Below are 144,179 nucleotides of genomic sequence, written 5' to 3'. Positions count from 1 at the left end.
CTTCTGATATTTCACCACTGCCAACAACATCTTGTTTGGCTTCATAAATTTCCCCAACCTGCTGATTCGAGACTTCTTGCCCCTTTTCTCCGTCTACTGTTTTGTTGTCTGCCATTTTTTTCGGTGAGGCAGAAGTAGAGGTTGCATCAACAAATCTTTTGGGAATTTAGGTCTTACGACTTCTGCGAGAACCAGAACTCGATGGGGTTGGAAAAGAAGTAGTAGGTGGTTGTTTGTCTGGTATGGGATTTTAACTGGGTAATGGTTGGGACTCAGACTCTCGCTCTAGTGCTTCGTGAGACGAAGACATAGTAGGGACAACTCTAGAAGTGTTTGAAATTTCTGGATGTTGAGACATTGTGGAGGTTGGAATTAAAGACATAAGAAAGAGAAGGTTTGTTTTGAGAGAGAAAGGAAATGTTTGGCTTTGATGGGGATATATAGGAAAGAGACGTCTTTTGGGGTTATTTAGAGAGGGTGAGGGATCTGTTACAAACGTGTGTAAATTATTGCGTAGACGTGTCGGTTTATAATGGGTGTGACATTTAAGTTTTAAAGAGATGAGAGAGAGAGACGGAAACATTTAATGACGTGGCACTTTTATACTTGTTTACAATGTGCATGAGAGTAAAAAGGAACTATTAACCTGAGTCAAAGGACCCGGGTTCCCTGACTTAGTTTTGTAAATGTGAGCCTCATCCTTTTACCAAGATACAACATCATTAGCTGCTTGTTTGCTCTGTAGTTGCCATGCGTGTTAACCTGTAACGATATAGAGATCAGTAAGAAATTGCCAGAAGACACTTTTTAGAAGTTTTACCTGTTCATTCTTTCATAGCCAATCATTGAGGGACCTGGTGCTCAGTTTGATTTTATCAACCCAAATGCTAGTCGATATTTTTCAAAGTGCTCTTTGCTCAGTGCTTTGGTAAACATATATATGCTACTAGGTCCTCTATTTTGCAGAACTTCGTGCAGGTAAGACCTTTTTCAACATTATCTCTGAGAAAATGATGCCGCACATCAATGTGCTTTGTTCTCTTATGCTGAACCGGTTTCTTTGCCATGTTGAGAGCACTAGTTTTATCACACAGTAATGGCACACAATCAGAAAATACACCAAAATCCTCCAGTTGTTGCTTGATCCACAGCAGTTGAGCACATCAAGAGGCAGTTGCCACATACTCAGCTTCTGCAATTGAAAGCGCCACAGAGTTTTGTTTCTTTGTACCCCATGAAATCAAATATGACCCTAGAAAATGTGCCATGCCAGATGTGCTCTTTCTATCCAGCAAATACCCAGCATAATCAGCATCAGCATACCCAATTAAGTCAAAGTTATCTCCTGAAGGATAGTAGAGAACCGTGTCCTGTGTTCCTTTGACATACCTTAGAATACTCTTGGCAGCTTTCAAATGAGGTTCTTTTGGACTTGATTGGAATCTAGTACATAACCCCATACTGAATACAATATCAGGTCTGTTGGATGTGAGATACAAGAGTGAACCAATGATACCTCTGTACATGGTTTCATTCACATGAGTACCAGCCTCATCCATATCCAGATGAGTGGCAATGGCAATGGGAGTATCAATGGTTTTTGAACTTTCCATTTCAAATCTCTTCAGAAGTTCTTTAATGTACTTTTGCTGGCTTATCATCGTTACCATAGAGGTTTTCTTAACTTGTAAGCCTGAGAAAAAATTCAGTTCCCCCATCATGCTCATTTTAATCTCGCTTCACATAAGCTTGGCAAACTCCTCACAAAAGGAATCATTTGTTTCACCAAAGATGATGTCGTCAACATAAACTTGCACAATAAGTAAGTTCCTCCCCCGTTTCTTCAGAAATAGGGTGTTGTCGATTTTTCCTCTTGTAAAGCCATTTTCAAGAAGGAATTTAGACAACCTTTCATACCAGGCATGAGGAGCCTGTTTCATCTCATATAATGCCTTGTCAAGTTTGAATATATGTTCAGGATGCTCATGACACTTAAAACCAGGTGGTTGTTTGACGAAGACTTCTTCCTTTTAATATCCATTCATAAATGCACTTTTGACATCCATTAGGAACAATTTGAATTCCATATGAGATGCAAAGGCAATGAGGATTCTGATGGCTTCCATTCGAGAAACTGGGGCAAAGGTCTCATCCTAGTTGATCCCTTCTTCTTGATTGTAGCCTTGCACTACTAACCTGGCTTTGTTCCTTGTTGTATTCCCAAACTCATCAAGTTTGTTTTTGAACACCCACCCGGTTCCTATAACAGTTCTATCTGAGGGTCGAGGAACTAGGTGCCATACGCGGTTCCTCTCAAATTGATAGAGTTCATCTTGTATAGCAGTAATCCAGTCAGCATCTTTCAATGCCTCCTTGATATTCTTGGGCTCAATTTAAGAAAGGAAAGGTGAGAAGGCAAGAGAGCTTCTTGTCTTTGATCTGGTTTGAATTCCTGAATCAAGAGGAGTGATCACACCTTGGAGAGGATTTGAACTTTTGTGCTTCCAGTTAGACACCTGAATCTCATTGTGAGAAGACAAAAGTTTCTCTGAATGGGATTTATTGTTTGCATCAATTGAGGAGTGAGTACCGCTTCTTAGCTCAGCATCAGGAGTTCCTTGCACGGCATTAACAACTATATTATCTGCTTCAGTTGTTATGATAGAGGAACCAGGTTCTTCTGTATCAGTTGGAGATTCTGCTGCATCTTCTTCGTTTGATTCCTTGACTTGACTCATCATGTCACCCTTTACATTTTCCATATCAATGAGTTCTTTATAAACCATTGACTACTCTGTGTCTTGATCAATCTTATCGTATGAAACGTTCCCACATAAGTGGTGTGATTCATCAAATATTACATGTATGCTTTCTTCAACATATTGAATCCTTTTGTTGTAGACCTTGTATGCTTTGCTTTGTGAGAAATATCCAGAAAGATACCTTCATCACTCTTGGCATCAAATTTCTCCAATGCTTCCTTACCATTATTTAGAACAAAACACTTGCAGCCAAATATTCCCAAGTGAGTTAGCTTGGGTTTTCTCCCGTTCAGCAATTCATACGAGGTTTTGTTCAAGAGGAACCTGATCATGCACCTGTTCACCAATTAGCAAGCAGTGTTGACTGCCTCCGCCTAAAAACATTTGCAATACCACTGTCAATCAGCATAGTCCTTTGCCATATCTTCAAGAGTCTTATTTTTCCTCTGCATAACACCATTTTGTTGGGGTGTTCTAGGAGCTGAAAATTGTGACTTATACCATTTTCAGCACAAAATTCATTGAACTTTACATTATCAAACATTGTGCCGTGATCATATCTTATACTCATAACATATGGCTCATATTCACTTGAACCTGCTTCACAAAGGCAGCAAAAACTGGAAACGTTTCTTTCATCCTTGGTTCTGAGGAACAAGGTCCATGTGAATCTAGAGTAGTCATCTACTATGACGAAAATGTACTTCTTTCCTCCTCTACTTGGCACCCTCATAGGTCCACACAGATCCATATGGAGGAGATCAAGTGGCCTTGAGGTGCTTACTTCCTTTTTGGGACTGAAGGAGGACCTGACTTTCTTTTCTTTTACACATGCATCACATACCTTATGATCTTTGAAACTTGACTTAGGCAGCCCACGAAAGGTCCTTCTTGACCAATTGTTTCAGCAACATAAAGCTTGCATGACCCAATCTTTTGTGCCACAGTTCAACATTGTCATCAACAACACTCAAGCATGTAAGATACCCATTGTGGAAGGACTCAAAATCAACAACATAAATATTTTTGTATCTTTTTACCACCAGAATCACCAGTCACGAGATTTGTGACTGTGCAGGTTTTTGACACAAATTCCACTTTGTTTCCTTTGTCAAAAATTTGGGAAACACACAGTAGGCTAAATTTCAAGCCATTCACATAGTAAACATTCTCAATTGAATGAGTGGGTGTCTTCCCAACTCTTCCTACTCCCAGAATGTATCCCTTTTTGCCATTGCCAAAGAACACACTTCCTTCTTGCAGGGATTTGAGTGAAAGGAAATCATTGGTGCTTTCAGTCATATGCTTAAAGCAGCCACTATCCATATACCATCTTTGGTTGCTTCCATTCACTAAAGCCCGCACAAGGAAATCAGAGATTAGACTTAGGAACCCAAATAAGTTAGGGTCCCTTGTAATGAGGAAAAGGGTGAATCAAACTTCCTCTTGTCCAAGCAGGCATCCCACGTTTTTTATTTGAGGGACCAGGTTCTTTAGCAGTAGTTACTTTTTCAACAAAAATTTTATTTTTTGATTGGGACTGAAATCTAGCTTTACAGGTTTCTTTAAAGTGTCCAATGTTACCACAGTGAGTGCACTGCCAATTATCAGGGATAGTAACGTACTTGCTATATGGATTGTATTGAGTCTTTTCCTTTTGGAACCCGATTACATGTCTGTTCCCCCCAGTGTTCTTATACATGGCAGTGATTGCATTAGAGGACCAGGTCCATTTAAGAGATTTCTCTAGGTCAGTCTTAACTCTGCTTAGATCTTCCTGAAGTTGTCTGATTCTTTCAAGTTCAACACACAGACTAGATTTCACCATTTTTAGCTCATTTTCAAGCTTAATGTGTGCCTCACTTGCAACTTCCTTTCCCTTTTGAGTGTTCCCAGAACTGTATTCCCATTTTAGTTCCTCAATGGTTTCTTTTAGATCCACAACTACCACCAACACGTCATGTCTCTCATGCTCTATGTTTTCAATCTCAGATTTTGTAATCAAGGCAAAGATAGAGTCATATTCAGCTGCTTTGCTTTCAATAGACATCATGGAGGTGTCACCTTGTTCATCATCTTTCCCAGATGCACTGGAAGAATCGCCCCATACGGCAAGAGTTTGCTTCACAATATTGTCAGCAACATCTTTTCTCTTGAATCTCTTGTCAGGAACCAGGTTCCTCTTGGTTGTTTTGTCTGTGTTATGCTTGTACTGGTCTTGCTTCTATAGAGGACAGTCTTTGATAAAATGTCCTGGCTTCCCACATTTATGACAGAAGTCAGCCGTTTGGTCTGCTGGAGTTACCCTTTTTTGGAATGCCTCCATTTGTGAACCATTTTCTGAAGCCTTTTTGTTAGATAGGCCATGTCAGCATCCTCGCCACTTGATTTATTATTGTCGACCTTGAGCAAATGTTCTTCTCCTTTTTGGTTTCTCTTATTTTTTGGTCCTTCTTTTTCTTCATTTCATAGGTCTTCAGATTTCCAATGAGTTCATCAATGGTCAACTTTTGCAGATCCTTTACCTTTATGATAGCATTGACTTTGCTTTTCCAAGGACCAGGTAATACTCTAAGTATTTTACTGACAAGTTTGTTCCTTGGAATGATCTCTCCTAGAGAGTGAAGCTCGTTGATGATGGAGGTTAATCGAGTGTGCATGTCCTGAATGGACCCATCATCCTGAAGAGTTCATACTCAGTGGTGAGCATGTCGATCTTTGACTAATTGATTTGAGTTGTTCCTTCATGTGCGGTTTGGAGAGCCTCCCAGATCTCATTAGAAGATTGAGAGGCATAAATTCTATTATACTCGTTTGGTCCAATACCACATATGAGGATTTGTTTTGTTCGATCTCTATAGCTTTGTGGTCAGCATCGTTATACTCCTTCCTTGTCTTTGGAACTGTCACTGTTGGTTCGCCAGTGGTCTTCATGGGGATGAAGGGTCCATCGCAGATAACATCCTAGAGATCTGAATCTTCAGCCATGATAAAATCATGCATCCTTGTCTTCCACTATCTGTAGTATTATCCATTGAATCTTGGTGGTCTGTAGGTTGATTGACCTTCTTCAAAGTTTGGTGGAGCATCTCTGTGAATCCTTTCTAGGTGTTAGCCTGATAGAAAAAACCTGCTCTAATACCAATTGATAGAAACTTAGGGTCCATCAAACTGTATAGAGAACTCGATTCTCTATCAGTTTCCACAGAACGTAAACAATCAAAGATAAGTAAATGACACATCAAGTTTTATGTGGAAAACTCCCAACTCCGGGATTAAAAACCACGACCTACATGAATGTACAAGAGGATGGGTGAATTGCTTATTTTAAAATTAATTATTATAAGTTGACTGGTTTTCCAATTAGTCGACTAGATGTAATAGCGAGATAATAAGAAGTGCAAAATTAAAATGCAGAAGTGAAGTATAGGAATTAAAGACACCAGAGTTTTTATACTGGTTCAGATTCAATGTGAATCTTAGTCCAGTTCCCTTGGGTTGCAAGAGAGTTCTCTTTCAGTGATTGAGTTTCTTGATTATAAAGTGAATGGTGTAGTTTACACCAACAGCTCAGTTTTTATGTCACTCGTCTTTTCTTGATATAATGCCTCACCAGTATTTTTCTCACTTTCTTCTCTAACTTGTTACACAGCAGATCTAGTAGAGCTACAATGTTTGTTTTAAGAAGAACAAAGAGAGGGTAATTGGTTTGATCAAAGTATGTCTCTCTAAGACTTAAAGGTTGTGTATAAATACTTTGTAGGAGACCGTTACTGAAGAGATTTGCCAACCCAAGAGATTTGATCCTTGGAACGAAATTGATTCTTTCCAAGAATAAGGTTAATCCTCGTTACTCTTCCTTGATGTGTGAACTTTGACAGCTTTCCATTTTTAAGTCTTGATAGCTCCGGATTTGCTCCTTAATTCTGGGTCCTTCCAGTAATAGCTACTGATTAATTATCTTGCCCGATCTTCAATGCTTCTTTTCCTTTTTAACTCTTCAATCAATCTCGGATTGATTATCTCGCCGGATCGTCAGTGTTTCTTTTCCTTTTGAATGCTTCAATCAATCTTTGATTGATTTCTTCCTTCAGCTTTGATTGTTTCTCTGTGTGCACTTCAATCTTGGTTGATTTCCTTGAGTCCCCACACCAAAAGCAATTATATTATTTTTTTCATCATTAAAACTATAATCTAACAATCTCCCCCTTTTTGATGATTACAAAAAAATAATATATGTAAACATCAGTTAATTTCCCTGTATTTTACTCCCCCTCAATGAGTGCAGTTGATTCCCCCTCAATAGGTGTCGTTGAGAATACTTCTTTTAGTCGACTTCTCTTGTAGTATCTATAATCTACTCCCCCTGCAATGGATATAACTGCACGAATATATGTATAGCCTTCTCCCCCTTTTTGACATCAGCAACGAGGGATAAAAACAACAATACACCAGATACTAAAGCAGAATTTGTAGCATGATATGCAGGCAGAGTTAAAAACAATCATCTAACAACTGGTTATCCAGTCCAAAACAGCACAGCAAAAAACAATTGTTTGAAACTTCCATACTAACGACGCAAGAAATAAGTAAGAGTGTTGTAAATTGCCTCCTTCAGTTGATCAAAGCTAGAATTAGCTGAGACAGACACTCCATCATGCTTGTCGTGTACTTCCTTGAATGCCTTGACTGCGTTTTCCCTAACTCTGAGAATTGCAACCCTTATCTTTGAAACATCAGACCTTGTCTCTTTGGAGATTGCATGAATGTCCCCAACAGTGGACTGAGTGGCAGCAAGAAGATCTTTGATGGTGGTCAGCTGGTTGTCAATGGCAGCCATTTCTCAGCAAGGTCAGGATTACTAAGACTGTGATGGGAAAGAGAGGCTTTGGTCTTGGAATCAGGTTGAACATGCTTGACCTCACCTTCCTGTTTCTTAACCCAGGAACCCTTCACACACACATATCCCATACTAGCAAACGCCCTATAATTATAAGATTTTGAAACAGAGATGAAGGGGTATTCAGAGATAGATATATTTCCAGAATATGAGTGATGGCCATGCCATAGGGCAGACTGGTGGGATCATCATCACTTTCAATCATAAAATTTATGACTCAAGATGACAGTTTGATCTTGAGTTTGGTCACAAGGCAATAGACAAGAAAGGTATCTCTTTGAGAGAAGGTAGAGAAGGAGCCAGTACGAGGGAGAAGAGTAGTTGCAACAATGTGGGCCATAACACGAGTTTCAAAGCTAACATAACTTAGACCTAACTGGTTCGGGAGGGATTCAGATGAACACTCAGCAATACAACGTTTTGCTTGATCAAAGGTGATTTCAAAATCACTAGGCCAAGAATTTTTGAAAAGCATGGGAAAACCAGAACACTTACACTGGAAAATTGAGTCAAACATGGCACAATCAAGAACGATGCGCTTTCCTAACACTAAGGATTCCAACTTTTTAGATTTACTAAAACAAATATTGGCATAAAACATTCTTACTAGGGGTTCATAGACTTTAGGATGGGGAACAGAAAAGAATTTTGACCAGCCTTGATAAACAAACAGATCTTTTACCTTACAGTTTAGGGCTTCCATGTCATCAAGGTCGACTACTCTGTCATGAGCAATTGGCTTGTCTTTCAGAGCAATAAAAAAATCCTTATTTGGAGAATCCCAAAAATTTAGGTCAGACTCTAAAGAACTTGAGAGATCTATTTTTGATTTCTTTGCAGTAAAGGATTCAGGAGGTTCTTCCAAAGGTATTTTTCCTAGGGCGTTTTCTCCTAGAGGATGAGAATGATCTGAGAGTTCTGCCTGAGATGAGGCAAAGCCTTCTGAATGGTCGGACTCTAGGTCGACTTGTTCTGGAGGCTGGGAAAAAGGTTTTGCTCTGGAGCGAGTACTTTTCCTGGTGGAGGCTGAGGGATGTTTAGAGTGTTTAGCCATGGAATAAACTGGTTGAAGAAAGTTTCGGAGATGGTTTCTAGGCGATGGGAATGATGGAGATTGGAAGAGGTTTTCAGATATTAAAAGAAGGGGTTTCTGACGATTTTGTACAGGAAAGGAAAGGGTGTCAGTTGAACAGGCATGATGATTGGTTTTCCTTTCTTGAACGCTGCAACGGATATGAAAAGAGAGGAAAAGAGAGGGAATTCGGAGGCGCAATTAATGACTATGAAAAGACAACGTTTAAACATTAGGCATACAAAACATAAAAATATCACATAGGTCCTAATATTAATGATCAATGGAAATAATACCACGTAATTCTCTTTAAAAGCAAAATATGTCTTCAAGTAAAGGTTTAGTGAAAATATCTGCTAATTGATTAGTAGTTCCAACAAAAGATAATTCTATATTTCCCTTAAGAACATGATCTTTAATGAAATAATGCTTGATGTCTATATGCTTTGTCCTAGAGTGATGCACAGGATTTTTTGAGACACATATAGCGCTAGAGTTATCACAGAAAATTGGAATGGGTTTAAAGAATAGCTCATAGTCACCCAATTGATGAGATATCCATAGTAATTGTGCACAACATTGTCCAATGGAGATATACTCAGCCTTAGTTGTGGATAGTGCAACTGATCCTTGCTTTTTATTGTTCCAAGATATCACTGCTTTTCCAAGTAATTGACATGTTCCGCTGGTGATTTTTCAGTCTTCCTTATCACCTGCAAGATCAGCATCTGAAAAACCTTCTAGTTTAAAATTGTTAGAGCGTGGATACCATAATCCGTGAGAAATAGTTCCAATGAGATATCGAATAATTCTCTTTACTGTAGTCAGATGTGAGTCTTTAGGAGCTGACTGAAACCTGGCACATTTACAAACACTAAACATAACATCTGGTCGACTAGCAGTTAGATAAAGAAGGGAGCCAATCATTCCATGATATTCAGTTTCATCAACAGGATTTCCCTGTTCATCTTTGTCAAGACTTGTTGAAGGACTCATTGGTGTGCCAATAGCTTTAGCATTACTCATACCGAACTTATGAATCAACTCCTTTGTGTATTTTGTCTGACATATAAATGTTCTTTCTTCAGATTGTTGAATTTGAAGTCCAAGAAAGAACGTTAGCTCTCCCATCATACTCATTTCAAACTCACTTTGCATAAGATTTGAAAATTCCTTGCACATAAGAGGATTAGCACTACCAAAAATAATATCATCAACGTAACTTGAATAATGGGATTACCTTCCGATGACCTTTTAATAAAAAGGGTAGTGTCTACTTTACCTCTTGTAAATCCGTGATCAATAAGAAATGAGCTGAATCTTTCGTACCATGCTCGTGGAGCTTGTTTAAGTCCATACAATGCTTTGGTCAATCCAGGGGGTTGTTTTACATATACCTCCTCCTCAATGAAACCATTTATAAAGGCACATTTGACATCCATCTGGAAGAGCCTAAATCTTTTAAAGGATGCGTATGCAAGAATAATTCGTATTAATTCCAGTCGAGCTACTAGAGCAAAGGTTTCGTCATAGTCGACTCCTTCCTGTTGTGATTATCCTTGAGCTACTAATCTGGCTTTGTTTCTCACAACCTTTCCATCTTGATTTAGCTTATTTCTGAAAATGTTCCAATTACAAGAGCTTTTTCAAGCTTAGGCAGCAGTTTCCACACTTAATTTTTATCAAATTAATCTAGCTCTTCCTGCATTTCTTGTAACCAGCTTGAGTCTTTCAGAGCTTCCTCTATTTTCTTTGGTTCAATCTGGAAAATCAGTGCTATGTTTGCTTTCTTCTTGAGAGCTTCCCTGGTTTTCATTCCTTTACTTGGGACTCCTATGATAAACTTTTGAGGATATTCTGGTTCACCTCTCCATTTATTTGGACAAATTGTACTTGTATGAGTAGTTGACTCCTTCGAAGATTATGATTTACTGTTGCTAATCTCATTAGTTGACTCCATTACACTATCAGGTTTATTAGTCAACTCTTGGGATTTTCTTGTCTTCTGAATTTTTTCAATTTGATCTTCATCACCTGCAATAATTCCTTTCTCGGCCGAAATGTTATTTTCATCAAAGATAACATGTACTGATTCTTTTACACACAGTGTGCATTTATTATAGACTCTAAAGGATATACTATTTAATGAATAACCCAGAAAAATACCTTCGTTGCTTCTTGGATCGAATTTTCCAAGATTGTCCTTACCATTATTATGAATGAAGCACTTGCTTCCAAACAGATGAAAGTAACTTATATTGGGTCGTTTGCCTTTCCACAATTCATAAGGAGTCTTATTCAGGATGGGTCTTATGAGGCATCGATTAAGAATGTGACATGATGTACTTACTCCTTCTGCCCAGAAGTGATTTGGCAACGAATATTCTAGTATCATAGTTCTTGCCATATCTTGTAATATCCTATTTTTTTGCTCAACAACTCCATTCTGTTGGGATGACCTTGGAGCAGAGAAATTGTGGATGTATCCTTAATCATTGCAGAAATCTTTAAATGCTCTGCTTTCAAATTCTCCTCCATGATCACTTTGAATTGTTGTAATAAGATACCCCTTTTCTTTTTCGACCTCTTTACAGAAGATCTCAAATTTTTTTAAAGCTTCATCTTTACAACAACAACAACAACAACCCAGTATAATTCCACTAGTGGGGTCTGGGGAGGGTAGTGTGTACGCAGACCTTACCCTTACCCTGGGGTAGAGAGGTTGTTTCCAATAGACCATCGACTCCCTCCCTCCAAGAACTCCCCACCTTGCTCTTGGGGTGACTTGAACTCATAACCTCTTGGTTGGAAGTGGAGGGCGCTTACCACTAGAGCTTCATCTATGTGAGATAGAAAAATCACCCAAGTAAAACGTGAGTAATCATCAACAATAACAAAGGCATATCGTTTTCCTCCTATGCTAGCAGTTCTAGTAGGTCCAAATAAGTCCATATGAAGCAATTGGAAGGGCTTTGAAGTAGATACAATATCTTTATTTTTGAAAGATTTTCTAGTTTGTTTACCAATCTTACATGCATCACATACATGATTTCTAGAGAAATTGAGTTTAGGTAAACCAATAACTAAATCATGCTTGGAAAGTTTCTCTATCAGTTGCATACTTGCATGACCAAGTTTCTTATGCCATAACCATGGATCATCAGATATGGATGTTAAGCAAATATGACCATCTATATTTTCAAAACCATCAAGAATATAGACATTTCCATACCTTTTACCTGGGAGGATTATTTTACCTGTCTCATCTTCAATAGCACAGCCTGTTTTCTTGAACTTTACTTCATACCCTGAGTCGCATAGCTGACATATACTCAGAAGATTATAGTTAAGTCCGTCAACAAGATATACCTCGGTGATATCACAGTTATTATTGAAAGGAACTGTTACGGTACCGACTATTCTTCCTTTTGAGTCATCACCAAATTTGACACTTCCTCCATCTATTTTTGTAACTTCTTTAAACAGGTTTTTGTCACCTGTCATGTGACTGGAACATGTACTATCTAAGTACCAACTTCCCTTGAGACTCCTTCTGTGGTGTTCCTGCAAAATATAATTATCAATTCCTTTTAGGTACCCAAGCTTGCTTGGGTCCTTGTTGGTTAGTATTACTGGACTCAGGATTATTTTTGGGTTTCCAAATCCATCCTGAGACATTTGATTTACGAAATCGACAAAAAGAATATTTATGTCCACTTTTGTTACAGTAGTGACACGTAAGTCCTGATCCATTTTTGGATCTTTCATTTGTGTTAGTACTAGTGGACTCTGTTCTGGCTGGTCCTTCTCCAGTTGACTTGTAAGTCGCCTGGTTCGACTTGACAGAACTATGACTGGTGGATTTGCGCATGACATTGAGTTGCATTTGCAATTCCTGAAACTCATCTTGAAGTACTTCTTTTTCAATTTCGCATACTTTAAGCTTGAGTTTCCAGTCTTTTACTTCTTTGTTGAGTCTCTTTAGTTCATTCATCATTTTTTGAGACTCTTTCAAAGTAAGGTCAAGAATATCCTGCAATTCATTACATCTTTCACAGTTATAAGATCTTACCTTGCTTGTTTCACCTCGCGCCATGAAACAGTTCTCATTGTCATCATTGCATTCGTCATCTGAAGTGTCCTCGTCTGTCCAGCACCCTCGAAGTTTGTTCATGTCATTTTCCAGAATTGTCATGGAACATAGATTTGATATCTCTTCGTGTTCTGAATTGTCTTCATTACTCCAGCTTCCAAATGATTTGCTCTTGTTAAAACCTCTGGAAACCTTTCGTTTAAGATTAGGACACTCAGCTTGAACATGCCCAAATCTTCCCACTCATAGCATTTGCCATCATTTTTGTCTTGTTCGTTATATTGCCTAGTTTGCTTGGGTGGTCTCTTGCCTCTTCTTGTATTCCTGTATCTCCTCATTAAACCATTCATGTTCCTTGATACCATGGCAATTTCTTCTTGAAGAGCTTCCGGGTCGTCATCAATATCATTGTCTGCTCTTTCAGTTCTAGCCATGAAAGCAACTGTTTTCTTCTTTTCTTCTTGGTTTATTTTCTTGAAATGAGTTTTCTCGAAGGCTATAAGTTCTCCTCGAAGTTCATCGTATGATAATTTGTTCAAATCCTTTGATTTAAGTGTAACCACTTTTGTCTGCCAAGTAGTGGGTAGACTTCTCAAAATTTTCCTAATTTGATCACCACTTGAGTATGGTTTGCCAAAAGCTTTTAGATCGCTAATGATTTTGCTAAATCTGGAAAACATCTCTTCAATGGATTCTCCTTCTTTCATCTGGAAGAGTTCATAGTCATGAACCAACATGTTAATATGGGTTTCTTTCACTTTATTGGTTCTTTCATAAGTAACTTCAAGTTTATCCCACATCTCTTTGGTTGTATCGCAACTGGAAAGTTTCTCATATTCTTCACCACTTATAGCATTATAAAGTAGATTCCTTGCTTTAGCATTAACTTGCACAACTGCCATTTGTTCATCAGTATATTCATCTATATCTTCAGGATCAGCAGGTGGTTGAGCAACAGCCGACAGAGGATAGTTCCCCTTTTTGATAACTCGTCAGACCTTGACATCATAAGACTTTGCGTATATTTCCATACGCACTTTCCAGTGAGAGAAATGTTGTCCATTGGAATATGGTGGCCTTACTTGCGATGTTCCTTCTTGGAAGAGTGCTCCGACAATAACTTGATTAGCCATGATCTTTTCTAACAAACTGTTAAGCAAATGAAAAATGTGAGCCTTACTCTCCTACCAATTGAAAGTATAAGAGGGGGTGAATTGCTTATTTTAAAATTAATTATTATAAGTTGACTGGTTTTCCAATTAGTTGACTAGATGTAATAGCGAGATAATAAGAAGTGCAGAATTAAAATGCAAAAGTAAAGTGCAGGAATTAAAGACATTGGAGTTTTTATACTGGTTCGGATACAATGTGAATCCTAATCCAGTCCCCTTGAGTTGCAAGGGAGTTCTCTTTCAGTGATTGAGTTTCTTGAGTACAAAGTGAATGGTGTAGTTTACACCAACAGCTCAGTTTTTATGTCACTCGTTTTTTTTGATATAATGCCTCACCAGTATTTTTCTCACTTTCTTCTCTAACTTGTTACACAGCAGATCTAGTAGAGCTACAATGTTTGTTTGAAGAATAACAAAGAGATGGTAATTGGTTTGATCAAATTATGTCTCTCTAAGACTTAAGGTTGTATATAAATACTTTGTAGAAGACCGTTACTAAAAAGATTTGCCAACCTAAGAGATTTGATCCTTGGAAAGAAATTGATTCTTTTCAAGAATAAGGTTAATTCTCGTTAGTCTTCCTTGATGTGTGGACTTTGACATCTTTCCATTTTTAAGTCTTGATAGCACCAGATTTTCTCCTTATTTCTGGGTCCTTCCAGTAATATCTACTGATTGATTATCTTGCGGATCCTCAATTATTCTTTTCCTTTTTAACTCTTCAATCAATCTCAAGTTGATTATCTCGCCGGATCGTCAATTCTTCTTTTCCTTTTGAATGCTTCAATCAATCTTTGATTGATTTCTTCCTTCTACTTTGATTGTTTCTCTTTGTGCACTTCGATCTTGGTTGATTTCCTTGAGTCCCTACACCAAAAGCAATTATATTATTTTTTTCATCATTAAAACTAAAACCTAACACTACACTCGTAGGATTTCAACTTCACTAGCACTGAGCAAACTTCATAGTACAAACTATTATAACCTAGGAATTAATATCTTAATCCCTCACCTACTTGTAATAACTCTATTACAAGCCTCTTTGTAATAACTCTATTACAAAGCTCACAACTCGACTAACTCTAGCCAAGACACAAACACAAGGTTTATGGTTTTACAAATGGTTTCCTACACAATGCTTCTAGCTAAGATAAGTAGGAATTACAAGTAGATCACTAAAATAAAGGTACAACAAAACTAAGGACATATGGTAACACAATGCTGGAAACTAGTCATTTGTTCTGTTGTTTCTTTGTTCTTGAAGTCTTGAAGTCACTCAAAATTGGCAACATACTTGAGATAGAAACTTGATAATTTTGGATCGGTCAAGTGTGTGTTTTTCCCTTGCTTCATGTTGGTAATATACAAGTAAGGTCACTTGGATGATGCAAGCAATTATCCGGTACAAGGCATGCTCCATAAAGTGACTGATACACTGGTTTCACTGTTACGTGTGTGTAGAGAAATAGTGTATCGACTTTACAGTTGTAGAGAGTTGACTTGTACTGTCAGCAAGGGAACTAATATCCACTTGTTCCCTCTGTCATTTCTTTGAATCAAGTTGTTGTAACTGGTGCCAAACTTGAGACTTGTTGTTCTTGAGCACTTTGAGTATGTGTAATAGGTTCTCAATCTGGTTCTTATTATGAAGTTTGTTAGATCATCAAAATGCAAAAAGGCATATAAGAGATTGCATCAGAGGACCGGGTCCATTTAAGAGATTTTTCTAGGTTATTCTTAACTCTGCCTAGATCTTCCTGAAGTTGTCTGTTTCTTTCAAGTTCAACACACAGACTAGATGTCACCATTTTTAGCTCATTTTCAAGCTTAAGGTATGCCTCACTTGCAAATTCCTTTCCCTTTTGAGTGTTCCCAGAACTGTATTCCCATTTTAGTTCCCCAATGGTTTCTTTAACATCCACAACTACCACCAACAAGTCATGTCTCTCATGCTCTACGTTTTCAATAATCTCAGTTAAAGCATCATTTTCCTTTTTTAAATCCTCAATGCTTTCTTTTAAGTCAACCACTACGACTACTAGATCATCTCTCTCATGTTCAACCTCTCCTAGTTTTGTAGTTAACACATTTTTGTCATTAATGAGATTATGATAAGCATCAATTAGGACATTTTCCAAATATATAAGCTTTTATTGAGAATAAGACTTCAAATGTATTTGAACGTCCAGAAAAATTTACCTCATCGTCGTCATCATCTTCGTCCTCATCAGATTTTGCCATCAAGGCAAAGATAGAGTCATATTCAGCTGCTTTGCTTTCAACAGCCATCATGGAGGTGTCACCTTATTCATCATTTTCCCCAGATGCACTGGAAGAATCGCCCCATGCGGCAAGAGCTTGCTTCATAATATTGTCAGCAACATCTTTTCTCTTGAATCTCCTGTCACGGACCGAGTTCCTCTAGGCTGTTTTGTCTGTGTTATGCTTGTACTGGTCTTGCTTCTGCAGAGGACAGTCTTTGATGAAATATCCTGGCTTCCTACATTTATGACACAAGTCATAGCCGTTTGGTCTGCTGGAGTTACCCTTTTTGGAATGCCTCCATTTCTGCGAACCATTTTCTGAAGCCTTTTTGTTAGATAGTCCATGTTAGCATCCTCGCCACTTGAGTCATTATTGTCGGCCTTGAGGAATAGGTTCTTCTCCTTTTTGGTTTCTCTTATTTTCTGGTCCTTCTTTTTCTTCATTTCATAGGTCTTCAGATTTTCGATGAGTTCATCAATGGTCAGCTTTTGCAGATCCTTTGCCTCTGTGATAGCATTGACTTTGCTTTCCCAAGGACCAGGTAATACACTAAGTATTTTACTGACAAGTTTGTTCCTTGAAATAATCTCTCCTAGAGAGTGAAGCTCATTGATGATGGAGGTTAATCGAGTGTGCATGTCCTGAGTGGACCCATCATCCTTCATCCTGAAGAGTTCATACTCAGTGGTGAGCATGTCGATCTTTGACTACTTGACATGAGTTGTTCCTTCATGTGCGGTATGGAGAGCCTCCTAGATCTCATTAGCAGATTGAGAGGCAGAAATTCTATTATACTCGCCTGGTCCAATACCGCAAACAAGGATCTTTTTTGTTCGATCTCTATAGCTTTACGGTCAGCATCGTTATACTCTTTCCTTGTCTTTGGAACTGTCATTGCTGGCTCGCCAGTGGTCTTCATGGGGACGAAGGGTCCATCGCAGATAACATCCCAGAGCTCTGAATCTTCAGCCAAGATAAAATCATGCATCCTTGTCTTCCACCATCTGTAGTATTATCCATTTAATCTTGGTGGTCTGTAGGTTAATTGACCTTCTTTAAAGTTTGGTGGAGCAGCTATGTGGATCCTTTCTAGGTGTTAGCCTTATAAAAAGAACCTGCTCTAATACTAGTTGATAGAAACTTAGGGTCCACCAAACTGTATAGAGAACCTGATTCTCTATCAGTTTCCACAGGATGTACACAATCAAAGATAAGTAAATGACACAGCAAGTTTTACGTGGAAAACTCCCAACTCCATGATTAAAAATCACGACCTACACTCGTAGGATTTCAACTTCACTAACTGAGCAAACTTCATAGTACAAACTATTGTAACCTAGGAATTAACCTCTTAATCTCTCACCTACTTGTAATAACTCTATTACAAACCTCTTTATAATAACTCTATTACAAAGCTCACAACTCGACTAGCTCTAGCCAAGACACAGGTACAACAATGCTTCTAGCTAAACTAAGTAAGAATTACAAGTAGATCACTCTAACAAAGGTACAACAAAACTAAGGACATATGGTAACACAGTGCTGAAAACTGATCCTTTGTTCTGTTGTTGTTTTGTTCTTGAAGTCTTGAAGTCACTCAAAATCGGCATCATACTTGAGATAGAAACTTGATAATTTTGGATCGTTCAAGTGTGTGTTTTTCCCTTGCTTCATGTTGGTAATATACAAGTGAGGTCACTTGGATAATGCAAGCAATTATCCGATACAAGGCATTCTCCATAAAGTGATTGTTACACTGTTTGCATTGTTACGTGTGTGCAGAGAAATAGTGCAGCGACTTTACAGTTGTGGAGAGTTGACTTGTACTGTCAGCAAGGGACTACGTCTATATTTTGCTTATTTGTACATTGTCTTTTCATTCTCTCACCTTCATGTGTTTTCATTTAGCAATTGGAAGTTAATGTTGTCACACCCCTTTTTTTACCTCACTAACCCCTTTAAAATAAATAAAAAAATTTGTAAAGCTCACAAGAGTTTTCAATTAGAAAGTAACAAAAATTTGTGTTCAAAAGATTTTGAGAGTCGTCACCTGACATTTGGTTTCAGTGTGTCAGGTCACCATTTTTAGAAATGATTTGTTCTTTCGAAATACATTTAGACTCTAAAATTGACTGTACCATAGATTCAGGTAAGGGGGTTCATTTAACTCGGGGAGAAGGTGTTAGGCATTTCTCGAGTTCCGTAACTAGTACGGTTACGCACATGATCAAGTTGGCTTTAAAATATTCAAATTGAGGTTAAAACACATAAAAAGGAAAGCAATCACAAAAGAGGATCAAGGTCATCCCCACCTAATAAAAGAAAATAAAAAGAGAGGTAAAGTCCTAAATACTAATATATACTATACTTTTCCACGAGGTTAGTCACGGCCTCCAAATACATGATACTACGGGGCATACCCCGGATAAAAATATATACAAAGTCTACGGGGCATTCCCCTGAAAATAAACTAAAGGGAACGACCTCTCACCTTTCAAGCTAAAACATAAATACCCTAAAAGTTTGCTTACCCAACTGTTGACTGCCTAAACATACTACTAGCGGTTAAATTAGTAACGCAAAAATAAAGAATTGACAAAAATCTTTCACAGCTCAAATTGTCACATGCCAAACAAAATTCAATCCAATATCACTTTGACCTAATTCACGTTCATTTTAGTCCACAAATCCCTCAGCCTATTATTTCTCGTTAGTTTTCCAACTTAGAATCTCTGCATCTTAATTCCGTAACTCTTCTTTTTTCCAAAAAAGTATCTTAAGACTTAATTCACCTTCATGTTATCAACTAAATGGAGCAGTTGCTCAAAACACAGTAAATACTTCTGTTAAGGCTACAGACCATAAAAATGACATATCATCCACAATATATTTAATTTAAACTCAAAAGATTTACACAAAATTAAGTATATGTAACACAGAATCATACCAAGAGCAAAATAAAGAGCATCATCTCACATAATCAGTCAAACAAAATTATGGGCATACAAGGTCAATAAAATCGGAGTGTGTGTTAGGAAATGGACCTCAAAACAGAATCTGACTGTGACTATTGAAAGCTTTGAAACGCGAAAGCAACAAAATTGCGTAGAAATACTTGACCGAAACTGTGGAACAGAGCCTGGACCGGAAAAATCGAACAGAGACCTCGAACGGAGAATCCAAGCGGACAACCTCACTGACTCAAACTCTCTTTTGTTTGGATGCCTCACCGGAAAATCCTAAAATCGGCCAGATTTGAGCATATATGAAGGTTTCCAGTTGAAACCAACCTGTTTCGACGGATATCGCCGGTGTTTGAGAGCTCGCCGGATTCTGAAATAGTAAACCTGAATAAAATCTCTTGAGTTCTTTAAAGTACGGTGACTATTATGATTGAGAACGCGGAAGAAGAAGGCTTCAATGGTGGTTTCATGGTTGAAGGGCGGAGGATATGCGGCTGAAAACCTGAAAATCCGGGGGAGGTCGGCTTAGAATGGAGGAGTTGAAGGGTTTCCTATGGGAGGTGGGCGGCTGATTTCTCAAAGTTTTTGGAAGATCTGGGTTTATTTGGTTTTTTGGGGGAAAATGAGGCAGCAGAGGCGTATGTATTTTTGTGGGGCGTGCTACTGCTTTTTTTTATTGTGTTCCTAGGGTTAGTGAAGGGTGGTTTGTCTTAGGGGTGGAGGAATTCGGTCTCTCTAGGGTTAGGTTTTTTGTGAAAGATGGAGTTTATATATGGGGGTATATGGAAATATAGACCATTGGATTAGAGGGAAGTAGATGGCTAAGATTAAATATTGCATTTTAAGTGGAGAGTGGGCTAATGGATTAGGAAAAATAAGCATTTGTCTTGCTGGGCCACTAAAATCCGAAAATGAGCTCTTAATTGACCCAAATTCAATTCTTTCTCAATGAACAAAAATAAAATAAAAATAAAAATACTACCAAAATATACTAATTAATCTTAGTTAATAAGAATAAACTATTAAAGTGAACTATATATATAAATGAAAATATTTTTGGCATTTTTTAAATGTTATAAAAAGGTAGAGAAAACTATGTTAAAGTAATGGTAAAAATTAAAATATTATCACTATAAAATACTAATAAGCTTAAATAAATAAATAAAAGGATAAAATAAAAAGATATATAATAAGAGAAGAAATACTATAAAACTATTTTTTGTGTTTTTAAACTTATTTTTTAAAATTAAAATTAAAAGTTGATTGAAATCTTATTAAAATAAAAGATAAGTTAATATTTTTAAAATACTGCTTTTAAAAGTTGCGCGGGTCAAAAATTACGTGCTTACAAATGTATATCAATACCTTCAAGTAGATCCATGTCTTTGGTAATTAAGCTTATAAAATTGTACGACAAAACATGTTACCATATGGTTGTCAATTGTCATGATCCAATAATTGTAGGAAGTATGTAGCAAGACCCACCAGGGTTGTAGTGTAGTGATAAGTACTCCACCATCCTTAATCAGAGGTCTAGAGTTTGAGTCCTGGTGTGTGGAGTTGTCTTTGTTATGAAATGCTTTACCCACTTAATGTGAGACTTTTCCGACACGAAATCAAATTTAGTCGGGTTCCAATGCAGGTATCAAACACTAAGTGAAAAACTAAAAAATAAAAAAAATAAAGGAAGTATGTAGGTATGACTAGCCACAGCTTAAGCAATGCTACCTTATCTTCGCCATTATTTAGACTTCACGCAGTGATCAATTTAAATCTGTTTGTGGATATTGATAAAGCTTCTTCATTGATAATGCTTCCTCTGTTCTTTTGCTTCTCAAGTAGTATAATTTTAGACCTTTACTAGGGGCACACTCTTTGGATAAATACCTCCAAGAAATCCAGTTCAAAACCAGTCCAAAAATTAATGGCGAAACTTAAAAAATTTGTTAAGAGTGTTGAAGGGCGTTTCAGATTAATATATATGTAATATGTATAAAAAGGTACTACTTGACGTATATACACAATATAATTTTTCTGTGCATGAGTTTTCATCTGATCACTCTTGAGCCTATGTGGCTCGGTTACTGCCCAAGATTCCCATGTGTACAAACTCAAAGTGGAAACATTTGTCATACTAGTAAAGCAAAGTTATTATAGAAAGGTTATTCGGATTATAAACATCCTAGTCCATGCAACTTCAGCCGTAGTCCTGAAACTCTTCTTATAGGTAGAAAAAGCAAACCAGGTTATAAGGATAATTAGGAATATCAACACCCCATTTCCCAGTTGTAAACTACCTTCCAATTTCATGTGCGAAGGCCTCTCTGTAACTCAAAATTATACTTTTCATACTGGAAAAGGCATGTTGTAAACCGATTACTAGGAATAACGTCCTAATGTGGACTAAGTTGCAATTTTTGTTGCCAATTTCTAGTTAATGCACCCATAAGAAGCCGACAATCCCCCGTATGGAGCCACCATCATTTCGTCTAGTATGTACTCTCGGGTCACCACTTCTCCGAGTACAACAAAATATGAATAGAGACAAGACTCACCTCCCCTACTTTGTCAATCACAAGCGTCTCAGTCCCACTAAGATGGCGAGGAAACTGACTTCCAAGAGAGATGCTTTCGCAAGAGCCCGTCTGTAGATATTGAAACTCTTCTCAAACCAGAGACACATGTCATATAAATCTTACTAGGAATATCAATAAAGTTGGACAAAGTTACAATTTCTGTCCTAGAGAACATGATTATCAATACTCAAAATGACATCCTTTCATACAAGAGAAATAAACAAGGGAAATAATAGAAATATTATTAGGAATATCAATGTTCAATCTGGACTAAGCTGCAATTCCAGTCCCAGATTGCCATAAATGGATACTCAAGAGTAGTAGAAACTCAATGTACAGTAGAAATCTACTTGCAGAATTCCATGACCCAAAAATTACAGACACAACATATTAAGTTAACGCCTTTGAATCCAGCTTCAGTAGCCAAGGCTCGAAACTCCTCTTCCGATCGCTCTTTGCCTCCAGGATTTTGAGCCATCATGATCAAATCACATTGCGAAACGCCAACCACTGCGGTGTCAATGTCTGGTTTCACTGGTAAAATGGCCTCAACAACAATCACCTTTCCATTGTCTGGTAGAGCCTTGTAGCAGTTCTTTAGCAACTTGAGGTTGTGACTATCACTCCAGTCATGAAGAATCCACTTCATTAAGAAACATTGAAATCTTAGTCGTTTTGGCACGTTATACAAAAAACACTATATAGGTGACTTATTCTTATCTAGTTACCCGATACCTGTATTGATTGGAGATGGCAGGTAGCTAGTGGAATTAGTCGAGGTACGTGTTAGCTGGCTCAGACATCACCGTCATAAAAAAAAATAATCGTTTTGGCACGTTATTCCGCTTCCAAATTAATAAAACTACTTTTTTTTTATTTGTGCAACTTCTATTTATTACTACCTCCGTTTCCAATTTGGCGAACTGAACCGTAAACGTTTTTTAAAAAAAAAAACAAGAAATAATTTATCACTTTTCTGCTAAACCTATGTGACTCCTCCAATTAATTTGACGTACCTTCATAAAAATAGCATCTCCTTCTGGAACACTTTCAAACATATCTCCCCCAACATGTTCCACCCCTGCAATATTATTAGATGAAGTTTAATTTAAGTAATTGATAGTGCACAACACATAAGCAAATCATATATCACAATTCGCAGAGCTCAACCATTTTGTTCATGTGGTTTAGCAAATCATACATATACATGTATATATATTGCAAGATCATCGACATGAAGATTTGTATACAAGAGTAAGGGTATTTGGTATAAAGGAAAATGTTTTCCTTGAAAATATTATTTTGAAAAATGAGTAGTTTTATCACTATTTTCCCATGCTTGGTTGGTGAGTGGAAAAAAATCCGAAAAATATTTTCTAATGTTTAATTAGTAAATAGAAAATATTATTTTGAAAAATATAAAATTTAGGCAAACACTATAGGGTGGGGGGCAAATGGTTTAGTTACAAGAGTTCAATTAAAGGAAAGCATAAAATATAAGAAAGTCCAGGATAAATAAAAAAACTAAGACGGGGGAGTTGGGGTGGTGGGTGGGGTTGGGGGAGAGGGGAGAGGGGAATGGGGTGAGGAAGGTTTAAAAAGAGTTTTGGAAAATATTTTCGCTCCTTTTTGGTAAGGCTTACTCCTTATATAATAGAATTCACAAGTGCAATAACGAGCTTAAATAAATTGACTATGATACCATGCGCAAGACTCAGAGCATACAACTCAAAATCCTAAAGCAATAGGTGATGGAGTTCAAAACCTTAATAAACTTTTTTGAGAACGAATTTAACTTGACAGACCTAGACCTGATGATCGAAGTAAATATAATAAACAACAAAATAAGAACGAGAGAAGGTACCAGGATAGGAAGGGGCATGTTGAACAACATGTGGCAAATCAAAATTAGTGCCCTTAATTGTGGGGTATTTAGATGTAATCATCTTGAGGTTAACTCCAAGACCACCTCCAACATCAACCAAAGTTTTAAGGTTCTCAAAACCTTTGTAATTTTCAAGTATTTTTTTCATGACTACAGTTGTGTGATTGATCATTGCCTTGTTGAAAACATCATTGAATTTTGGGTCCGATTTTGGATATTCAAATGCATGCACACCGTGTACCCTGTCAAATGGAACTCCTCCTTCAAGAACTGCATCTTTTAGTTCAAACCTGTAATTTGAAATTAGAAAGAGAGTCAGATATGATCATATCTACCATTATGGTAAGTACTTCTTTATCTTTAACTAAAATTTCAGGTTCGAACACTAATTATAGAATCGTCTTTGTTGTGAGCGTTGCCCCCATCTCCAACAATGTGACACTTCCAGCGAATCCGAATTTAGCGGCCACAGTGGGAAACCAAAAAAAGATACTTATAATATATATGTTGTGCCTCTTTTGCATTAAAAACAAGTTTAGAGGAGTCAAACATAAATCTTTCATTTCAGATTACTAAGCCAATATAATATACCATGGATTATACACTTAATATAGGTTTTGAATTTATATTTTGTTTTCTCAAATTTTTAATGTTCTTGAGCCGAGAGTCTTTCGAAAACAGCCTCTTTAACTTTATAAGGTAGGGGTAAGGTCTCCGTACACACTATCCTCCCCAAACTCTACTTGTGGGATTTCATTGGGTTTGATGTTGTTGTTATTTTGTTTTCTCAAAACATTAGTTGTATATTATAAATTAGGCAGAAGTTACTTAATATAGTTTTATAATATAGATTTAAGTTAAGAGAATAAATTATTAACTTTTGAATTATATATATAGAGAAATTTCATTATTCTAGCGCCGTAACTTTAAAACATTTTTTAGCTTTCTTCTTGAAAGTATCTAACGGCTGCGACGCCTTAATATATAGCGCTCCAAGTTATTCAAGAAGAAAGATCTTTCCAAGCCATCCACTAAAGTTTGCTTCTTTTTTTGGTTTTCACTGGTGTTGGGTTCCATTTTTTAGTCTCATTAATTTAGATTCACGTTGGGTAACGCTGCGTACAATAGACCTGGTGATGCGGTCCTTCCCCGAACCCCGCGCATAACGGAAGCTTAGTGTACCGGGTTGTCCTTTTATTGTGTAAGGTCTATTCAAAGAGAAAATACTCCCTATTAAAAACAAATTCATTCCTGTGGCTCGAACATCAAACTCTGATTAAGATGAAGAAATCTTCTCCGATCCATCCACCAGAATCTTTGACAACATTAATAATAAATCCTATTTGATTAAATTATCCTTACATCTTCCTTAAAACACTAATTAATAACCATATTCACTATTGGAGTAATAAAGATGGAATTGAAAAATTAATAATACCTGATTTTCTAGAAGGACAAATGTTTTGTAACAATATTTTTAGGTAAAGTGACCAATAAAAGGATCAGATGGAGAATAATAACACTAGCACATACGACTAACATAAATCGACAAGTAATAAAACTTAAGAATCTTGTCTTGTGAAAAAGGCAACCAATCAATACAGCCACTGCAAAAAGAATACACAGTAGGACAAAACTTACCAGCTGTTTATGAATACTTTATCTTGAAGCAAAGCCAAAAGTGGCCCCATTGATGCACCATCTTCATCTCTAACAAAGAATTTTCCCACTTGTGACAAACCATACACTCTTTTCTGGCCCCCATTATTTTCTTCATCCTCAACAATGGAACAAGTAAACAACGAGTAACTAGCCAAGACATAAAGCATCCTATCTAACATAGTAGCTGCATCAGGATTCTTGCAGTTAGGAATTTGAGAAACAATTTGAGAAGCAGAAAGTTTAGTGTCATTAGATTTGGCTAATATCTCAAAAACTTCCAATTGAATTGTTGAATGCAACACAAAGGGGAGGACTGAAGATGACAATAGTTGCATGGCATATGTGCAGTTACGCTCTTCTTCTGATTGTGTTGGTATTTGGCTTTTGGTTGAGGATTCCATAGCTGAAAATCTTGAGACAAGAATTAGCTATAAGAGTTGTAGTGTAATTATTCTCGTAGTCTTTTCCTTTTAGAGTGTTTTTGTTAGGCTTCACAATCATGTACAGTTGAGTTAGTGCTTTTTATAAGTGTTAGTTGTGACTTTGGTTAAGAATTGTCATAATTGGTTTTCTTGATGGAATATTGGTTGAAATATTGTCTGGTTCTCTTTTGTTTATTTTTCAATTGCACAGTAGCATGTTGGGCAGGTTGGTTGTTGAAGTTTGTCTAGTTATTTCTTTCTCTTTTGAAAGTTTGACCGATAACACTAGTTTTATCTTTTCATGTTACTAATTAAATTTCACCTTTTATGGATATTTTTTATAGTTATATTTTAACCTTAGGCTGTACTCCATCCTAAAAATTAGCTTCCATCCTAAAAATTAGTTTATGGCGACGATTGTTCAAAACTATATAAGAAACAACAATTATCTATTCTATTAACCTAGGACGGAAGCTTAACACCAAACACACCTAACATTGAACATTTGGAGTTGTTCGGAAACATCCGTTAAAATTGAAACGAACATGCGTTTGGAGCCTGGACAATTTAACAAGAGTATTAAGAACCCTAGAGGCTAATGTAGTATCCGGAGACGTGGAGTATACACTTATATATAAAATTTTACAAAAATTACAATAAATAAAAAATATAAACCCATAATTATACAAATATAATGAGTTTAATACGAAAAAGCGTAAAGAATGAACCCAAATTCTAGATCCGTCGCGGAAAAACTCGGTTTCCTTTTGTGAGTTGCATTGTTGCTTCCTGTGGGAGTTGGTGTGTTAAAGTCTGTCTAGTTTTCTTTTTTCCTTTTTTCTTTTTGAATTGCAAATTATTGCCTTTTTGGTAAAAGTTAGTGAACCACTAGGTCCACTAGAAAGTGGACTTAGCCACTTATCAAGTGCGAATTTGCTTGTGCTGGCTGCTTTGCTGTACACGACAATTGGCACATTTTCTTCGTACTTTCCTCATATAACATGCTTTACTTCACCTAACCAGCATATAAACATATAATTAGCTTGTGTTAAAATAAATACAAAAAGCTTGTGTTTTATTTTGATTTCTAATGTGAAAACAAGAAAAAGAAGAAATTATTTGACAGCTAAACTCACCACTGTTTTCTTTAACTATTCACCCGACTTATTGACCCACTAATTTAACTTTATACCGAGTAGATTCACTAAAAAGCAACTAAAAAGTAAAACACTCTTTCTGACTATACGAGCAAATTGTCTCTATATTGTTGGCACAGGTGGACGCACACTATAGGTTGAGGGGTCACGGTCACACAAAAATTTCGTCAAAAATTTCATATATACTTATAAATATTTTTAAAAAATAATCAAATATTAGCGCTTATATATATATATATATATATATATATATATATATATATATATAGATAGATAGATAGATAGATAGATAGATAGATAGATAGAAATTTATATTAATGTCATAGTTCCCGCGACAGCCAAATCCTCGGAGCCATCATTGATCAGATCATTTTCTTAATCTTTGTTTGGAATTACAAAAAAATAATATATTATATTCTCAATCAAATCATGAAATCTCCTCTACGTTCTCTTTTTACTCTGCTTTTTCATTGTGATGATATAGTTGCACCTAACATAATAGTGAAATAGAATATTTCTTTTTTCAATTTCTTTCTAGATACAATGAAATTCTGCTCAGACTAATCTTCACAAATTAAAATGCTGTTCTTTTTCTTTATCTGAACCAAAAGCCATAAGCAACTTTGTGACACTATAGATTGTCCCTAACTTTTTCAAATACCGTGGGGGGTATATTAAAATTTCCAAGTCTGGCCAAGCTGTTAAAGCTAGCTTTATCCAATTGGATCAATTTATCAACAATTATTAACCAAACTAAATAATCTAATGCAGTTAATTGCTGAAAAGAATTGTGTAAAGCAGGAATTTGACAGTGACACGAGATATTGAGAGTCAAATGGTCATATTCTTTTCATTTCCATTAAATACACTCGCTCACAAAATAATCTATACAATATACAACTTACACACACATTGACTAATTTATTCGGTTTTATTACCACCTATCTCCTGTCAGAACAGCTACTTGGTAACTCTTTCCGTTAATGTTTAGGAGGAAAACAATTAATCACTTACTCTTTGTTTTTATCTCATTGAGATTTGACTCTGGGTGCAATAACCCTAAGCAGCTTATAGTAACATTATCATTTTTTCAGCGTCCTATACTATCCTTTGAGAAACAGTTAGAAAAATAAATGTCTGTATTTGTAACTATATTTTGTTTCCTGTATTCCTACATGTATTTTACTAGGGAAGTCAGGTTTGAACTTTGAAGTATGGGTCTATGATAAATCCCCCACTACCACGGGAGGTGAAAGCTTAATTAAAAATAAAAACGTAATGAGGATACAAGCCTTCAGTACACAGAACAGAATATATATTAGTCCAACCCCATAAAATTTTCCTAATTATCTGAGCACATTTGAAGGTTGTTCAAAAACCAAACTTGATGTATGTAAAGTTGATCTCTGGTTAATTAGTACGAGTAAGAATAGTTGTATTATAAATATATATAACTCATGTCTCATCTACGATTATATTTTCTTTGGTCCCAGATTAGGTTTAGCAGTTTAGGTTAATATGAAAGAGTAGAAGAAAAGAATTTTTTTTTTTCTAAAGTTTAAGTTATATACACCGATAGTGTAAGAATATTTACAGGATCAAGTTACTTTTACCTGTTAAAGCAGGTAACCTACTTATTTTTAAGATTACAAATTTTATATTTTCAAGAGACTTACCTGTAGATATCTTTGGATGAATTGACAATGTAAAAAGTTCTTTATACTGAACGTGAATACGGAGTATAACTTAAAACGTTTTTTATATAGTGAATTAAGTAGAAGAACTAGTTGTGTGCTAAGAAGATTTGAAACGACTCCATATAACAATATTTTTGGATTGTGATATGTTGTGGAAGTTTCCTTTCTTCATAAAATGTAGACATTATTTTTGGACGGATTGAGAAAGAATATTTACTTTGAAAAGTAAATAAATAAGCATACATGTTCCCATGGTCGAGTTCATGCATTCCACTCGTTTGTTCAATATATCGGATTTGACTACAAAAGTTTGCTGCGAAAATGCATAAATATAATGAGTATATAATGCTTGTGTTATGAATATTTTTTTTAACATTATGCTTAGGTAATACTATGTTCTTATAATAATTAGTAATTAGTTAAAATTTTGTGAAAAATTGAAGCAATAAAATATCAATATGCTGACTTAAACCGAAACAACCGTGATTATCTTTCACTTGCAACATGAATACAATTTAAATATACGTGCAAATGACATTTATTTGACTTTATTCCACTGTGTTTTTATTTGTATGTATAAATGCTCCTTCCCATCAAAGAACTTTAATCCTGCCGAAAAAACTCCCCTCTTTTGCGTTTTCCTTCCCCCACACTATTCATGGGGCCACCCTCACCTTCAATAAAATCAAAAAGATAAGTTTGAGAGAAAGAGAGAGTATTCACCATTCTAAAACACAGAGACTGATGCAATGGGTCGGCACCGGATTCAACTGAACCCGGTACTTTTGACACGGAGCATAAATTTGTGTGTAAAAATTCACTAATATTGTAATATATAGAAATATGAATCAATAACTTTAAAAATATAATGAGTCCAATACTAAAACCTTAAATGTTGAACCCATAAAACTTAAATTCTGGATCTGTCTTCGTTAAAACAGAGCTTGGTCCTAAAACTATACTACTAAATATATATTATGCAAAAATAAGGAATAACGTGTAAAGTGACACTAGTGTGTGCTGTACAATTCCTAGCCCAACTACTCAAAAGCATCACTCATTTCTTCTTTATAAGTCTTCTTTCGAAAATTATTTTTAAAAAAAAAATCAAAATTCAAAAAAAGAGCTAGTTTATTTCCTTTATTCCTGATCTTTCCGAACTACGCAAGATCTGATTCATGTGGAACATGATACATAGGCAACCTACATCTGGTTCGATCGAATCATCATAAAAAAAAAATGGGATGGAGGAATAGGAAGAAAGAAAAGAGAGGCTATCAGAAAGAAAAGAGAGGGAAGAAAATGAAAAACCAAGGAGCGCGAGAAAGAAAAAGTGAAGAAGAAAGGGGGCAGGAAGAGTGAACTTGGGATGATGCCAATATACCCTTCGTACCCTTGAAGTCATTTTAGAACCGATAACTGCGAATAGGTGCATTGCACATAATGTGAGATTATCTTATGTTAAATGCCCTAACGCTAACGTGATGACTTCATTTTGTTCCTCTTTGTTATCTTCATTATAGCAGAAGGGTAGTTGGTTTGTGGTTCCTAAGTTAGTAACTCTACCCTGCAACATAAAATCGAAACGCAATGACATACGACAACGGAATTGGATTGGTTGATACTGGTGCCCAAAATCAATTGGTTGAACAAGACACTGGGTTGGTTGAGGAGGTAAGGATGTTAAGACAACACATGGCGGGTATGTATCAAGCTTGGATGACTGGTAAGGCACCACCCCCGCCACCACCTAGTTTCCTAGATGCCACCCTTACCCAAGTCCCGGTCATAGTGTCAGATGATTCACCATATTCTCTAGATTTTCCCACTTATCATAGTTTTATTCTTTTATTCCAAAAAAATAGTTAGTTTATTTTCTTTATTCATGATCTTCCCGAACTACGCAAGATCTGATTCATGTGGAACATGATACATAGGCAACCTACATCTGGTTCGATCGAATCATCATAAAAAAAAATAGGATGGAGGAATAGGAAGAAAGAAAAGAGAGGCTATCAGAAAGAAAAGAGAGGGAAGAAAATAAAAAACCAAGGAGCGCGAGAAACAAAAAGTGAAGAAGAAAGGGGGCAGGAAGAGTGAACTTGGGATGATGCCAATATAACCTTCGTACCCTTGAAGTCATTTTAGAATCGATAACTGCGAATAAGTGCATTGCACATAATGTGAGATTATCTTATGTTAAATGCCCTAACGCTAACGTGATGACTTCATTTTGTTCCTCTTTGTTATCTTCATTATAGCAGAAGGGTAGTTGGTTTGTGGTTCCTAAGTTAGTAACTCTACCATGCAACATAAAGTCGAAACGCAATGACATACGACAAAGGAATTGGGTTGGTTGATACTGGTGCCCAAAATCAATTGGTTGAACAAGACACTGGGTTGGTTGAGGAGGTAAGGATGTTAAGACAATACATGGCGGGTATGTATCAAGCTTGGATGACTGGTAAGGCACCACCCCCGCCACCACCTAGTTTCCTAGATGCCACCCTTACCCAAGCCCCGGTCATAGTGTCAGATGATCCACCATATTCTCTAGATTTTCCCACTTATCATAGTTTTATTCCTTTATTCCAAAAAAAATAGTTAGTTTATTTCCTTTATTCCTGATCTTCCCGAACTACGCAAGATCTGATTCATGTGGAATATGATACATAGGCAACCTACATCTGGTTCGATCGAATCATCATAAAAAAAAATGGGATAGAGGAATGGGAAGAAAGAAAAGAGAGGCTATCAGAAAGAAAAGAGAGGGAAGAAAATGAAAAACCAAGGAGCGGGAGAAACAAAAAGTGAAGAAGAAAGGGGGCAGGAAGAGTGAACTTGGGATGATGCCAATATAACCTTCGTACCCTTGAAGTCATTTTAGAACCGATAACTGCGAATAGGTGCATTGCACATAATGTGAGATTATCTTATGTTAAATGCCCTAACGCTAACGTGATGACTTCATTTTGTTCCTCTTTGTTATCTTCATTATAGCAGAAGGGTAGTTGGTTTGTGGTTCCTAAGTTAGTAACTCTACCCTGCAACATAAAGTCGAAATGCAATGACATACGACAACGAAATTGAGTTGGTTGATACTGGTGCCCAAAATCAATTGGTTGAACAAGACACTGGATTGGTTGAGGAGGTAAGGATGTTAAGACAACACATGGCGGGTATGTATCAAGCTTGGATGACTGGTAAGGCACCACCCCCGCCACCACCTAGTTTCCTAGATGCCACCCTTACCCAAGCCCCGGTCATAGTGTCAGATGATCCACCATATTCTCTAGATTTTCCCACTTATCATAGTTTTATTCCTTTATTCCAAAAAAATAGTTAGTTTATTTTCTTTATTCCTGATCTTCCCGAACTACGCAAGATCTGATTCATGTGGAACATGATACATAGGCAACCTACATCTGGTTCGATCGAATCATCATAAAAAAAATGGGATAGAGGAATGGGAAGAAAGAAAAGAGAGGTTATCAGAAAGAAAAGAGAGGGAAGAAAATGAAAAACCAAGGAGCGCGAGAAACAAAAAGTGAAGAAGAAAGGGGGCGGGAAGAGTGAACTTGGGATGATTCCAATATAACCTTCGTACCCTTGAAGTCATTTTAGAACCGATAACTGCAATAGGTGCATTGCACATAATGTGAGATTATCTTATGGTAAATGCTCTAACGCTAACGTGCTGACTTCATTTTGTTCCTCTTTGTTATCTTTATTATAGTAGAAGGGTAGTTGGTTTTTGGTTCCTAAGTTAGTAACTCTACCCTGCAACATAAAGTCGAAACGCAATGACATACGACAAAGGAATTGGGTTGGTTGATACTGGTGCCCAAAATCAATTGGTTGAACAAGACACTGGGTTGGTTGAGGAGGTAAGGATGTTAAGACAACACATGACGGGCATGTATCAAGCTTGGATGACTGGTAAGGCACCACCCCCTCCACCACTTAACTTCCTAGATGCCACCCTTACCCAAGCCCCGGTCATAGTGTCAGATGATCCACCATATTTTTCAGGTTTTCCCGCTTATCATAGCTTTCCCAACCTCCCTAGTAGCTCCATTGTTCGTCCTCCAACTATATTTCCCAAAAATAGCCCTCCTATCATATCCACTATCCTTACTATCATAACCTCTCAACAACCTCTTCTTAGGTACAACAGTGAACACCAGTTCAAACCTCATGATGCCCAATACTACTTCCTAGAGTTGGCCCACCAGGTCCCGGACTCATATAATCACCGCCCTCAGAATGAGCCTCATGTTAAAAATGAAAAGTTCACAAAGAAATACGAGCGATATGAGATATCCAAAAGGCTGAAAGGTATAGAACAATCCTTAATGAACATGCAAGGGATGGGAAATCAGATTAACATATCTTACAATGACTTGTATATGTTTCCTGATATTCATCTGCCCGCGGGGTTTAAAATGCCAAAGTTTAACTTGTATGACTGGCGTGGAGATCCAGTGACCCATCTGAGGGGTTATTGTAGTGAAATGAAAAGTGTTAGCGGGAAAGATGAGATGTTGATGGCGTATTTCAGTGAGAGCTTGAGTGGGGCATCCTTGGAATAGTATACTCGTCAAGATGTGAGTAAGTGGTATGCATGGGATGACATGGCTCAAGATTTTGTTCGACACTTTCAGTACAATATAGACATTATCCCAGATTGTTCCTCCCTATCTAAGATGGAAAAGAAACCCGAGGAAAGTTTTAGGGAGTTTGGGCTCAGATGGATGGAACAAGCTACTCGGGTTAGTCCCCCGATTGATGAAGAAAAAATGGTTAAGCTTCTCCTACAAGCTCAGGGACCCACCTACTTCGGTCATTTGATCCCGTCTTTAGGTAAGCCTTTCAATGATGTGGTAAAAATAGGGGATATGATAGAAGAAGAAATCAAGTCAGGAAAAATTATGAGCTATTCTGCATTGAAAGATACTACAAAAGACTTTCAGAACATCTCAGTAAGTTTGGGGTAAGAAAGAGAAATAGATAAGATGTTGTTGAGGCCCGCCAACGACAAGTCCCAGTGGGTGTTCCTGCTCCTCGTACTCCAAATAATCCTCCCCAATGCTACTTCTCTCCACAAAATCCACAAAGTCATACCTCACCTTCCCAGTACTCTATCCACAATGCACCGCCATATGCTCCACATCCACCAGACCCGTAATGGCCTGCACCACCTCCACAAATATCTTACCCACCTCTACAAGCATATCAACCACCTACCCGCAAGAGGTTCCAACCGAGGCCGGAGTACAAAATAAAAAGGCAGCAACAAAAGGAAAGTTTTTCACTTCTATTGGAGAATCATATTCCAGTCTGTTCCAAAAGTTGAGGCAATTGGACATGTTGAAGTCGATTCAGATAAAAATATCGAACCCCCTCCCGAAGAATTTTGATTATTCTCAAAGGTGCTCATATTGCTCTAATGCCCCGGGGCACAACATAGAAAAGTGTTGGCATCTGAAAAGAGCAGTCCAGAAGCTTGTCGATGTAGGTGACATTACCGTGAAAAATCCAGATGCAACGGATACTAGCCAAAGTCCATTGTCTGTTCATAATGAGATGCATATGGTGGGCATGATTTGTGTTGAAAATGAATATGAGAACTCTTCTGAATCCCTTGGAGGGCCACTTATCGCAAAGTTTTCAGCGCTATCAGTCTCGGTTCCAGAAGTTGATCTTAAGAATGAGGTGGCAAAAGTGGCCCAAAAGCTATTTGCTAAGGTCAACATGATGGAGACTTGTGAAGGTCTGGGTAATGTCGATGTGCGACTCAGTGGCTAAGATGTCGAGCTTGGTAATTGGAAAGACACTCCTTTCTTGGCTAGCCAGGGAGGAGTTTTGGTGGTTTATTTCGTTGTCATTTCTGATGTCCGGGTTATTTCAGGGTTGTAATTCGGATATTGTCTTGTGACTCAAACCCTTCTATCCTTTTATTTTGCCTAGTTCATTTAGTTGTAGTAACTCGTTTAGTGTTATCTAGGTTTGTTCCAAGGTTGTAACCCAAGTTTCATTTTGCTTGTTTCACTGTTCAAACCCTTTCACCATATGTCTAATGCAATTTCCTGTATTCTGTTATTTCTAGTCCGTATTTGTTTAGTTCTCTTTTTATTTTATAGTTCTTTACATGCTGACTCTAGTGACATGACTTGCACGCGGAATTCTCAGCCTGGTCTTGAAAGTTAGTCTAATCAGAAAGCAATGAAACAAGTTTTGAAGATGACAGGGACATTTGAGGGAAATAAGTAAAGATTTGGACATTTTGAGATCATTTAAAGCCCGAATTGTGTGAAAATGGGATAGATAGTTTGAGAAGTTAATAGTACGATAAGAATTTGGTACAAGAGAGTGCGTCCCAGATAATTTGAAGCAAGCAACTTTGAGTTCAAGTGCATCTCAAGTTGTCCCCATAAGGTTTCTTTTAGAAAGTTTATTCCAAAAGAAAAATTCAAAAAAAAGAGATAAAGAAAAAGAGAAAAAAAGAGGGAAAAAAGAAAAAAGAAAAATAGCAACAACAAAAAGTATTCTTTTGAATTACGTTCGACCTAATTCTTGTGTCAACAAGATACGTAGGCAGCCTTAAGGTTCGGTCACACCAAGTCAAACAATCCTAAAATTCCTCACTTCAAAAGAAACTGGGGCAGAAGTTTTGTTTGATATAAAAGATGGTTCCAAAAGTTGTAAAGTTATACCACATTTTGTCTTAGTTCGAATTTGAGCTTTCATGCCTTTCTTTCTTTCTAACCCTGTCCAAAAGCTACATTACAGTCCAAAAAAAATCGGATAATCTTTTAGAGTGCCGAGTTAGTCATGCCAAGAACATATGATATTTTTACCATGGTTAATGCCTTGTCATCTGCAGAATTAGAGGAAATAAGAAGAAAAGAACAAAATGAGAGAGTCTTATCGGTGAAAACCTTCACAGGCACCATAAGGCGACGGTGAGTTGAGAGAAAGAACAAAATGAGAGAGGCTTGATGGTGAAAACCCTTCGGGTACTACAAGTCGAATAAGGATCGTGAATCAGATAGGATAATCGGAGCATTGAAGCCCAGTTTCACGGCTTAGAGGTATAACAAGAGTTGAAGATTAGACTCGCTTGACAGATCAGGCCGCTTAATCCAAAATGCATGTCATGATCAGTGGAGCTGACTTTCAAATCAGATTAGTTTCTACTTTGTTCTTTTTCATGGGTAAAAATATTTCTTGTTAGATACCATCTCTTCTGGTTCATCTCCTTACTTTGTTCCTCTTGTTTTGTGTAAGTCCCTCTTGAGTCTATTTTTGTCGAAACAATTGAGAAATGACTTCAAAATCTGCTACCAGCTTTTTAATCACACAAAGCAGAGTCTAGCAAGCACATCAAAATGGCATAAGACATGGGAGAATAGTGTGTGAACTGAGTTGGTGATAATAGATGTTCTTTCGGATTGATGTAAAATGCAAATATTTGGTAAATGTTAGAATACGAAGGTATTGGACTTGGACGAATCGGGAATATTTCTTGTGATAAGGGTTGTCCGGAAAAGTGGTTGGTCGATAACAAGCATTGTCTTCCAAGTTGAAGTCCAAGTTGATCATGACAAGTGCAAGAGAAATCGCCCTCGAAGTCAAAGCCACAAACTAACCACCGTGTTTAAAACTCACAAGTTTTCTTTGTCTAAAACAGGGATGAAGGCTATGTTCATATCAAGCTTGGAAGCTTGAATTTTTCAGGTGCAATGCCCCAGTTCTGCTAACGCAAAGGCTATTGAGAAGATCATACCTCCTAAGCATGCTCCCTAGTTGAGAAACACTATACCTCCTAGGCATATCCCTAGTTGAAAGGAATCTTTGGCTTTTCTTAAGTTTTGGAGTCCCGCCTGTAGAATAGGGTCAGTTTTAGTAATCTTTAGTTTTTTTAAAGTTCAGGGATCCCGCCTCGAGAATAGGGCCAGTTTTCAATTTTGTTAGGTTGGTAATCGTTAGTTTTTCTTAAGTTCAGGGGTCCCACCTAGAGAATAGGGTCAGTTTTTATTTTAGTCAAGCTTAGTTTATAGTTTTCCTCAAACCCAATCCCACATCCAGGAGGCACACTTCCTAGTTTAAATGTTTCAAGCCACACTTTCTAGGAGATGCACTTCATAATTCTGTGTTAAAGGTTTCACCCCTAGGAGACGCACTTCCTAGTTTGAGTCATTCAAGTTTTATCCCTAGGAGACATACTTCCTAGTCTGAGTCTTTTAGGTCAAACTTTTAAGAGACACACTTCCTAAATTGAGATTTCATCCCTAGGAGACGCACTTCCTAGTTTGGGTCGTTTGAGTTCATCCCTAGGATACACACTTCCTAGTTTGGGTCATTCAGGTTTTTTTTAGCAGACGCATTTGCTAGTCAAAATTTTCTTGGTTTTACTCATAGGAGACGCACATCCTAGTCGAGTCTTTAATTTTACTCTCATCATTGCATCATTCATCAATAGCATAGGTGATTTATAGTTCTGCTAACAACTCACAAATCTTCCTAATGCAAACTGGGCCAGAAAAAGTTTCTTTTATTTTTTATGTTTTGCTGTAGTAGCAGGTGCCCACCTGGAGAACGAGGGAAGTCATTTCAGAATTTATTTCAGAGTTATTTCAAATTTCAAGTCAGTAGAAAATGCCCACCTAGAGAACGAGGGAAGTCATTTTAGAATTCATTTCAAGTTTCAAGTCAGTAGTAGGCGCCCACCTGGAGAACGAGGGAAGTCATTTCAGAATTCACTTCAAGTTTCAAGTAAGTAGCAGGAGCCCGCCTGAAAAATAGGGTCAATTCAGGTTAGAAGTAGCAGAAGCTCGCCTCAAGAATGCAAGTCAACAGTTCGAGATGCACAACATGACTGTAGAAGATTCAAGGCCAAGATTCATAAGACTTGTAGATAGGAATCTTGTAACTCATAGCTGATAGGCTTTTTTAGTTTCTTTTCATTTTGATTTTGGTGTAATAAGGGATTCAACAAGCAGTAAGAGCAGCAACAACAGCGAAACCACAGCTTTTCGGTAGTCCCAGCTACCAAAGTTTTCAAAACTATACTGACCTGATTCCTTTATAGCCAAGGATATGTAGGCAACCTCTAAAGCAAGGTTCGGTCAAACTTTTTCAAAATGCTTCCCATGGAGTGCTAAATGGACAAAAATTGCTCATAATTGCTCACTTTATCTTTACCCAAAAAAATTTCATGTTTTCGAGCAAAGAGGGGCAGTTGTGAGCACGTAATTTTTGCCCCACATAGAAAATTACTCCTAAACAATAGTCCAAAAATAATTTTAATTATTTTTATAAATTTTAGGAGTTTTTCTTTTATTTGTTTTGCATTTATTCGCATTGTTCATGCATATTTAGAAATATTTTAAATCATAAAAAAAAAATAGTTTATCTTTCATTTAGTGTGTTAATTGCATTTAGAAATTAATCATAGGTTAAAAACATGATTAAAATGAAAGTCATTTGATTAATTGGCCAAATGTGAATTTTAACAATGAGGGAAAGAGAGCTGCCCGAAATTGGGCAAATTTCCAGTGGCCAAGTGAATTTTACAAGCCAGCAGCCCAAATTCCCCCACAAATACCCAGCCCAGACCATTAACCCATTATCCATTCACATTTTTATAACATTTCCCTAACCCTAAGAGACCGCACATCTGCGCGCGGTGGGCAGCCTGCCCCTGCCCATTTCCGTTCGCCATTGCCAGCCAACACGCCCACCTCACCATAACCGTTTCGGATACTTCAACCCAGCTCCCTTATCCAAAGATTCCCTCTCACTCTGTATTCTTTCGCTCGCCCCATAATAACCAAAATCACGCGTCGATCTTTCTAGAAGGCATGTGTAGGAGCATGTGTAGGCGACATCGCGACTTGTTCAAATAAATTCCATAAATATTAAAAGTGATTAAATAAATAATAAAAGCGATAAAAGATAAAATGCACAAAAGGATTTTTAAATATGTAATAAATCAGATAATTAGGCTAATTATTAATAATTGAGCGACCATGCTAAAACCACGGAACTCGGGAGTGCCTCACACCTTCTTCCGGGTTAACAGAATTTCTTACCCGATCTTCTGTGTTCGCGGACCATAAATAGAGTCAATTTCCTCGATTTGGGATTTTAAAACAAACCGGTGACTTGGGACACCATAAAATTATTCCAAGTGGCGACTCTAATCAAATAAATAATCTCATTTCGAATAATGTCACTTTAATTGGAAAAACTCTCATATTCCTTTTGGAAAAAGGAGGTGTGACAATATTGTTTTAATTTTTTGGTTATTTTCCTTGAAAGGATAATTCTGTCCTTATACATGCTTATCCATGTATTAAAAATTATGGAATTGTGAATACTATGATCCGTTATGTATAATAATAGTACTGAATAACGTGTATAACTAGTACAAATATTAATTATATATAGATTGAAAAATACTACCAAATAAGGGATTAATATTATCAAAACTAAAATATATGTATTATTTTCTCTAACACATCCTACCAACCAACCATGGGAATTGTAATATTAGTTGAAACAAAGTCTTAATGTTAGTGAATATAGGACTCTCTTAACTCTTTGTATAAACTGACCATGACATTGGCTATTGAAGCAATATATTAGGACACAACGTTTGAGTTCCTCAATCTATATCTATATTTATATCTATACTATATTAAAATCACGAAAACCCTTAACGAAATGTCATTCGCCTTTTTTACCTTTTAAAAATAGATTTCACATTGGATAAAATTGTAATTATAATTTAATTATTTTTCTAATATTTAAAACTTTAAATTAGTTAATATTTTCCTTATTAGAACTATGTAAAAATTCCTAATATTTAGAAATCCGATATTGAGTTAGATTTTACTTAGATAATTTTTCTATTTTCCTTACATATAACCCTTCCATGTTTCCGAGTTTTTACACGTTAGGAATTGTAATGAATTGCAAAGTTTGTCTTCGTGCATGTTTTCAAATTCTAATTCTTTGTCCATTTCTTTTTTGGACCATGTGAGTAGCAAAAATTCTAATTTTTCATATGTAGACAAAGTGTTTAAGGTGACTTATACATTTTTTATACTTAATATAAGCACTTTAATTAATAATTATTTATAGCACGTACGCCATCTTATATATTAAATATCATTGTCATTACTTTATTGAAAATTCAAAAATTAAGTGAAAGTTTTGTCATAATAGGAACTGTTAATATTTAGAATTCAAAATTGAATAATATTTTAATTCATATTAATTATTGTTTTTACTTAAATTGCATAAAATAACTATAACTCCTTAGTTTAATTCATGTTCAAAGAAGAAAACTCGAAAATTTAATTTCAAATTCCTATTTATCAAGATCTAATATCAACTAAATAATGTATATGAACGAACAAAGTTACCCTGATTTTGACAATTTTATTTTGAATTAAGGAGTAATCAAAATATCAAGGTAATTTTCTTCTACTTCTAATGATAAATTCAAATAAAATTACTATATTGTCAATTCAAACGAGAGAAATGAGTTTGAATATAATGATAAACAAGTAAACAAAAAACGATAAAGTCCACAAGGAATAAGTAAGAACTATTTGTTACTAAAATTGATAATATAAGTCTGTGCTCCTTCTATATTCAATAATATTTTAGGTTCTAAAACTTTGTATCTTTTGCTTTGTAAATATATACGACTTTTAAATCTCTAGATGTTACTAACATTAGTGCTAAAAATACCTCAAAATTCATAATTATATTAGTCAATAATCAAAAACACAAAAGGGATATTGCATTTTTTAAAAGAAAAACACAACACTGTTTTTGATCCTTGATTTGAAGAAATACTTGAGGAAAAATTAAGTATGTGTTGTATATTAAGATGAAGCAAGGAAAAATATATAATTATATTCTGACAAATAACACTTGTATATGATTATATAACAATTAACGATTGAAAAATGTTATTTGTGAAAGTTAAATTTTTAATTATTCTTCACTTTTACGCGCCTAAAAGAGAGAGTATATATATATCCATGCTCTTTAACACATCGACGTCCAGAGTTTATCAATTATCAAATAGCCAACTTCAGAGGGTAGCTAAGACTACAAATTGTTTAGGATTTATTTTTTAACATACGCTCCATATTTTTGCTAAGTAGCATAGTCCTTTTAGAATCCATTAATAATAAGTAACTTCATTACAATCTTAACCTCCTACTTCTATAAAAAAAATATATACATGATTATGTGCCTGGATAGAAAAAGAAACATGGTTATTGTCACGATCCGAAATTTTCCACCGATGGGACCGTGATGACGCCTAACATTTCACTTGCTAGGCAAGCCAACGTTAGAAAATCGTTAAACCAATTTTTTGTTTCCATTCAGTAAATAACAATAATTAACTAAGATGAAATATAATAAGTGCGGAATATCATAAAACTATATTAATTACTACCACCCGGATCTGGAGTCACAATTCACGAGCATTTTAGAATTTACTACAAGTATTAGTCTGAAAGAAATACAGCTGTCTGAATGAAAGAAAACAGTAGGACATAAAAGATAGACGGGGACTTCAAGGTCTGTGAACGCCGACGGATCTACCTTGAGTCTCCGGACAGCGGACCAGTAGTAAATCTCGATCAACCTGAGCCGGTATCAAAATCTGTACAGAAAGTGCAGAGTGCAGCATCAGTACAACCGACCCCATGTACTGGTAAGTGTCGAGCCTAACCTCGGCGAAGTAGTGACGAGGCTAGGACAAGACACCCACATATAACCTGAACAGTATAATCATGCTAGTGGCAACAACAGTAAATAAAGAAATAACGCAAAAATAATGGGAGGGGAACATACAGTGGGGGAATACAACATAAAGAGTGAGAATAATGAAAAGACAGAATTAAACCGGAAATCCTTAAACAAATTGAGCAATTAAAACAGCAAGGAAAACTGCACAGCATCACCCTTCGTTCTTTTGCTCTCAACCTCACCAAATAATAAATAAGATTGCAGGGCATCACCCTTCGTGATTTTACTCTCTTCCTCACAATATAAATAATTCATGCACGACATCACCCTTCGTGCTTTACACTCTTCCTCACAATATAATTAAATTATGCACAACATCACCCTTCGTGTTTTATACTCTTCCTCACAATATAATTAAATTATGCACGGCATCACCCTTCGTGATTTACACTTTTCCTCACAATATAATTAAATTATGCATGACATCACCCTTCGTGCTTTACACTCTTCCTCACAATTCACAGAATCAATAACAACGGATAGAGAGAAGTTTCACAAGAAATCGATATTTCATCAATGATTACTTTCACAATTTAACATCTCGACCTCGAATCAATATTCACAATTTTATCGACCTTGGTGGAACCGGATACAAGTCTCCCAACATTTCAACAACAACAATAAGCATGGAAAACAAGATTTAAGACTACAAATTTGCAAGAAATAAAATTTCATTCGCATGCTATGACTCGACCACAACGTATAGATGCTCGTCACCTCGACTATACGTCGTATTCAACAACAAAACACGTAGCAAATACTCACACAATACCTATTCCCTCAAGCCAAAGTTAGACACAACACTTACCTTGCTCCGAAGGCCACTTAATTCTCAATCACAGCTTTTTCTTTGGAAATCACCTCCAAACCACTCGTATCTATTAAAAAATAACTCAATACTATCAAATATTGCTAAAGGAATTAATTATATTTCATAAATTAAATTTTTTAAATTTTCTTCCAAAAAATCAAAAAATCGACCTCGAGCCCGCTTGGTCAAAACTCGAGGTTCGGACCAAAATTCTTTTACCCATTCATCCCCGAGCTCGAATATATAATTGGTTTTGAAATCCGATCCCAAATTGAGGTCTAAATCCCCAAATTCCCGAAATCTCTAGTTTTTACCATAACCCCTAATTCTACCATGAAAACTCTAGATTTTTGGTTGAAAATTCAAGAAATGTAATGGGTAATTGAAAGAAAATGGTTTAGAATCACTTACCAACAATTTGGGGAAGAAATGACTCTTGAAAAATCGCCTCTCACCATTTGGTTTTTGAGAAAAATGAGTTTTTGGCTAAAATCCCGTTTTTGGATTCTGTTAAGTGCTGTGCGACAGTGTTCATCGCGTTCGCGAGAGTGTCGCATTCGCGAAGGGTACTGGCTACCAAGCCTTCGCGAGATCCAGCTCACGTTCGCGATAATTACTCCCCCTGGCCTTCACGTTCGCGATAAAAGCAACGACCAACCCCCCCACCCACACCCCCCAGGTCTCCGCATGCTTTGCGTTCGCGTTGATCCAGTCGCGTTCGCGAAGGGTAAGTCCCCCATCACTTCGCGTTTGCAACCAGGCCTTCACATTCGCGAAGAAGAAAACTTCAACTGCCTAGTAGTTACTCTTCGCGTTCGCGAGAGTACCTTCGCAAACGCGAAGAAGGACATACCAGAACACAGAATCTGCAGAAAAACCAGATTTCCAAAGTCCAAAACATTCCGTGGCCTATCCGAAACTCACCCGAGCCCTCGGGGCTCCAAACCAAATATGCATACAGGTCTAAAAATATCATACGAACTTGCTCGCGTGATCAAATCGCCAAAATAACATCTAAAACTACGAATTTAGCTCCAAATCGAATGAAATCCTTAAGAACACTTAAAAATTATTCTCAACTGAAGGTCCGAATCACGTCATATCAACTCTGTTTCTCACCAAATTTCTCAGACATGTCTTAAATATCATAATGAACCTGTACCGGGCTCCAGAACCAAAATACGGACCTGGTACTAACAATGCCCAACATCAATCAATTCTTAAAAATAATTAATTTTCAGACTTTTAATTTGAATCAAAAATTCATAATTTGAGCTAAGGACCTCCGAATTCGATTCCGGGCATACGCCCAGGTCCCATAATTCGATACGGACCCACCAGGACTGTCAAAGCACGGATCCAGACCCGTTTACTAAAAATATTGACCGAAATCAAATAAAATTAACTTTTAAGGCAAAAATTCTTATTTTCATTAGTTTTCAACATAAAAAGCTTTCCGGAAACCTACTCGGACCGCGCACGCAAATCAAAAAGGGTAAAAATGAGATTTTTAAGGCTTAAGAGCGCAGATTCGAGTTCTAAAATATAAGATGACCTTTTGGGTCATCACAATTATGTGCCTGGATATAAAAAGAAAGCTCACTCCAAAACAAAAAAGAGTTAATAAAAATTATAGCGATTGAATAATATCTTTTGCGATAATAATTTAATATTTTGTTAGATTTAATTTTATAACTCAAACACAAATTTTAATATTTATGTAAGTTTATAATTTTATATTCATTGAGATAAGATACATGCGCGTATCCTAAAACTAGTTATTCTAAACTAGTCTACGATCTTTTCACATGAAGGATAATATATACATCACATGCCTCTTTCTTGTTTACTTATCTAGCATTATTAGTTTTTTTTATCACGTCAGCTGATTTTCACGGACATAATTGACTTGAGTATCAATATAAAGTAAAAATAGCACGGGCTAGCCAGTTTTCGGACTGATAATTCAAAAATAGCAAGCGTTTGCATAGTCATTGTATCAATTTATGCCGAATTGCTCCACATATAGTCCCCCGAACCACATTTTCTAAACGAACCAGAGCCAATCCGAATTGATCTTGTAAAAGATCTGCTACAGAACGAATACGTTTATTTTTCAAATGATTCATATCGTCAAGTGCACCCATTCCAAATTTCAGCCCAATCAAATGATCGGCGGCTGCCAATATATCTCGTGGTAACAAAAATGTATTGTTCTGGGGTATATCAAGGTTCAGTCTTCGGTTCATATTTCGTCGACCAATCCTTCCTAATTCACATCTTTGTTGAAAGAATTTCTTTTGTAATTCCTTACATAAGGATTCAGAAAATACCGGATCGCCACCTACACAAGCAAATTGTTGATAAAACTCCAAAATGGCATTTTCTTTGAGAACGAGTGGAATACCTGAAACAAGAGAGGGTAGGTAGAGCACTTTCGCCTTTTAAGCTTTGCTTTCTCGCCACTATTTTGGTACAACACAGACCGGTCCAGCATAATATACTGGAAATTGGTGCACCTGTGTATGAACTTCCAACATATTATGCTGGAACTCCAACACGCGAAAAGTTTCAGTATAATATACTGGAGATTGGAGTACCTGTGTATGAACTTCCAGCATATTATGCTGGACCGGTATATTATACTGTAACTCCAGTATATTATGCTGGAATATTTTTCAGATTTTGAACAGTATTTTCGTTCAGATTTATCTTTACATGAAAAGTGGCTAAATTTCGATTACTTTTAAAACTGTGGCTATTTTTCAATTATCATTTGTAAATCTGGCTATTTTTTGAATTTCCCCCCAATATAAATTGACAAATTGACATGTTGAAGCCCATTTCTAACGATGAGGAAAAAAACCACCACCAACACCATATCTTTTTTTGAAGATTAACACAATTACTAGTTTACTCCAGGACTGTACATAATATGGTAAATACCGAATTATCGTATCGAAATCGAAAATTTTGATATTTGATAGTATTATTTAGTTATTTTTTGGTTTAAGTTTTTAAAATATTTTGTATTAGATATGATAATTGGTATTTAAAAGAATAATATCAAAATACTGATATCATACTGAAATATATACTAAGTGTTTACCCGAAAAATAGATAGAGTTGAATTTGTACGTAGAACGAGCATCAGAGATGTGAGACCCCAGGTGTTTCTCTCTTCTCTTACGTAATATACGTAACGTGGCGTGGTTATATTAGGTATATATGATTGGGTATAGCACATTGGGAGAATAAGACTGAAAATGTGTGGTAATATCAAGGAACTAAACTAAAGCTTTAAGTCAAAGGAATCCCTTAAACAAAGGTTCATGGTTAAAGAAATGGCTCGGGTAGCACCCCGCGCGTTCGGAAGGTTTAAGTTAACTGGCACCTATGGGATAAGACTAAGAGTGTATAATATGCTAAGAATAATGTGTTATGAGGTATTATAATATCACACTGGTCACATGTTAAGTTTTGGAGTCAAGCAAGTTGCGAAATAAAGGTCGGCAAAAGTTATCGTAAATTTCTCTAATAAATTTTCTAAACTTTGGGTCAAATGTATCAGATCATTTCTCCCAATATATAAAGAATTATGGGACCCACAACCTAAAATCGAAGGTCTATGAGTCTAGTCTGCAACCAAAGAAATCTCACATCAAACCGACATTGGAGTAAAACGTTATGACTGTTTTACCACGGACTGTCCGGGCTGAAATCGGGTCGCGCACCGGGTCGGGTCAAACAAGTATAAGTCGGAAAATCCGACTTTTAAGACCCCAAAATATTTCATCTTCGTCCCAAAATAGTGAGAAAGCTTAAGAGAGGGTTTCATGGTGTTCTTGAGTGATTAAGGTGCGTTTTTAACGATTTCTATCGTTAAAGTTTGCCCCCGTGCCTAGAAGCACAATCTCTACGCTTTGCAATCGTTTTCCCCTTCTATTAGCTGTGTTTGGAGCTATTTTTGGAAGATAGGAAATTGTTGTTCTTGCTGGTTCTTCAGGATTTATACTTGGTTTGCCAAGGTAATCATCTTGGGACTCTTTTATGATCGTTTTTACAAAGTTCTACGGGCGTCTCGTCAAGTTAGGGTCATATGGCAAATCTACCAATTTAAACTCATTTATGTGCATATAAGCTGCATATATATAGTGGTTTCGAAGCTTAGGATGTAAGGAACAACTTTTGTGAAGGAACTACAGGTATTCAGACGTTCGTTGGAGAGGTATGTTAAGGCTAAGCTTCGTCCTTCCTTTTAGCACGAATTTTGGGAAATTCCTAAGACGCCAAATGTGATATTTTACTATTCTGTTGCTAGAAAGACCTTCTATGTAAGACATTGGTATCGTAGCTGAAGTATTTTCATGATGCTATTAGGTTGATATTCCACTCGTTCGGTTAAAAAGGGTATTCGACATCTATATATGTCATTTTGTCGGCTTTCTTAAATATATGTCCAAATATATGAATTCTTATTCGTCTTTGGGTTGTGTGACTTAAAAATAAAGGCATTTAGTATTTGTGATCAGTCCTTCTTCCTTGTTAAAGTGTATTTTAAAATCTCTAAAGTGACACGTCGATTTCAAAATTTTCAAATATAATTTTTATGTTTAAACTACTAAAACATTTGATTTTTTTTTGAAATACTTTCTTTTACTAATTATCAAGAAATCAGGTATAAGGACTAAGTGAAGCACCTTAAGATTTTTATGAACATATTCAGAGTTAAGTTATCTTTCTAAAAGTCGAGTTAAGTTTTCAAACTTATTAAAAAAAGATATGAGGTTCCACGAGACATTTGTATGCGATACGAAGGTGATTATGAGATTATGAGAATAAGAGTACCAATGAGCCAAGGTTGGATAAGTTCTTGTTATGGCCTATTATGTGCATTCAAAGTTCATATCATACATGACATATTATGCATGGACTTCGAGCTATAATCGGAGGTAAGGGGCCTATTTGCCCGAAAGACTATATATATTGTACAGATGGCCACAGGTTGGCAATATGATACCGGTTAGCTACCGGGAGAGACCGCCATTGCTAGCATTTGGTTGGGTATGTCATGCATTTACATCAATATATATGTATTCACGACATACGATTACACGAGCATACCATGCATATTTTATTACTATGAGGTCGGATGTCGGCCATGGAGGCTATCAGAGTTTCAGTGTCAAGTGGTATCTTTATTACCTTTTTACATCAGCTATGTATGATTCTACTTTCTGCCTTACATACCAGTACATTTTTATTCGTACTGATGTCCCGTTGCCTAGGGACACTGCATTTTGTTTCGTGCGTGCAGGTCCAGGTAGGGACTCTGATCGACCCCTCCGCTAGGATTTCGGGGTTCAGTTGTGAGTTGGTAAGCTCCACCTCTTCTTGGAGCTTTCATAGGATGGTTACTTTTGTTGTACAGTTTGTGTATAGTTGGGGCCTTATCCCAACAGTGCTTATGACACTCTTAGAGGCTATTGTGGACACAATATTCTGGGTTTCTTTTTGCTGCTTTCAGTCTCTAGCCCATAGGCTTGGCATGTATATATAGGTGTGTAGGCATGTATGTCTTCAGTCGCAGCCTCGTCGGCCAGCTAGTATTTTATTATTTTGGCTTGTCTACCTATGTTTATATGGCTTATTGTTATTCATGTCATAACCTTACGGTCCAGGCTTAGTATTTCAGATATTGTGCTGCCCGATCTGTTGGGCCCCCAGTCTAGTTAGCTAGTATGTTTAGTGGCTAGCTCGATCGAATACAGTATCGAGTGCCAGTTGTGCCTCTCCTAGTTTGGGGCGTGACAAACTTGGTATCAGAGCAGGTTGTATCCCAGGGAGTCCACAAGCCGTGTCTAGTAGAGTCTTGCTTATGGGTGTGTTGTGCACCACACTTATAATCAGGAGGCTATGAGGCATTTAGGAATGGTTACATTTCTTTCAATTAATAAATCGTGCTATAGAGCAAAGTTATAAGAACATATGAAATCTAAATCGTGCTTTGTGTTTCCTATCTAACAGGCTACCTACGCTCAGGAGATGGCACAGCGAGAGATAGGTATGGATTCGGGAGAAGGTACAAGTCGTTCCCCACCAGGTCAGAGGGTTAGATTTCCCTTAGAGGCTCACAGTGAGTCTCCAGTACCCCTAGTTTCAGCTTCCCCAGCACTTGTTGGAGCCCAGGGAGATGCAGTACCCACAGCCTCACCAGTTCCATTGGTACCTGAGGCAGCTAGAGACACAGGACCTCCAACACCTATTGTTCCCCCATCAGAGACTGGGGAGCAGGGGATGAGGGAGGCTGTTCAGTTGCTGACTAGGATGGTTTCTATTCATGAGCGATAGCTAGAGTCAGGAGCAGATGCCCGGAGAGATCGGATTGGAAGCTCGACGGTACGAGAGTTTCTTCACTTGGCCCCTCCATTATTTACAGGATCCAGTTCCACTGAGGATCCCCAGGACTTTATAGACCATATGTATAGAGTATTGAGGGTGATGCATGCCTCCGTCACCAAGGCTGTGGAGTGGGCTTCTTTTCGACTACGTGATGTATCCGTCCTATGGTATGAGGCATGGGAGAGATCTAGAGGACCTGATGCTCCGCCAGCAGAGTGGGAGGACTTCTCTAAGGCTTTTTAGCCGATTATTTGCCACAGAAGGTTCGGGAGGCCCGTCTTGACCAGTTTCTTAGGCTAAAGCAGAGGGATATGAGTGTGAGGGATTATAACCATAATTTTAATTCTTTGGCAAGGTATGCACCAGATAGAGTACGTACCATGAGGGCTAGAGTTCATCATTATGTGGATGGTTTGGGGGATCATCTGATTAGAGACTGTAGGGTTGCATCCCTACCGGATGATGTAGATATTTCCCGCATACATGCTTTCGCTCAGACTACAGAGGACCTTTCCCGTCGAATTCGTGATACTCGCAGGGATAGGGAGCAGAGTAAGAGGGCTCGTACTATGGGCTCTTATAGGGAGCCACGAGTTGATTTTAGGCTCCCACTCCATCGATATCCACCTCGGTCAGCATGTAGTTTCCCACCACAGATGCAGGGCCAGCGGTTTGATCGTTATATTCAGTCAGGACCGGGGCAAAGCTCAGGCCAGCCTGAGGGCCGTCGATAGGAGCGTTCTGCATAGATGAGACAGCTTACTCCTCTATGTACTCAGTGCGGTAAGCTGCACACCGGGCAATGTAGACAGAGTTCGAGTGCATGTTTTCATTGTGGGCAGACAGGACATTATATTAGCCGATGCCCGGGGTTAGGCAGAGGTACACCAGCTCAGCCTTCAGGATTCACAGCAGCCTCTTCGCCCTCAGTCGGTGCTCCCCGACCAGGTCCACAGTCTACTCAGGGTCGTGGTAGGGGGAGAGGTGGAGGAGACACCTCAAGTTCTAGTGGTGGCCAGAACCGCTTTTATGCACTCACAGGCCGACAGGATTCAGAGGCATCCCCAGATATTGTCACAGGTATATTGACAATACATTCTCATACTATTTATGCATTGATGGATCCCGGCTCTACATTTTCATATATTACTCCATTTATTGCTGGTAAGCTTGACATGCGATCTGAGTTGTTGCCACATCCAGTTGAGGTGTCTACGCCAGTTGGCGACTCTATTGTAGCTAATCATGTCTATCGATATTGTACAGTGTTAATTAATGACCATCCAACCTCTGTTGATTTAGTTGAATTTGTTATGCTAGACTTCGATGTCATTATGGGTATGGATTGGTTGGCAGCTTGTTATGCTAATATTGATTGTCGTGCAAAGTTGGTCCGATTTCATTTTCCTGGTGAGCCTGTCCTTGAATGGAAAGGTAATGCAGCCACGCCCAAGGGTAAGTTTATTTCATACCTTAGGGCTCGGAAGTTTATTGCTAAAGGTTGTATATACCATCTGGTTCATGTTAGGGATATAGATAAGGAGCCAACGACTCTTCAGTTGGTTCCTATTGTGAATGAATTCCCGACGGTATTCCCTGACGAGCTTCCAGGAATTCCCCCCGAAAGGGAAATCGATTTCGCTATAGATTTGCTTCCTGATGCGCAGCCTATATCCATTCCTCCCTACAGAATGGCTCCTACAGAGCTAAGGGAATTGAAGGAACAACTGAAGGACTTGCTCGATAAAGGATTTATTAGGCCAAGTACATCCCCATGGGGTGCTCCGGTGCTCTTTGTTCGAAAGAAAGATGGGTCTTTGCGGATGTGCATTGACTACAGGCAACTAAATAAAGTCACTATCAAGAATAAGTATCCTCTTCCATGGATTGATGACTTGTTTGACCAGTTACAAGGTGCCAAATGCTTTTCGAAGATCGACTTGTGATCCGGTTATCATCAGCTACGAGTCAGGGATATTGATATCCCAAAAACAGCATTTAGGATGAGGTATGACCATTTTGAATTCCTTGTCATGTCTTTCGGGCTTAAAATACCCCAGGATCCTTTATGGATCTTATGAACCGGGTATTCAAACCATTCTTGGATGAATTTGTGATTGTGTTTATTGACGACATCCTGATATATTCACGATCGGAAGCCGAGCATGCGGACCACTTGCGAGCTGTATTGCAGACTCTCCAGGACTACAAGTTATATGCTAAATTCTCTAAATGTAAATTTTGGCTAACTTCTATATCTTTTCTTGGTCATGTTATTACCGGCGATGGTATCAAGGTTGATGGCCAAAAGATTGAAGCTGTGATGACTTGGCCGAGGCCCTTGAATCCGACAGAGGTTCATAGATTTTTAGGCTTGGCAGGGTATTACCGAAGGTTTGTGGAGGGATTTTCCTCTATCTCTGCACCATTGACGAAATGACACATAAGGGAGCTAAGTTTCAGTGGACTGAGGCATGTGAACAAAGTTTTCAGGAACTAAAGAAAATGCTTATTACGGTACCTGTCTTGACTCTTTCGGATGGCACCGAGGGTTATGTTGTATATTGTGATGCCTCGAGAATTGGCCTAGGTTGTGTTCTTATGCAGCATGGTAAGGTTATCGCGTACGCCTCCAGACAGTTGCGAAAACATGAACAGAACTATCCTACGCACGATTTTGAGTTAGACGCAGTTGTATTTGCCCTAAAGATTTGGCGGCATTATCTATATGTGGTTCATATTGATGTTTTCACCGACCACCAGAGCCTTCAGTATTTATTTAAACAGACGGAGCTGAACCTACGACAAAGAAGATGGCTAGAATTACTAAAGGACTATGATGTTGATATTTTATATCATCCCGGCAAAGCTAATATTGTTGTTGATGCCCTTAGCCGGAAGTCCATGGGCAGTCTAAGCCATGTTGAAGCTGATAAGGTCAAGATGACCAAATATCTATGCCAGCTAGCTAGTTTGCAGGTGCGTTTGGTAGATGCAGAGGGTGGACGCATTCTCGTTCAGAATACGACAAAATCTTCTTTTGTTACTGAAGTGAAAGAGCGACAACACGGGGATCCTGAGCTTATAAAACTGAGGGAAAGTATTCCACAGCAGCGACAACCTTTATTTGAGCTAACTGGAGATGGAGTCCTTAGATACCAGGGCCGCTTATATGTACCGTCAGTAGGAGAGCTCTGTGCCAAGATTCTTTCGGAGGCCCATTATTCTAGATATGCAGTTCATCCCGGAGCGACAAAGATGTATCAGGACCTTTGATAGATCTATTGGTGGAATGTAATGAAAAAAGATATCACGGAGATGGTAGCCCAATGTCCCAACTGCCAACAAGTTAAAGCCGAACATCAGAGGCCTGGAGGCCTAACTCAGTGTATTGAGCTTCCATTATGGAAACGGGACATGATAAATATGGACTTCATCACTGGTTTGCCTCGCACTCCACGGAGGTATGATTCTATTTGGGTAATTATTGATAGGCTTACAAAATCCGCTCATTTCCTGCCAGTCAGGACGACATATTCAGCCGAGGATTATGCCAAGCTTTACATTGGAGAGATTGTTCGCCTTCACGGAGTGCTATTATCTATTATCTCTGATCGAGGGGATCAATTTACAGCATATTTTTGGAAATCTTTTCAGAAGGGTCTAGGGATGCAGGTAAATCTTAGCACCGCTTTTCATCCGCAAACTAATGGACATGCAGAGTGTACTATTCAGACGGTTGAGGATATGTTACGTGCCTGCGTGCTAGATTTTAAAGGAAGTTGGGATGATCATCTACCTTTTATTGAGTTCGCTTATAATAATAGCTTCCAAGCTAGTATTCAGATGGCTCATTACGAAGCACTATACGGGCGGAAGTGTAGGTCGCCGATCAGTTGGTTCGAGGTCGGGGAAGCAGAGTTGCTAGGTCCTAACTTAGTCCAGCAAGTAATGGAAAAGGTAAAACTTATTAGAGACCGGCTGCGTGCAGCACAAAGTCAGCAAAAGTCTTATGCAGATGTTCGATGACGAGACTTAGAGTTTGATGTAGAAGATTGGGTTTTCCTGAAAGTATCGCCTATGAAGGGCGTCATGCGATTTGGAAAGAAGGGAAGCTCAGCCCCAGGTATGTTGGACCGTATAAGATTATTCGGAAGATTGGTAGGGTGGCGTACGAGCTTGATTTGCCTTTAGAATTGGAAGCAGTCCATCGTGTGTTTCATGTATCTATGTTGCGGAAGTGCATTGGAGATCTTTCACGTATTACGCCCATTGAGGATATTCACATTGCTGAAGACTTATCTTATGCAGAGGTACCAGTAGTTATTTTAGATCGGCAGGTAAGGAAGCTTCGAACTAAAGAAGTGGCTTCCGTGAAAGTGTTATGGCGAAATAACAACATCGAGAAAATGACCTGGGAAGCTGAGGAGGAAATGAGGAAGAAGTACCCCCACCTATTTACGACTTAAGGTGAGTCACATTTAAATAATTGCCAATTATTTCTTTACAGCAACTTAATTGGATTTTAAATGACTTGAAAGTGCAATTTAAATTTTTTTATTGCGAGATAGCTATATGAAGCCTAGTAGTTGGAATCTTCAGAATTTGATTTATGCTTTGCAAATGTAACAAATATAGCCTCATAAATAACGTTTTCTGGAGAAGTTCGTGCCTCAGTCCCGTAGAGAGGAGTTGCGTAGGCAGTTTGAGCAACTTCGTTAGGGTGATATGTCTGTGACGCAGTATGAGATGCGATTCTCGGAGTTGGCCCGTCATACTATCTGGTTGGTTCCCACAGATAGGGAGAGAATCAGGAGATTTATAGATGGCCTCACTTATCAGCTGTGATTGCTTATGACCAGAGAAAGAGAGTGTCTGATGCTACTTTTGATGAGGTTGTTGATATTGCTCGGCAGATTGAGATGGTTCGCAGTCAGGAGTGGGTCAATAGGGAGGCCATAAGGCCTCGTGGACAGGGGGATTTAGTGGTGCTCTTTCTAGGGGTCAATTACAGCACGGTAGAGGTCGTCCTTTTAATCATGATCAGATGGCTTGCCCAGTGCACCGAGGTGCATCATCCGGTCATGGCCCCTTTGGTTATCAGTAGGGCCAGACATCATTCGGTGCGCTACCAGCTCAGAGTTCGTCGCATGCACCATCATCTCAGGGTTCATCTATGTTAGGACCTTCTAGTAGTTATTCCAGTGCTCGGGGTTCCCTTCAGTCCCTAGTGCCCGGTAGAGGTTTCTTTAAGTGTGGGGATTTGGGTCATATCAAGAGGTTTTGTCCCTGCCTGATGGGAGGTTCATCTCAGCAAAGGAGTAAGCCTTCGACTTCAGCACCAGTTCCTTCACCACCCGCCCAGCCAGCTAGGGGTGGAGTTCAGTCAGCTAGTGGCCGACCGAGAAGGGAAGGCCGATCAGGGGGCGGCCAGGCCCGTTTCTATGCCCTCCCAGCTAGACCAGATGCCATGGCTTCAGATGCTGTGATTACAGGTATTATTTCGATTTGCCACCGAGATGCCTCAGTATTATTTGACCCTGGGTCCACTTATTCATATGTTTCCTCGTATTTCGCTCATTTTCTGGATATGCCTCATGAGTCCTTAGTCTCATCTATTCATGTATCTACTCCTGTGGGAGATACTATTGTTGTGGACCATGTATATAGGTCATGTGTGGTGACTATTGGGGGTCTGGAGACCCGAGTGGACCTTTTACTACTCAGTATGGTTGATTTTGATGTGATATTGGGTATGGATTGGCTGTCTCCATGTCATGTTATTCTAGATTGTCACGCTAAGATCATGATGTTGGCGATGCCGGGTTTCCGAGGGTTGAGTTGAGCGATTCTATAGACTATGTACCTAGTAGGGTGATTTCATATTTGAAGGCTCAGCGTATGGTTGAGAAGGGTTATCTATCCTATTTAGCTTTTGTGAGGGATGTTAGTGCAGAGATCCCTACCATTGATTCTGTTCCGGTGGTATGTGATTTTCCGGATGTGTTTCCTGCAGACCTGCCGGGCATGCCGCATGACTGGGATATTGACTTTGGTATTGATTTGGTGCCGGGCACTTAGCCCATTTCTATCTCACCGTATCGTATGGCACCGGCGGAGTTGAAGCAGCTGAAAGGACAGCTTCAGGAACTCCTTGATAAGGGGTTTATTCGGCCTAGTGTGTCACCTTGGGGTGCACTGGTCCTATTTGTGAAGAAGAAAGATGGTTCCATAAGGATGTGCATTGATTACAGGCAGTTAAACAAGGTCATAGTCAAGAACAAGTATCATTTGCCTCGTATTGATGATCTATTTGACCAGCTTCAGGGAGCGAGGGTGTTCTCCAAGATCGATTTGAGGTCTAGGTATCACCAGCTGCAGATTCGGGATTCGAATATTCTTAAGACAACTTTCAGGACCCGATATGGCCATCATAAGTTCTTAGTGATGTCTTTTGAGTTGACCCATGCCCCAGCAACGTTCATGCATTTGATGAATAGTGTATTCCAGCCCTATTTGGACTCATTCATTATTATATAAATTGATGACATTCTGGTGTACTCTCGTAGCCAGGAGGAACATGCTCAGCATCTGAGGATTGTATTTCAGAGATTGAGGGAGGAGAAGCTTTATGCAAAGTTCTCCAAGTGTGAGTTTTGGCTCGGTTCATAGCATTCTTGGGGCACGTGGTGTCCAATAAGGGTATTCAGGTGGATCCGAAGAAGATAGAAGTGGTGCAGAGTTGGCATGGACCGTTCTTATCCATGGAGATTAGGAGCTTCCTTGGTTTGGCGGGCTATTACCGTCGCTTTGTGGAGGAATTTTCATCTATTACGTCGCCCTTGACCAAATTGACCCAAAAGGGTGCTCCATTCAGGTGGTCGGATGAGTGTGAGGAGAGCTTCCAGAAGCTCAAGACTGCTTTGACCACAACTCCAGTTCTAGTTCTGCCGTCAGCTTCAGGTTCTTACACCGTGTATTGTGATGCTTCGAGGATAGGTATTGGATGTGTTCTGATGCAAGAGAGTAGGGTGATTGCCTATGCCTCGCGCCAGTTGAAGACTCATGAGAAGAACTATCCTATCCATGACCTTGAGTTAGCAGCTATTGTGCATGCCTTAAAGATTTGGCGGCACTATTTGTATGGGATTCATTGTGAGACCTATACTGATCACCGGAGTTTGCAGCACATGTTCAAGCAGAAGGATCTTAATTTGCACCAGCGGAGATGGTTGGAGCTTCTCATCGCAAATAACGTATTAGCGGACAAGAAATGAAACCAAAGAATTGACTTGACCCATTCGCGGACGAATGTTCTTAGGGGGAGACTGTGAGACCCCAGGTGTTTCTCTCTTCTCTTACGTAATATACGTAACGTGGCGTGGTTATATTAGGTATATATGATTGGGTATAGCACATTGGGAGAATAAGACTGAAAATGTGTGGTAATATCAAGGAACTAAACTAAAGCTTTAAGTCAAAGGAATCCCTTAAACAAAGGTTCATGGTTAAAGAAATGGCTCAGGTAGCACCCCGCGCATTCGGAAGGTTTAAGTTAACTTGCACCTATGGGATAAGACTAAGAGTGCATAATATGCTACGAATAATGTGTTATGAGGTATTATAATATCACACTGGTCACATGTTAAGTTTTGGAGTCAAGCAAGTTGTGAAATAAAGGTCGGCAAAAGTTATCGTAAATTTCTCTAATAAATTTTCTAAACTTTGGGTCAAATTTATCAGATCATTTCTCCCAATATATAAAGAGTTATGGGACCCACAACCTGCCAAATCGAAGGTCTACGAGTCTAGTTTGCAACCAAAGATGTATCACATCAAACCGATATTGGAGTAAAATGTTATGACTGTTTTACCGCGGACTGTCCGGGCTGAAATCGGGTCGCGAACCGGGTCGGGTCAAACAAGCATAAGACGGAAAATCTAATTTTTAAGACCCCAAAATATTTCATCTTCGTCCCAAAATAGTGAGAAATCTTAAGAGAGGGTTTCATGGTGTTCTTGAGTGATTAAGGTGCGTTTTTAACGATTTCTATGGTTAAAGTTTGCCCCCGTGCCTAGAAGCGCAATATCTACGCTTTGCAATCATTTTCCCCTTCTATTAGCTGTGTTTGGAGCTATTTTTGGAAGATAGGAAATTGTTGTTCTTGCTGGTTCTTCAGGATTTATACTTGGTTTGCCAAGGTAATCATCTTGGGACTCTTTTATGATCGTTTTTACAAAGTTCTACGGGCGTTTCGTCAAGTTAGGGTCATATGGCAAATCTGCCGATTTAAACTCATTTATGAACTATTTATAAGTGCGTATAAGCTGCATATATATAGTGGTTTCGAAGCTTAGGACGTAAGGAACAACTTTTGTGAAGGAACTACAGGCATTCGGACGTTCGTTGGAGAGGTATGTTAAGGCTAAGCTTCGTCCTTCCTTTTAGCACGAATTTTGGGAAATTCCTAAAACGCCAAATGTGATATTTTACTATTCTGTTCCTAGAAAGACCTTCTGTGAAAGGCATTGGTATCGTAGCTGAAGTATTTTCATGATGCTATTAGGTTGATATTCCACTCGTTCGGTTAAAAAGGGTATTCGACATCTATATATGTCATTTTGTCGGCTTTCTTAAATATATGTCCATATATATGAATTCTTATTCGTCTTTGGGTTGTGTGACTTAAAAATAAAGACATTTAGTATTTGTGATCAGTCATTCTTCCTTGTTAAAGTGTATTTTAAAATCTCTAAAGTGACACGTCGATTTTAAAATTTTCAAATGTAATTTTTATGTTTAAACTACTAAAATATTTGATTTTTTTTTGAAATACTTTCTTTTACTAATTATCAAGAAATCAGGTATAAGGACTAAGTGAAGCACCTTAAGATTTTTATGAACATATTCAGAGTTAAGTTATCTTTCTAAAAGTCGAGTTAAGTTTTCAAACTTATTAAAAAAAGATATGAGGTTCCACGAGACATTGGTATGCGATACGAAGGTGATTATGAGATTATGAGAATAAGAGTACCAATGAGCCAAGGTTGGCTAAGTTCTTGTTATGGCCTATTATGTGCATTCAAAGATCATATCATACATGACATATTATGCATGGACTTCGAGCTATAATCGGAGGTAAAGGGCCTATTTGCCCGAAAGACTATATATATTGTACAGATGGCCACAGGTTGGCAATATGATACCGGTTAGCTACCGGGAGAGACCGCCATTGCTAGCATTTGGTTGGGTATGTCATGCATTTACATCAATATATATGTATTCACGACATACGATTACACGAGCATACCATGCATATTTTATTACTATGAGGTCGGATGTCGGCCATGGAGGCTATCAGAGTTTCAGTGTCAAGTGGTATCTTTATTACCTTTTTACATCAGCTATGTATGATTCTACTTTCTGCCTTACATACCAGTACATTTTTATTCGTACTGATGTCCCGTTGCCTAGGGACACTGCATTTTGTTTCGTGCGTGCAGGTCCAGGTAGGGACTCTGATCGACCCCTCCGCTAGGATTTCGGGGTTCAGTTGTGAGTTGGTAAGCTCCACCTCTTCTTGGAGCTTTCATAGGATGGTTACTTTTGTTATACAGTTTGGGTATAGTTGGGGCCTTATCCCGACAGTGCTTATGACACTCTTAGAGGCTATTGTGGACACAATATTCTGGGTTTCTTTTTGCTGCTTTCAGTCTCCAGCCCATAGGCTTGGTATGTATATATAGGTGTGTAGGCATGTATATCTTCAGTCGCGGCCTCATCGGCCAGCTAGTATTTTATTATTTTGGCTTGTCTACCTATGTTTATATGGCTTATTGTTATTCATGTCATAACCTTAAGGTCCAGGCTTAGTATTTCAGATGTTGTGCTGCCCGATCTGTTGGGCCCCCAGTCTAGTTAGCTAGTATGTTTAGTGACTAGCTCGATCGAATACAGTATCGAGTGTCAGTCGTGCCTCCCCTAGTTTGGGGCGTGACATGTACGTGGTATAACTTGACACAAATCGTAAGACTAAGTAGAAATATCGAATATTGACTATAAAGAAAAGATACAAACCAAGTTGAAAGGAAGATGATTTATGAACCAGCAAAAATGAAATTGTGTATGAAGCTAAAAAGGACAATCTCTTAATATGGGAATTTATCAACAGTATTTGAGTTACCGTGTATTAATGACCTTTTTCCTACAAAAATAATAGCCATCCCTCTTATAGTGGAGGATTTTACTTTAGATATAATAAAAAATACATAGTGAGGAACTCATGACAAATCAGTTTTTCCATAATTTCCGTCAAGATTCTCTCTCTTAGTGCGGCTTTAACGGCTCTTGTCTCTTGGTTCGATCTTGATTGGACTCGCTATCGGTCAGTTTCGAGGCTTAGAGCTCGATGTGGGCTCGAGATCTATATTAACTCGGGCTCTGGTATTGACTCGGGCTCGGTATTGGTTGGCCTCTAGCTTTTAAGCTCGATTCCATTGCTTCTCACCATAGTTCGATTTGGACTCAAGCTCGATAATGACTGCGAGCTCGGTATTTGATTTGTACCTAAAACTCGAAGCTTGTTTGTGCCTTCTTCGGATCTCATCACGATATTAAGAAGACTCTCTTTGGTCCATTATGTTCTCATCTCGACAAGTCGTACAAAGACCGAAATCGGTTTCGACCGTATACAGATAGTCACCTCGTTTATCGGGAAGAATGTGGCGAGAAACGACGTGATTTTTCAACGGCGCTATTAGATATACACTGACGCTTGCACCGAGCTCGACCATGACGTACGTGATAGCTATCCCGTCAGTTTAGTTTACCAAGGCATTTAATGCGTGTCAGATAGTCCCCTCGTTTCTCTAGAAGAATGCGAGTTTGAGCCTCTGCCTCGAACTAAGGGGATATCGAAGAAGGGTTCGGGCAAAGTCCCCGAGTTGCTGGAGATCGAGAATGTCTCCCACCAAAGTCAACAAACGGTGGATATATCTGAAGGGGCCGACCCTGAACATCTCTGAACCGAAGAGAACGCCCCAAGCGACTCGCTTGGGGCAATAGTAATCGGAGACTCACCTACTCTCCCTGCTTTTTCCGAAGGGGCAATTCGGGACCCAGGATTTGGGGACCCTCGAGGTAGGCCGGTCTCACTATGGTTTGTTTTCTGGTGTCGAGGATGTAGCTGGCCCTAGTGATGTGTCGGGCCTTTTCTATAAAGTGCAACAAGCTCTGAATCGGGTAAGCTCTAACTACCTTCATTGGTACCACCTTTATATTTGTTTTTCTTTTCTAACTTATTTTCTTCTTTCTTCGTAGGCCTCAGTGGTTCATCGAGAAGCATGTTCTCGATCTCCTGAGCTGAGTCAGTACGAGGCCGACCTTGATAAGTAGGGATTTTAACCTATTATTTGTTCTCTTTTAATTGTGTTTAGGGCTAAAAATGTGTGGGTATTCCTGAAAACTAATGTAATATGCTTGCTTGCAGGGATTGTTCAAAATGAGCCAAAAGGAGTCATAATCAACTCATAAAGCAGTCAAAACTTGAACAAAAACCAAGACTGGGCCAAAAGATATGAAACGGGGATCGCACAAATATTGTGCGGCCGCGAAAGATACAACGCGATCGCGAGCACTATTTTGAGGTCCGCAAAAGGAAGATTCAGAGAGATGGATTTTTGGGCTAAAACATGAACGCAGACCGCGTCAGAAAGGTGTGACCGCGAAAGTACCTGCGCGGCCGCGATTAGAATTATGCGGACCGTGGTTGCTGAGGTTCAGAGAGCTTACATTTTAAGCAAAAACAAGAAGTGCGGTCCGCATCAAGATTACGCGGCCGCGGAAGTCTCCTACGCGACCGCAATGGAAATTACGTGGTCCGTGAAACCATGCTCAACCCAGATCCAGAAGTGAAGAACGCGTACTACGATCAGAATTACGCGGCCACTAAAGCAAGAGTGCAGTCGCGGTCAGAATTACACGGCCGCGTAACCTCTGTAGGGGTATTTTTGTCCGAAAATTTCAGCTTAGTATAAATAGAACTTTTTGTCATTTTTAGAGGTTGTTGTGTATTTGCTGAGCACGTGAGACGACTGGAACTTCCCTTTTTGGGCAATTTTATATTAGATTCACCTTATAATATTAGATTTTCATCTTTTAATTTAGTATTATGAATTTTATCTTCTTTTCATCTTTGATTTCTGTTATTTCTATGAGTAGCTAGACCCATAGCTAGGGTTGTGACCCAACCCTGGTGTGGGTATTTAATGGGTACTGAATTTAAGGGCTTGAATGTTTATGGGTTAGTGATATTTAGCCTAGTTCTTGCTAGAATTGTAGAATTAGTGGTTGCAAACACTGATTTATGCCTTTATGACTTAGTCTCTTCTTGAGAAAGAGGGACTAAGTCTAGGAAAACTAGACTAATAAGGAATTGGGGTGAACTCAAGAAATTTATAGCCCCAATTAAAGGGTTAAACCTAGAGATAGTAATACCCGACTTGAGCTAATATCACATGACTTGCATGAATACCCATTTGGACTTGAGAAAGCCAAATTGGGAAAAATCACTCAAACTATCGAGAGGTATAGAGTGAGTACTTGGGTGTGATAGTTATATTATGACCCCAAATTAATCAAGCTTGCCCTATATTCTTGCTACCTGTTAGATATCCACCTAGTCGGAAGTCACTACCCTAGTCTTTTTAAACACTTGAAAACCAACATCAAAAAGATATTGTACTTAGCTTTAATCATTGCATACAATAGAATAGAATTAGAAGTAGAATCAAAAACAAAATGTGCGGAAGCATAATTAGGAACAAAACACGCATCTAGACTTAGACATAAACCTAATTCCAAATCAATTAACTCCATGTGGATTCGATCCAGGCCTTGTTGGGTAAAACTGCATCGACCATCCTCGCTACTCAATAGTAGTGCAGGCTTGGACCCGATTAATTTTTGGCGCCGTTGCCGGGGAGTTAAACGGTCTTAGCTATATATCTAACTATTTGTGTGTTTTGTTTTTCTTTCCTTCCATTTTTCTAATTTTTGTGTGTCAATTTCTTTTAGGTACCAAATGGCTCTTAACGAGGCCCTCAGACATATTACTCAGGGGGAGGAGGTAGATGAAATGAAGTGGATGAGGTTAATCTTGAACCTCAAGTACAAAGAAGAGGTCGGTCGCCTCATGACAACGTTCCAAACCCTCTCCCACCTCCTCCAAGGGCAGTACATCGGGTGTTGCCCAATGAAGGCTATGCAAGTGCAATTGTCCTGCCCCGGATTCGGGTGGGCCATTTTCAAATAACCAATGTCATGCTTACTCTATTGGAACAAATGGGTTTTTTCACCGGAGCTCCACATCAGAGCGCATATAAGCATCTCAAAGGTTTTGTGGACATATGCTGGGGGAGCAAGCAGACGAATGTATCTGAGGACGCTTTGAGGTTAAGACTTTTCCCTTTCTCACTTAGAGGGAAGGCTTTGGATTGGCTTGAGAGGCTACCCAACCATTCCATCACCACTTGGGATGAGTTGGCCGAGAAGTTCTTTTCTCCGGGACATATGGCAACATTGAGAGATGAAATCCTTGCTTTTAAACAAGAGCCAAATGAACTGTTACATAAGATTTGGGAACGGTACCGGACAATGGTCAAAGAATGTCCCAACAATGATATGACCGAAGCAATGATCCAGCAAACCTTTTATAGGGGTATCAACACAACTAACCAGTGTGCGGTGAATCAGCTCGCAGGGGGTAACTTCATGAACACGCCATATTCAAAAGCATGTGAAATATTAGATGAGATGGAAGACACCTCTTCAGCTTGGCAAAGTCGGGCTAACGTTCCTCAGGGTGACCCTAATGTTATCCACCTTCATAAGGAACTTCATGATCACGGACAAGCCATAGCAGAGTTGACAACTACCATGAATCAGTTAGCCAAGGCACAGCTTCAGCAGGTTTAGGGGCCAAAGCAAGTAAATGCCATGGAAGGAGTGAATGTAATGGTTAACAAGAGGAGACAAAGAGGTCAACAAGTTCAACACAATCAGGATCAATTTGAGCAAAGTGGTAGTGGGTACAACCAAGATGACTCTTATGACGATCAATGTCAAGAGGTTCAATATGTGAACAATTACCAAGGTCAACGGAGCAATGCTCCAAATCAACAACAGTGGAGATCATAGGGAAACAATCAAAATTGGGGTAACCAAGGCCAAGGGAATTGGAATAGTGGCAACAACAACAATCCGAACAATTGGGGGAACAACAATCAAAATTGGGGGAATCAAGAAAATAATCAAGGCAATTGGGGTGGCAACAATAATAGTAATTGGGGAGGAAATGGAAACTAAGGGGGTTGGAACAACAATAATCAAGGGAATCGGGGGTCGGGCTTTCAAAGGCCCCCGATGTATCAACAACCCAATAACCCGCCTCCATATCCGTCACAAGGGCAAAGTTCTTCCAACAATGATATGGGAAAGATAGAAAGTATGTTCAAGCAAATGATGGAAAGAAACGCCGACTTCGATGCCCAAATAGCCTCCCACAACACTTCTATCCGCAACTTGGAAGTCCAAATGGGTCAAATTTCTCAAGCCTTGAATACTCACCCTAAGGGGTCACTACCAAGTGATACGGTAGTAAACCCGAAAGGTGAAAACAATACGGTCCATGCTATAACGGTGACTAAAAGAAGTGGTAGAGGGGGAGTTGCTAGTACATCCAATCCAAGAAAGATCGTGAATGATGATGTGTTTGTGCAAGAAGAAGATAAGCCAAGAAATGATGAGAATGTAAACGATGAAGTGAGGATAGACATTGATGAAAACGTGGAGGAGACACAAGATGATGCGAACCCGTTTAGGGAACACATGATAGACATACGGGATCCGGTAGTGCCCAAAGCCAAGGCTCCTTTGCCAACGCCTCCTCCACCATATCCTCAAAGGCTCGCAAAGCAAAACAACGAGAACCAATTCAAGAAATTCATTAATATGATGAAAAGTTTGTCCATAAATATGCCTTTGGTTAAAGCTCTAGAACAAATGTTGGGATATGCCAAGTTCATGAAGGAATTGGTAACAAAGAATAGGTCAATGAACTGTGAGACGATCAAAATGACACATCAAGTGAGTGCCATTGTGCATTCCATGGCTCCAAAGCTAGAAGATCCCGGTGCCTTTACAATTCCATGCACTATTAGTAGTGCCGATTTCGCCAAAGCCTTGTGTGATTTGGGAGCAAGCATTAATTTGATGTCATATTCTGTGTTCAATACATTGGGGATTGGGCAACCAAGACCTACTTACATGAGGTTGCAAATGGCGAACTGAACAATGAAGAGGCCATTGGGGATAATTGATGATGTGCTAGTTCGGGTTGATAAATTCATACTTCCCGCAGATTTTGTGATACTCGACTGTGAGGTTGACTATGAGGTGCCAATAATATTGGGGAGACCTTTCCTAGCTACAGGGAAAGCATTAGTTGATGTGGAAGCTGGGAAGCTCACCTTCCGGGTGGGCGATAAAAAAGTTGTGTTTCACGTGTGCAAGTCAATGAGGCAGCCTAATAGCAATGAAGTATGTTCGTTTGTGGATCTTGTGACTGAGGTGATTGTTGATGACACAAGTGCTATAATTAATGTGGAAGACCCTTTGGAAGCTGTGTTGTTGAATCATGATGAGGATGAGAAGGAAAGCTTGGTAGAATGCAAATGCTTTGCAAGGACTGGGATCCTACACATATGGACCCTGAAAACTTTTCTTGGACCTTGAGAACCAGAAAACTCCACCAACAAAGCCCTCAATCGAGGAGCCACCCATATTGGAGTTGAAGCCCTTGCCTTCACACCTCAGTTATGAGTTCTTAGGCCCTTGTTCCATATTACCTGTTATTCTCTCTTCGTGCTTAACTAATGTGCAGGTAGATTCCACCCTTGCGGTGCTTCAAAGAAGGAAGAAAGCAATAGATTAGACATTGGCGGATATTCGGGGTATAAGCCCCGCCTTTTGCATGCACAAAACCATATTTGAGGAAGATGCCAAACCCTTCGTGGAACATCAAAAGAGGTTAAACGAGGCCATGCAAGAGGTAGTCAAGAAAGAGATCATCAATTGGCTAGATGCAGGGGTTGTGTACCCCATTTCTGATAGTTCATGGACTTCGCCGGTACAATGTGTCCCAAAGAAGGGGGCCATGATTGTGATCACAAATGATAGAAATAAATTGATCCCCACAAGAATTGTCACCGGTTGGAGGGTATGCATGGATTATAGGAAGCTGAACAAAGTGACCCGGAAAGACCATTTTCCATTGCCATTTCTTGACCAAATATTAGATAGACTTGCCGGACGTGCTTATTATTGCTTTTTGGATGGGTATTCCGGATATAACCAGATTCTCATTGCACCTGAAGACCAAGAGAAAACCACATTCATTTGTCCGTATGGCACATTTGCGTTCTCAAGGATGTCATTTGATTTGTATAATGCACCGGCTACTTTTCAGTAGGGTATGATGGCAATATTTACGGATATGGTGGAGGACCTCCTCGAGGTGTTCATGGATGATTTCAGTGTTGTGGGGGATTCCTTTGAAGAATGCATGGATAATCTTGATAAAGTGTTGGCCCGATGTGAAGAGAACAACTTAGTGCTTAATTGGGAGAAGTGCCACTTTATGGTCGAGGAGGGCATTGTCCTTGGCCATAAGATCTCCAAGAACGGTATTGAAGTGGACAAAGCAAAAATTGAAGTGATATCAAAACTCCCTCCTCCGACTTCCGTCGAGGGAGTGAGGAGCTTTCTTGGTCACGCGGGGTTTTACCGTAGGTTCATCAAGGATTTCTCAAAAATGGTGAACCCCTTGTGCAAGTTGTTGGAAAAAGATGCCAAGTTTGTGTTCAATGATGATTGCATGAAAGCTTTTGAGCTACTCAAGTATAGGTTGACTACCAATCCCATCATTACCGCACCTAATTGGAGCTTACCATTTGAGCTCATGTGTGATGCTAGCGACATTGCGGTAGGAGCGGTATTTGAGGCAAAGAATCAACAAGATATTTCATCCGGTCTATTATGCAAGCAAAATAATGAACGACTCCCAAGTCAACTATACGGTGACCGAGAAAGAGCTATTAGCCATTGTCTTCGCCATGGTAAAGTTTCGCCCGTACCTCATGGGTACCAAAGTAATTGTGCACACCGATCACGCTGCACTTCATTATTTGATGAGTAAAAAGGACTTTAAGGCTAGGTTGATGAGATGGGTTCTTCTTCTACAAGAGTTTGACCTTGAAATCATAGACCAAAAAGGGAGTGAGAATCAAGTGGCGGACCACTTGTCCCGCTTGGAAGAGGAGGAGAGGCCCCATGATGGCCTCGAGATTAATGATTCATTTTCAAATGAACAACTCCTCTCCGTGTCTTTGACTGGGATACCTTGATTCGCCGATGTGGCTAACTTTCTTGTGACCGGCATTATCCTGAATGAGCTCTCTTCTAACCAAAGGAAGAAGCTCAAACGGGACTTCTTGGATTATTATTGGTACATGCCATATCTTTTCAAAATTTGTAATGATGGTGTTATCCGGAAATGTGTTCCGGAAGAAGAGCAATTGAGTATTCTTGAAGCTTGCCATTCCTCGCCCTATGGTGGTCACCATGGTGGGGCGAGAACTGCTACAAAGGTCCTAAGCTGTGGATTCTATTGTCCTACCTTGTACAAAGATGCTAGCGAGCTCGTTAGGCATTGTGATGAGTGCCAAAGAGCCGGTGAAATTTCCAAGAAGAATGAAATGCCTCTCACCACCATCCTTGAGATTGATATTTTCAACGTGTGGGACATCGACTTTATGGGACCATTTGTGAGTTCATGTGGGAACACTTATATTCTTGTTGGTGTGGATTATGTTTCCAAATGGGTTGAAGTTGTGGCTTTGCCCAATAATGAGGCACGGAGTGTGGTGGCTATCTTAAAGAAAAATATCTTCACAAGGTTCGGCACCCCAAGGGCTATCATTAGTGATGGGGGTTCTCATTTTTGCAACAAAGCCTTTGACACTTTACTTTCCAAGTATGGTTCCAATCATAAGGTGTCAACCCCCTATCATCCCCATGCAAGTGGACAGGTTGAAGTCTCCAACAGGGAGATCAAGAGCATTCTATCCAAGACTGTCAATGCAAACCGGACTGATTGGTCAAGGAAACTTGACGATGCTCTATGGGCTTATAGAACAACTTACAAGACTCCAATTAGTATGCCTCCGTACCGGTTGGTATTTGGGAAAGCATGTCATCTTCCGGTTGAATTAGAGCACAAGGCCATGTGGGCGCTGAAGAAATTGAACCTTGAATGGGATATAGCTGTCAATCTCAAATTGTCATCCTTCCTTTCAGAGGAGTTAAAAAATACTATGATGGCTCCGTTGCTTTATATGTTTATTTTTTCTTTTTTTTTTTGTCTGTGATTCAGCAATCCCAAAGTTTCTTTTTAATCCGATCAAATAAGGAAAAAATCTTTTTTTTTTCGTACTCTTTCATAACATAAATATTGTTAAGACCCTAGAAGCTAAAAAAAGGCTATCCTGAGCAATTGCAATAATCGGGTTCATTGATATTCCTGGTATAGTAGAAACAATATTATTTCCGGTGCCATTATTCCTACTTCTGCAGCTATAGGTTTACATTTTTACCCAATCTGGGAAGCGGCATCCGTTGATGAATTGCCGGGGGAGATTGGTGCCCCTTGAGGTATGCCCTTCCGGTGGGTTGTTCCTTTATTTGTCTTTTCCATCCAGTGCCCGCACCGGTAGAGCAACTAAATGAACTTGATGAGTTCCGGTTCCATACTTATTCCAGCTCGTCCTTATATAAGGACAAGATGAAGTACTTACATGATAAGTATATACGGAACAAAGAATTCAAGGAAGGTGACTTGGTTCTTCTATTCAACTCTCGGTTACGGATGTTTTCGGGAAAGCTCAAGTCGAAGTGGAGTAGTCCTTTCGAAGTGGTACATGTTACTCCTTTCGGTGCTCTAGATTTGAAAAACATAATGGTGAGATCTTTAGAGTCAATGAGCACCGAGTGAAGCACTACCTTGGCAAGATTGATGATAGTCACGTTGTGGCATTGATCCATTTCAAATGATAATGGTAACATGTATCGTGCCGCGATGTTAAATCAGGCGCTTCTTTGGAGGCAATCCATGTGTTTTTCTTTCTTTTGATTTTCTTTGTAGATTAGACATTATTTTGGACTAACTGGTTGTGAAGTGTATGTAGGAATTGGTTGTGCAGTGCGGGAAATTGACAAGGAAAACATTTGGCTAAGTAGTGAACTTTTGCAGACCGCGCTCAAAATTTTGCGGACCGCATGAGCACTTCGCAGCCGCACAATTCTACGCACGATCGCATAGCTGAAATGGGCAAAATGCCAACTCTCTGAAGTTGGCCTGTCAAAATTCCTTCAGAGTTCACGGCTGCATTCAAATTTTCGACGTCTGCACAAATTATGCGGCCGCGACCAGTTTTTCGAGGACTGCGACAAAATTTCGCGGCCGCACTCAGGTAAGGCGGTGGGATCTGAGTATAAATAGGAGTTCTTGAAATTTTTCACACTTTACGAACCCTAACCTCTCAAACTCACCTAAAGCACTGTGCATCCTTGGTTTCAAAGTCATCCTATTCTCATCAATTTTCGATTTCCTACCACATTTTACAACTAGTATGTTCATTTCAATAATTTGATTTTATCTTTTTCTTTTCTTTACTCTTTGTTTTAATTTTTCTTTTTAGATAGGGTTAGAATCATGCCAAAATATCAAATTAATGCTTAATTTTTGATTAACAACATATGGGTAGTGTTTGTTTGCATAATGGGGGTTGGGGTTAGTAACTTTGCATGTTTAATTGCTACAATTCTTGGGTAATTAGTGAAAACCTTAGTTTTGAGTGTTCATCAGTGCCAATTTATTTTGAATTTCGCGGCCGCGGTCATTTTTTCGCGGTCCGCGATAGGGTATGCGGCCACGTCCAAAATTACGCGGTCTGCAATACCCTAGTTTTAAGGCACTGATGGTTGTTTAGAATTCACGGCCGCGGTCACTTTTGTGAGGTCCGCGATTGGTCTTTCGCGGCCGCACCCAATTTTTTGTGGTTCACGCATTTGAACTTCAGAGACTCTATCATTTGCCTTCGCGGCCGCATTCATTTTTATGCAGTCCACGATTGGCCTTTCGCCGCCGCCCTCATTTTTGTGCGGTCCGCAATTGATCAATTTCAGAGAGCAAGTAGTCTGAGCCTGGCCTCTTCGTGGCCGCGTTCACTTTTACGCGGTCCGCGATGGACAGTTCATGGTCGCACTCATTTTTGTGCGGTTCGCGATGCCCTGTTCTGAGAAGCATTATTTTTCAATTCATCTGTACTGCTTTAACACATGATTGAACCCCAATTCTAACTGTCTTTCACTACTTGTGTGTTGCAGAAAATGGTGCGTTCTCGTGGGGGAGGAGACACTTCAAAGGGGAGGGCAGAATCCTCCCGAGGCCGGGGTAAAGGAAAGCAAACCTTACCCTTAGCAGCCCAAAGGGTAGTAGGCAAAAATGCTACCCTCGTTAGACCTCCTGCCGACTACTCTGACACAAGTGAATACCTCTCATCCCGGGAGACTTTCGAGGGGGAATCTGCACAACAATAACCGGAGGCTCAATCAAAACCATTCTGATTGGTTAATGAACCTACCTCCTCTTCTGGGTCATCTGATGGCTCATAGGGAGGTAGTGAGGCATCGGAGCAATCTTCCCCACCTGCTACAACACCTGCCTCAACAGTTGCCCCAATAAATGTTGATGATGATGATGAGGTCCTGGATGACGGGAGAGGGGGTGATACTAATGTGGGAGGTTTGGCCAGGTCAAGGAAGCCCGAGGTGTGGGCGGATCGATTCGTGAGTGAGAAGACCTATGCAAAATTCCGGGAATGATGGCCCCAAAGGTCGCTCACACTTGAGCAATAGTTCATAACAAGAGACCTTCTTCCCCCACAATCCAAATGTCCTAAAACAATTTGAGGAGAGAAAAGGGTGGAAGTACTTCACCGGAAAAGTGGTGGATGCAAATGAGTGCCTTGTCAAGTAGTTCTACGCGAATGTTGCCCACATCAAAAAGGGTACCACTATGACAAAGGTCCAGAACTTGAAGATCCGGTTTGATGGCCACACTCTAAACTCATATGCCGGATTTGAGGATATGGAGGCAGTGCAGTACTTGGAGAAGTTGGCCTTGGATGAAGCAGCTCATCCATGGCTAGCGGAGGTATTAGCTATTCCAGGGACAACACCGGCATGGCTCACAGCTGAAGTCCCAATAGTCAGAAACACCCTTAGCTTTGAAGCCAAAGGGTGGTCCACATTTGTGTGCAGCCGGCTTGACCCTTGACAACATGATAATGTCCTCCCACTCACCCGGGCAATCTTGATAGCTTCCATCATGGCGGGGTATCCAATTAATGTGGGGAACCTGATGTCCTACCATATCTCCAAGGCGGCTGGCAAAGGCGAAAGATCATATCCCTACCCTAACTTCATCACTGAGTATCTCGAATACCAAGGGGTAGAAAAGAGGCATTTTGATACGAAGATGAGGCCTAAAAAGCCTTTCTCCTGGTATAGCCACTACCTCCACTGGCCAGTCTGAAGAGCCAAGGATAGTGGCCACCGGGTCAGAGCCTTCCATGGCAGAAGGTTCTTCAGCTGCCATACCTCCTCCTTTCTCCGGGCCATCCATCACAGTGACATTATCTGTACCTTCATCTTTCACCTACCCTCAGACTGCATTGTGGGTTTCACAGACACTATCCAGCCTCAACAACTGGATGCAGGCAGCTACCACAAAGCTGACTGTCCTATCCAGTGCAGTAGCAGTACAGTCAGCCCCAGCACAGCTTCAGGTACCTCCATCAATGAAAGATTCATTGAAGGAGCTTCTGGACAACCAGAAGAAGCTCCTGGACAACTAGAAGAAGATCCTGGAGACTTTGGATGCACATGGTAAGGTTATCAAGGATCTGGGCAAGCAGGTGAAGAAGATGAGGAAGACTTAGGCCTCAAAGGAGTTAGTGCATATGCTAAAAAAGGAGGTAGAGAAGATTGCCTCTGCTAGAGATATCCCACTAGACCTGCTCATGGAGGAGACCGCCCCAGCAGCACAGGCAGCAGAGCATGAGGCATCAGATGCAGCAGCTGGCCAGTCTAAGGAATCGGCTGCCACTACACATATTGTTGAGGAGATGATCCAGATGCTCAGCAACCCCGTGATCCCCCAGTCAGAGGATGTGGAGATCCAGTTAGAGGACACCGAGGGAGTTGATGATCCTATGCAGTCTGAGGACTCCACTTATGTTCCTGACCCGATGCAGACAGAGACCACATATGGAGTTCTCTTTACTCTCTAACCTTTCCCCGATCTTATTTTGATATTAGCATTGAGGACAATGCTATTTTTTATTTGGGGGGTGGTCCATTTTGATTTGATTTGTGATGACATTTGGTATGTAATAACTATGATACTATTTTTCTTTATCTTTATTTACCGTTATTTTCACTTTTGGTATGTTTATTTACCGGATAGAGTTGAATTTGTACGTAGTTCTAATGGTACGTGGTATAACTTGACACAAATTATAAGAGCAAGTAGAAATATCGAATATTAACTATAAAGAAAAGATACAAACCGAGTTGAAAGGAAGATGATTTATGAACCAGCAAAAATGAAATTGTGTATGAAGCTAAAAAGGATAATCTCTTAATATGGGAATATATCAACAGTATTTGAGTTACCGTGTATTAATGACCTCCTTCCTATAAAAATAATAGTCATCCCTCTTATAGTGGAGGATCATACTTTAGATATAATAAAAAATACATAGTGGGAAACCTATAATAAATCAGCTTTTCCATAATTTTCGCCGAGATTCTCTCTCTTAGTGCGATTTTAACAGCTCTTGTCTCTTGGCTCGATCTTGATCGGACTCGCTATCGGTCAGTTTTCAGGCTTAGAGCTCGATGTGGGCTCGAGCTCGATATTAACTCGGGGTCCGGTATTGACTCGGGCTCGGTATTGTTTGGCCTCTGGCTTTTAAGCTCGATTCCACCGCTTCTCATCATAGTTCGATTTGGGCTCGAGCTTGATAATGACTTCGAGCTCGGTATTTGATCTGTCCCTGAAACTCGAAGCTTGTTTGTGCCTTCTTCGGATCTCATCTCGATATTAAGAAGACTCTTTTCGGTCCATTATGTTCTCATCTCGACCAGTCGTACAAAGGCCGAAATCGATTTCGACCGTATACACTAAGTTATACATACATATATATTATTAATTATAACATACTATAAGTTACACAATACTTTTCTTCTTTGACATGCATGTAGAGGTCGACAGTACCTAATGATTCTATGATTTTAGGGTGTTTCTTACTTTGTTACTCGTGTATCGTTATTGCATTTGTTGGATTAATTCTTACTGTATTCTCTAAATTCAGCAAGTAGCAAGATATTTTCAAGGATTAATTTATTCCTTTATGTACCTTTTTTCTCTTAGTTGATACTTGCTGGTTTTGAATAAAGATTTTGTCAACAGTTGGGTGAGCTGGAATATTTTTATATTTGTATTTGTAAGTACTTTAATTAATAATATTACAATTAAAATTAAGTCGAACAAATCGAAGTTACCGAACCGAATAAATCGAAACCGAAAGAAGAAAAGCACTATATAGCATTAGTATAGCATTTTAAGAAATCGATATCGAATAAATACCGAACTGAAATGTCTAAATACCGTACCGTACCGACCGATGAATACCCCTAGCCTACCTTACTGATTAAATTTTGTAAGAAATGATTTTATTATTATATTACATATTCAAAGATATTATAGTCGCACAACTTAGAAACACTTGCTCCTAAAAAACCGAGCTGTGAAATTTCCCACTTAATATGTTACTCTCGAAAAGGAGCCTACGGCTACTATTAAAGCAAAGAATACATATTAATAAACTATATAATTAAGTGAGAAAAGTGTATGTGCAAACACATAACATACACCTATTAATTTGGTATAGATACCCAATAAATTTTACCGATAAAGAAAAGAACCACAATAGTAAAGGAACAAATAATGATGTGGAATTATCAATTCTCTTCTTTTATCTTCACTCTCTCCGTGCTTCCACTTCTTCTTCTTCTTCTTCTTCGTTTCTTTTCCTCCTTTCTTCTCTTTTATCCTTCCTTTATCTTTCTGAATTGTTATAAAATTGCCTAAGTTGGTATTTTGTTTTTTACTTAATTAAGATATCTACTAAATTTTCAACTTGATTCTTGTTCAACTAAGTTTATTGCCAAATCACGCTCCTATTGTCACAGCTGTAAATAGGGTGTCAATTGGATATTCGAAAACCGATTAAATCAGCCAAATCGTATCGTGCCGAACCGATTTTTAGGTTTCTTAAGAAACCGTAGGTTTTTATATAAATCTATAACCGCACCGATAATTAGGGTAGGTTTTTTATTTTATAAAAATAAACCGAAAAAATACCGAACCGTACCGAATAAATTTTACATGTGAAAAATATATTTATCTAGTAAGTTTAAAAATAATAATGCATTAAATTTTTCTTTGGGCATTAAATTTTAAGAATTATGATCTACTTAAATTAAGTTATTTCAAGTATCTTTATTAGCAAGACACAAAGTATTCTAGCGATAATGAGTAGCAAACTACAATGTATTGAATATGTTTCCTTTCGTATAATTTAGATTTATCTTTTTGAATATTTAATCTTCTATAGACTTTATTCTTGAGTCCCAACTTGGTTAATATCTTTCCACTCGTGTGATTTATATTTTCTTTGCTTTTGCTTGGTTTCTTTTACGTTATTGTAGAATAGTTGATGGATCTATACTCTAGCCATCTTTTATTTTTTTTAATTCATCACCCTTTAAATAGTAAAAGTGTCTAGAGAGTTTTGCTAAGTCCTATAAAAGAACGTATGTTATTGCATTCTATTTCTACTGGTGAATTTTATATGATATTTAAAAAAATACCAAAAATTAACCGAACCGTACCGATATTGAAGAGAAACCGACATAATTGGGACGGTTTCGAAAAATTTAATTTTGGTTATACATAATAGAATAACCGAAAAATTGGTATGATACAAATTTTATAAAATAACCGTCGAACCGAACCATTGACACCCCTAACCGTAAATATAGGTATTTTGAGAATACGCCTTAACGACCAATGGTTATGATAGGTGGTTTTGCTAGAATAGGCAATAATGAGATTACTATTTTAGCAAATGACGCGGAGAAGGGTATTGACAATGATCCACTAAAAGTTCAGCAAACTCTTGAAAAAGTGGAAGCTAATATGAAAAGGGCCGAATAGGCAATAATGAGATTACTATTTTTTCTCTTAATAAGTACTTGTTGGGCCTCACCGGGGCATAAGCTATCTTTTCTTCGTAACATACGGGGAAAAACATGTTTAACCCCTTATCAAAGCAACACGTTCTCGATTGTTTGTACTGTCTATATTCGACTCCTAAGGTTATAAAAGATTGTGTACACACGGAGTGTTACACTACTCACTATGACAACTATTTTTGATTTGCCATTGAAATTGAAGTCAAACTTTATTGAAGAAAATGGCTTAATTTTGGTAGAAGCTTTATGCGGAGAATGGAAGATTATATCATCTGCATAACTGGGTAATCTAAAGAGATAAAAGTAGATTCAAGACATGTAAAATTAAAAGATCGTAAGTTGTATCTGTATCATTAAACAAAATAAATTCATGATTTTATCGATAATATTCATAGGAAATTTAAGAGGATGACTTTGGAAAGAATAAACAAAAAAGAAGAGAAAGAAAAATAAAAAAGGAGATACAAAAAAGGTAGTTAATTAAAACATGTCCAAAATGGAGAGAAGATTTTTCTGAGTTATTTTTATAGCTTCTAAGTTTCATAGAACGTGGATTAAGATAAATTTGTAGTCAATGCTTGTGAGAGAGAGTACTAAAGCTGATGTATTAATCTAATAAAAAATGTTTTCTTTAGTCATTTTCAAAAAGTTTTTACTTTTCTTTTCTCTACATATTGTGGCTTTGTGTGTGCTTTAAAAAAGTCACTTTGTATATTTCACTTATTATCTTGTGTGCAATACAAAGCATACTGTATATTTTAAAAAATAGTTGAATTTTAGATTTATTTGTTACCAAGAAAAGAAATAGTTGAAAATATAAAATTTAATTTTTTTTTGTTACCAAAATTTGTTGGAAAATTAACATGACAAAATGATGAAAATTGAATTGTGAAGGGATAAAGGAGTGTAATGTAAATTTTGTCGACTATTGCGTTTGAATTTCTTTTTAAAGAGATAAAAATATAAACACCTCCCAAAATCAGTTGCCAAGTGGCATCCTCACAACCACGTACTCAAATGCCAATTTTGACCTTACGAATTTCTGGAGCAGTATCGAACACGCGCTCTTCACGAAAACACGCGCTCTTCAAAAATGCCACGCCACACGGAGGGTCCCACAATGATTAGGTGGAGGCACTTTTGCTGCTTTTTTCACGACTCGGCGAGTTAACTCACTCACTCAATCCCGAGTTCAGTCTACCGAGTTTGTGGTTGAGATTACAATTTGTACCTTGATCTCGAAAAAGTGCAAGGTGGGAGCCGTGAGGGATTCTGTACTAACCTCCAACCACTAATATTCTAACACGTGTAATCTCTTTCTCTCTTATTCAGCCATTAGCTCATTCTAGCCTCAAATATATATCCTCTATTTTTTCCATTTTCTAAAAAATAAGTCCAGTAGCAAAAATACTAGTGGCTGAGAATTTTCCTTTGATTTATGAAAAATCAAAAACTTCCTTTGGCTTAAACCTCCTTTCTTCTACAGTTTCTTCAACTTTTCTTCTTCCTACTCTCCACTCTGTTTTTTGCTCCTTTTTTGGGCTAATTCACCAGTTGATTTTACTTTATATTCTTGTTTTCTCGGATCCACCATTGTTATAGATAAACTATGTGTTTTTCATCAACAAATGGTGGATGAGTTTTCACTTTATGCATGACCGGAAAAACATCTAGACTCTTCTTTCAACAACATGGCTTTCTTCGAAGGTACTTCTCAAATCTCTAGGGTTTTTGGATTTGATTCGGCTTTAAAGTTAATTTTGTTGTTTAATTGCTTAGTTAATTTGGTAAGTAGCTAATTGAGTTCACTCTTTTTTCATGTGTTTATTTGTTTTTTATTTGACTTGTTAAAGGTTTAGGCAACATGCGGTTCGTTTTGGTGAGCAATTCTGGATAAGGAATTTTCGTCTATCCTGGTGGACTCTGATTTAATTTGAAGAATTATTTTAGAAAAAATAAAAAATTAATTAGCAGTTATTACTTGCATCTTTTAGAATCTGGAAGAAGGTTTGAGATATTTATGAATTTCAATTTAAATTTATGCTTATAATTGATATGGGGAAACACAGCAAGTGGATTATTATCCAATGTCTTTTTGTTACTGGTTCTACCTCTCTTTTGCAGTAGTGTTACAGTATCAGGTTCTTTTGTACTACACCACCACGGCTAAACTATATTTGCTAGTAACTACTGATGTTGTGGGGAGAATTGGAAGAAGAAGATTTGTTCTGTATCCCCTGTTTGTCCGTGAAGATTTGAAGCAGCGCTAGCTAACTGCGGTCCTCCTATTTTGATGGACTCTTATTCCTCTGGAGAGGAACTTGTTGTTAAGGTCCCTATATTTTGTATATTACTCTACTTTAGTTGATTAGAAGGGGAGCCTTGGAGCAACGGTAAAGTTGTCTCTATGTGTGACCTATAGGTTACGGGTTGGTGCCGTGGAATCAGCCATCGACGCTTACGTCATGTTAGGCTACCTACAACACACTCCCTTGGGGTGCGGACCTTCCCCGGATCCTAATTGAACGCAAGATGCTTCTTGCACTAGGGCTTCCCTTTTAATCTACTTTGGTTGATAGGCTATTTATACAAGTCTGATGGCTTTTCTTTTTATGGCAGACAAGGAAACCTTATACCATCACTAAGCAACGAGAGCGATGGACAGAGGAGGAACACAATAGATTCCTAGAAGCCTTGAAACTCTATGGGCGTGCTTGGCAGCGCATAGAAGGTTAGATATATGTTACTCTTTCATTTTATTAGTTGAATCAAACTGTTAGGCTAAGTATTGATAAGGACTTAAGATATATACACTGACAATGTAATGAATTAACCTATGATAGCAGGTTACTTACAATCTCTGGCTGATTACCCATTAATTCTTATCAAGAGATTACCTGTAATTACTTATTAAGTACCTGATCGTTTAAGTAACTTTTACACCATCCGGACATAGAATTTATACTCTTCTGATAGATATTGTTGTGACAACTACCTATGTAGGTAACTGATTAGTCCATGTATTTGTGAAAAAATGTCTTTGTCTATGCTCCAAGTCAACTTAATCCAGTAACTCATATGATGTTGTTCTTTTATCAACTTACAGCTGAATCCACTGACTATCTCGTTTCAGAAATCGGGGTCAACATTCTATCTGTTATGCATTTATGTATTCTCTTACCTTGAGGCCTTTTTGTGGTTGTTTAGTTATTTTATACTTTCGCTATTGTGCAGAACACATAGGAACAAAAACTGCCGTGCAGATCAGAAGTCATGCGCAAAAATTCTTTACAAAGGTCATTAGCTCCTTTTCACCTTATGCTTATTTTTCTTGATGGTTCCAGGATTTAATTTATTGTGCCTAAAACTTACTTTATAGGCTTAGTTATCACTGTTTTCTGCCAGCTAGTATGTTTTCTTAATAAATAGATATCTTTCTCTGTGAGTCATGAGTCATATAAATAACATATTTAATTTAATGAATTCCACCCCCCCCCCCACAACCCCACCCCACCCCTTAATGTGCTTGCTTCATGATTCCAATCATCTCTTTAGGGAGTGACTTGGTTAGTATGTCAGTTAACTGTTTATAAGTTGTGCAACACCTGAGTTAAACTAAACCATTTTGAGAAACTTCTCTGATGAAATGATATTTTATGATTATGTGCTTACTTCTGTCACTGTCACTTGGTTTTCACTCATGACTATGGCAGATTTGTTCTCACCATGGATCACACTTCCTTCGTCCATTTTATACCCAGTATCTTTACGCAACCCTTGAACCAAATAACTCATGGAGTTTTTGATACAGCAGTATATTCTGCTTCAGAGAATGATTGAGCAACAACCTTTTGCTTTTATTGGGGATAGCCAAAAAAATATTCCTCATCCAAGTGCAAATAAAAATTTAAAAGTGTTTTTCATGTTCTTCGGAAACAACCTCTCCACCCTTCCAGGGGTGGTAGGGGTAAGGCTGCGTACATCTTACCCAGACCCCACTTGTGGGAAACTAGTGGGTTTGTTGTTGTTGTTGTTGTTATTGTTGTTGCTTTTCATGTTCTCCTGACTTCCAGCCCATTCTTTGTCTGCATAAACAATCAGGTTCACATCATCCACACTTTAATAAATATTCCATAGTATCCATGAATTTTTGATTGGTTCTTGCATGAATTTGGACAGCAAATTTGCTGCAAATGTTAGGTAAGTTTTTGTAGTATTAGATATAACAACTTGTCTGGCAGTCTTCTACGCTGACGTAACCACATTCTTTTCACATTATTCTTTTATTCCCGTGAGATCTCAGCTGTGTTCCACTTCTCCATCTTGAAATCATAAGGATATTGCTTCATATTTCTATTGGCGAAATCAATATCCTCTCTTTTCTTTGGGACACTTCAATTCCTTGGAAATATAATGAATGAGTCATGTATCTGCCATCTCGTAAGTACTCGTTGTGTCACTTCTACATTCATTCATGAGGCTTGAAATTATTCTGAAACCAATCATCTACATTGATGCAGAGAATAACCACCAAAACCCATTGATAAAGACACAAAAATTGCATTCAGATTTACTTTACTGAAAGCTTTGGTGAGATAATGATTAATCTCATCATATCAAGCTCTAGGAGCTTCTTTTGACCCGTGATTTCCCTTTTCAACTTATAAACTCTATTTTCTTTTGTAGTAAAAAAATTCTCTACTCTTATTCTCTCGTAAAAACCTTGTGGTTGGTCAACATAATCTTTTTTAAAAAAATTCAATATAATTAATTTCTCAAAAACATAGATCTTTTAGGAGATCTAAGATCAAGTTGAAAAGTCTACCATTTCTTTTGAGTAGCAAGAAATCAACAATCGAATAGCTTCCTGCTGCAATAGGTGTAAATGCCAAAGTACCTTGTTTTTCTGTGAATTCTCGTGCTACCAACCTTTTGCTTTATAATCTGCACAGGGTCATTTTAGAGCCTGTTTGGCTTAGCTTAGCTGATCCAAAGTAACTGATATCCCGTGGAATTAGTCGAGGTGTACGCAAGCTGGCCCGGACACCATCGTTATCAAAAAAAAAAAAAAAAATTCCTATTGTTCTTGACAATGGCGGACGACATTACTACGTAGTGAGAAAAAAATTCTGAAAATGATGACTAAGTGAAGTTAAAAAAAGATTAGGCCTTTTGTTTCAATAAAGGTATTTCATATAAATAACATTAGGGATAAAATAGTAAAAGTCTTGATCAAATTAAAAGTGGTTATAAGCTGAAAAACGGTAAGTTGGGGATGACCAACTTAGGGCTTTTAGTTTTGGTTTTTAGGCACTTGACTTATAAGCACTTTAGGTGTTTATCAAACGCGTATATAAGCCAAAAGGTACTTATAAGCCAGTTTGACTTGCTTATAAGCTTAGCCAAACATCCTTTTAGTCTAACTATATTTTGTAGATCCATTACAACACACTCAATATCTCTTTGTTGAGGTAGATAAATAGCCTCATGTTTTGATTTGGTCAATCATGTGTATCCCCTTGTATCGCCTTTAGTAAGTAATCTTCTTTCACTACTTGTGCCACGTTTCTAGTTTAATTGTTATAAATTTTCAAGACTTATATACTTTACTCTGGCTCTTTTGTTTATCTTGGAGGAAAAGTTAAATTTGTAGTTGGGTTTTCTTCAACTTGGTTGATATTTGAAGTTGAAGGCAATAATGATAGTACTTCAACTTTTGCTTCATTGGTTGTATATGGCATGATCTGCACTTTACATCCAATTCCAATTATCATCTTCATGAAAAATGATGTCTTGGTTAAATACATGATTTTTAGTGTCAGCATTAAGCAAGGAATATCTTTAGTTTCATAAAACTATAGTTAACATGAAGGCTGCTTCTTTTTTCATCAAATTTGCTCTTTTTTTATAAGCATAACATAATGCTGTCAACAATTCTAAGATGACGTATTGATATTGAGAAGAAACGGACCTTGAGCCAAATTTAACCTCAAAAGCTAGCTCAATAGGTGAGAATTACCCAAGATCATATAAGGAGATAACAACCCCTTTTCTCTATCGATGTGGGACACTTAACACCCTCACGCCTAGAATTAGACATTTGGAACATGAACAATATAATATGTGGGCCCAACATTGGGTAAACCAAGAACATAAATGGAACTTGCTCTGATACCATGAGAAGAAATGGACCTTGGGCAATGCAATCCAAAAAGCTAACTTAAGAGGTGATGATTACTTCGAAACCATATAAGAAGACAACAATGAATTTCCTTCATGAATGTGAGGCGCTTAACATAAAGTTTCACGAGGCTAACTAACCGCTGCAGTAAGTTATGTAGCGATTATTTTTCTTATACGACCAACCTAAAATTGTTTGCTAAATTTTATACGGTGATTATTTTTCTCAATGCGGCAAACTAAACGACCCTTATAAACTACTTATACATCTAACAATTCTAATTACTTACATTACTATTTGACATCATTCCCCAAGTGGGTGCATGGATATCATATTTACTTAGCTTGCAACATATATAATTGCGTTCGAGATTAGCAATGGACTAGAGAATTTGAACAAAGGCACAAAGCGTCCTTCATAGCCATCATATCAAAAAGGAAGGAGCAACAAACATCAAAGACTACATGCCTAAAAATATAGTGGGAATCGTATATAGATAATATCCAAGGTGTTTTCTAGTAGAATAAAGAAGGTATTGGACGATTAAGTGTCTAGTTCTCAAAATGCATTTGTTGAAGAAGACAATTTTAGACGAGGCTTTGATGGCAAACAGAATGGTCCTTGAGAAGGCCTATGATCATGTGAACAGGGGGAGTTCATATACTTCATAATGTTGAAGATGTGATTTAGGGATAGGTGATGGAAGTGGATCAAGTTTTATATATAAATGGTCAAAGGTCAAATTTTCGACCCTAGTGAATGGCAACCCATGTGGCTTCTTTGGCAGCCCGAAAGGTTTGTGGCAAGAGGATCCATTATCTCTCATGATATTCATCGAATAATCGAAGCATTGAGTAGAATGATAGGCTGTGATAGGTGGTTATCTAGAGGTTTCTCTGCAGCGGAGGTATTTGATAGTGAAGGTTCCACACCTCTTTTTTGCAGATTAACCAACTAAATTAATGGAGATTCGAGGAAATGTCGTGCCTCGAGATCAATTTTAGGAAGTACGAGATTATTTTGATGGATGAAGCGGACAATATTGATTATATAGTACAGGTGCTTCCAACAAGATCCAAACAACATGAAGTCCGCTGGTTGGTAGAGTTCAAAAAAGGCTAGCATGATTGCAAAAGAGGTGTCAACCGAAGGGGGTTAAGAAGTACTAATAACTAAGAGTAGTCGGTTGAGCATCCCTACTTCATGTCATTGCTTCACGCATTCACAAATAAATCAGAAAGGCTCCAAAAGAATTTCCTTCGGGATTCCAAAAATTGGGGTTTGGAAGTTCCACTTCACCTGTTAGGACGTTAGGTTTCCAAAAACATGGGAGATCTTGGGGTGAAAGATCTCTAGATTTTCAATAAGGTTGTATTAGGGAAATGGTTATAGAGATTCAAAATTAAGAAGCACGTTTTATGTGCGGAAGCAACAAAATATGTCGTAGGTGATGTAGAGTGGAGATGTTGGGACTCGTACTCCCGATCAATTACAACATCTCAAGTCTGAAGGAGAAAACAGTCTGACAAACCTAGAGGTTTCAAGAGGGGGAATTCATTGGGATATAAGAGTTAAGAGGAACCTTCTAGACCGGGAAGTATCTGAATTTTAAGGCTTGGTTTAGTGTTCTTAAAAGTCATTGTTTCATAGTAAGAGAATTCCGTTGAAATTTCTGATTAACTTCCGGTGAAAAAAGAGGGGGAATTCATTGGGATATAAGAGTTAAGAGGAACCTTCTAGACTGGGAAGTATCTGAATTCTAAGGCTTGGTTTAGTGTTCTTAAAAGTCATTGTTTCATAGTAAGAGAATTCTGTTGAAATTTCTGATTAACTTCTTGTGAAAAAAGCAAGGCCGAAAAGTTTGATACATGAAGTGATTGCAGCATGCAAATAAGAATTACAATCCGCTTTACAAGTATTTTTCGCTCGCCCTCCATCTCAATTTACCAGAAAGAATATTATACTTCCTTATTTAGAAACAATTTAACTTTAAACTTCACATTTTACCCTTAATGAAATGATTAATAGTCATACGAATTTCTATAGTTTGTTTTAGACCACAACTTTCAAAAGTGCTTGTTTCTTTCTTTAATATGTGCCCAGTCAAATACCGCCACATAAATTGAAACGGAACGAGTAAGAATATTAGTGAAGAATTGCTACATCTTTAGGTTTTCAGATAGATCCTTTGATCCCTCAAAACTTGAAACACTGATTGAAGGTGAGACAAACACTTCTCCTGATGTCTGCGTACATCTAAACATCATCAAAGTAGAGAACCATAATCTTCCAGTGAATACATGGTTCATCAAAATCAAAGAAGGTGTTGAGCAGTAGACTGGGCAAATGGCTTAATCAGCACTCATGAAGCCCATCTCTTTTCTTACGTGCATCAGTCTTCCTATCTTATAAACCCAAAATGCCGAGAGGTGTGGGTTCACCAGAGAGAAACTCTTCCTTTTTGCTAGGCTTATCTTCCCTTTTGAAAATAAAGAAAAAGAAAGTCAAGCATACCTTGTTATGAAGGATATCGTTATGTAAAAGTTCACAATGAAACAATCTTCTTGATTTTGGGTAGGGAAATGGAGAAAAGACGAAATGACTTTGACTCTTATTGGTTGGATTATTTGTTTCGCTTAGTCCGGTGAAACTAATAGCGGATACCGCTGTTAGGACTAGGAAAGTGGCAGCATGTTCTAAAGTTGAAAGTTTAAATGTTTTGTTACCTTTTTTATTCCTTTTTACAGTAAAGGTAGATCGAGTTTAATCAGTGGATGAATTGATCCTCTGTGTTGCTTGATGTCTAGTCTTTCAGATCCAGTCATATGAATTTAAGGAGGAAGAAAGGAGATTTTTTTGAAGTTAGGTAGGATTATCTATTCTATGGTGTATGAGTCTTTTTTTGTCAGGATAGGGAATCTGGGGAGTATAATTGGATACCTGTCTCAATCTAACAAAATATATCAAGGATAAAATTACTTGTAATGGTTCAACGAAATTCCAAACTCAGGGGATAAGAAATGAAAAACTTTTTTTATCAGGAGTTAACTAATACTTGAATAAGCTTATCAGGAGTACTGAAACCCATTAACTAATCAAAGTCATAATGGTTCTACGAACCAAAGGGATTCTGGAGCCCCCAATCAACAACCTATATTGGATTATTATAAAGGAAATGCAGAAGAGGTTTTGTGGAAGTCATCAATGGAGATGGAAAAAAACTAAAGTTCTTTGAACAAAAGGGAACAACGGCACCAAATGACATGAACATTACAAGTCATTTGAAGCTACAGATACTAACGTAATAACGTAGATAAAATGAACTGAAAAAGAAGATAGTTATAGGGAAAGATGCACCGAGAAAAACTTAGAATGTTCTAGCATTCTTCAAGAACTTGCTGATAGTTTGTAAAACTAGCTAGATAATGTGCTAGATATTTTTATTTCTTGCTAAATTGTAGTTTGACGGAAAAGGAGGAAAGGAACTACACTTTGAATTTAACTTATAAGTTATAAGTTAAACATAATGTCATGAGTCATTGCTAGCGCAAGTGGTAGTTACACCTAAAATTATTATTTAGTAGTCCTTTTCTATGTTACATCTCAAAATTGACTTATAAAAACAGACAAACTTGTTGGGCACTAAAACTAAACTAATCGAGTCTAAGATTTTGGACTTGTTAAGAGAAAAGATGAAATCGAAGAAAAGAAGAGTATATTAAATAGTCATGGTGAGAAAATGGACATTGGAATTAACTTATCCCAAAAGGTAGTTTAAGTGGTGAGGACAATCTTAGACCATATAAGGAGTACAACTCATACATTTAATTGTTGTAAGACTAAAATAGCAGAAACACAGTGTAAGGGAGAACAGATATGTGAAAATGAACATGAATCTGTATTCTCGAATTGATGATCGGGAAAAATATTGGTTAATTCGAAGTTCAAAACTAGGAGACTGGGGGAACTGAGGCTGAAGCATGTCGAGCTAAAAAATTTGATGGATCATCACTGAAGCCCATTAACTAATCAAAGTCATAATGGTTCTACAAACCAAAGGGATGCTGGAGCCCCCAATCAACAACCTATATTGGATTATTATAAAGGAAAATGCATAAGAGGTTTTGTGGAAATCATCAATGGAGATGGAAAAAAAACTAAAGTTCTTTGACTAAAAGGGAACAACGGCACCAAATGGCATGAACATTACGAGTCATTTGAAGCTACAGATACTAACGAAATAACGTAGATAAAATGAACTGAAAAAGAAGATAGTTATAGGGAAAGATGCACCGAGAAAAACTTAGAATGTTCTAGCATTCTTCAAGAACTTGCTGATAGTTTGTAAAACTAGCTAGATAATGTGCTAGATATTTTTATTTCTTGCTAAATTGTAGTTTGACGGAAAAAGAGGAAAGGAACTACACTTTGAATTTAACTTATAAGTTATAAGTTAAACATAATGTCATGAGTCATTGCTAGCGCAAGTGGTAGTTACACCTAAAATTATTATTTAGTAGTCCTTTTCTATGTTACATCTCAAAATTGACTTATAAAAACAGACAAACTTGTTGGGCACTAAAACTAAACTAATCGAGTCTAAGATTTTGGACTTGTTAAGAGAAAAGATGAAATCGAAGAAAAGAAGAGTATATTAAATAGTCATGGTGAGAAAATGGACATTGGAATTAACTTATCCCAAAAGGTAGTTTAAGTGGTGAGGACAATCTTAGACCATATAAGGAGTACAACTCATACATTTAATTGTTGTAAGACTAAAATAGCAGAAACACAGTGTAAGGGAGAACAGATATGTGAAAATGAACATGAATCTGTATTCTCGAATTGATGATCGGGAAAAATATTGGTTAATTCGAAGTTCAAAACTAGGAGACTGGGGGAACTGAGGCTGAAGCATGTCGAGCTAAAAAATTTGATGGATCATCACTGAAGCCCATTAACTAATCAAAGTCATAATGGTTCTACGAACCAAAGGGATGCTGGAGCCCCCAATCAACAACCTATATTGGATTATTATAAAGGAAATGCAGAAGAGGTTTTGTGGAAGTCATCAATGGAGATGGAAAAAAAACTAAAGTTCTTTGAACAAAAGGGAACAGCGGCGCCAAATGACATGAAAATTACAAGTCATTTGAAGCTACAAATACCAACATAATGACGTAGATAAAATGAACTGAAAAAGAAGATAGTCATAGGGAAAGATACACCGAGAAAAACTAAGAATGTTCTAGTATTCTTCAAGAACTTGCTGATAGTTTGTAAAACTAGCTAAGATAATGTGCTAGATATTTTTATTTCTTGCTAAATTGTAGTTTGACGGAAAAGGAGGAAAGGAAGAACGCTTTGGATTTAACTTATAAGTTATAAGTTAAACATAATGTCATGACTCATTGCTAGCGTAAGTGGTAGTTACACCTAAAATTATTATTTAGTAGTCCTTTTCTACGTTACATCTCAAAATTGACTTATAAAAACAGACAAACTTGTTGGGCACTAAAACTAAACTAATCGAGTCTAAGATTTTGGACTTGTTAAGAGAAAAGATGAAATCGAAGAAAAGAAGAGTATATTAAATAGTCATGGTGAGAAAATGGACATTGGAATTAACTTATCCCAAAAGGTAGTTTAAGTGTTGAGGACAATCTTAGACCATATAAGGAGTACAACTCATACATTTAATTTTTGTAAGACTAAATTAGCAGAAACACAGTGTAAGGGAGAACAAATATGTGAAAATGAACATGAATCTGTATTCTCGAATTGATGATCGGGAAAAATATTGGTTAATTCGAAGTTCAAAACTAGGAGACTGGGGGAACTGAGGCTGAAGCATGTCGAGCTAAAAAATTTGATGGATCATCACTGAAGCCCATTAACTAATCAAAGTCATAATGGTTCTACAAACCAAAGGGATGCTGGAGCCCCCAATCAACAACCTATATTGGATTATTATAAAGGAAATGCAGAAGAGGTTTTGTGGAAGTCATCAATGGAGATGGAAAAAAAACTAAAATTTTTTGAACAAAAGGGAACAACATCACCAAATGACATGAACATTACAAGTCATTTGAAGCTACAGATACCAACATAATAACGTAGATAAAATGAACTGAAAAAGAAGATAGTCATAGGGAAAGATACACCGAGAAAAACTTAGAATGTTCTAGTATTCTTCAAGAACTTGCTGATAGTTTGTAAAACTAGCTAAGATAATGTGCTAGATATTTTTATTTCTTGCTAAATTGTAGTTTGATGGAAAAGGAGGAAAGGAAGAACGCTTTGAATTTAACTTATAAGTTATAAGTTAAACATAATGTCATGAGTCATTGCTAGCGTAAGTGGTAGTTACACCTAAAATTATTATTTAGTAGTCCTTTTCTACGTTACATCTCAAAATTGACTTATAAAAACAGACAAACTTGTTGGGCACTAAAACTAAACTAATCGAGTCTAAGATTTTGGACTTGTTAAGAGAAAAGATGAAATCGAAGAAAAGAAGAGTATATTAAATAGTCATGGTGAGAAAATGGACATTGGAATTAACTTATCCCAAAAGGTAGTTTAAGTGGTGAGGACAATCTTAGACCATATAAGGAGTACAACTCATACATTTAATTGTTGTGAGATTTAGCTCACACCTCATACACTTACACTTGGTGTTAGGACATCTAAAATAGAGTAGCATAACTTGCGTGGACCAACATTAGTAGCCCATCATCAGGATACCTATATCACGACCCAAAACCAGAGGGCTATGACTTGCACCTGAAAACATAACACCTGTCGGGCTAACCCCATATCCTATATTTCCCATCGTACATCATCATCATCACCATCATAATAAGGGCTTTAAGTTTCTAAAATCAAGACTACATGTTAAGTAATCTTCAAATCACGACACTTATAGTCCAAACATATATGTACTACTGCTACAGAGGTATCATGGAGCTTCTAAGAGATAACAACACACAGTCAGCACAGGGGTCGCAGCATAGAAAATCCGTATAAGTGTGGAGCTCACCAAAATGAAGAGGTAGAGAGTGACATCTCCTAGCCCGTAACACCATCACGAGTGGAACACGTATATGTGGAAAATATACGTCTAGGGAGTGAATACAGAAAGTACTCAGTCTTATCGACCTCCCTTCAAAAGGTGAGACAAGGCTTAAAGAAAAGTTGCATCACATTATAAACTATAACTTCATATATCCATCACTTACAGAAAAACTATATTTAGGTAAAGAACATTTAACATTCCATATTTAACCATGCGCTTTCAACTTCAGAAAACTCATTTGAGACATAGCATATACTCGGTCTTTATAGCAAATCCTAGTTTGCTCACTAGAGCCATACTTTCTCATAATCCACCCATGAGGGCCATACTTTCTTGGGCTATGGATTTTGATACTTCGGCCACGAGGGCCAGTACTCAATTCAATATCACAACGTGGCTCACAAGGCCTTAACATGTATCACTTCATTATGACTTTTATATCAAGTATGCTACTTGGCCAAAATCATATGCGCCCTCCTAAACTTGTTTGAATTTTCCTCTTAGACACCTTATCTAAGCTATGTTCCAATTGAACACTTCAATCAATTTAGATTTTTACCATTTAAACACTTTTCCCTGACATGACAAAATGAGTATAATACACCTACAATAGGCGCGTGTGATATATTAATTTAGCCTTTTGTTATATATCTTCTCCCTTATGCTATCCCGCTATCACCATCCACTATCATCCCCTACCACCACTGCCGCTGTCGCCACTACCTTCGTTGGAAAAAGCACCGATTACACTTTAACCCAACCCAATTCTCTTGCTCTCTCCTAGTAAAAAAAACAAAGTAGCTCATTGGAAAAGGAAAATCAGATCTGGGTTTCAAAAAATTTCGGGGAAACTCCATTTTTTCCGGCAGGGTGACACCAATCTAAAGATAATTCATAGCTTCGATAAGGTTTCTAAGAGGAAAATCCAAACAAGTTTAGGGGGCCACATATGGTTTTAGCCTACGCCACTTTTTGCCTTATTTTTCATAACACAATCAATATTGATTTGTTGACCAATCTTCCATTCATATTTATTTTATTCATAAAACCGAGTGCGTAAGTTTAAAGGTGCTCAAACCATATTTATAGGCATCTTCACAACATAACATGAATACAAACACCACTTCATATGGTGAGACTTGTAGATGTTTGCCCCTACATGTACAATTCCACGTTTAAATCATGCATTTGGGAAGACAACGCCTTTCAGAAAGGTTAGGCCTCCACTTACCTTGATCATTAGCTAGCAAAATAGCTTTACGAACTCAATAAGGTGCTCAACCCGATCAATCTAAATCATCATAGCTTAACCAAGTCATTCATAGCGTATGAAGTCATTTCAACCCCTAATATATGTCTTAAGTTAATTTTCAGCTCAAACCTCCAAAGAAAGACAAATATCCACCATATTCAATCTGCTTATACTCTATTATAGTTAATATATCAAGTTAAAGTGAAGGGATTACATCTTTGTAGTCAAATTTCTAAGTTGGTGTTATTGGTGGTTGGCTTGGAGTTTGAAGATCTAACCAAAAATTATGATTTTTTGTGTTAAGATTAGCTTTAAAATGTTGGGAATAGTATAAAATGGCTAAAGAGATCTTACCCTACAGTGGGAGATAATCCCCGGGTGAAAACCCTAGTTGGAATCGTGTGGGGAGCTTAGGAAAATGAAGGAAATGGAGAATTCACAATTTGGGGGATTTAAATATGTAAGGTTCTAGGCTTCTGCGATTGCAAAACCTAGAGCTTTATGTTCTCAAAGCTTTTACTTGAGTACGCTACCTGAAGCAAAATATTTTTTAGCAATCACAAGACCCCCTTTGCGCTCACAATGCCTTCTAGAGACCACTCTCTTCTTCTCCACTCCCTTTTGCGATTGCACATACTTCCTTGCGATCACAGAGTTTGGTTAAATGGCCATAACTTCTTATAGGAAAGTTCAAATGACGAACGGTTTAACATTAGAAACTAGAATTTCACAGGCTACAAATTTCTTTCAAAAACCATGTCCAAATTCTTCCTACACTGAGAGTTGTACTCGTTTGACGTCAGGCCTTGTTTTACCAACTCTTCTTGTTCGCAAAGTCCTCCTTTGACTCCCAGACAACTTTATTTCTATCCCAACCTCCTCAAACACACACTTAAGCATTCCACGCATCAAAACAAGTTTCTTCACCTCCCTAACACTGATTTGAGCAGTGTGGGACATAGGATCAAATTATGACTTGGGCGAAATAAAATTCTGGGCATTCCTGGCACTGTCTAGTGCAGTTGGTCACGACAGGCTTCTCTCCTGGGTTGAAGCACTAGTCCAGGCACCCTTCAAGTTGGTCATAATTGGCACCAACCTGGGTCCAAGGCACACCATGGGCTCTCTATGTTTGGTCCCAAGCCACAGTCCCAAGTCGTGGTTTCCGTGTTGATCAACCTACTTCAATATCTGGTTGAACTGTGTAACCACCTCATTTTCATTGAATATCATTCGTGTATATGATTTTAGGTATCCCAAGTTTTGCAACAAGTCTTACAAGATGGAAAAAGATTGAGTTCCAAGTCAGAAGCCGCAAACGATTGAGGAAACAAAGTTGTGCATATATTGTAATCTGTCTTGTCCAATCAAAAGCCGCAACATTAGAATAGTTTTTTAGCAGTCATTAATACACTTGACCTATGATCCATAATTGCACAGAAGTCATCCAGGGAGCATAGATAATGACTTAATATTGTCTTCTAAATTACAGCAGCAATTATAGGAGAAGAAGACGAGAAAGATTTTCCAAAAGATTGAGTTTTCTATTGTCATTTTCTTTAAAATAAGAACTATTTGAAAAAGGAAACTAAGATAAAAGCTGAAGAAAAAAACAGACATTAGCCTGCTAGAGAAGGAAACAGAGTGACCTCAACACCAAGATGATGGCAAGATTAAGGAACAAAGAAACAACAAGAAGTTGAAAAGAAGGGTCAATAGCTGAAGCATAAAAAGAAAAAAAGAGAGAGAGTGGTGAAGAGAGGAATGTAATCCAAGAAGGTGTTCATTAGGTTTAACTGATGTTTTGAGAGTCTTAAGGATGACAGTTCTCTGGAATGACAGAGGAGCCTATTCAAGTCTGGTTAAGTGATAGCTAGCAAGAGAGGTCGTTGAAGTTGGTGGCACGTGACAGAGTTTCCATCACCAACAAAGTGGTTGAGTTGGCTCGTGCGGTGCACACGTGCTTGTTCAGACAATTGGACGGTTGCTATTTGGGTCACCGGCATTTGGGTTTCTGTTGGTTGGGAGGTGAGACTCGAAATTTTGCTGGTAGTTACTAATTAGAGCATCATATTCCGCTTCTTCACAAATCTCTGATCTGTATCAAATGTCTTTGGATGAAAAGGAAGTTCAATGATGGACAAACACTCTGTCCCTGATACCATTTTAAAAGAGAAGAAAAAGAATAAGAGGTTTTGAGTGAGTGAATTGTTTCATTGTTCCCTCAAGCTATTGAGGATTAAATAGTGTCTATAAGTACTGGAAAACCAATATTTTATCCCTAAAAATTTCCTAATGATGTATTTACAGAGTTTATTGGAAACAGTTTCTCTACCTTCACTAGATAGGGGTAAGGTCTGCGTACACACTACCCTCCTCAGACCGCACATGTGGGAATACACTGGGTTTGTTGTTGTTGTTGTTGTTGTTGTTGTTGTATTTACAGGGTTTAGAAATTTGGCCTCCTTATTTACAGTATAGAGATTTTTTCCAATTTTACATTCTTAATAGAATCATGAAAGTATATAGCTTTGAAGCTAAGTAGTTAAACCTTGTAGTTAAAAGAAAAGCCATAAAGTTACTTTTAGAATTTCCTCTTTTTTTCTGGATGATATAATGAGTTTTATTTAAGGAATGAAGAGAAAACCTTGTAGAAGCATACATTAAAGGAAACATTCATATAGGAATTCATATCTACAAATCAAATCCCAATCATTTACATATTGTGAATACCACACGTACACTAAATTCAACAACGAAGAAGACAACCATCTTTACTAGGACATGACTCCCCTCTCCCTCAAACACTTGATGATTCCTACCGTCCATATGATCTCTTTTTCCACTGCTTGTGCTCCTAAGTTTCAAATGTCCCAGCAATGTCTTAACAATATTAGGCATTATATAATTCACCCCAATAAACTTCAAATTTAAATCTCACTGTTTTGTAGGTAATAGGAGGCGATCCACGCATTCCCTTTATCCTTTTGCACATAAAGAATCACTTGTTCGGAGTCTCTTTTGCTTCATTAAGATTGGAACTTCTGTTATTGATTAGGGATATAGAGCAGGTTGATCATAGCTAGTTCACATTGTCCATCTAGAAAGTAAGAGAGATAATATTAGCAGAAGAAAGAGAAAACTTACCGCGAGAAATGAATTGAAGGGTAAGCAGTTTATGCCAAAACAAATTTGCACTAGTAGATCCTGCATTTCTGATGGATTTCAGAGCAGCAAACAACTAGTGGTTTTTAGTTTGCAGGCCAAATAACATAGGCTGGCCCTCTCTTTTCCACAATGGTTTGCCTTGTCATCAAGTATCGGAAGGCTAAATGAGAAGTAAAGAAGTCAATTATCTTTATATATATGCTTCAGTTCCACTAATAAAATAAAGTTTATGTTGGCAGAGGAGGAAAATTTTAAAATAGGAAAGTGAAATTGGGGGTTGTGGAGGCTGTGTCTAAGATTAATGGAAGGAATAAACTATTTGAAACCTTTAAGAGTAGTAGTATTGTTAGCCAATTGGACAAGTTAGTTACATATTCTTTTAGAGAGGAAAGTTAATGGGTTTGGTTTGGTTGGGGTGGGGGGTTGAATAACTTAGTCCTCTGCTTACCCTTTAGTTTAGTGACACTAAACATACAGTCAAGAGATGTCTGAGACCTCAGCTCTCCAAAGTGGAAATTGAAAAATATCTGTTTGTTTTATTATTTAACCAAATAGCTCCTCCCATCTCTTCTTGGTCTCTATATCCTTGTGGCTCGGAAAGTACCTTAGTTCACTGATAATTTCGAAGTTAGAGCTCAATTTTAGAAGCTACAATTGGATCTTCATCGTCATGTCTACATGTCTTTAATTTCAGACATAAAGACTATCTCCCAACTTGAAACTTCAGCTTTAAGGTTTCAAAATGTGTCATGCCTTCACCGGTAATTGGAGCTCATTTCTCTAGGGAAAGTAAAACTCTTTGATGGCATTGAGTCCCCAACTGGAATTTTCACTGGTCAGTAGATATACTCATATGGGTGAGACTGACAGATTGGAAAAGAGAGTAGGGAATGACAAGTGGTTGGGGGAAGAGTGGATAAGGGCCTGGGAACGGAATAGGTGAAGGCAGAAAGGGGAGTGACCGGCTGGGGGATTGGGGAAGGGGAAAAGGAACAACTCGTATGTGGTTTGTAATAGGTTGATATTATTGTCTCAATCTTGAAGCCGGTTTCTTCTTTCCTTTTCCTCTTTTTGAGCGGGTTAAATAGGATATGATTGGCATTTGTTTCTAACATCACCGCTAATAACAATTTAATATTGGAAGTTAGTGACTGGTGAGGTTCCTATAATGACAGTCAGAGGGGGGAGGTGTTAAGTATTTTTCAAATTAGAGGGGAGGTCGATTTAGTTGCACTAAACTACAGGAAATCGAAATAGTTGGTCATTTCTTTTTTCCTCACTTTCTGGTTTCTATTTGATTCATTTGAAGCATATAATCTGAATAAAAGAATCTACAAATTAAATAGAGTCAAGGACAATTAGATGAAAATGCTTTTGGGATGCAAACTCTCTTAAAAGGGTGATTTAGAAGTTGCACTTTGTGGACATGATTGAAAGCTTCAAATGAAGACAACAACAAAGAATCAGCTGTATGAGGCATCCTAGTTTTATGACTGCATAATATGCAGATGGTAAGCCCGTTGGTGAGACCTCAATTGGACATCTGATAACAGGTTTACCATCAAGAGTCAATTAAGGACCATAAAACATTTTCACATAGAACTATAAAACTTATGAGATAGTGTTGATACAGAAAGAGAACTATAGACCCGTATTTCTGAAATATATAAATGCTGCTGTGCTGCTTCAGTTTAGGTTTCATTGTGATGAAACAACATCCATGTCAGAGGGTAGAATCTGTGCCTCATTTAAAAAAAAATCATCGTTTCTCCTGCACAATTGAAAATATTATTAAACCTACTTTGCATGGGCAGTTTCAGCACCTTGTGTACCATTCTATTGTCTTTCCATAGAGACACCCAGCTCCTAGCACTCGTTTTACCTTGACAGCTATACCACGTTTTAAGGATTTATATTTTCCAACGGATTGTAGTTTAGATATTTATTTGATAGAATCTTCTGATGAATCAGCTATGCAATTCCAATGATGTAATAATCCTGATTGCTCCTCTTTTCATGTTGAACTTCTCCTATTACCATTCTGGCAAGGAACTAGTCTGTAGGCTGATATTTTGGTTTCATAATCTGATCCAGTTAGAAAAGGAGGCTGTTATAAAGGGAGTCCCAATAAGTCAAGCACTTGACATTGAAATTCCTCCTCCGCGACCTAAAAGGAAACCAAGTAATCCTTATCCTCGTAAGACCAGCGTAGCAGCTCCCTCATCACAGGTGGGAATAAAAGATGGAAAATTATCAACACCTTTTTCTTCCATCTGTGAGGATAGGAACTTATTTGACCTGGAGAAAGAACCGATTACTGAGGTATGTGTTTCTCTTCATCTTGCATAGCTTTTACTTTGTTTTCCTTGATGGCATAGTTGTTTTCTTGTTCTTTATCAGAAACCTGGTAGAAACGAGAAGCTGGGCAGTGTACAAGAAAACCAGAACAAGAAAAATTGCTCCCAAGGGTTCGCTCTTTTCAAGGAAGGTGCTTCTGCCCCCTCCCTGTCCCCAGGAAAGTCTTTGCAAACACTTGCAGAACCTGCAGGATCATGCACTTTAAATGAGTCTTTGCCTGCCACTAAAGGAGTGATTAACCATGATGTAACAGCTAAATCTTTTCTTACTGTTGGATCCAAAGAGCATCAAAAGTTGAATATACTCGACGCTAAACAGTCCTTTCAAAGTAACAGCTCTTGTAACACCTTCAACGAGGGGAAATCTTGCCAATCGAATGAGAAGTTGGCACAAGATGAGAAAAAAGATCAACCGAGTCAGCCAGATCATTTTGGGAAATTCTCAAGAAATGATATGCAAGTGCCACACCACTATCCAAGACATGTCCCAGTGCATATTCTTGATGGGGCCTTAGGGGTGAGTGGTGCTCAAACAACCCCAGATATGTTTTATCCTGAATCTGTAAGTCACCAGATAGGTGGCGTCCAGGGACTCTCAAATTTGTATACCAACCCTACTTCATCTGCCACATCTGAGCACCATAGTAATGCTGCAATGTCTTCCATTCATCAGTCATTTCCTTGTTTCCACCCTAACTTCACCCCTATTCATGATCCAGATGATTACCGATCGTTTCTTCAACTCTCCTCCACTTTCTCCAGCCTTATATTTTCTGCGTTATTGCAAAACCCAGCAGCACATGCTGCAGCAAGTTTTGCAGCTAGCTTTTGGCCTTATGCAAATATGGAAGCTCCAGTAGATTCTCCAACAGGTAACACTGCAAGCCAGATTAATTCAGCTCCTAGTATGGCAGCAATTGCTACCGCCACTGTAGCAGCTGCAACTGCATGGTGGGCAGCCCATGGGCTCCTACCATTGTGTTCGCCATTTCATAGCAGTTCTACCCGTGTTCCTACATCTGCAACATCAATGCAAGTGGATCCCTGTCAACCTAGTGTAGGCAAGAATGAAGGAAGAGAGGGATCTCATAATTCTCCCCATGCTCAACAAACCGTCCCAGATTGCTCTGAAGCTTTGCAAGAACATCATTCTGCTTCTGAGTTGCCTACTTCGCCATCGTCAGAATCGGAGGACAGTGAAGGTAGGAAGCTAAAAACTGGGTTAACCGCTAATGATACTGAGCAAGGCGCTGCAGTCACTGAAATTCATGAGCCAAACACAGGAAACGGAAGAAAACAGGTAGACCGTTCTTCCTGTGGTTCCAACACACCTTCAAGTAGTGATTTGGAGACAGATGCTTTGGAGAAGGATGAGAAAGGGAAAGAAGAGCCTCAAGAACCTAATGTTAACCTTCTAGCTGGAGATGCTGGGAATCGGCGTGGTAGGAATTGCATCAGTCCAAATGATTTTTGGAAAGAAGTCTCCGAAGGGGTAATGAGAGCTTATGTTTTTATAAGTCCTTTGGTGTCATTTCTTGCTTTAATGATTGTTGATTCTCAACTTTTCCACAGGGACGGATAGCGTTCCAGGCTCTTTTCACCAGAGAGAAGTTGCCTCAAAGCTTTTCTCCTTCAAATGATCTGAAAAATAAGGGAAAAATCAATCTTGAAAACGTTAAGGAAAAGCCAGACGAGAAAGGTCTAAGTGGATCGCAGTTAGACCTTATTGATCAGGCATCCGATATGTGTTCCAGTCATCAAGCAGTGGAAGATAATGTGTTAGTAATTGGCAACAAAGAAGATGCTGAAAAATGCCTGCCAATAATGGAACTTGGACAAGTAAGGTTGAAAGCTCGCCGTACTGGATTTAAACCTTACAAGAGGTGCTCATTGGAGGCCAAAGATAGCAGGGTGACAAGTTCAAGCTGTCAAGACGAGGAAAAAAGCGCCAAGAGACTTCGCTTGGAAGGAGAAGCTTCTATTTGATGCTTCAATGTGCAATTTTACGAGGGAACCTCTCTTGTTGCATGGAGTGCGCTATCTGTCCTGTCATTATATTTTTCCAGTTATGTTTACCTAGTTATAATGTGCACGAAACTAGTCGTGTAGGTGTGTACCATATACTTTATGTGCTATTTTAATTGAAAGTTATGCAAAGTGACCTTAAAGAACGAACAATGATAGCAAAATGAATGGACCTTGATTGGACCAGTTTCTCTGCAGAAGAATTAACGTGCCAGTCCTCACGTTAACATATTCCATGGGTTGTTCTGCGCTCTTTTTTTGGGTTTTGGGGGTAATTGGCTTTTCCCATTCTTCTTCTTGTCTTCTCTTTCAAATCAATAACTCCCTTTTTTTATTGTAGAAATCATGTAGTTCTTAACTAATCTTTTCTAAAATTAATATTCATCTTTATCAGTAAACCATATGGTTATTAGAGTATTTATCACAATCCGAGGAAAAACTTTTTAAGTATTTTGTAAAGATTTTGCATGCTTCTGATGATGTATAATGGACTAAATATTTGCTGGTCACTTTTCTTCCCTTTCCGTCCTTTTTCTTTGGAAACACAATTTCGTGTACTTAGTACATTACATGGGTTCACTAGTAGAAAAAATCATGAATTTTATCTTCGTCAAACTTAATATAGAATTCAATAATTCATTCGTCTATCACAAATTTCATCCATATTAATGGATTTGCACAAAATCGTCACAAATGCGTGCATTTCTGGTAATGAAATTTAGAAAGTAATACATTGGTCATATTTCAACGATATCCTACTATGGTTTTTTTTGTTAAACCATTTGATATTCGCAACTTAGTGGACAGGGTGTGCTTCCGCCTGACACTCATATAATTTTTGTCCCCATTTTAAAGTTTTGCAAATATATATCATATGTTAGAACTTTTCCTCCTCCTTCGTTTTTCTTCTTCATTTTAAAGAATGAGTTATGTTTTTGTACAAATGAAGACTCATTATTTATTTATGATTGGAATTAACTGAGTAATGTTCCATTGAACTTATATTGACGATTCCAAATAATTTGAATTGGTTTGGTTGTTGAAAAATTAAAGAACATCAATGTTGGGCTTTGTTGAGTTTGGAAAAAAACTTATTAATGAAGATAAAGTGTTAGTATTTATTTTTGAAGGTTCAAGTTGAATCTGACCACTATAAATTGTTGGGATTTTTATTAGAAGGTTAGATATCAAATTTGGAATTGATTTAGACCACAATGGATTAATTTTGAAGCAAAAACTTGTTAATGAAATTGCAAGTTATGACGATCCGTTAGAACTGGTGAACAATTTTTACCAAAATTGACGATTTGTTATGACTTATCCGGACAGGGCAAGTTTTGCCCGTCTATCATAATTTATATTGATCCGTTAGGATTAGTGAATAATTTTTATTATAACAGTTTATGCTGCAACTATGACAGTCCATCAAGACTTATCTGGTAGGACTTTGTGACAAGGCAAGTTTTGCCAATCCATATAACTTGTTATAGTTCGTCAAAATTTTGCATCCTAGTACTGACCGGCAAGTAATTTTTGCAAAACTTATTTAAACAAGATCAAAACGGGAGAAATTCAAAAATAGCCAGATTTACAAGTGGTAATTGAAAATTAGTCACAGTTTCAAAAACAATCGAAATTTAGCCATCTTTCATGTAAAGATAAATCTGAACGAAAACACTGTTCAAAATCCGGAAAATATTCCAGCATTATATGCTGGAAGTTCATACACGGGTGCTCCAATCTCCAGTAGATTATGCTGGAACTTTCCGTATGTTGGAGTTCCAGCATAATATGCTGGAAGTTCATACACATGTGCATCAATCTCCAGTATATTATACTGGAAATTTCCGTGTTACAGCAAAATACTGGTTATTTTTCAATTACCAGTACGAAAACCGACTAGCTCGTGCTATTTTCACAATCAAAACTAAACATTAGCATTAAATGGACCTATTTGTGCACATCACCCCTAGATTCGTACTAGATAGGCCCACTAAAGAAGTAAAATACTCCTAACCAAGAAGTTATTCATTTTCGTAGGACTAAGATTCTGGTTAAGGGTCAACTATCCCATCACACTTGTGGAATGATTTATCAATCACTATTCTGTAATATATTCCAGGAACGATACAATTACGTTTGCACCAATAAAATACAGTCCAACTCCAAAATTAGTTGTTGAACTTTATTCTTGAAACACCATGAGAAACAATTATGTAGACCTTTAGTCTAAGCAATTGTGCTGGATTGGCCTCGCTATTATGAGATCACCGCGCGCATCTCTAATAACAACACTTGCTATACTTAATTATGTTTAAGTTTTACGCAAAATGTATTTATACAATCATGTTATTTATCAAATAATTAAATACTTTTCTTAAATGAACACCACTAGGCAATGTGCCTAGGCTAATTTTATTACAAACTCAAAAGTAAATAAGGAACGGCTAGACCATACCTTACATGATCTTTAAAGTTTGAACGTGCAAAAAGTACATAACGAAATAGCAACTTAGAACTTATAAGATGCAAATACAAGATGATAAACTATATAACAAAGGCCAAATTGGCAGTGTAAAGCTCAGCATGTATCCAGTTGAAACCAAATGCAGAAACATCAAACTTTGATGAAATTCCCCCTTGAATAATATCCCAAAGGAACCAAATAACGCATGACCTCCTAATATCATCATCTTCTTACAACTCTTGCACAAATTAATTGACAGTGAGCTTGTCCAAATTAAGCAGTCGCCTAGCGTGTGACTGGAGGTCAAACGCCAAGTTAGCAATGTAATCCGCTAGCTGGTTACCTTCACGCAAGGTATGTTGGAACTGAATTTGTGCGTCCCTCTTCATGTAATTTATTTCATCAATTAAAAGTGCCATACTCCACATGGTAGCCCAGCTCCCTTCGATGATATTCTTCAATAGCAAAAAGAGACGGTCTCAATACTTGTAGGAGTGAAATGAGAATCCCTACAATATTTCAGAGCTTCCACAATTGGCATATCCTCCGCTTGAACATTTTTGCCATCATCAATTATCTTGGCATTCGCATGAACAAGATCCGCCACCAAGTCTCTAAAATAAAACTGAAACAAGCTCAAACCTGGATTATTGCTACATGCCTCATCAGCGTTACACTTGTACCAGCCTGAAGGAAGTGGCGTTCAGCTAACTTTTGTGTATTTAACTCGAGGAATGTAAGCATCAAGATGGTGCATTATTTCAGGCCAATTCATAGGGATATTCACCAAATGAGGATAGCGAACAATGAGCAATCTATGCAATGTGGTAGCAACTTCACGAACTAATCTTTTGAAAGAGATCTTGCCTCCATGTTTGATTGTATTGTGTCTCTTCCACATTTCTCACATGAGAATAGAAGGCAGTGCACAAAACAGGGGCTTCAACCACAGGTGAGGCTTGTTGAAGGTGACAACCTGTGAGATCAATTCTCAATTCCAACAAAACCTGAAACATTCTAATTGTCACTGATGTTCACTATTGTATTCCTATTACATAAAACTACTGCCCTACAGCTCTTGCGGACGAAAAGTTTTATTTTCACTTTCATAATCATCATCGACTTTCTCCTAGTGGTGTTTCATAACCAGAACTTTTTTTCCATTCTGCATACACCCAGAGGTTTGTTGCAAGGTCTTTCCTAGAGTCCTATATTTCCTCAAGTTGAAAGGTGTTCAAATTTTTTCCCATCATCAACAGCTCAACATATTAGATGAAGAATGTGTTATAATCAGTCCTAAGAAAATTAAGATTGAGAATTCAATTAAAACAATATCCTTAACAAGAAGAATGAACAAGAGCATATGACTTATAAAAAAACAAATAAAACCACTCACGATCCACTTTGTCTTGATGCTCTTTGCCACTGAGATGTATGCGCGTATTATTCCCAACCTACTTGAGTTTCGCTATTTAGAACACATCATCGGTCATTTAGAAATGCAGATATGATATTCAGTGGTAAGGAGCGCCAAAGGCAAAGTGGACAACAAGTATTGCCATTTGTGTTTTATAATTCATATGCACTTTTACATTTTTCTTATTAAAGTTATTGTTTTAATTAAGTTCCCAAATTCAAAATCTATTTAGGATTGATTATGGCACATCCCTCATCAAATATGTTGAGATGTTGATGGTAAAAAAATAAATTTGAACACCTTTCAACAGCAAACTCTGGGCGCATGCTGAGTGGAAAAGAAGTTTCGGTTATGAAACACCACCAGAGAAAGTCGGTGACGATTATGAAAGTGAAGATGAAACTTCTTGCCCATAGGATTTGTAGTGTAGTAGTTTTATTTCTACTAACTTTACAAATTGTAATAGTACACTGGAGAACATCAGCGACAATTAGAATGTTGCATAAAGTCGCTCAACAATTTCATGCCTTCTACTAAACTCACAATCAGGTTGCAGATTTGGCTCATTTATTAAAGCATTTATAATTGTTGCACCCTCGTATTCATAGACAATTTAAATCACTTAGATCTTTTATTATATAAAGATGCTTTTTCGGTTTTTTTCTGGCACGGATCCTGGAAACTCTCTTAGCTCAACAAGGAGATGGATAAACCCAATCATGCATACACAGATGCATATCAAGGTGGTTGGAGAAGAGACCTGAACAAAATTTATTTCAATCAAGTTGTAGGGAGTACTGGAATCCTACCCACGTCATCTGCCAGACTTAGTGAAGATTGCTTCAAATGAGACTTGAAACAATGAGGTAATTTTTAAAGAACAGATTAATTTAGATGTTGCTCCGTGTCGTAAAATACACCTATAGGCTATAACCACAGGTAATTAACATCAAATACTCTACTTGGCTATTCACTGCACATTTAGAGTAATATAGGAAGATAAACATCTTTACCTGACAGCAAATTTCTGTTCTTAAGATATACGATTCCACTACTCGGTAGCTTTTGTATGTGAAATGCATAGTTTTCAATCTGTAGTCAAATGTTCATTAGGAAATGAGTATTGGGATAGGCTGTAGACACATACAGAGAACTGAGATTCCATCATATGCAAATAGAAATATCACTACTTCTAAACATATTTTCAATAACTTAAAGAGCTCTTTTAAAACTATAAATAGATGGTAAACTAACATGCCAGCATCATGAATATAGCTCCTCCCAGATTAAGCTTTACCTATATCAAGAGGCCAAAATAAAGTATATTTAAAGGCTACCTTTTGGAGAGGATTCGTAAGTATGATCTTAGCAGAAACAGGGTTCTATCCAAATCCATCTGGTAAAGAGACAGCGAATATATCACCACCATCTTTTGAAAATTTCTCCACTGTTTCTTCCTGAAGGATAAAGATCGAGTAACATCAGAAAATGTTGCCGATTGTGTAGTGTGTACCATGAAAACACATGTAACGTGTAACATAACTAAGAAACTAAAGCATAGATACATTCGCGTATATAGCCGATATACCAGAAGAGATAGATGGAATTTTCATTATCATTGTATCAAACATAAATTGGTATGTCAGAGAAGCTTTTCATTCAGCTTCATGGAATATGACAATCAACAGCTTTTGTACACCATATATGTTTAAGTTAAATACAAATTATAATTCATTAAGTAGTTACAATCATTAAATTCTTTATTTAGATGTGAGCACACAGCTTTTTCATTAGAATTTTTGAAACAGTACAAAATTTCAAACCTTTGCAACCAAGGGCGTGGCGTAAGGCTGGCAAGGGACCGACCCAGGACCACGGCCCATGTGGGTAGTGAGCCTAAACGGGCTGAACCGTTTAAGACCGGGACCGGGGGAGGTGGGCCTGGCAAGTAGGCCGGTCCTTAGCCTGAGGCCCGCGAGACCGGACCGTTTGGGACCGGGACCGGACCGGTCCTAGCGGTCCTAAACGGCCATAATTTTTAAAAACAAAATCTGTCCATTTGGGCATTTAAAATCTAGCCGTTTCCTCTGCCAAAATATCCGTTGGCTATTTACAAAATAGTCATTTAACCCCCCAACTTTGTTTTAACCCCAAAGTTTTTATAATTACACTTTTTTCCTATTTTCAACTATAAATACCCCATCATTCTTTCATTTTTCTCACAAAATCATCAATCTCTCTTATATTATGATCCAAAAAAAGATCGGGAAGAATTGGCAAAAATGGTTACTGTTATGTGCTTACCCTATAATTTTTCTTCTAACCCTCACTTTGTGCATTATATTAGAAAAGTTTATAATCCTACTTATAAAGGTAGAAGTACGTCAATAAGATCTTTCGGAACGTCATGTCTATATTGTATAAATGCTCTCCAAGATAATAGCTGCCAAGTATGTGTGTGTGTATATATATATATATATATATATATATACATATATACGCGTATATAACATATATATATATACTAAGTGTATAGTATATATCTTAAGATGTATATATAGTATAGTATAGTATAGTATATATATAAGCTTATATATATATCGAATATAGCTTATATATATACTATACTATACTATACTATACTATACTATACTATATATACATCTTAAGATATATATATATATATATATATATATATATATATATATATATTATAACGCATTGCTTTGAATATCTCTTAACAATATTTTTGTCTTTAAATTTGAATTAAAAAATTTAGGTCACAATTCTATAATATAATTTACAAGAAATTGCCTTAGATATTTTTATTACCATTTTTTTTTCTCTAACTTCTATAAAAAATTTTAAAAAAATAGAAAGTATCTGTTGGGCCCACTTAACACGGGACCAGCCCACTTAACCCGGGACCGTTAGTTCGTGGTCCCGGTCTCAGGCCGATTCCAACAAGAAGCCCGGGACCACTTAGGACCAGGCCCACAAAGCCCACTTAGGACCAGGCCCGGCCCACATGCCACAATTAGCGTGGCGCAATAGCAATAAAGCGGGTTAAAACATGGGATACCAGGGTTCAAATCCAACAAAGACAAGAAAAACCGATAGGTGATTTCTTCTCATCTGCCCAACCATTGGTTGAGTAAAATTACCCGTTGCAATTGTCGAGGTCCATGCAAACCGGACCAGACACCACAGTTATTAAAAAAAAAGGGCGTTTCAAATCTAACCTTGGTAATGGGGTGAACAAACATCCTATAAGTATTTGGAAAATGCAGGGACGTTTTACAATGACTAAACGAAGTTGAAGCGCCAAAAACATTTTTGTTATTTGCAAGTCACGGACCAAACATTGATTAAGATAGGAAGGGACAAATTCTGCACATGTCAATTTTAAGGAATACGGCAATGTCAATGCAATAACTTGAAAGACAACCTTAGAGGACTGAGTTTTACTAAATAATTACATTCAGGAGTTTATACTATGTCCGTGATTATTTAAGATTAACAAACTTTGCATGTTTAAGTATGCTAGGTGGAACCAACATCTCCAACCGCACTTTTACCATTGGGCTCTGGCACATTCAAACAAGTGCTAGCTTTGCAGATAAGGAAAAGGCACTTCAGTTTAACATCACCAGCATTGTATTGTGTCCTAGGAAAATTTTCAGACCTCCTGTCTGTGTTACTCAGCCTCATTGTTTGCTTTGGCAAACATGTGTCAATAAGTATGATACAGGCACGGGTACTTCTTATATCCTCCACAATACACTAAGCACTTGATAGGAATTAGACATCCCTGTGTCAGATACATATCTATATATATCTATAAAGGAGGGAATGAAAGAGATGATCCTATTTATCTATTATCTCAATTTTTTAGTCTTTTCCCTCCCATTTTAATACAATAATCAACTTTTACATTTAAATAATTTAAGGTTTTAATTGAAATTCCATAACTACATAAATAGTATTAAATCTAAAAAAAATGACGCTCAGTTACAACTCCTACTAAGAAGGAAATTGACAAAGCAACGGTTTCGACATTTATTGACAACCGTTTCAATTTCTTTATATTTAAAAAATACCTAATTCATCATAATGATTCCATAATGAGGTCTTTCTGTTACAGATTGAAATCTACCGTTACTGCCCAAAAGCAAAAAACAAAGAAGAAAGTGCTTCTCAGGGACCATATATATGTCCCCTGGTCATTGTTATCTTTGTGCGTTGGTGATTGAAGAAGAAAAATGGTATGAACATTGTAATAGAGGTTTTCAGATTGATCAAGAACCATAAATTTTACAAGCAGTCATGGATATTACTCTTGCTAGGTTTGAGAAACAGGGGTGCAAGTATCTCCTTGATATCCCTAAGGTTTTTAGGTTTTCAGGCTTTTACTTTTTAGTTTAAGCTTCATAAGCAATTATTTTGATGATGCAACAGATCTAAAAGCAAATACTTTCAAACAGAGTATGTTACACACTTTCATTGTATGCTTCAACTTTAGTTCAATGATTTCTATGTTACACACTTTCATTGTATGCTTCAAATTTAGTTGAATTATTCCGTTACTGTTAGTATTCATGTTCTTTTATTTAGAAAAATGAGTATTTTCCATGATAAATTATTGTTTGAGAGATGAGATGGCTTTACTTAGTTTCTATTCTCTCTTTTTTCCTATTATTTTTCTTCTCTTTCTTGCGTCGGATAAGACCCAAAGTTGCTTTTAGTGAAGCGTATGTACCAGTATTACCTTTATTGCAAAATCCTACATATGGTTGTTTCATATTATTTTCTATCTGTCATATTATATTAACTTGTATTCTAGAGTATATTTTTTATCGTTTGGATTATGCTCGCCCTACAGATCAATTTTTATAGAAACAGTTCTAGAGTGTTAAGATAGTAGAGGAAGAAACAAAATTTTGAGAATTTTGCAAAAATTTGAAGATGAAATGGGAGTTACGTTGTTTGGATAACGTTGTCTCCTTCTAAAAGACTCTCCTCTCCATTTTTTACATGGAACTCCATTTAAATGGATGGGGTGTTGAAATTGTAAAAAGTTAAAAAGAGAAAAGAATAGGAGCTGATAGTACTTTTCTTTTTAAAGGTATGTTACTTCGTGAGGAACTTGGTAAAATTTTAAAAATAAATGGTTTCGAAAGAGTAGCTTGTTACTATGAAAATCCATGCTCACCAAGTTTTTACTGTAATGCTTAGTTTGCTCATACCTATATTACATGAAGAGGGTCATTTCCACAATCAGAATGTGAAACTACCACTTTAAGTATTCTCAAGAAATTAAACTAAATCAGTGTTACTAATACTTCTATGTATGTATCGGTTCTTGATATAATGAATTGGATATTTATTATTTGTCAATTATTAATAGTTATTATTAGACCAAATACTCCTCTCCTCCCATAAAGAACTTTTCCCTTGAAATAATGCTATACACAATGAGTATTAACTAGGGAACAGTTGAAGAACAAGAAACAAATACTAAAAAAAGGGTACAGAAAAAAAAAATCAAGTAATTGTGCTTGCCTATGATGTGTGCAGATTTATTTTCTTATATTTCTTTCTCTTTTTTATTTCACATATCCTCTTCTTTTTTCCAATAGCGGAAACTTTCAAAAATATTTGAAAGAATTAAACTTAATTATGCATAAAATATAAATTAGAGGAATGTATTATTATTTCTGAAAATAATATTACAATTTTTCTTGAAAATTCCTTTTCACTTTTTAGAAACAAAAGAGCTAATTTAATTTGGAAATACATATCAGCTTTACATATATGGTTTGAGGAATGCCCTCATAACCAGCTGTAACAATATGTATGCTGCTTGAAGTATAGAATCGCACTATGGATATCACGGAAAATATTTATTGGTGATTTAACCAACTCTGCAATTAATTTATCTATGTATATGTAAGAAATTATTTATCTCTTCTATCCCAACTACATTTCCAGAAAAAGATCAATTTAATTTATAATTGTATTTTTTTACCGCGCGAAGCGTAGATAAATTCACTAGTTCCATGTATATTACCCAACCTGAGTCCAGTAACATATGCTACAGTTTCGTGAAAAGCAATCACAAGTTCCCTGCTGGACAACATGATCGTGCATACAGGACTACACCCATCATACTAAACAACTTATCCAAGTTTGAATTTTCAAATTTTCTGGTCTCCCATCCGCCATAAGATCGATTTCAACTGTAAATCACTCTCCTTCCATTGACTACAAATTCCTCCTCAGCTAAACAAGATTTCTTTCGTAGTTCTACTACTTGTTCATGTAAACCTATGTTCTGTTCTCCTTCCTGATTTATACCTTCAAATAAGTTCTCCACCATTACTTACAACAACAACAACCCAGTGTATTCCTACGAGTGGGATCTGGGGAGGGTAGGATGTACGCAGCCTTACCCCTACCCTAGAAGAGCAGAGAGACTGTTTCGATAGATCCTCATCTCCACCACTTACTTATCTATAAAATAAAAATAAATAAAATAAGTTCTCCGGCCCTCAAGGCTTTGGTATAGTGGTAAGAGTGCGATTTATGATGTATGGATTAGGTGCATGTCACGGGTTCGAGCCCTGACGCAGAAGGGAAGAGTCGTAAAGTCAACTACTAACTTTTGCTAACATATTCTTCATCAACAAAGATATTTTCTGACGAATACTCCTAATATTGTGTTTTAAAAAAAGGTAAACCAACAATGGTATCTAAAATCGGTAAATTACAACTTTGTAGGGGGAAGAGAGAGAATGCAAATGGAGAGCAAAAGAATTTCATTGAACTCATGCTCCTATAGGAAATGTAACAGCAAACAACTGTTTGGAGTTTGGACCAAGGTTCATGGACTCGGGCGCTTCCGATCATATCTCTGGTAATAAATCACTTTTGCCGAATATTATGTATTCACAGTCTCTTCCCACAGTTATTTCTTCCAATGGGTTCCAAACTAAAGCAAAAGGAGGTGCACAAGTTAATCCCCTATCTTCTGTCACTCTAGATTCCGTTCTTTATGTCCGTGGTTGTCCTTTTAGTCTTGCATCTGTTAGTCGTTAACTCGAGCCCTCTATTATGGTATATATTTTATTGATGATTCTTTTATCATGTAGGACCGCAGTACGGGACAGACGATTGGCACAGGGCGTGAATCGCAAGGCTTTTACTATCTTAACTCACTCAATCTCTCCACAGCATGTCCAGTTACAGATTCTCCAGACCTTATTCACAGACGTTTAGGACATCCGAGTTTATCCAAGTTTCAGAAGATGGTGTCTAGTTTGTCTATATTAGATTGTGAGTCGTGTCAGCTAGGAAAACATACCCGAGCCACCTTTCCGCGTAGTGCTGAGAGTCATGGAGAGTTTATTTTCTCTTTAGTTCATTCTACTATACGGGGTCCTAGTAGAGTCAGTTTAAGCTTAGAATTTTGTTATTTTATTAGTTTCGTTGATGATTATTCAAGATGTACTTGGCTTATCGTTCTGAGTTATTTTCTATATTTCAGAGCTTTGTGCTGAAATAAAAAATTAGTTTGGCGTTTCTATTCACACTTTTTGCAGTAATAACGCCTTAGATTATTTATCCTCTCAATTTCAGCAATTTGTGACTTTTCAAGAAATTATTCATCAGTTTATATGAGGTCCTAATAGAGTCAGTTTAACCTTAGAATTTCGTTATTTTATTAGTTTCGTTGATGATTATTCAAGATGTACTTGGCTTATCGTTCTGAGTTGTTTTCTATATTTCAAAATTAGTTTGGCGTTTCTATTCACACTTTTCACAGTAATAACACCTTACAATATTTATCGTATCAATTTTAGTAGTTTGTGACTTTTCAAGAAATTATTCATCAGTTTATATGGGGGTCCTAGTAGAGTTAGTTTAACCTTAAAATTTTGTTATTTTGTTAGTTTCGTTGATGATTATCCAAGATGTACTTGGCTTATCGTTCGGAGTTGTTTTTCATATTTCAAAGCTTTGTGCTGAAATAAAAAAAATTGTTTGGCGTTTCTATTCACACTTTTCGCAGTAATAACGCCTTAGAATATCGTTCGGAATATTGATCCTCTCAATTTCAGCAGTTTGTGACTTTTCAAGAAATTATTCATCAGACATTTTGTCCTTATACCCCTCAACATAATGGGGTTGCAAAGAAAGAATAGGCACCTCATTATGACTGCTCGCACGCTTCTCATTCAGTCCCATGTTTCGCTACGTTTTAGGGGTGATACAGTTCTCACGGCTTGTTACTTGATTAATCGGATGCCTTCATCTTCCATCCAGAATCAAAGTTGTGCATTTAGTATTATTTCCTCAGTCACCCTTATACTCTTTTCCCCCTCGTGTTTTTGGGAGAACATGTTTCGTTCATAACTTAGTCCCCTGAAACTATAAGTTAGCTCCCCGTGCTCTCAAGTGTACCTTGCTTGGTTATTCTCGTGTTAAGAAGGGATATCGTTGCTACTCACTTGATCTACGTAAGTACCTTATGTTAGTTGATGTCACATTTTTTTAGTCTTGTCCTTTCTTTACCTCTTCTGACCATATTGATATATTTGAGGTCTTACCTATACCAACTTTTGAGGAGTCTACTATTACTCCTCCGACATCCCCGTCCACGGACGTCATACCTATACCGACTTTTAATAGGTCTACTATTACTCCTCCGACATCCTAGCCGCAGTATCACCATTCTTGACTTATCGTCGTGACATTGTCATCCGCGTCCAGTATCGTGCCTAACTGATTCGCGTCCTGCACCTGACTTTGCTCCTACTATGGACTTGTCGCCTCCTAGCCCTCTTATAGCACTTTGTAAAGGTAAACAATCCACAATGAAACTAAATCCACATTATGTCGGTTTAAGTTATCATCGTCTCCCATCACCCATTATGCGTTTGTATCATCTTTGTCTTTTGTTTCCATCCCTAAGTCTATAGGTGAAGTACTGTTTCATCCAAGATGGCGACAGGCTATGATTGACGAGATGTCTTCTTTATATGCGAGTGGTACTTGAGAGCTTGTTCCTCTTCCTCAGGTAAATCTACGGTTGGTTGTCATTGAGTTTATGCAGTCAAAGTTGGTCCAGATGGCCAGGTTGATCGACTTAAGGCCCACCTTGTTGCCAGGGTATACTCAGATATTTAGGCTCGATTACAGTGATATTTTCTCTCTCGTGGCTAAAATAGCATCACTCCGTCTTTTTCTATCCATGGTTGTTGTTCACCATTGGCCTCTCTATCAGTTGGACATTAAGAATATTTTTTTCACGATGACCTTGAGGATGAGGTTTATATAGAGCAACCACCGGTTTTGTTGCGCATTGAGAGTCTAGTCGCCTTGATGTCGACTGAGCTGGTCACTCTATGGTCTAAAACAGTCTCCTCGAGCCTGGTTTGGTAAGTTCAATACAGTTATTCAGGAGTTTGGCATGACTCGTAGTGAAGCTGATCGCTCTGTGTTTTATCGGCATTCTGCTTCAAATCTCTACATCTATTTGGTGGTATATGTTGACGATATCATTATTACCTGCAATGATCATGATGGTATTACTAAGTTGAAGCAACATCTTCTTCAGCACTTTCAGACTAAGCTAGCGTTTGGACATAAATGGTTGAAACTTGAAAAAACAAGTTTTCAAAGATGAGATAAAAAATGATTTTTGAAAGTTGAAATTATGTTTGGACATGCATTTTACTTCAAAAGAATTTGAAGTTTTGTGAGTATAAAACTGCAAAAACTACTCTAAAGCTGTTTTTTGGGATTTGAAGATTTTGTTTTCAAAATTTGCCAAGAACTGGTTAAAATCTATAAACAAACGGATATTTGAAAACAAAATTTGAAAAAAAGCTCCCAAATTCTATGGCCAAGCGAGAGCTAAGGATCTGGGCGGATTAAAGTATTTTCTAGGTATTGAAGTTGCTCAATCTAGGTTAGGTGTTTTGATCTCACAACGGAAGTATGCCTTAGACATTCTTTGGGAGACAAGAATGACAAGGTGTAGACCCGTTGATACTCTTATGGATCTGAACTCTAAACTTCTGTCAGGACAGGGGGAGCCACTTAGCGATCCTGCAAGATATATGCGGCTGGTTGGTAAGTTAAATTACCTTATAGTAACTAGACCTGACATTTCCTTTCCACTATTGTGAGTTAGTTTATGGATTCTCCATGTGGTAGTCATTGGGATGCAGTTATCCACACTCTTCGATATATAAAGTCAGCCTAGACAAAGGATTATTGTTCGAGGATCGACGCCATGAGCAGTTTGTTGAATACTCAGATGCTAATTGGGCAGAATCACCTTCTGATAGACGTTCTACATCTGGATATGAGGGGGCATGTTGAAGAGACAATTAAATAAATAAAAGTGTGTTCTTTCTAACAGCTTAAGCTTTTAGATGAGATAGTCACATACTTTAACACAAACAAAGTGCACCCAAATGCCCTAGAATTAAAAGTTGTTGGGCATTAACTGAATACTCACCTACTGATAATATATTTGGATAAATAATTGGAAGCTGACAGTATCTTCAATAGAAAGCTTTTAAACAGTCCTTTCTAAGTGTACTACCACAACAGGACATAAGCATGTCCACAAAGATTCAATCTATTTGATTCAAAATGAGTAACTCCAGTTGAGTCTTTTATTCCTGCAGTATACTATAGTCCCGATAAACACCCTACTGAAATTATGAGAACAACCAATTATTTCCAATTCGAAGAGCCATACATCCACCACATAATGCCAAACAACATGCTATTTTTAACATAAAATAAACAAGAAAGGAATTTTAATAGAAATCAAGAAGAAAGTCAAAGTTCAAAAAACAAAACAGACAAATATCCTAGGTATAGAGCTGAGGCATAAATATACATAATGCGCATACCATCAGTTGAATCTTTTCTCCAGATCTCTGAATCAAAGCAGTCTCAAATTGAAGAATTTCAGGGGCAGCCTTTTCATTCCGCCGTGCCTGCTTCAAGAGCTCTGCATCAGTCGTTGAAACTTGAAAGTAAAGATTTGTTATCATCGTCCATTACTGAGTACCCACATGCTTCACCAGAACTATTTGCTCCCTTTCTCTAGAAACTCTTATCACCCAAGATTCTATATTTTTATTCCTCAGTGAAGATTGAAATTTTACTGGAGTAAAACAAACCTTGAAAGCACACTACACCACAGGAATATTGACGTGTTAAAGCTCGAATTACAATCCAAAAAACATCACAAATAAAAGCAAATAAAACAAAGAAAAGCAATTGACAGTTTCATTCCTCCATCACACTGAAGCTCAACATAAAAAAGATACCAATCTTTGGATGTAAAAATCAAGCAATTATAAGATGAGATTTTCACAGTAAAGATGGGCATTCTCCAGCCAGCTTTTCGTCATCCAAGACTCTGCTTCTTCCTCAGAAAAAATTGCAGCTTTCCAGAGTAGAACAAACTGTTAAAGCACACTACAGCTCTGAGGCATGATGTGTTAAAGCTCAAATCGCAATAAAAAAAATAATATTAAGGCAAACAAATAGAAACAGCGGCTGACAATCAGTGGTTTTTTAAATCCCTCCATCATATTGAGGTTCAACATTAGAAGTTGACAAACTTCGCCTAGAAATATCAAATAAAAGATGGCCATTTTCACAGTAAAGGCCATACCAAAACAAAGAAAAATTGAGAAGATGACTTTACAGAGAATACATTAGAACTGAAACAAATCAAATATCAGGGGTGTAGAATGAGTGGGTTGGGTCAAATTATTTTTGAAATTGTATTGAAAATTTTATTGAAGAACCCAAGAGAGTGCAATGGATAAGTAGTACAACCCCAACAGTATGCATCTTACCACAGTCCACAGCTAACTACATGTGAAAGAACTAAGGAAATTAACCGTCCTGTCTACTTCTTGTACATCTTCATTTGAAATTAACCGTCCTGTCTACTACTTGTACATCTTCATTTTAACATCAAAACAAATAAAATATTAGGGGTGTAGAATGGGCTAAAGTATGGGATAGCTCAACCTGCCCAACCTGACCCAAGCGGAACTGCAGAAGCTGAAACCCTGAAGCTACCATTTTGAGGTGAGAGGAAAAGTGACTGGAGATAGGAAAAACAACATCACAAAGGCGAAAACTTAAAGATTACAAGCAACTTCTCTCATGAATAAACTGCTCCTTATTCAAACAAAAGCCAACGAATTTAGGTTTATTTTGTTCTTTTTTATGTCAACAGGTGTAAGCACAAATATAAACACATACACAGAGAATACAATTAAATCTTCCATGACCAGTTAATAAAAGACTCTAAACTATCAAACAGGAATAACAATTCTCTTGTTCTAACATTTGAGAAAAATCTGCTTAAAGCTTTGAACCTCCATGCTCAATGAACTTGAACCGAGTAAACACAAGCTCAAACTAAACTTTTGCACAGAAATTTCAGAACTAATCCAATCGGGTAAATACACGACGTAGTCCTAAAAAGAACTAAGACAAAAACCAATAGGTATACCGATGACAAAATTCTTACTAAACTGCTCACTAACAGCATTCAACATGTATGCCAGTGACCAAGAGAAACAGCACCAAATTCACATGAGTTAAATATTTTCCCATTTCAGCTTGTTTGTTTTTTTTCCTGATAAGGCTCCCATGTCAGCTTGTTTGCATTCTGCATTACGCCACTATTCTCCATTATGTAATTTATTCAAGAAGAAAACTATTAAGAACAGGATAACACTTTTGATAATGAACAGTCGAACCTGAATTAACAGCATTCTCAGAAAACCCAACTTAGAGCTCAGCCTTTTCCAGCACTCAGGAAACCAGACATCATTCAACTGTAGACAAAATGATTAAATAGGTATTTATATTCTCATAAGTCATGAGCTCCGAAACTTGAATTGCCCCATGCTCTTCTCCTTAGGCCACTGGAGCTGGGAATGTTTTGACTAGAGTTTTGACTAGATAGCTTACGGCGAGATCAGATTCTCCTTTAAAAGAACGAAAAGAGTATAAATGCCCCACCAGCAAGAAGACACTTGCATGCCAATATAGACGTTGACCTCTCTGGGAAAGAACAGGGTACTGAACTGATCTGCAGTTTGCAATAGTATAAAACGTCAACATAGCTAGCCAAGCTTTGAGAAAAGCTCTATGCATATTCAATGTTAAGGGATGTATATTGGACAATGAAAAGAAATTCTACTATACCAATATCAAAAGCTGCAAGAGAAAGGTGGACCACTTTCTAGCATAATTTGGTGATACAGTATCTCTGTAATACTTCACACAAGTAAAATATTAGGAGGCTATAACTCATACTCATATAGCTCTTTGTTTTGTTCATCTAAGATTCTTAATGTTTCATATATCATTCTTCGCTGTGGGTGAGAATAGTCACCAGCAGCAAACACATTTTTCTTTCGTTCCACTTCAATCCAACTGCAACCAACTGGCTTTTTAAGATCTCTCATTTTCATAGACCTCCTTATCTCTAGGACCCCATCCCATCTAGCATTTGCAGCATACAGATTTGACATGACTACATAATTCCCGATATCATTAGCATTGACTTGAAGCAAGCGATCTGCCACAGCACGGCCTATTTCAACCTCCTGATGGGTTTTACAGGCTCCCAGAAGCGTTCCCCATATATTGGCATCGGCCTTAAAGGGCATCCGGGTCACAAAGGAAAATGCATCTTTGATTCGGCCTCCACGTGCAAGTAGATCCACCACACAGGCATAATGCTCCATGCTAGGTTTGATTTGGTGCGTCTTTTCCATTGAATCAAAGATCTTCAATCCTTCATCCACAAGGCCAGCATGACTACAAGCAGACAGCACCGTAGTTATTATAACATGATCTGGTTTGAAGTCCAGCTCAAGCATATGATAGAATATCCCAAGTGCTTCTTCTCCCATTCCATGCATAGCGTATCCTCCAACCAATGCTGTAAACATAACAAGATCTTTGGCAGGAGATGATTGGAAAAGCTTGTATGCATACCCTAGAGTGGCACATTTTGAATATACATCTATGAGAGCTCCGATGACATAAACATCATCTAGAAAAGACCTAATCACATATGCATGGCCCTGCTTCAGCAGGTTGCTTGAGGCCATTTGAGCACAAACAGGAAGGAGGCTCAAAATGCTCATGGCATCAGGCCTCAGTTTGTGATGCTGTAACTCGGTAAACAGACTTACTGCTTGATCAGGACAATCATTTTCAGCATAAGCTCTAACCATCAAATTCCACGTGGTAAGATCCCTCTCGGTCATCCTCTTGAATATGCTATGGGCATCTTCATGCAAACCATAATTCACAAACCCTGATATAAGCGAGTTGCACGTGATTACATTCTTGTTTCCTGATAAACTCTCAAATATTTTGTTAGCATAGTTTAAATTGCAACACTTTGCATATGCATCAAGTAAGGCATTAGCGAGAGTAGGTTCAGTATCACTTAGCAAGATACCAGATCTTACTGAAAAACCATGTGCTTCTTTGACCTTATCCATTCTGGAAATGTTAGCAAAATAGCGCACCACAGCCAATAATGTGATGGAGTCAGCTCCCATCCCCTCTTCGAACATCCCCTTTAACAAGTTAGTAAATTCTTCGTGAAGTTGGTTTTCTGCTAAGGCATCAAGCATAGTGTTCCATGATATCAAGTCTTTGTTAGAAGTTAATGAAAATGTGTGACATGCTTCTTTGGTGTTTCCACATTTTGCATAAAAGCTTATAAGGGCATTAATCACAGAGGTATCTTGATGGAGGAAACGGTGACGAATTATATAGCCATGGATTTGCTTCCCAATCAATACGTTATTGAGCTGTGGACATGCAGGAAGAATGCTCATAAGAGTAACAGAGTCTGGTCCACTCATCTCCTCTTTAGTGAATTCACGGAAAAAATCCAGTGTCCTCAACCATTCACCATTAGCTGCATATCCAGCAATTATTGAGTTCCAAGATACCAGATCTTTACATTTCATATTCCGGAATAAAGTCTCTGCTCCTTCGAAATTTCCAACCCTCAAGTAGCAGCTCAAAAGAGCATTGATGACGGTAACTTCCGATAGCAGCTCAGTCCGTCGAAAAACATAACAATGTATCTGCCTTCCGAAGTGGTAACCAGCTATCCCTCCTAAGCTAGGACAGATAGGAAGAATATTTGCAATAGTTGCATAATTAGGTAGAATGGAAGCTTTCAACATCAACCTGAACAATTCAAAAGCCCTATCCGTAAGCTTATTCTCGATGAAACCTGCAATCATTGCATTCCATGAAACAACATCTTTGTCAGAAATTCCATGAAAAGTAGCAGCTGCATCTGAAATATCCCCAGATTTTGCATACATGGATAAGAAAGCATTTCCTACCAGCGTTTTACAATCCAATCCGTGCTTTATCGCATAACAATGAACACTTTTTCCAGCACCCAAAGCTCCAGAGCGGGCAAGCACAGGAATAACAATAGCAAGAGTGACAGAACTTGGCTTAGGATAATGGGCTCTTTGCATTGAATTAAACAGCCTTGTCATCTCTGTTTCATGAAACAGCGAACCAGCAAAGCCAGACAACACAATATTCCATGTCACTGTGTCACTGTATTTAATCTGGCTGAAAAGCTTTTGACATTCATCAAGATCTTTACATTTAGCATACATATTAAGCAAAGCTTTTGTAACAAATTGACAAGAATGATGGCCTAACTTAATGACAGAACTGTGCAGAGCTTTCCCCAATATTCTATCTGATATGGCAGCACAAGATTTGAGAACATTTGCCAAGACTTGGTAATCAGCAACCGTTGGATTTTGTATTTTTTGGATAATGCTAGATACTACTTCATTCTTCATGCTAAAAATTCCAGTAGTAATTCTTTAGTCAATGCACATCGACTTTCATAATCCAAATCATACTTTCATTCTTCACGGAATTACTGAATTATTCCCAAGAATCAATTTTAACCCTCCAACTGTACTTCCCCATTGGGCCTGTGACGATTCAATCAATTCAGCGACAAAATTGAAAGTCTGCAGGAAGCACAAACCATAGAGAGACTTGTCAGCAAAACTCTATGTTCATTGACCATGCTGAAATTGGTTTCAGAAGAATCAAGAAAACTAACCGAAGACCATATTAAAGGATATATGATATATATATTATATATAAGTGGTGGAGCTAAAATTACATTGTATTGAAAAAAAATATAATGTATGTTTGTTGTATATATATATATATATTATAAATGCAATGAATTAATGAAGTGTTCTGCCAATTTTTATCTTCTCAGATAGTTAATTCATGGTATCAGAGCAATCATCAATGTCTATAGAAAACAAAGCCAAGATCTCCTTGATTGATGTCAACTCTCCTTACTATCTTGCTCCTTCCAACAACCCCAGAATGGTGCTAATTCCGAGCACCATGGATGGTGAGAACTACAACGGATGGGCTAGAGCAATGCGGAACGCATTGAGAGCCAAAAATAAGTTGGCGTTTCGTAAGCCTGAGAAACACCCCAGAAGTTCATGCCCGGGAGAAATGCCATTCAATGGTGATGACATGCAGGGGCGGCCCAACCCTAAAGCAAGTGAACACTTGCTTTAGGCCCCAAATATTTAAGGGCCCCAAAATTACTAGTATTTTTCTATATATAGTAGTATATTATTTATATAATTATCTTTTATTATTGATAAATTTATTTCTTTATTGTCATATTAATTTTTAATAACTCGATTTCTTCCTCTAATTAATATAACTAAAATAGTTTTCTGTCAATCTTATTTTATTTTTTACTTAATTATATTTCTCTATTCATTAGTTGGTCACGTAACTATATCTAATAATCTAACTTATTATTTATTTTTCTTACATAAATTATACTCTCTCCGTCCCAATTTGTATGAAAGTATTTGACTGGACATGGATTTTATGAAATAAAGGAAGGCTTTTGAAACTTGTAATCTTAAATAAATCATAGAAGTTTTTGGGCTAGAAATCATCTCATTAATGGTAAAAAGAAAAATCTAAAGTTGAATTGTTACCAAATATAGAAAGGGACTTACGAAAAAAAATGAGTCACTTATGTTTTCTGGGTTCTCCCATTTCAGTTGTGATGCAATCAACGTTAAATTCATTTAATTTTCTCTATTTTATAAAACTAAGCTCTCATTTTTTTAATTCCACATCCTCACTTGTCTAATTTTTTTAAAAACGATGTTCATTAAATTATATATATATATATATTAATATATATATATATATATATATATATATTAAGGCCTCTTATTAAGATTTTGCTTTAGGCATTAGATAAGTACTTGGAGTCCAAATGAATCACAAATACTTCCTGTGTGTTTGCTCTATATATATGCTGATACTGGGCAATGAATTAATGAAGTGTTCTGCCAATTTTTATCTTCTCAGATAGTTATAGGCATCAAGGTACTAAGGTGTTGTCACGACCCGAAATTCCTACCTTCGGGACCGTGATGGCGCCTAACATTTTACTTGCTAGGCAAGCCAACATTAGAGGATCTTTAAGCCAATTTAATCAATTTCCTTTTCTTGCATTACATCTCTATGTTTAAAATATTATACATAAGATTGAGATTTGAGATAAGTACAAGTAGAGTTTAGTTGGTCATTAGATAAGTATTTGAGGCAAATGTATCATAAAAATTGGCAATGAATTAAGGAAGTGTTCTGCCAATTTTTAGCTGTGCTACTCAATTCTGAAGAAATTGTGAGAAAGAGAGAAAAGAAGCTATTTACTTTTACTTCTCGTTGTTCTTTGTGCCATTTAACTATAGTCTTAAAAAATAATAATCTGCAGCTAATTTTTAATCCAGAGCTATATTATAGATATAGAATCAGACATTGCTATGATTTTCTTGATTTCGAATCAATGAAAAGAAAAGAGAGAAGAAAGAGAGAATGAACTTACGGAGAGCAGGAAGGAGTTCGCAGACCCCAGGCGCGAAGCAGTGAAAGCTTCGTGAAAAATGGAGTCTCTCTAAGTTCAGGGTATCTCGATGGGAAAAAATTGAAAATAGTCCTTTTAAGTATGAACATAGAAGTATTTTAGTCCCTTACGTATAGCAATGAACACATAATGTCCATCATATTTGCAAATGTTGATAAATTTGGTCCAATCTTTTACGTAACCCTTAAAATTAAAGGAAAAGCGCATCTTAAGTTAAAATTAACGGACCTCTCTAACTTTTTTTTTTGGTAATAAAAGACTTTTATTCATAATAGCAAACTTAAAGAGTTATTACAAACGGAGATTCGCCTATGCAACAAAGTACCTATTCCATCTCTTCAAAAGTAGTACAAACAAAAGAGGGGGAATAGGATAAGTGAGCAATCTTCCAAAAACGTCCATTTTGCATATATTTTTTTATAATTGGTCCCCCGTTCCATTAGCTTCTCTAAACACATACTTTAGTGGTGGATCACTCGCGCTCCTCAATAGGGACCTGCAATCATCAATCAAGTTTTGATAGAAACAATCATTATTAGCTAGCAAATTAATAAGTTCATGACAATCTATTTCAATTACTAGTGGCAGCAAGCCTTTTTCAATAGCTAGTTTAACCCCGTGAAACAGTGCCAGTGTCTACATGTATATATTTATCGCGTGATTTATACTCGTATGTTAAAACCCAAGACCTATGCTTTGTTGTTATCCCTAAATACCCCCCCCCCCATATACCCTCCCCTCCCTCCCCATTCCTGGATTACCAACATATGCCCCGTCTATGTTAAGTTTATAGAAGCCGGCATGTGGTGGTTCCCACTTAATTTGAATGGTTAATAAGAGTGGTGTTCCTTCTAGAATTTCTGGCTAGCTTATTAGTCACAAGCACGAATTATATTGCCCTACTCACTGGAATATTAATATTAGGGGAGGATTTGTTTTCCTTGAAAACGATACTATTTTTGGTGGTCCATATATGTCATAGTAGGAAGGGGAGTAATTCCGACCAATTGAAATAATTGTTGTAGGGTTTTCTAGACTTCAATTTATCTCTAAGCCAATTGCGTATAGTGTCATTTGTATTCTGGCCTTGGGGATAGTTGTGATGGGTGCAGGTTTGTGCCCATAATGCCTTAGAGTAAACGCAATCAAAGAATATATATTCAGTGTCTTCTTTTTCGATACCACTAATGGTGCAGGTCCCATTAGGGTAGATTTTCCTTCTAGAGAGCATGTGAGTTGCAGGAAGTTTGTTGAGAACGACAGTCCATAGGAAGTATTTTAACTTATTGAGCGTATTGGTTCTCCGGATCCAATCATGGTTGGGCCCTTCATAATTTCATTATCCGGAGATGAGCTCATAAGCAAATTTGGTTGGGAATCTATTATGATTCTTAGAGTTCTAACTAAAGGTATTATTATTTGGGGAGGTTTTCTTAATGTAGGTACTATCAATCCCGGTAATCACTTCCCCTAGAAGGACAAGGGACATGTTGGTAAGGTTATAGGTCCCATTTTCCAAAGATAGAATTTAGGGTTTGGTCCATTTTCTAATGCGTGAGGGGCCCCTGGATATAGTCTCCGCGGGGACCTAACTGATTAACCCAATTATCATGCCATAATTTTATAGATTTTCCATCTCCTACTAGCCATTTGGTGGCCGGCTTACAGATGGTAGATCCTTTCTTGATATTTTTTCAAATATGGGAGCCTAAGTTTTTGTTGACACTATTAATTCGCAGAGGATTTTTTTTATCATACTTTTTATACAAGATATTTGCTCATAGGGAAACTTTTCCTTTTCTACATCTCCAAACCTGCCTGGAAAGAGCTATTTTTCCAAGATGTCATGTGGATGACAATGTCCCAACTAACTATGTGGCATTTTCTCCTTTCCTCATTGGTTCCCTATAAGAAGTTTCTTTGGATAGTATCAATATTATTTATGTAGCCTTGGGGGTTATAAATTTGCCAACTTAGTTTGGAATAGCATCTAGAGTTTATTTTATAAGGGTTGTGCAATGCTAAGAAACTTAGTTTTCCATCATTTAAGTCTGCTATTCATTCGGTCTATTATAAATTGGAAGTCGTTTTTGGAAGGTCTAGTGTTGATCATTAGGAATTCTAGGTACTTGTCGAGGTTGTTGGCAGATTTTATTGATAGCTTGTTGCTATAGATGTTCTTAAAACCAGGAGTGATATTATTAGAGAATAAGATTCTAGACTTATTAAAGTTTATATATTGCCCAGATATGGTGCAAAATTTATCAAGCGTATCAGTAAGGGAGTTACATCTTTTTTGGTTAACCTCCATAAGAAGGATGAGGTCGTCTGCAAAGAAGAGATGTGATATAGGTGGTCCTTTAGCATTGATTCTAATGGGGTACCATCTGCAACAGTCACTTTCATGGTCAATGAGTCAGGATAACATTTTCGTGCAGATGATGAAAAGATAGGAGATAAAAGATCCCCTTGTCTAATTCCTCTTGTTGGTTTAAAGAATTATGTTCTAGACCCACTGAAAAGAATAGAGGTGTTTGTGATGGAAATGTAAGCCATGATGAGGTCAATAAGGTCCTTAGAAAAATTTAAGGAGATTAAGGAAAATCTAATAAAGGACCATTCAATTTTATCAAAGGCTTTCTCTAAGTCTATTTTAATCATCATTTTAGACTTTTTCCCTTTTTAAGGCTTTTAAGATGAAGAATGGATTAGTGCACAATAATTGCATTGTCAGTTGCCCTTCTATATTTAATAAAGCTAGTTTGAGTGGGGTGGATAATGTTAGTAAGGTAGGATTTTATCCTATTAACTATAATTTTGGTGACAACTTTGTACGCAGTGTTACAAAGCTAATAGGTCTATATTACATGATGGTCTCCGCATTTTGGCATTATGGTATCAGGCAAACGTAGGTGTTATTCATATTTTCAGGCATATATTTAGAAATAAAAAATCCTTACAAAAATTAACCAGATGCTTACTAGTCTCCTCCCAATATCTTTGATAAAAAAAAAGGGTGTAGACCATCAGGTCCCGGGCTTTAAAAGATTTAAAGGAAAAAATGGCATTCTTAATTTCTTTTTCAGAGGGGGTGCCAGTTAATACTTTGTGCTCAATATCATTAATGGTGGCACTACAGGACGTGTATATGTTATTCATGTAGGATAAACACATGCTCTGTAGAGTGTAGATTGAGATAGAAGTTATTAATGATAGCCTTTATATCTTTTTGGTCATGAATCCAGTTACCACCCTCGTCTTTTAGACTAAAAATTCTATTCTTTCTTCTTATTTGTAAAGTAGTTATTTGGAAGAACTTGGTGCTTGCATCCCCTTCTTGGATCCATTGAATTCTAAATTTAAGCTTCCAAAATCCTTCCTCTAATTTCATGATGCTATTATATTCCTCAATAAGGTCATTTCCTAGGTTAATAAGGAAATTATTAGTGGTATATTTGGGGAAGTTTTGAATGCCTTGTAGTATAGAAATAATGAAATTCTTCTTTTTTAAAAATATTACCAAAAGTACTATTGTTCCATTCCTTAACCCTATTTGTAACATTTTCGATAGTATTAAGAATGTCCAATTGATTATCTCATATCTCTTTGACTAAGCTTTGGAAACTAGGATGCGACATCCACATAGACACAATTCTAAAAGTATTATTACTAGTGTTAATAGATTTATGTAGGTCTAACTTAATTGGGCAGTGGTCGGAATGGGTCCTAATAAGGTGTTTGACACTCGCTTCTTGGAATAGCTTAATCCATTTCGCATTTGCTAAACATCTATCTAATCTCTCCATAATAAGCGTTTTGCAGTGCTTTCTTTTATTGGTCCAAGTATATTTTGGTCCTTTGAATCCTAGGTCCATGAGTTGACAATAGTTTAGGTAGTTATTAAAGTGAGTAGGTATGTTTTTATTGACATGAAACCCTCCAAACTTTTTCGAAGCACGTGTGACTTCGTTAAAATCTCCTACTACTAACCAATGGCCTTTAAAATTGCCTGCTACTATTTTAAGGGTTTTCCAAAGAATAAGTCTTTTCTCTAATAGATTGCTAGCATAAATTACTGAAATAAGCCAAGAATTATTTGAATTGTTTACCTTTACCATGGCATGGATCTCCTGGTCAGTGCCACTAATCGGGTCTACTAGTGTATTTCCATTATTCCACATGAGAGCCATACCACCTGAGTTTTCATGTGATGGAATCTGGATTAAGCTAGAGAATCCAAAGTCATGGACTAGGTTATGATGACCTTCGAGCTTGGTTTCCAACAAGGCTACGACATTAGGTCGATGATAATCTAGCATTGATCGAAAAGCTCTTCTAAAATCAGCATTACTTGCACCCCTACAATTCTAGATGATGATATTCATACTAATATTCTGGGTTGAGGATGTCCTCCTCTAGGTTTGTTGGAGAATTGTGTTGACTTATGTTGTCTTCTTGGTTCATCCAATATTGCATGAATAGTTTTGGAACCATCACTACTACATATTGGTAAATTCCCCGTGGGTTTAACTTCCTTATAGTGACGGAACATTTCCTCAAATCCACGGGGAAACTTAAGATGAATCTTTTTTCTCTTCTTGACTTGAACACCAGTGTTTTGAGTATCTCAACACTCCATGCTCCAATATTCTTTCTATTGGCACTTCTTCCTCTACTTCCTCCTCTTCCATCCTTGCTTGATTTTGATTCTACTGGGGAGTTGGAATGGGCATTGGGACAGTCTGTATCTCTGTTGCTGCTGGTACATTGTTGTTGACATCGTGTGGTAAAGGAGTATGCATGATTTGTGCATGGTTCAATGGGTGTGCATGGTTGTTTTATGGATTGTGTGTGTGTGTTTATTAGGTGTTTTGGTACATTGTAGCTAGGGCTGGTGGGTTCTGAGGATTGGGGAAGAGTGGTATTGTAATGATCCAACCGATCATTTTAACTTTTAGAACCCCATTCCCCTAAATAAAACTCCTCATATGTGCTTTTACTAATTTATGACTTGCACGGACGGTTGGTTCGAGATTTGGAAATGTTCGAGTTGAAATCAGAACACTTAGTTCTTTAATTTGGCTTTAAAAGGCCAAATTTGACTTCGGTCAATATTTTGAGAAAATAACCCCGGAATCGGAATTTGACAGTTCCAATAGGTTCGTATGATAATTTTGGACTTGGGCGTATGTTCGAATTGGGTTTTGGACAACCCGAGAGCATTTCATCGCTTAATAGTAAAAATCAACTATTTAAAGGTTTAAGGTTCTTTAAATTTAGTTTGGAGTAGGGTGTGGAGTAATTGAGGTCCGCTAAGAATTTTGAGTATGGTAATAGCTCTGTATAGTGATTTAAGACTTGCACAACAAAATTGATGTCATTCCGAGAAGTTTAAGTATGTTTCGGCGCGTTCGGAGTAAGTTTGAAAATTTTGAAAATATCAAGTTGAATCAATTTGGTTTGAGGTATGATTCTTATATTTGATATTGTTTTACACATTCCGAGGGTTCGAGCGAGTCCGTTTTATGATTTCAAACTTGTTGGTATATTCGGACGGGGCCTCGGGGGCCTCGGGCATTAACCGGACGAGGCTCGGGCCAATTGTGGACTTGGGAGAAAAGCTGAAGCTTTCTGCTTTTGGTATGATCACACATGCGCAAGGACAGTCGCAGGTGCGAGCCACGAGTCGCAGGTGCAAAGAAGAGGAGGGGTCGCTGGGCACCGCAGATGCGAGAAAGGAACCGCACCTGCGAAGGCGCAGGTGCGAAGGGAAGAAGTGCAGGTGTGGAGGAAGGCGCAGGTGTGGCATAACGACCGTAGAAGCGGTCTCGCAGAAGCAAGCCGTTGACCGCAGGTGCGGGCAAAACCGGCTAAGGGGAAAGCCGCATCTGCGAGCCGCTGACCGCAGATGCGGACGAAGCATGCTAAGGGGAAAGCCGCATCTGCAAAGCCATTTCCGCAGATGCGGAGCCGCAGAAGCAGCTTGGGAGCCGCAGAAGCGAAAGGGTTGTTTGACAGAACCCTTAAAGAACGGAAAAACAACCATTTTTGCCCATTTCTCTCCATTCTTGGGCGATTTGGGAGCTTTTTGAGAGGGAATTTCAACTAGCAACTTGAAGGTATTAATTCTACACACTTTGAGTTAAATACATAGATTATGGGTAGATTATAACCTATAAATTATGGAAATCAAGGGTTTAGGGAAAAAAACATAGATTTGTATAAAAGAGAGATTTTAACCACGAAAATGGTTATGAAATTGGATGGAAATTATTTATTTGAGTTCTTGAGATTATGGGTAACGTTTTCCTCTGAAAATTTTCGGAATCCGGGTACGTGGGCCCGGGGTGAATTTTAGAAATTTTACCATTTTGGGTTGGGTAATTAATTTAATAGTCTAATTTCAAATTATTGAGCATGTATTAATTAATTTATATAACTTTTGGATAGTTTTGGATTTTTCGGCATTGAATTGAGATTTTAACGCGACATTTTGACCAGGAAGTGGACTTTGAGACAAGGTAAGTCTCTTGTCTAATCTTGTAAAAGGGAATTTACCCCATAGGTGATTTAAATTAATAATTGTTGTAAATTATCGGGGCTACGTACGCACGAAGTGACGAGAGTCCGTACATAGCTACTAATTATGTTATGTCCGGGTAGTTTAGGACTCAAATCATGAATTACTTATGATAATTACATCTTTTATTTTATTAAATTACTGGGATTATATTGTGAATTGTTAGAAGAAATAGTAAAAGACTAAATTTACTTATACTTGAATTTTTTACGAATTATTTGACTGTTAATAGAAATTGTACATCCTTATATGTTAGCCTTATAATAATGACTTCTCATTCCGGAGGTTAATAAGAAAATGTCCTCCTTTCTTGTGGAGCGGGCCGAGCGCCTCGGCAGTATAGATGCATCTATGGATTATGCCGCACGTCCCTCAGCAGTGTACACGACACTCTGGATCGGACCGAACGACCTCGGCAGGAATCGTGCCTAATAATAATAATTACACGATACTTTGATGTTTTATTACAGCTTGTGAAGCAAATGGATAAATTAGAAATTATTGAAATTTGAGAATAATTAATTCTGCCCGTTAAGGAAATTATTGTTGTTCATACAAATCATATTTGATTAAATGTTTCTAATATTTAATATTATTGACCTATAGTGAGTGTCAAAGTCGATCTCTCGTCACTACTTCTTCGAGATTATGCTTGATACTTACTCGGTACGTGTTGTTTACGTACTCATGCTACGCTTGCTGCACTTTTTGCGCATGACCTGAGACAGGTGCTATAGGTGGACCTACCGGCGCATACCCTCGTTACCTATAGGCTTAGTGGTGAGCTGCCATTTTTGAGCCATTCTGCAGCAACTAGTGCCTCTTCTTGTATTTGTATTCTGTCTATTTTATTTCAGACAGTATTTAGAAATTTTTATATAATCTACTAGATGCTCGTACACTTGTGACACCAGGTCTTGGCATACACACACTAGTAAAAATTTAGATTTAATTATTTTTCTTGGATTTTAATTTATCAGATCTTTCATATTTTCTTAATTGTTGCAAGTACGAAGAGTTTTATTACTCGGATAATTTTCAAAGAAAATGAATACACGTTTAAATCACTAGTTGGCTTGCCTAGCTGTGATATTGGGCGCCATCACTACTTATAGGTGAAATTGAGTCGTGACAACATGGTATCAGAGCACTAGGTTCACGTAGGTCTCACAAGTTTTGAGCAGACCTATTAGAGTCTTGCGGATCAGTACAGAGACGTCTGTACTTATCTTCGAGAGGCTATAGGGTGTTAGGAAACTATCTTTCTTCATCTCCCATCGTGCAGTTGATGTATTACTAAATATCTTTCTCTTATTCTCTCACAGATGGTGAGAACGCGCTCAAACGAGATTCTAGACCGGGGAAGAGCTACTTTCCTAGTTGTTAGAGGCCGAGGCAGGGCTCCAGCCCGTGGTAGGGGACGGGGACGTTCCAGGGTTATTCCAATTATGCCACTAGTGGATCCAGTGGAGGATCCTGTTATCGAGGAGCAGGGCGAAGTGCCTGCAATCGAGCCATATCCGGTGGATTTCACATCCACACCGGGATTTTAGGAAATCATGGGCCGTATGCTGTGGTTCATGGACACTATGACTCACACCGGTTTATTTCCGACAGACCCAGCCACATCTCAGGCGGGCGGGGGAGCACGGACCCCTACCATTTAGGCCCATGGGTAGGCAGCCGCTGTATATCAGACCCAGGGTGCACTACTCGTGAGAGGAGCTCAACCAGTGGAAGCAGCTACGCCTGAGCCCAGACCAGTTACGGTCAGTGAGCCGCAGAAGCTATTGGATAGATGGACCAGGCTACACCCTCTTGTCTTTGGGGGTGAGCGACATGAGGATCCCAGGACTTCATTGATTGGTGCATGGACAGACTGCACAACATGAGAATATTGGAGTCCCATGAGGTAGACTTTGCTACCTTTCATCTGGAGGGCAGGGCCCGTAGGTGGTGGCAGTCTTATCTTCTGGGAAGACTAGCAGATTCTCCTCCTATGACTTGGGATAGGTTCACACGTATTTTCCTGGATAGGTATATTCCACCCTCCCAGAGGGAAGAGTTGCGGTTTCAGTTTGAGCCGCTCTAGCAGGGTCAGATGTCAGTGACCGACTATGAGGTGAGGTTTTCTGAGTTATCTCGCCATGCACTTATAATACTCCCTACTGATGCGGAGAGAGTACAGAGGTTCGTTGCGGGTCTACATACTGGCATTCATGCCACTATGGACTGAGAGGATGAGATGAGGACTTCTTATGAGCTGGTTGTGGAGATAGCCCGAAGGATTGAGGGTGTGCGTCAGCATAGCCGAGAGCAAGTTATGAGAGATAAGCGGTTTAGATATTCTAGAGAGTTAAGAGGTGCTCCATCTGAGGGTAAAGGTCAGTTCGTGAGAGGGCAGTCCAGAAGGCCCTCATATCCAACATCACCGCCTCCTCGGGGTGCCCCAATGCAACCTTATTTCAGTGCTATGCCAGAAAGTTCTTATCGCCCACCAGCTATTCAAGGTTCTTCCAGTGGGTATTCAGGTCACCAGGGCCAGACTTCCAGTCAGTAGCCTATCGCACTAAGAGGTTGTTACGAATGCGGGGATTTCAGTCACATGTGGAGATTCTGTCCCAGGCTTCGGGGTAGACTAGTGCAGCAGGGTCAGCAGCCTATGATTACCGCACCAGTAGTTCTACCAGCCATCTGACCACCCAAAGGTGGAGGGCAGATGGGTAGGGGTCGTCATAGAGGTGGAGGCCAGCTAGTTGGCGCTCCAGCTCGGTTCTATGCTTTTTCGGCCAGACCAGATGCAGAGGTATCAGATGCCGTGATCACAGATATTATTTCTATTTGCGGCAAAGATGCATCCGTATTATTTGATCCAGGGTCTACATATTCCTACGTGTCATCTATTTTTGCTTATTTCCTAGGTGTTTATCGTGAGTCCTTGAGTACTCCTGTTTATATGTCCACTCTTGTGGGCGATTCTGTTATTGTGGATCAGATCTATCGGTCCTGTATTGTTACATTTTGTGGTAATGAGACTAGAGCAGATCTTCTGCTGCTTGATATGATCGACTTTGAGATCATCCTGGGCATGAACTGGCTATCCCCATATCATGCCATCGTAGATTTCCATGCTAAGATTGTTATTTTGGAAATACCAGAGTTACCTAGGTTGGAGTAGAAGGGTTCATCTGTCAGCGTATCCAATCAAGTTATTTCCTTTCTAAAAGCTTGACACATAGTCGAGAAGGTTTGTTTGGCTTATCTAGCCTATGTTCGGGATACTACTGCAGAGACTCTGACTATTGATTCAGTGACTGTAGTTCGGGAGTTCTCCGATATATTTCCTTCAGATCTTCCAGGCATGCCACCAGATCGTGATATTGATTTCTGTATTGACTTGGCTCGAGATACCCACCCTATATCTATCCCACCATATGACATGGCCCCAAAAAGAATTGAAGGAATTGAAAGAACAGCTTGAGGAGTTACTAGCCAAGGGGTTCGTCAGACCAAGTGTATCGCCTTGGGGTGCACCGATATTATTTGTAAAGAAGAAGGATAGAACGATGTGAATGTGTATTGATTATCGCCAATTGAACAAAGTCACAATTAAGAACAAGTACCTGTTGCCACGTATTGATGATCTATTTGACCAGTTGCAGGGTGCTAGGGTGTTCTCTAAGATCGACCTGAGGTCGGGGTACCATCAGTTGAAGATTCGGGATTCGGATGTTCCGAAGACTGCTTTTCGGACTAGATATGGTCATTATGAATTTCTGGTGATGTCTTTCGGTTTGACTAATGCCCCGGCGGCATTTATGGATTTGATGAACATGGTATTCAGGCCATATATTGATTCGTTTGTCATTGTCTTTATTGATGACATTTTGATTTACTCGCATAATAAGGAAGAGCACGAGCAGCATATGAGAGTGGTGCTTTAGACACTACGGGAACAAAAACTATATGCTAAGTTCTCCAAATGTGAGTTTTGGCTAAATTCTGTAGCATTCTTGGGGCATATTGTATCGGGCGAGGGCATTAAAGTTGATCCAAAAAAGATTGAGACAGTTCAGAATTGGCATCGTCCCACTTCGGCGACTGAGATCAGGAGTTTTCTAGGTTTAGCAGGTTATTATCGTCGATTCGTGGAAGGCTTTTCATCTATTGCAGCACCTTTGACCAAATTAACCCAGAAGGGTGCTCCGTTCCGATGGTCCGATGATTGTGAGGTGAGCTTTCAGAAGCTCAAGACAGCATTGACTACATCACCAATATTAGTGTTGCCTTCCGGTTCGGGGATGTATGCAGTGTATTGTGACGCTTCACGCATTGGTTTGGGTTGTGTATTAATGTAGGAGGGGCGAGTTATTGCATATGCCTTACGTCAGCTGAAACCCCACGAGAAGAATTACCCGGTACATGATCTTGAGTTAGCTGCAATTATTTATGCTCTAAAGATTTGGAGGCATTATCTTTATGGGGTGTTTTGTGAAGTTTACATTGATCATCGTAGTTTACAACATTTGTTCAAGCGGAGGGACCTAAATTTGAGATAGCGCGGATGGCTTGAGTTACTAAAAGATTATGGTATTACTATCCTGTATTATCCGGGCAAAGCAAATATAGTTGTAGACGCCTTTAGTAGAAAGGCGGAGAGTATGGATAGTTTGGCTTTCATTTCAATAGAGGAGAGGATATTAGCTTTGGATATTCAGTCCTTGTCTAACAGACTTGTGAGGTTGGATATTTCAGAGCCCAGTCAAGTTCTTGCATGTGTTGTGGCCCAGTCTTCACTATTTGAGCAAATCAAGGCTCATCAATATAATGATCCACACTTAATAATTCTTCGAGAAACGGTACTACGAGGTGGTGCCAAGGAAGTTACTATTGGCGTGGATGGTGTTCTGCGACTCCAGGATCGTCTATGTGTTCCTAATGTGGATGGACTGAGGAAAAAGATTCTAGAGGAAGCACAAAGTTTTCGATATTCTATTCATCCAGGTGCCACGAAAATGTATCGTGACCTGAGGCAGCATTATTGTGGCGGAGTATGAAGAAGGACATAGTTGAGTATGTAGCTAGGTGTCTAAATTGCCAGCAAGTTAAATATGAGCACCAGAGGCTAGGTGGTCTACTTCAGCAGATGACTCTACCGAAGTGGAAATTCGAACGGATTACTATGAACTTTATAGTTAGTTGTCGCAGACCTTGCGGAAGTTTGATGCGGTTTGGGTCATCGTCGACAGGTTGACCAAGTCGGAACACTTTATTCCGGTCGTGACTACGTACACTTTAGAGATATTGGTTCAGATTTATATTCATGAGATAGTTCGGTTGCACGGTGTGCCAATTTCCATCATATTAGATAGAGGCCCTCAATTTACTTCACATTTCTAGAGAGAAGTATAGAGTGAATTGGGGACCTGTGTAGAGCTTAGCACTGCCTTTCATCCACAGACCGACGGCAGTTGGAGCAGACCGTTCACATTTTGGAGGATATGCTCAGGGCATGTGTGATTGACTTTGGAGGTCAGTGGGATCGTTTCTTGCCTTTGGCCGAGTTTGTTTATAACAACAGTTGCCAATCCAGCATCGAGATGGCTCTATTTGAGGTTTTATATGGTCGACGATGTCGTTCGCCCATCGGATGGTTTGAGCCCGGTGAGGCTAGGTTATATGGTACTGATTTGGTGAAGGATGCCTTAAAAAATGTAAGGTTAATTCAGGAGCGACTTCGTATAGCACAGTCCAAACAGAAGAGTTTTGTGGATCAGAAAATGCGTGATTTGTCATTTATGGTAGGCGAAAAAGTTTTCTTGAAGGTTTCGCCGATGAAGGGAATCATGAGATTTGGGAAAAGGGGCAAGTTGAACCCAAGGTTTATAGGCCCATTCGAGGTGTTAAGACGAGTTGGGGATGCTGCTTACGAGCTTGCTTTGCCTCCCAATCTATCGGGAGTTCATCCGATTTTCCATGTATCAATGCTCCGGAAGTATCATGCCGACCTATCACATGTGTTAGACTTCAGCAAAGTTAAGCTAGATAAGAGCTTGGGTTATGAAGAGGAGCCAATTGCCATTTGTTGATAGACATGTTCACCAGTTGAGGTCCAAGAAGGTTACTGCGGTAAAAGTCTAGTGGAGGGGCCAACCAGTCGAGGAAGCGACTTGGGAGGCCGAGGAGGACATACAGAGTAGATATCCACACTTATTCAGCATTCCAGGTATAATTCTAAACCCGTTCGAGGATGAACATTTGTTTAAGAGGTAGAGAATATAATGACCAAATCGGTCATTTTAACTTTTAGAATCCTGTTCCCCTAAATAAAACTCCCCGTATGTGCTTTTACTAATTTATGACTTGCGGGGATGGTTGGTTCGAGATTTGAAAGTGTTCGGATTGAAATCAGAACACTTAGTTCTTTAATTTGGCTTTAAAAGGCCAAGTTTGACTTCAGTCAATATTTTGAGAAAATGACCCCGAAATCGGGATTTGACAGTTCCAATAGGTTCGTATGATGATTTTGGACTAGGGCGTATGTTCGAATCGGGTTTTGGACAACTTGGAAGCGTTTCATCGCTTAATAGTAAAAATTAACTATTTAAAGATTTAAGGTTCTTTAAATTTGGTTTGGAGTAGGTTGTGAAATAATTGAGGTCCGTTTGGAATTTTGAGTATGGAAGTAGCTCCGTATAGTGATTTAAGACTTGCACGTAAAATTTGGTGTCACTCCGAGTAGTTTAAGTATGTTTCGGCGCGTTCGGAGTAAGTTTGAAATTTTTTAAAATTTTAAGTTGAATCAATTTGGTTTGAGATATGATTCTTAGTTTTGATGTTGTTTTACACGTTCTGAGGGTTCGAGCGAGTCCGTTTTATGATTTTAAACTTGTTGGTATGTTCGGACGAGGCCCCGACGTCCTCGAGCGTTAACCGGACGAGGCTCGGGCCAATTGTGGACTTGGGAGAAAAGCTGAAGCTTTTTACTTCTGGTACGATCGCACATGCGCAAGGGCAGTCGCAGATGCGAGCCACGAGCCGCAGGTGCAAAGAAGAGGAGGGGACACTGGGCACCGCAGATGCGAGAAAGGAACCGCACCTGCGAAAGCGCAGGTGCGAAGGGAAGAAGCATTGGTGCGAAGGAAGGCGCAGGTGCGACGTAACGATCGCAGAAGCGAGCCGCTGACCGCAGGTGCGGGCGAATCCGGCTAAGGGGAAAGCCATATCTACGAGGCCATTTCTGCAGATGCGGAGCCGCATAAGCAGCTTGGGAGCCGCAGAAGCGAAAAGGTTGTTTGGCAGAACCCTTAAAGAATGGAAAAACAATCATTTTTGCCCATTTCTCTCCATTCTTGGGCGAATTTGGAGCTTTTTGAGAGGGGATTTCAACTAGCAACTTGAAGATATTAATTCTACACACTTTGAGTTAAATACATAAATTATGGGTAGATTATAACCTGTAAATTATAAAAATCAAGGGTTTAGGAAAAAACCTAGATTTGTATTAAAATAAGATTTTAACCACGAAAATGGTTATGGAATTGGATGTAAATTGTATATTTGAGTTCTTGAGATTATGGGTAACGTTTTCCTCCGAATATTTTCGGAATCCGGGCGCATGGGCCCTGGGCGAATTTTAAGATTTTTATCATTTTGGATTGGGTAATTAATTTAATAGTCTAATTTCGAATTATTGAGCATGTATTAATTATTTTATATAACTTTTGGATAGTTTCGGATTTTTCGGCATCGAATTGAGATCTTAACGCGATATTTTTGACGGGGAAGTAGACTTTGAGATAAGGTAAGTCTCTTGTCTAACCTTATAAGAGGGAATTTACCCAATAAGTAATTTAAATTAATAATTATTGTAAATTGTAGGGGCTACGTACGCATGAAGTGACGAGAGTCCGTGCGTAGCTACTAATTATGCTATGTTCGGGTAGTTTAGGACTCAAATCATGAATTACTTGTGATAATTGCATCTTTTATTTTATTAAATTACTGGGATTATATTGTGAATTGTTAGAAAAAATAGTAAAAGACTAAATTTACGTATACTTGAATTTTTGTACAAATTATTTGACTGTTAATAGAAATTGTATATCCTTATATGTTAGTCTTATAATAATGACTTCTTATTCCGGAGGTTCATAAGAAAATGCCCTCCTTTCTTGTGGAGCGAGCCGGACGTCTCGGTAGTATAGATGCATCTATGGATCACGCCGCACATCCCTCGGCAGTGTACACGACACTCTGGATCGGGTCGAACGACCTCGGGAAGAATCGTGCCTAATAATAATAATTACACGATACTTTGATATTTTATTACAGTTTGTGAAGTAAATTGATAAATTGAAAATTATTAAAATTTGAGAATAATTAATTCTGCCCGTTAAGGAAATAATTGTTGTTCATATAAATCATGTTTGATTAAATGTTTCTAATTTTTAATATTATTAACCCATAATGAGTGTCAAAGTCGACCTCTCGTCACTACTTCTTCGAGATTAGGCTCGATACTTACTAGGTACACGTTGTTTAAGTACTTATGCTATGTTTTCTGTACTTTTTGTTCAGGACCTGAGACAGGTGCTATAGGTTGACCTACTGGTGCGCACCCACGTTACCTAAAGAGGCTTAGTGATGATCCGCCCTTTTTGAGTCATTCTGCAGCAACTAGTGCCTCTTCTTGTATTTGTGTTCTGTCTATTTTATTTCAGACAGTATTTAAAATTTTTTGTATAATCTACTAGATGCTCATACACTTGTGACACCAGGTCTTGGCACACACACTAGTAAAAATTTGGATTTAATTATTTTTCTTGGATTTTAATTTATTAGATCTTTTATATTTTCTTAATTGTTGCAAGTACGTAGAGTTTTATTACTCGGATAATTTTCAAAGAAAATGAATACATGTTTAAATTACTAGTTTGCTTACCTAGCTGTGATGTTGGGCACCATCATGACTTATAGGTGAAATTGGGTTGTGACAGACATCTGCCAGTTGAACAGGTTGGATGGAGCTTGGGCAAATGTGTTTGGGTAGCCCCATGTCTGATGACTCCATGGAGACGGGTGTATCCTTGGGTTTAGGTATATGGGGAAGGATTTTGGGTGGTGGTGTGAGATGTAGAACCATGGTAGATTCATGATGTTACTCATGCCTAGCTGGAAACCCTCAGAAACTATTTGTGCCAGATAACTCGGGTCCTCGATTTGTACTATAATGTCATGTCCATTGAGTTAGAAACTTATGCTCAAAGCATGTCCCATTAGTCCGTGATCCAACCATGATTGTGGAACATAATTTTGTTGAATGGGAATCGCCGAGTAGACTAGAGAAGGTTGAGTTGCATTCACTGGGGAACCTCCCTTATTGTGTTGTGTGCATGTTGATTCTCCCTTATCCACACATTCCTTCTTGCTCTGTGCATTCTCCTGTTTTGATTGTAGTGAGAGTCTTGGCATCTTGGTTTGTTAGTGTAGTAAATTGGTTTTGCTCAGTTAGGTCGTTTGAGTGATCCAGCCCAAGTGAGCAAGTGTTTGAATCATTTTTGTTTATGGTACTATGTTTATAAGGTATTCGTTGGTCTAATGATCCTTGCTTTGGTGGTTGAGTTTCTTTGATTAATTACTTGATGGTGACTAATTTTTGAATCCTTGTTCTATAACAAGAAGGTTAGTCAGGATACTATATTTGTTATTTAGGAAAAGTGTATTCGGTGAGTGGGACGAAGTCTTATCCCCCATAAGTGCAACAGTGGATTCCCCAAAGCTGAAGATTATTTCAATGTCCATAGAGGTTGTTTGGCATCTTTTCTATTGTTTTCAAGACTAGGCCTGCTCAGAGGAGAGTTAATGCGAGGGGATTATTAATTTGCCCTATGATTGACTCTTTAAAGCTAGCATGATTTCTAGGTTGTAAGGTATTTACTATGTCCAATTGTGTAAAGGTATTTTTTGGATTATTGATGGGCATATTTTGATTGTCTTCTGAGCAAAGGTCGGGTCTTTGGTTATTAGGATTGTTAGAGTCACTTCTTGTTGGTGCTATGACAAGATAAACAATGTTAGAATTAAGTTTTGACTAGATTGGTTATGGTCTAAGGACTCAGTTGTTTATTATCCACTGGATATTTGTGGTGTGCTTGGGTAATGTTAGGCTTTGGTTTGTATTCTTGCCTTGTGTTGGGCGAGACTATCAAGCCTTTCTCCGACTGATTAGTCGTGCCTACCATTGATGTGTTTGGACTTCTTTTTCCCCATGGATGTTGGTGTTGTTCTTGTAGTTTGAGCTCCCCAAGTTTAGTTTTAGCTTTCTTTTTATGCGAGACTATTGTCCATTGATCTAATTTGTTCGTGAGGGTGTTCATATCATTAGTTGAGTTAGATGGCTCATCGTTGCTTGAGTATATTGCCTGGGATTTTTGTGTTGGACAGGATTTTTGGTTATGCCCTAAGCGTCCACAGCTCATGCACAATATGTTGAAACCTTCATATGTAACCATTTGGATGTGCCTACCAATTATGACATGGATTTTCAAGGGGTTGTCGGTGGGTACTAACACATAAAGTCTAATATATTTACCCCTTAATGCCGATGATGTGCTAGTGTCAATACAGATTAGGCATCCTAATTTGTTTTTCATCCGTTGAAGGATATCATAATCATAGAATTCAGTGGGTAGTTCCGGTAGTCTTGCCCATATAACTGAGTATGTTAGTGAAGCCTTGGATGCAACAAATTTTGGTTCCCATCTTCTTACTATCAAGAATTGGTTTCGTATGAACCATGACCCTTAATGAAGACCTGTCTAACTAACATTAACCACAGTTAACCTGAAATTCTCAGAAACGTTTTTCTCTAATGTAGAAGCTAGGAACCCTAATCAACCACAAGTATATATTTCATCAATGGGTTATTGAATTCGCTATCTCTCGTGAGGCATCATATTTGAACATTACCATAGATGCGACAATATCATATTATGTCACTCACACAAAATAGCCAAATTCAAATTGTTTTAGAACCCTTAATTGACAAAGGTGATATCATACTACCGTCATGTACACACGAGATGCATATATACCGGCGGATCGGTTTAAGATTGGACGGAGGAGCATTTGCATGCACTTGCTTTTAGGCTATTGAGAAGTGATTATCTCCAAATAGAAGTACAGATCAAGCTCCTCTCCATTTTTCCCAAGTTCTAGCCTAGATTAGGGACACATGGCATAGGTTAAAATTAATGGCTAAGATTAATTAACTAAAATAAATCCCTAACCATGATTTAGATATTCAATAACTTGTCCATAAAAAAATATATTAAAACTTTTCTCTCTCTTCGTATTTTTCTTCTTCCAATTTTACTGAACTCTCATATTCATGAACTGGTTCACATGAGAAAACCCAGTTCCAAGGAAGCTGGCTTATCAAATGAAGGATATAAAATTATGACATAGATAGTTTACACTCTGTGAATTTAACCAATGCTATATTGCTTCTAGGAATAGATATCGCTTCTTCCACTACATGAAAATGCCACTGTAGAAGGCCGAAAGATGGGCAAGTTTCATGACATTTTCTTCACAAATTTTATTAGTCTGGACTAATTGTATAGCAATGAGTTTTATAAAATCCGAGTTGCTAAAGTTAGTGATGAATTATTACAAAAACGTGAATCAAAGATTTAATAAGAATATATATGAATAAGATGATCATAGTTTTCTTATGATTAAGGCACCTTCTTATTAAAAATATTGAAGTGCCGTATGGTATCTAATTCTAAAGAGAGTGTTAAAAGAAAAAATGAAATTAAATGATTAACTCAGGGGAAAAAAGAATTGGAAGATAAATTGTAAGTTATTAATTCAAGTAAACGAAAAAGACTGATACGGTTGAGGGAAAAAAAGGAAGAGAGAGAAAAGTTTTAATAAATTTATTTATGGATAAGTTATTAATTATCTGAACCATGGTTAGGGCGTTGTTTTAATTAATCAAATCTTAGCCATAAAGTCTAACTTATGCCATGTGTCTCTAATCTAAGCTAGAACTTGAAAAAAAGGAGAGAAGGGTAATGGAGAGGAGTTAGATCCCATAAATACAAACATATATATAAGTGTTATGAAATAAAGATCGTAAAGTAAAGACACGTATAAAAAGAAACTGATATATTATTCAAACTTGTGTACATAATGAATTGAAATCTCCTTTATTTATAGAAGAAAGGAAGTTGTTGTGTAAGCTGCTACTGCAAGCTACTGTATGAGCTGTTTGTAAGTTGCTACTCCAAGCTGTTGTGTAAGCTGCTATTGTATCAGATATAGATAATCTTCTACTGGGGGTAATATTTATCCATAACGGAGTATCGAAAGGATAAGCTCATTGTACAAGATATAGATAATCTTCTACCGGAGGTAATATTTATCCACAATGGAGTACCGAAAGGATAAGCTTCTTCAAGAGGCTTATTTCCAATAGAGTACTAAATAGATAAATATATTTACGGCGGAGTGTCATACAGATAAGTTTCTTCAGGAAGCTTATTTAAAACGGAGTACTAAATGAACATCCATAATATAATATATTTATAACGCTCCCCCTTCGATGTTCATTAAAAGATAATTTGCCTCATTAAAACCTTACTAGGAAAAACTCTGTGGGAAAAAAATCCTAGTGAACAAAAAAGAGTATACATATTTAGTAATACGCATAACTAGTTGACTCATTAAAAACCTTATAAGGAAAATCCTATGGGAAAAACTTTAGTAAGGGAAAAAGAGTATAGCGCGTATTTTACTCCTCCTGATAAAAACCTTGTTTCAAATAATGAAGTCTCAGCATTCCAATCTTGTATACCATCTTCTCAAAAGTTGAAGTTGACAAAGATTTAGTGAATAAATCTGTTGGATTGTCACTTGAACGGGTTTGTTGCACATAAATGTCATCATGTTTCTGAAGATCATGTGTGTAGAATAATTTTGGTGAAATGTGCTTCGTTCTATCTCCTTTTATAAATTCTCCCTTTAATTGGGCTATGCATACAATATTGTCTTTGTATAAAATTGTGGATCTTTTATCACGATCCAAACCACATTTTCCTTGAATAAAATGAATCACTGATCTCAACCATACACATTCCCTACTTGCTTCATGAATTAACTATTATCTCAGCATGATTTGAAGAAGTAGCAATAATAGATTGCTTTGTGGAGCGCCATGATATGAGAATACCTCCACATGTAAACACGCACCCGGTTTGAGATCGAGTTTTATGTGGATCATATAAATAACACACATCTGCATAACCAACAAGATCGGCACTACCTTTGTTAGAATAAAATAAACTCATATCAAGTGTTCCCTTTAAAAATCGCAATATATGCTTAATCTCGTTCCAATGTCTCCGTGTAGGAAAAGAGTTATATCTTGCTAGTAAATTAACAGAAAATAATATGACGGGCCTTGTAGCATTAGCAAGATACATAAGTGCACCAATTCACTAAGATAAGGTATTTTTAGACCAAGGAGTTTCTCATCCTCTTCCGGAGGTCGGAACAAATCCTTATTCACTTCAAGTGATCGAACAACCATTGGTGTACTCAATGAGTGTGCTTTGTCCATGTAAAAGAGTTTTAAGATCCTTTCTGTATAGGCAAATTGATGGATAAATATCTCGTCAGCTAAATTTCAATTTGCAGACCAAGATAAAGTTTTGTCTTTCCAAGATCTTTCATCTCAAATTCTTTCTTAAGATATTTAATTGCATTTTGGAGCTTTTCTAGAGTTCCAACAAGATTTATGTCATCAACATAAATAACAAGTATAACAAATTCTAATATCATTTTCTTTATAAAAACAAATAAACAAATAACATCATTTATGTAACCCTCTTTTAGCAAATACTCACTAAGGCGACTATACCACATACGCTCAGATTACTTTAAACTGTACAAAGATCTTTGTAATCTAATTGAATACATTTTTCGATATTTTGAATTTGGTTTAGGAATTTTCATATAAATTTCATTATCAAGTGAACCTTACATATAAGTTGTAACTACGTCCATTATATGTATTTCAAGTTTTTCATGTAGTGCTAAAATGATGAGATATCAAAATGGTATGGCATCCATAACATGTGAATATGTTTCATCAAAATCAACTCTAAGTCGTTGTGAGAATCCTTGTGCGACAAGGCGAGCTTTGTATCTTTCAATTTAATTTTTATCATTCCTTTTTCGCATAAAAATTCATTTATGACCAACTATTTTTATACCAGCGGATGTTTGGACTACTGGTCCAAAGACCTCTCTTTTAGCAAGTGCGTTCAATTCTGATTGAATTGCCACTTGCCATTTTGGCCAATCAGACCTTTGTCGACATTCTTCGACAGATCGGGGTTCAATATCCTCACTATCTTGCATAATGTTAAGTACAACATTATATACAAAAATATTATCCACCACTATTTCAGATTGATTTAAATTAATCATTTCACCGGTAGAACTTATTAAAAGCTTCTCACTCACTTGAGTTTCGGGTCCATTGATTTCTTCAGGAATCTCAAAACTAATCAGATATTGGGTCTCTTCAGGAGATCCCTTCATAGTATCGTTTTAATCATTTGTCGATTTTCTTTTTCGAGGATTTCGATCCTTAGAACCCAAAGGCCTACCACGCTTCAGGTGTGCTTTAGGTTCACTAGCTCTCATACTAGTAGATGGTCCTACTGGGACATCAATTCGAATGGGCACATTCTCTGCAAGGATATGTGACTTAGTTATCCTTTTCAAATTAGTAAACGGGTCTGGCATTTGATTTGCTATATTTTGTAAATGGATGATCTTCTGGGCCTCCTGATTACACATAGGGGTACGTGGATCAAAATGGGATAATGATAAAACTTTTCACACAATTTCACTTTTGATTTCTTTTTTCTTAATCTCTAATTGTGGGAAATTTGTTTCATTAAACCGATAATCTACAAATCGAGCAGTTAATAAATCTCCCGTCAGTGGTTCGAGATAGCGAATAATAGAGGGTGATTCAAACCTAACATATATTCCTAACCTTCTCTACGGGCCCATCTTACTGCATTGTGGTGGTGCTACTGCACATATACAACACATCCAAAAATTCGTAGATGGGTAATATTTGGTTCATGACCAAAAACTAATTGTGACGGAGAATATTTATTATAATGTATCGGTCTGAGACAGATAAGTGATGTTGCATGTAAGATAGCATGGCCCCAAACAATATCGGCCAAGTTTGTTTTCATAAATAGTGGTCTTGCTATCAATTGCACGTGTTTAATAAATGACTCTGCAAGGCCATTTTGAGCTGAGAATTCTCCAGCATTATCAAGGCGAGAAGCCTTTATAGGATGATCTGAGAATTATGCCCTTAATCGAATTATTTGGGATAACAACTTTGCAAACGCCAGGTTGCGAGATGATAGTAGGCACACATGAGAACATCTAGAAGATGCATCTATTAGGACGATAAAATATCTAAATAGTCCATTTGATGGGTGAATAGGTCCGCATATATCCCCATGTATACGTTCTAAAAAGGTAGGGGATTCAATGCCAACCTTCATTGGTGATGGTCTAGTGATCATTTTGCCTTGATAACAAGCATCACAAGAAAATTCATTATTTGGTGATGGTCTAGTGATCATTATTGATCCAGGATGGCCCAAACGGCCATGCCAAAGCACAAAAATATTTGAATCAATAAACTTCTTGTTTACGATAGAGTGTGCATTAACTGTACTAATCTTTGAATAGTATAAGCCAGAAGATAAAGTTGGTAACTTTTCTACAATGCACTTTTGGCCAGAAAACATTCTTTGTAATACAAAGATATTCTATATTCATTTCATTTATAGTCTCAACATGATACCCGTTTCAGCGGATATCTATAAAACTCAACAAGTTTCTTCGGGACTTGGAGGAGAATAATGTATTGTTTATAATAAGTTTTGTTCCCTTAGACAGAAATATAGTGGCTCTTCCGGAGCATTTAATCAAACTTATATTACCAGAAATTGTGAAAACTGCTTTTTCTTTATGCAAAGAAGAAAAGTATTTCTCATCTTTGAATATGGCATGAGTTGTTCTACTATCAATTGCACACACAAATATCTTCATGATTGGTCTTTGATCCAAACATAATTTGAGGATTATCCATATTCTTCAAAATGACAAACAAAATAAATATGATAGTAAACATCATTATCAAAGCATAACTTTTATTTATGTACAATAATTACATAACCATGCTATCTACTACAAACAACAAAAATTAAAATATTTACATTTCTACAGATTCATCACCAACCACATGACTTGTTTCTCCTTCCGGGAGTACATAGTAATGAGCTACATCCAAATGCATGAAGTTTAAATTATTTTCAAAAATAAAATTTGCTTCATCATTTTTCTGTCTTCTTTAGGGAGGCTTGATACAGCTCAACCAGGTACTTTGGGGACGACAGATACGTGACCAGTGTCCTTTTCCTCCACATCTATAGCATGTATTTTCTGCCTTTGCTACTTGCACCGCTTCATGTTTTTGTTTCTTCCTTTTTAATTGATGGTGGTGAGGAGAGTTCTTTGGTGCATTATTATTACCATAATTAGAGTTACTTCCGCAACCACTTCAGGGAATGGACAAGAACCAGTAGGTCGACTTTTATGATTTTTTATTAATAGCCCATTATGTTGCTCGGCTACAAGAAGATGTGAGATAATTTCAGAATACTTTTTGAATCCCATCTCTCGATATTGCTGCTGCAGGAGCATATCCGAGGCATGAAAAATGGTGAAAGTTTTCTCCCAACGTATCATGGTTAGTAATATTATCACCACATAATTTCAATTGGAAAATAATTCTGAACATAGCAGAATTATACTCACTGATAGATTTAAAATATTGTAGCCTTAAATGAGTCCAATCATAACGTGCTTGTGGAAGAACAACCATCTTCAGATGGTCATATCTATCTTTCAAATTATTCCACAGTATAACTGGATCTTTGATAGTGAGATATTCCATTTTCAAGTCTTCATCAAGGTGATGGCGTAGGAATATCATTGCTTTGGCACGATCTTGGTTTGATGCTTTATTTTTGTCCTTGATGGTGTCTGCCAGACCCATCGCATCAAGATGAATTTCAACATCAAGCACCCAAGACATGTAGCTTTTGCCCGATATATCCAGGGCTACAAATTCAAGTTCAGAAAGATTTGACATTATTTAGAAAAACAAAGTTCGTGCCTCTGATACTTTCAAAGTATTTTCTCGAGATGGCAGAGTCTCGTACTGATAACGTGTTATGAAATAAAGTCTGTAAAGTAAAGACAAGTATAGAGAGAAACTGATATATTATTCAAACTTCAAACTTATATACATAATGAACTGAAATCTCCTCTATTTATAGAAGAAAGGAAGTTGTTGTGTAAGTTGCTACTGCAAGCTGCTGCGTAAGCTGCTACTCCATGTTGTTGTATAAGCTGCTATTATACCAGATATAGATAATCTTCTATCGGGGATAATATTTATCCATAACGGAGTACCGAAAGGATAAGCTCATTGTACCAGATATTCTACCGGGGGTAATATTTATCAATAATAGAGTACCGAACGGATAAGCTTCTTCAGGAGGCTTATTTCCAATAGAGTACTAAATAGATAAATATATTTACGGCGGAGTCTCATACAGATAAGTTTCTTCAGGAAGCTTATTTACAACGAAATACTAAATGAACATCCATAATATAATATATTTATAACAATAAGAATAAAAATAAAAAAAATTATTTTCACCATGTATTTATTTTTACTCTCTTTTAAATTTTTCATGGAATAGCCTGTTATTTTCTAACTCGTGTCCCAACTATGGATAGTTATCATTCACTGGTCAGTAGACACACTCCTGGAGGCTCATTTTTATGTTTTACAGACACAACGTTAATTTTGGAGACTATAAATGCATTATCTTTTTACGTTCTTTTCTTTGTCTAAGATTAATTATAGTGTTTAAATATTTTCTTGGAGAATAAGTGATATTCTTACTTAATTATGGTGTTTGGTTAGTTAACATAAAATATTTTTCAAAAAATATATAATCTCGGCAAACACTATAGTAGATGAAATAGGTAAAGGCGAGGAGAGGAGAAGGACAATAGGGGTCCAGGGTAGGGTTCGAGGTTCGGGGTCAGGATCGAAATCGAGGTCGAGATTAGTAACAAGCGGTCGAGGGTCGGGGTTGGAGTCGGGGGTCAAAGGTACGACCTCGGCCATCTGACCCCCATATATACCTCGACCCTGACCCCCGTACCTCAACCCCGGCCTCGACCTCGAACCATGATGCCAACCTCGACCCTGGAATCGATCTCGAAACCTGATCTCGACCCTAAAACCCGACCTTAAACCCTGACCCTAAACCTTGACCCCAACCTAAATCATGACTCCTAATCCCAACTTCGACCCCGACCATGAATCTCGACCACGAACCTCAACCTTAATCCTGACCTCGACACCGAGACGGGCCATGAACCTTGACCTCGAACCTACCCTGATAATGAGATATAAAAACAAGTAGGCCATTATCTGACTTGTAGGCATGCCTTTAATACATATGAGCCGAATCTTTCTGTTCTGCTAGGCCCACGAAGCCTTAAGCAATAATTCAAGTCCAGCAAGCAATAACATAGCTGCCCATCTTTCCTTTTAATTAGCTAGTGCATCTTTCCATAAATAATTTACTTCATTCCTCCCTCAATAAATTTCATAGACCATGGCCTTTACAAAAATCCAAAAGTAGTTTAAGAAAATAATACAAAAAATGTTAGTGTGCCTTTTGGCATGCTCTTAATCAATCCATCATGATTATGTATACGTTCGCGTGGCATAATTTAGATTTCCAAAAATAAAGGCAAGTATGTGTTCGCGCAACTTTGATGAAATAATCTCAATAATAATAAAGTGTTCTTAATTGTGTACAAGTACGTGTGACACCAAACAAATGAATACACACACGTGGTTCATTTCAACATAATTCATTAATTATGAATAATCAAGCAATAAAAACGGATAGATAAAATATGGAAATCAATAAAACACAGTTTATCCAAAAGTTAATTCAAGCCAAGTTGTAGTCAATAAAGTGACCGTGCTAGAACCACAGGACTCGGGAAATTCCTTACACCTTCTCCCCAGTCAACAAAAGTCCTTACATGAATTTTATTTTCGCAGACTAATAATAATAGAGTCAAACCTTCCTTTGACTAGGGATTCAAATAAAAGGTGACTTGGAACACCCAAAAACTCAATTTCAAATGTCGACTCTGAAAATAAAATAATCCTTACTCAAGTTTGTCACTTTAATTGAAAAACTTTCTAAC

General features: G+C 37.8%; 4 protein-coding genes across 18 annotated transcripts; 1 reads left to right on the top strand and 3 right to left on the bottom strand.

Annotated features, from left to right (window-relative positions):
• Positions 1–1,163: 1,163 nt before the first annotated feature.
• LOC142177076 (secreted RxLR effector protein 161-like) lies at positions 1,164–1,661 on the bottom strand. Its single transcript, XM_075245536.1, has one exon. The coding sequence runs from the start codon at positions 1,659–1,661 to the stop codon at positions 1,164–1,166; it is 498 nt and encodes a 165-aa protein (XP_075101637.1).
• Positions 1,662–21,875: 20,214 nt separating this feature from the next.
• On the bottom strand, positions 21,876–25,836 carry LOC107795225 (caffeic acid 3-O-methyltransferase-like). The gene is given in 4 exon segments (NM_001325602.1): positions 21,876–22,446; positions 22,820–22,884; positions 23,668–23,978; positions 25,330–25,836. Coding segments are annotated over 4 exon segments (1,095 nt in total). The 5' UTR covers positions 25,752–25,836; the 3' UTR covers positions 21,876–22,149.
• Positions 25,837–75,542: 49,706 nt separating this feature from the next.
• On the top strand, positions 75,543–96,394 carry LOC107786145 (protein LATE ELONGATED HYPOCOTYL). Of its 3 annotated transcripts, none has more exons than XM_016607587.2 (8): positions 75,543–75,890; positions 76,037–76,062; positions 76,308–76,515; positions 76,803–76,914; positions 77,418–77,479; positions 93,957–94,184; positions 94,263–95,711; positions 95,792–96,394. In XM_016607587.2, exons 3-8 carry the CDS (start codon positions 76,477–76,479, stop codon positions 96,203–96,205), a joined length of 2,304 nt encoding a protein of 767 aa, XP_016463073.1. In that variant the 5' UTR covers positions 75,543–75,890; positions 76,037–76,062; positions 76,308–76,476; the 3' UTR covers positions 96,206–96,394. The 3 variants fall into 3 exon arrangements, with proteins under 3 accessions (XP_016463073.1, XP_016463074.1, XP_075101453.1); XM_016607588.2 differs by having other exon boundaries at positions 75,554–75,890; positions 76,037–76,190; XM_075245352.1 differs by lacking the exon at positions 76,037–76,062 and having other exon boundaries at positions 75,575–75,890.
• A 2,222-nt stretch (positions 96,395–98,616) lies between these two features.
• LOC107786146 (putative pentatricopeptide repeat-containing protein At5g08490) lies at positions 98,617–118,225 on the bottom strand. Of its 13 annotated transcripts, none has more exons than XM_075245339.1 (8): positions 118,139–118,225; positions 113,389–116,222; positions 112,938–113,272; positions 111,060–112,846; positions 101,466–101,585; positions 101,142–101,220; positions 100,108–100,165; positions 98,617–100,007 (listed from the first exon to the last, which is right to left on the bottom strand). In XM_075245339.1, the coding sequence occupies exon 2, from the start codon at positions 116,043–116,045 to the stop codon at positions 113,487–113,489; it is 2,559 nt and encodes an 852-aa protein (XP_075101440.1). In that variant the 5' UTR covers positions 116,046–116,222; positions 118,139–118,225; the 3' UTR covers positions 98,617–100,007; positions 100,108–100,165; positions 101,142–101,220; positions 101,466–101,585; positions 111,060–112,846; positions 112,938–113,272; positions 113,389–113,486. The 13 variants fall into 13 exon arrangements, with proteins under 13 accessions (XP_075101440.1, XP_075101445.1, XP_075101446.1 ...); XM_075245344.1 differs by having other exon boundaries at positions 98,617–100,165; positions 111,060–111,146; positions 111,225–112,846; XM_075245345.1 differs by having other exon boundaries at positions 98,617–100,165; positions 111,060–111,344; positions 112,706–112,846; positions 118,139–118,216.
• Between the last annotated feature and the right edge of the window lie 25,954 nt (positions 118,226–144,179).

Source organism: Nicotiana tabacum, chromosome 23 (assembly GCF_000715075.1).
Source record: "Nicotiana tabacum cultivar K326 chromosome 23, ASM71507v2, whole genome shotgun sequence".
Lineage (NCBI taxonomy): Eukaryota > Viridiplantae > Streptophyta > Magnoliopsida > Solanales > Solanaceae > Nicotiana > Nicotiana tabacum.
Note: the sequence above shows the minus strand (reverse complement) of the source record. Positions and strands in the feature narration are given on the sequence as shown.

Excerpts from the sequence above, each read along its gene's own strand:
- LOC142177076 (XM_075245536.1), bottom strand. The coding sequence starts at position 1,661 with ATGATAAGCCAGCAAAAGTACATTAAAGAACTTCTGAAGAGATTTGAA.
- LOC107786145 (XM_016607587.2), top strand. The coding sequence starts at position 76,477 with ATGGACTCTTATTCCTCTGGAGAGGAACTTGTTGTTAAG. Across the intron at positions 76,516-76,802 it reads GAGAGGAACTTGTTGTTAAG|ACAAGGAAACCTTATACCAT; the intron begins GTCCCTATATTT and ends TTTTTATGGCAG. Across the intron at positions 77,480-93,956 it reads CGCAAAAATTCTTTACAAAG|TTAGAAAAGGAGGCTGTTAT; the intron begins GTCATTAGCTCC and ends AATCTGATCCAG.
- LOC107786146 (XM_075245338.1), bottom strand. The coding sequence starts at position 116,045 with ATGAAGAATGAAGTAGTATCTAGCATTATCCAAAAAATACAAAATCCA.